The 120,853-nt window shown below is 36.8% G+C and overlaps 4 protein-coding genes across 4 annotated transcripts; 3 read left to right on the top strand and 1 right to left on the bottom strand.

Annotated features, from left to right (window-relative positions):
- Positions 1–34,277: 34,277 nt before the first annotated feature.
- On the top strand, positions 34,278–95,513 carry znf638 (zinc finger protein 638). Its single transcript, XM_062993573.1, has 26 exons — positions 34,278–34,850; positions 34,945–35,279; positions 74,043–75,456; positions 78,839–78,900; positions 79,077–79,115; positions 79,512–79,891; positions 80,044–80,261; positions 80,823–80,975; positions 81,361–81,459; positions 81,550–81,590; positions 81,694–81,902; positions 82,294–82,325; positions 82,545–82,679; positions 82,770–82,901; positions 83,596–83,637; positions 84,046–84,183; positions 87,488–87,616; positions 87,718–87,743; positions 87,897–90,057; positions 90,743–90,808; positions 90,896–91,702; positions 91,787–92,078; positions 93,173–93,469; positions 93,586–93,708; positions 94,207–94,328; positions 95,290–95,513. Exons 1-26 carry the CDS (start codon positions 34,278–34,280, stop codon positions 95,362–95,364), a joined length of 8,100 nt encoding a protein of 2,699 aa, XP_062849643.1. The 3' UTR covers positions 95,365–95,513.
- Positions 95,514–104,311: 8,798 nt separating this feature from the next.
- si:ch211-212k18.15 (uncharacterized protein LOC563681 homolog) lies at positions 104,312–109,454 on the bottom strand. The gene is made up of 4 exons (XM_062993574.1): positions 109,379–109,454; positions 106,555–106,655; positions 105,215–105,388; positions 104,312–104,841 (listed from the first exon to the last, which is right to left on the bottom strand). Exons 1-4 carry the CDS (start codon positions 109,452–109,454, stop codon positions 104,392–104,394), a joined length of 801 nt encoding a protein of 266 aa, XP_062849644.1. The 3' UTR covers positions 104,312–104,391.
- Positions 109,455–111,343: 1,889 nt separating this feature from the next.
- Positions 111,344–112,259, top strand: zgc:194655 (uncharacterized protein LOC794380 homolog). Its single transcript, XM_062993248.1, has 2 exons — positions 111,344–111,559; positions 111,638–112,259. The coding sequence occupies exons 1-2, from the start codon at positions 111,415–111,417 to the stop codon at positions 111,787–111,789; spliced, it is 297 nt and encodes a 98-aa protein (XP_062849318.1). The 5' UTR covers positions 111,344–111,414; the 3' UTR covers positions 111,790–112,259.
- Positions 112,260–113,908: 1,649 nt separating this feature from the next.
- Positions 113,909–119,560, top strand: si:ch211-212k18.13 (ubiquitin carboxyl-terminal hydrolase 47). The gene is made up of 11 exons (XM_062993249.1): positions 113,909–114,053; positions 114,245–114,355; positions 115,339–115,469; positions 115,538–115,608; positions 115,704–115,826; positions 115,924–116,019; positions 117,095–117,223; positions 117,353–117,481; positions 117,562–117,584; positions 118,734–118,768; positions 118,940–119,560. Exons 1-11 carry the CDS (start codon positions 113,995–113,997, stop codon positions 119,053–119,055), a joined length of 1,023 nt encoding a protein of 340 aa, XP_062849319.1. The 5' UTR covers positions 113,909–113,994; the 3' UTR covers positions 119,056–119,560.
- The last annotated feature ends 1,293 nt before the right edge of the window (positions 119,561–120,853 follow it).

A 120,853-nucleotide genomic window follows, 5' to 3' on the forward strand; every position in this document is an offset into this window, starting at 1 on the left:
GATAATTTGACTAATGATTGATGTAGATTAACTGATCAAACAAAAAACCTCAGTGACGACTAATAATACTCTACGGAGAACTATTTATGAGCAGAAATATTTTTTTTATATGACCACTTGCCTTAAATAAATTTTTTTTAACATACTAGCAAATATTTAACAAAAATGAGTTGATTAGAACTTTTTATTAAAATGTAAATGATGTTTAAATCTGGAAGCAGTTTCACTGCATCTTATTGTTAGTTAGACTTCTGTTAAATCATTTTAGCAGGGTGTATGGGTATTGTCTTGCTGTAATATAAAAACATGATTAGGAATGCATCATAAAGTGCATCTGGTCCTATAAAACTGTTAAAACTTAGTTATTGTCCTTAAAGCAACTGGGATGCACCTATTTGGAGTGCCACAGCTAAGGGTCCGAAAGCTTTTGTAAATAAAATATTTAGTTTAGATTTTTTTATAATTTTTGTGTGCAGACAAGTAAGAGGGTCTATATAATTTATACATTTATAAAAAAAAATTCTAATAACCACTTTAACAATAAACAATTAATCATTGTCGTCTTTATACATAGCTCTGTTTAAAAAAAATTGCATTTTTCTCAGAGCAGGTGATCATTTGACTAATGGCAGAGGTAGATATGAGTTGACAAAACACTAACACCCTACCCAGACCTACGGTATATATCAACAGAAACATTTTTTATTATTATTTTACTAAAGCTTGTCCTCACTAAAAAAACATGAATGCTTTTATTAAACAGCTTGGTGGTACAGGGCATGAGATGCACTATATGGTTTATTATAAATGAAAATAGTATTTATATTTAAAATATTATTTAAAAGAGTAAAGAAAATAATATTTTTTTTATTCTACTTTATTCTATTAATTTTATACATGAATTAGACTAAAAAATTTTATAACCTCATTAGCATTAACCTAATAGATTGTGACAAAACATTATCTTGTGTTTAAAGCCAATTTTAAATAAAATGATCACTGATACTTGTCTTAATGCACTTTGTTTATTTGAAACCTGGACTAGTCCTAATCAGTATTAGTTTAAATGGCAGCTTCCCCTGAATACAGTTATGTACCTAAATCATGCCTTAATGGTCATTGAGGAGAAGTAGCTTCAATTTATGTCTAAGACTTAGACCTTACTGTAAAACTAATGTTTATTGCTAACTTATTTGCTATGGATGATGCAGGTAATTGATCTTTATTACATAAAAAATCCAGTAAGTTTAATAGTTCTTTTTACAATTAAACATTTCCTGAGTTCTTATTCTGAGTTTCTATAAGAACTCGCTTCTTTCTACTCTTTCACAGACATCACAGTAAACGTACATCTGACTTAATAACTCTTGGTGTTTACATAGACAACCCTATTGTTTAGCCAAATTACCTTATCTCAGATCACTACCTCTTAATATATGAACTGTTTTACTTATAATGTGAATCATATTTACTTAAATTGAATATTTTATTAAAATACTAAAAACAGTATTTAAAGGTTTTAGGCCATTATTATAGGCCAGTATTTAAAAACCCTTTTAGGCCAAAGCATATAGGATATTTAGAAAATGTTACACTGTTACTTGTTCTTGACCTATTTAGTTTAGTCTTTTTACTAGTTATTAAGATAGTAAGAATTAAATGAGGATCATCTGTATACCTACATCTCATCTTCTTAAAGACAAAATGGCCCTAGTATTTTCAAAAGCTTTCTTAGTAAACAGGTTTGCTTTATGGAGAATATTAAAACTATTGCTTTGATCTATGCATTTTATTACACACAATATTTGTGATGATATTATTTTTGAAACATACAGATATATTTTCTTGTAAATAAGTTATTAATCTGTTAGTAATCTGTTATAACATACTATAAAATAAACCATAGAGATCTTAAACCTGTCATTTTCCCTACAAGTTTATGGAAACTTTTTACTGTAATTTTACAGTTGTAAAATGAAAGTTGTAAAATGTACATGAAAAGAAATTGTACCTTGATGAAATACCGTAGACATAAAGGGCAAATTTGTAAGATAAAAAATCTATTTCACCATAATATAACTCTTTAGATAATGGTTCCTGCAAAGAAGATACCACACAAACTATCTTATAAAAAAGTAAAATAACTGACTGAGCGTGTTGGTGATATTAATACATTTCTATAAATGAACAAATATTTTACATGAAATGTATACATGTGTGTTTATCTTGTTATTATTTTTAAAATATTTTTAAATATATTGCTTTTCCTCTATAAGCTATAGCAATATCACAGATGCATCAATATGGTTCAGATTAGACAAACAATAATAATACTAATAATTGTATTGTGTTGGTTTTGACTTGTTTATAGAGCCCACCGGGACAACTTTACATATTATTTGAATTCAACTTCTAATTTACACATACTTACTCACTGGAAAAATAATTTAAAATATCCCCAATAGCTCAACGTATGTTTATGCACCTTAGTATACCCCCTACACAAACCACACACACACACACACACACACACACACACACACACACACACTCACACACACACACACACAAATCAGTCCTAAATCCAAACTGGTTCAATCATTGTCATTGTTTTACACAGACCTGTTAATAAATGCATTTTTCTCAGAGCAGGTGATCATTTGACTAATGACAGATTTAGATGGGAGTTGACCACATAATAATCAAACAAAACACTCAGTAACTGCTAACATAACACCCTGACTAGAACTATTTATCAACTGGAATATTTTACATACATACATACATTTTATACATTGTTGTCCTATAATTTGCATGGTGTGATCTTCCTGAAATATGTAAACATACACATAATGACCAAAAGTATCTGAAAACCTTACAACAAGCTTGCTCGACACTCAATTTCAAAACCATGGGCATTAGAATGGTGGCACCATCACCCTATGTTTAAAGCAAATTTTACTATGAACTCTTTTAACTATTTTTTTTTTTTACTATTTTGGGACTCTGTGTAGTTTCTCCACACCAAATCTGTCAGACCATATCTTTATTGACCTTGCTTTGTGCACAGGGAAGCAGGTCATACATGAGAAAAGGACAATGGCCTTTATTTCTGTTTTCACATATTTGGACTCATGTTTTATTTTACATAGTTGATATTACATATCTGAATAGGATCTATGCATGTATGTGTGTATATACTGTATATATATATATATATATATATATATATATATATATATATATATATATATATATATATACAGTGTATCACAAAAGTGAGTACACCCCTCACATTTCTGCAGATATTTAAGTATATCTTTTCATGGGACAACACTGACAAAATGACACTTTGACACAATGAAAAGTAGTCTGTGTGCAGCTTATATAACAGTGTAAATTTATTCTTCCCTCAAAATAACTCAATATACAGCCATTAATGTCTAAACCACCGGCAACAAAAGTGAGTACACCCCTTAGTGAAAGTTCCTGAAGTGTCAATATTTTGTGTGGCCACCATTATTTCCCAGAACTGCCTTAACTCTCCTGGGCATGGAGTTTACCAGAGCTTCACAGGTTGCCACTGGAATGCTTTTCCACTCCTCCATGACGACATCACGGAGCTGGCGGATATTCGAGACTTTGCGCTCCTCCACCTTCCGCTTGAGGATGCCCCAAAGATGTTCTATTGGGTTTAGGTCTGGAGACATGCTTGGCCAGTCCATCACCTTTACCCTCAGCCTCTTCAGTAAAGCAGTGGTCGTCTTAGAGGTGTGTTTGGGGTCATTATCATGCTGGAACACTGCCCTGCGACCCAGTTTCCGGAGGGAGGGGATCATGCTCTGCTTCAGTATTTCACAGTACATATTGGAGTTCATGTGTCCCTCAATTAAATGTAACTCCCCAACACCTGCTGCACTCATGCAGCCCCAGACCATGGCATTCCCACCACCATGCTTGACTGTAGGCATGACACACTTATCTTTGTACTCCTCACCTGATTGCCGCCACACATGCTCGAGACCATCTGAACCAAACAAATTAATCTTGGTCTCATCAGACCATAGGACATGGTTCCAGTAATCCATGTCCTTTGTTGACATGTCTTCAGCAAACTGTTTGCAGGCTTTCTTGTGTAGAGACTTCAGAAGAGGCTTCCTTCTGGGGTGACAGCCATGCAGACCAATTTGATGTAGTGTGCGGCGTATGGTCTGAGCACTGACAGGCTGACCCCCCACCTTTTCAATCTCTGCAGCAATGCTGACAGCACTCCTGCGCCTATCTTTCAAAGACAGCAGTTGGATGTGACGCTGAGCACGTGCACTCAGCTTCTTTGGACGACCGACGCGAGGTCTGTTCTGAGTGGACCCTGCTCTTTTAAAACGCTGGATGATCTTGGCCACTGTGCTGCAGCTCAGTTTCAGGGTGTTGGCATCTTCTTGTAGCCTTGGCCATCTTCATGTAGCGCGACAATTCGTCTTTTAAGATCCTCAGAGAGTTCTTTGCCATGAGGTGCCATGTTGGAACTTTCAGTGACCAGTATGAGAGAGTGTGAGAGCTGTACTACTAAATTGAACACACCTGCTCCCTATGCACACCTGAGACCTAGTAACACTAACAAATCACATGACATTTTGGAGGGAAAATGACAAGCAGTGCTCAATTTGGACATTTAGGGGTGTAGTCTCTTAGGGGTGTACTCACTTTTGTTGCCGGTGGTTTAGACATTAATGGCTGTATATTGAGTTATTTTGAGGGAAGAATAAATTTACACTGTTATATAAGCTGCACACAGACTACTTTTCATTGTGTCAAAGTGTCATTTTGTCAGTGTTGTCCCATGAAAAGATATACTTAAATATCTGCAGAAATGTGAGGGGTGTACTCACTTTTGTGATACACTGTATATATATATATATATATATATACAGTGTATCACAAAAGTGAGTACACCCCTCACATTTCTGCAAATATTTCATTATATCTTTTCATGGGACAACACTATAGACATGAAACTTGGATATAACTTAGAGTAGTCAGTGTACAGCTTGTATAGCAGTGTAGATTTACTGTCTTCTAAAAATAACTCAACACACAGCCATTAATGTCTAAATAGCTGGCAACATAAGTGAGTACACCCCACAGTGAACATGTCCAAATTGTGCCCAAATGTGTCGTTGTCCCTCCCTGGTGTCATGTGTCAAGGTCCCAGGTGTAAATGGGGAGCAGGGCTGTTAAATTTGGTGTTTTGGGTACAATTCTCTCATACTGGCCCACTGGATATTCAACATGGCACCTCATGGCAAAGAACTCTCTGAGGATGTGAGAAATAGAATTGTTGCTCTCCACAAAGATGGCCTGGGCTATAAGAAGATTGCTAACACCCTGAAACTGAGCTACAGCACGGTGGCCAAGGTCATACAGTGGTTTTCCAGGACAGGTTCCACTCGGAACAGGCTTTGCCAGGGTCGACCAAAGAAGTTGAGTCCACGTGTTCGGCGTCATATCCAGAGGTTGGCTTTAAAAAATAGACACATGAGTGCTGCCAGCATTGCTGCAGAGGTTGAAGACGTGGGAGGTCAGCCTGTCAGTGCTCAGACCATACGCCGCACACTGCATCAACTCGGTCTGCATGGTCGTCATCCCAGAAGGAAGCTGACGCACAAGAAAGCCCGCAAACAGTTTGCTGAAGACAAGCAGTCCAAGAACATGGATTACTGGAATGCCCTGTGGTCTGACGAGACCAAGATAAACTTGTTTGGCTCAGATGGTGTCCAGCATGTGTGGCGGCGCCCTGGTGAGAAGTACCAAGACAACTGTATCTTGCCTACAGTCAAGCATGGTGGTGGTAGCATCATGGTCTGGGGCTGCATGAGTGTTGCTGGCACTGGGGAGCTGCAGTTCATTGAGGGAAACATGAATTTCAACATGTACTGTGACATTCTGAAACAGAGCATGATCCCCTCCCTTCGAAAACTGGGCCTCATGGCAGTTTTCCAACACGATAACGACCCCAAACACAACCTCCAAGATGACAACTGCCTTGCTGAGGAAGCTGAAGGTAAAGGTGATGGACTAAACCCAATTGAGCACCTGTGGCGCATCCTCAAGTGGAAGGTGGAGGAGTTCAAGGTGTCTAACATCCACCAGCTCCGTGATGTCATCATGGAGGAGTGGAAGAGGATTCCAGTAGCAACCTGTGCAGCTCTGGTGAATTCCATGCCCAGGAGGGTTAAGGCAGTGCTGGATAATAATGGTGGTCACACAAAATATTGACACTTTGGGCACAATTTGGACATGTTCACTGTGGGGTGTACTCACTTATGTTGCCAGCCATTTAGACATTAATGGCTGTGTGTTGAGTTATTTTCAGAAGACAGTAAATCTACACTGCTATACAAGCTGTACACTGACTACTCTAAGTTATATCCAAGTTTTATTTCTATAGTGTTGTCCCATGAAAAGATATAATGAAATATTTGCAGAAATGTGAGGGGTGTACTCACTTTTGTGATACACTGTGTGTATATATATATATATATATACACACAGTGGGGGAAATAAGTATTTGATCCCCTGCTGATTTTGTAAGTTTACCCCCTTACAAAGACTTGAACAGTCTATAATTTTATGGAAGGTTTATTTTAACAGAGAGAGACAGAATATCAACAAAAAATCCAGAAAAAAAACATTAAATAAAAGTTATAAATTAATTTGTATTTGATTAAGGGAAATAAGTATTTAATCCCCTACCAACCAGCAAGAATTCTGACCCCACAGACCGGTTATGTGCCCATGAGGCACACAAATTAGTCCTGTCCCTGTATAAAAGACTCCTGTCACAGAATCAGTTTCTTCCGTTCAAATCTCTCGACCACCATGGGCAAGACCAAAGAGCTATCAAAGGACGTCAGGGACAGGATTGTAGACCTGCACAAGGCTGGAATGGGCTACAAGACCATCAGCAAGAAGCTTGGTGAGAAAGAGACCACTGTTGGTGCGATAATTCGAAAATGGAAGAAATACAAGATCACAGTCAATCACCCTCGCTCTGGAGCTCCATGCAAGATCTCACCTGGTGGAGTAAGAATGATTCTGAGAAAGGTGAGGTCAGTCCAGAATTACACGGGAGGAGCTTGTCAATGATCTCAAGGGAGCTGGGAGCACAGTCACCAAGAAAACCATTAGTAACACACTTCGCCGTAATGGACTGAGATCCTGCAGTGCCCGCAAAGTCCCTTTGCTCAAGAAGGCTCATGTACAGGCCCGTCTGAAGTTTGCCAATGAACACCTGAATGATTCAGAGAAAGCTTGGGAGAATGTGATATGGTCAGATGAGACCAAAATTGAGCTCTTTGGCATCAACTCCACTCGCCGTGTTTGGAGGCAAAGAAATGCCTGGTGGGGATGGTGTTCTTGGGGTCAAATCCAGCATTTCTCTGCTCCCAGCTCCCTTGAGATCATTGACAAGCTCCTCCCGTGTAATTCTGGGCTGACCTCACCTTTCTCAGAATCATTTCTACCCCACCAGGTGAGATCTTGCATGGAGCTCCAGAGCAAGGGTGATTGACTGTGATCTTGTATTTCTTCCTGTTATGAGGTGGGGAGGAAGGACCCAAGGATGCGGAGGTTTAACTAAAAAGGGTTTTATTTATTAAATCATAAACATAATATACATAAAATAAAAGGAATAACAATAACAAAAAACACTTCGGGGAATCCCGAAGGCAGCCGGACGTCGGGGGCTGAAAAGGAACAAAAAAAGCATACAAAAGAAAAGGGGAAGCGCGAGGCGCGAACCCAGGACTCTTGCCTCCCGACCGGGAGCTTTAACAGCCTGCCACAGCGCTATTGAGGCAAAGAGTGGGTTCGCGAGATGGAACACCTCGCGCTGTTGGCCGAAGAAGGGGGGGTAACACCGACAATAGCTGCGTGGCATGGCGCTTTCCAGCAACTTATGCTGGCTAGAGCCATGCCAGCTACTGGGTGTGATTGATTTGCGGGTTTCAAAAGTTAAAGGCAAAGGCGCTGTCACCAGCCAGAGTGGCTGGGAAGTGGCCATTTGCTCAAGCGCTCCAGAGGGCGGAACGTGACGCTGTCACCAGCGCTTTGCGCTGGGAGGGGGTCACGTTCCTCTGGGCGCAATAATGGGGTCTCTCGGTGGCGGCGGCACGGCGGCTCGACGGCTCGGCGGCAGCGGCCCGACGGCGACCTGAAGGCGGCGACCAGGCGGCGGCGGCGGCACGACAGCGGCGGCACTATGGCGGCGGCGGCGGCCTGGTGGCGCCCACTAGCGGTGGCCCGGCGGCGGCGGCACGGCGGCGGCGGCACAGTGCGGCGGCACAACCTAAAGATAAAAAACAACAAACATAAAAGGACACCACAGTGCCAAACAAACTCAAAGAAAGAAAAAAGAATCAGCCAACAAGAGCAGAAGGTCCGACGGCTACAGCTCTGCACCTATCCCTTAAATAAGGGAAGGCACAGGTGCAGCCACTTCGCCCTAACGAGCTGGCCAGGTAATTAAAGGCACAGCTCGTTTCTGCTCTGTAAGGCCTGTGGCGTCAGGGAGAGATGGTACATTCCCCTGATGCCACAGAGCCTAACACTTCCATTTTCGAATGATCGCACCAACAGTGGTCTCTTTCTCACAAAGCTTCTTGCTGATGGTCTTGTAGCCCATTCCAGCCTTGTGCAGGTCTACAATCTTGTCCCTGACGTCCTTTGATAGCAATTTGGTCTTGCCCATGGTGGTCGAGAGATTTGAACGGAAGAAACTGATTCTGTGACAGGTGTCTTTTATACAGGGACAGGACTAATTTGTGTGCCTCATGGGCACATAACCGGTCTGTGGGGGTCAGAATTCTTGCTGGTTGGTAGGGGATCAAATACTTATGTCCCTTAATTAAATACAAATTAATTTATAACTTTTATTTAATGTTTTTTTTCTGGATTTTTTGTTGATATTCTGTCTCTCTCTGTTAAAATAAACCTTCCATAAAAATTATAGACTGTTCAAGTCTTTGTAAGGGGGTAAACTTACAAAATCAGCAGGGGATCAAATACTTATTTCCCCCACTGTATATATATACAGTATATATATATATATATATATATATATATATATATATATATATATATATATATATATATATATATATATGACACATATTTCATTATCACTTAAAATAATATTTTGTCTTATGTATTTTTATGTGAAACTTTAAGCAAATGCGAATAATTTTGTTTATGTAAATATTGCTAATAATCTATGAGGAAAAGAACAAAACGACATCTAAAATGCATCTAATCTCGAGAAAACAGACCTATATTAGACCTATATCTTAAAGAAAGTGAACGGAGTTCAACGCCTAGTTCAGTCCTGAAAGTTACAGCAAGCTACTGTGATTGCTGTAATCACTGTGATTAAAGATGATATTAATAAATTAATCAAAGGCCGTAGTCATGAACTGAACATTGGTGGGGACCAAATGTACCGGGGAAAGGGTAGGGTGGGGTTTATGAATTCTAAAACATGACTGCCGTATAAACAACTAATGGGAACACTGATGGATCCTAACAGTACACAAAGCAAGTAAGCAAAAAAGGTTTAATTATCATTTTTGCATCAGCATATTGGTAGGGAAATTTTTTAGGTATATCTGAAAGATATATATTGTGATTCTGGCCTGGAATTAAAGGTGTTACAACAAAAGGACTTTATGAACAAGTTGCAAAGAAGAAGCTCTAAGTAAAACATGTCAAAATATACAAGAAACAACTAAGTAGTAAACAAAACATGCTTTATTGCTTCTCTAGTTAGATTTTTCATTCAAAATATTAACAACAGCTTGTCTTTGTTTGACGTACAATGACTGAAGAAAAACCTAAAGATATAGATGTTCTGATAAGATTGAAAAAGTAAGTTTGTGATGAACTAGCACACTGTTTACCCTTGTGCACAAAATGATATTTCACATTTCACAAATTTCACATTTGATATACAATGGTAAAACATTAATCAAACAAATTATATGAACAGACAAATTATATGAACAGACAAATTAAATGAACAATAATTCTATTAATCTTATAAATCACTACAAACAAAACACAAGTGGATAAGGGTGAAATAAACAATTAGTAGTTGACATTTATGTATTTTTTATGTTTACATTTAAATATTACATTCATGAGTTTTTCACTGAAGTGTGCTTTACTGTGAAATTATTTTCATACGACTATAATATTTTATGTAAATAAATGTAAAAAAAACTAAAAAGCTTAACATTTTTGGCAGTTGTTGCTTTTACACCAACATGTTTCACGGCTTTTTGATGAATCGAAAGATGTAAAGAATAGAATGAAAGACAGATCCAAATTGAAGTAAAGACAAAGAAATTGAACCGGATACACAAAATGTTTTAAAAGGCAGATGGTGCATCAGAAGTGTGACACAGATATGTGGATAGAAGCGAATTATTAATACCACCAAGGTCAGTGTAATGATTTTGAAAGCCCTTAGTTTTTTAAGGTGCATTTCTCCTCTCTGCCCCCCACCTGGACTGGATTGCCTTAATGTTGACAGTGTCACAACACTGCAAAACGATATTAGTAAAAGAAATCCAGAAATAGGTATAACAAATACATAAATACCACACTTAAAGTACACAGCTGCTGTTCCACCAACTAGGGAATTAACCCATATGAAACTCACCAACACAACTCCGTACATAAACTGCTTCAACTTTAAGTAAAAGATTGGATGAACCACTGCCAGATATTGTTCTACACAGATCCAGGTATGGAACTGAGCTTGAGAAAGTAAGCAAACAACAGTGAATATATTGGCTATAATGTATAGAATCAATCTCGATGGGTCAACAAGAAAGATACATAAGACAATTGGTGGCATGCTTAAAACAAACGATGAAATAATCAAGTTATAATTGAGCACATCTGAGAAATTACAGTCTTTATGTATGGTCAGTGTTCTCCTGCCAAGCCACAGAGCACAAATGTTAAAGGGCAGAAATAAAATGGCTACAACCATCATACCAAAGTAAACATCAGTTGAACATAGGTTAAGACTACTGAATGAGATGAAGGTGGAATTAAAGCCCACTTTGAATGCCATGATGTATCTATAAATGTCCTCCTTGTTCTGTAAATGGAAAAATACCAAAAGTACAAAATGTAGTCAGTAGTCACAGAATGTAATGAGGAATGTTTGTCTTTTAAAATTGTGAATTTACCATGGAAAGTATAATTTCTTGCAGAATTCATAATAACTGCAAATTTTTTTGTTATCTAGTAAGTTATTTATTGAGGATCAGAGCAATTCAAGTCCTTCAGACACAGATGCAGCGATTTAGTTAATGTTTACAACAAATATTAAAATTATGAAACAATGTCATTTAATGGTTCTTTTCACATTTAAATCCAGAGCTATTTATGCCATATCTAATATGCTATTATCTGTTTGCAACATAGTACTCATAAAAGTAGGAGGAATTTGCTGAAGGTAAGCTGTGATGGCACTTTCTGCAAGACACTGAAAGCAAATTCTGTAAATACTAGCAGTACCAATAACAATAAAAAGTTGCACTGGTCAATTTAATAAAATCTATTACAGCTGGGTTTTAAATATGGCACTTGTAGAGTCTCACTTTACTGGTAATTCTGTAACGATTCCATTTTACTAATTAACAGTCTGCACTGTTCTTATGCCATGCAAACCCACACTGGTTTTTCAGTTCCCTGGCCACAAAGGGTGACCAAACTTAGCATTAAGTAGAGGTAATTTCACAATGGAAGCAATTACTTTATTATGTACTGTTCTATTGAGTACTGTACAGTGGAAAAGGTGCTTAATTAAATGGTTGTTATCTGACTTATGTCATTTGTGTGTAATAAAATGGTTGTGTCGTGTGTAATAAAATGGTTAGAAATTGGTTGGTGTTAGACTTATGTCAAAAGCATCCAATCCTGGTATTTTCATGCACAACACTCTCTAGAGAATGGTGCAAAGAACAAAAATCACAGTGGCAATAACATATTGTTGATGCAGGTGGTTTCAAACAGCTTGTTAATAAAAGAGGTAAAAATATCCAGACTAGTATAAACTAGATACATTTACTAATACAGTTTATTCACCCTTTATAACCATGGTAATGCCTAAAATTCTAAATGTGCTACACAGAATATATGAAAGTGGTTACACTAGTAATCTCTTCAATGATAATAATGCACCCCATCCATAGTACACTAAATATCACTAAATGATTTAATTATCAGTGCTGAATTGACTTTTTTACTGTTTGTATTACTTTGCCTAAACAGTATTTATATTATTATTTCAATTATTGGTAATATAAATTAGCTTAGTCTAATTAAAAGTCTTCTTGTTGGATGTAAAAAAAAAAATACATAACACCAAGTCTATGAATCTAAGTAATCTGTACAAATTCCTGTTGAATCAGAGGCAGTAGAATTTCATGTTTTTAGTTTCTGACTGGTGTTGATGGTACAGCTCTCTCTCTCTCTCTCTCTCTCTCTCTCTCTCTCTTAATTAAAAAAAAGTGTAACAATGTATTGATATGTAAATGGTTGACTTGATAAAGTATCTTTGTTATCATTTAAAAACTTTAGTCATCTATCATTAACTGGTTACAACATTGAATTTATGTCTTAAATTGTGTGCTTGTGTTAATTAAAAACACCTATTCACAACATAATTACCCATCTTTAATCAATAAATATTGGTTTAAAAAAGAGACTTTTGGAAATTATTCACTTAGTAATCAGTACATTCAATATGCAGTCTAGTCTTTTTAAAACTCCACAATTTTGTTTGTTTTGTTATACTGATAAAGTTTAAAACTTTCACTGTTAATTTGGGACCATTTTTTTTTCTCTTTTAAAATATCAGATTTTAAAATATCAGGTTTCTTTTTTATTATTATAATTTTTTAGTTAAATTGTTTTATTTTAAATCACTTTATTCTGTTTACGTTTACATTTACATGTAGTTTTTATTTGCTTGTGATATAGACAAAGAATTCAAAAACATTTTAGTTATACAACAATAAAATTTTCACCATTTGTATTTTAAATACAAATTCACCAGCTGGCACTGTGCTGGTAACAAGATACATTTATATAAAGACTGTTAATGCGAACCTTATTACTGACCTGCAGCAGTGTTATCAGTAATCTAAAGTCTTATCTGGAATTTGGCCTCTGTGAGTGTTGCTAATATAGCAAAGAAGGGATGTTACATCCAATTTGTGCAGCTAGGTATAAACCTCACTGTATCAGGCTGCACACAGAGCAAAGGGGGCACTGCTTTACCAGACAAATTAGGAGGGGACATCTCAATCCCCTGACAATATTCTATACAATGGACTCAAAAAAGTCATGTGTTGTCAAAATCCAATTATTTAGTATGAACACATTAAATTCACTTTGTATTTACCAACTGGGTACAACATTTCAGATATATAAATATTCTACAGTTAATGTCAGAACAATTGTCTAATTATAAAATATTTTTTAAAACAAATCAGTAACACAAATATTCTTAATCTAATAACACTTTGCCAAAATAAATTATTAAAGGACATAGAGGAATTATATTAGAGGAAAAGAACATACCTTGATTTAAGGGCAATTCTGTAAGATTAAAAATATATATATTTTAGTAAAAAGATACATCACATGATTTATTTGTAAGACATAAGTGGCTGGGAAAAAAAATTACACAAACCAGCTCATAATATTATCTACAAATAAACTGATTAAGTTTGGTGCAATCAATATTTTTTTGTACAATAGAAACTAATAAATAAATAATAACATTTTATTTATTTTTAATGAGTTATCATTAACAAAAAGTATTGTACCTAAGGATGTTACAATGAAATAAAACATGTAAATGGTTCAGAAAATGCACAAAACCTACAGGCAACTATCTAAACCTAAGTTCCTTCCCTCCCTATGAATAAGATATATGAGACTGGTTAATCCTTTACTTCTTATTTACATTTCTAATGTACACGTTATACTTACTTTTCAGGAAAGCATTTGAAATAATCACAATAGTCCAGCTGATGTTCATGCACATTTATACCCCTGACATACAAATCAGGATTATTCACACTGGTTATATTTCTTAAAGGAGCAGCACCAAAAAACATTCATATAAGATTTTTAGCCCTGTACTGTTAGAATGTAATTTAAATTATAAATAACATTGTTTTTTAAAAATCAAAGCATTAATAGGTTGACCACTATTTTTAACTATAAATGTTTTGGTTACTATAAGAAAAGTTTTTAAATAAGCATAATTGAAATATTAAACATTTATAAAACCATAAAACTGACCAGATATGAAGAAGATGCATAATGTGAATACAGTATCTAGGATACCTAAGACTTTTATTCTGGACTATGTGCTTTCTATTTTTAATGAACATTTTAACAAACAGTATTTTTACATAGACCTGTCAAACATTTTTCAGAGCAGGTGATCATTTGACCAATGTGAATGGAAGTTTAATATTGTGCCCTACCCAGAAATACATATCAGCAGACATTTTTACATTTTAGCAGCACCTTTACAGGAAAGATTTGGAATGAAATGCAACATTAATTAAGGATTTCTTAACTACCATCAGTGACTAGCAATACAAATTTTGACTGAATAGGCACAACTTCCCACAGACATGCTTCAAAGTCTTGTAAAAAACCTCCTCAGAAGAGTACAGTAGATGTTGTTACAGCTAAAAAGATCACATGGAGATCATCATATTTTAATACCATTTGTTTTTAAAATGTAATGTCCAACAAGCTCATGCTCAGGTGTCCAAATACTTTAACCAAAGACCCTGTGATGGAGTAGCTCCCTTTATACCTTGTGTCCAGTGTTTTTGAAATACATCATAATGCTAATGAATAAAACTAAGAGGCAATGATAGATACTTTATTGCATGTTTGAAAAATCAAACAACTTTATTTATGTATACAACACAATTTTTAACATACACAATATGAAGTTCTTAATTTTGTTATACAAGACTCTATGTTAAACATGACAGTATGAGACAACATGTATAAACATAATACAGAGATCTAACATGAACAATTTTTTAGCTAATCTCATAAACTAGTGCTAGCACCTAGGTTGTCACTACTGACAAAATACAAAGAGAAAATAAACACTAATAAATAGACATTTTATCTGTATTATTAATATTATAATATTATGTGTTCCAACTAAATATTAAAATAACTTTTTACTGAAGGCCCTGTGATAAACGGACATCCTGACACTGAGCAGGATAAAGCAGAGGTATGCACATTGACCTTAACTGAGGCAAATGAGGTGTGCAGGTCTCCAGCCACTCCTGGTAAGGTTCACCACTGTCCCAAGTTTTCTCTATTTGTGGATAATGGCTCTCACTCTGGTTTGCTGGAGTCCCAGAGCCTTTGCAATGGCTTTGTTACAGTTTTGAGACTGGGAGATCTCAATGACCTGGTTATGTATGTGCATAACATTTTTCTTTAGAATTTTGCATTATGTGCTACTTCTTTACATCTTTTAGTCTGCTTCACATTGCCAGACAGGTTCTACTTAGTGTTGTTTTGATTCAACAGGCCTTGCAGTGATCATGCCTGGGTGTGGCTAGTAAACTTGAACTTAATTAATAATTAATTTGGTTAAGTGTTTGGATTTTATACCAATTCCTTTTTCACACAGGGGCAGATATGGCCCAACCGCATTTTTCCTTCAATAAATGAAATAATCATTTTAAAAAGCATTTTGTGCTTACTTTAACTTGTGATTATCTTGTATTAATATTCAAAGTACAACAGTCGGATTATCTGAAACATGTAAGAAATAGGGAAGAGGCAGGTACTTTATAACAGCACTGTAGATGCTTTTAGACCAGCATGTTGCATGGCATTTTAACAAATCGTGAGATGTAGAGCAGGGAATGAAAAACAGATCCAAAAAAAAGCAAAGATATAGAAACTGTACTGGCTCTACAAAGTGTATTAAAAGGTATATTGTTCCAGAGAAGTGTCACACAGATGTAGGGATAATAACAAATGATAAATACCACCAGGGTCATTGTAATGATTTTAAAAGCCTTTAGTTTTTTAAGGTGCATTTCTTTTTTCTTCCCCTCACTTGGACCACTTTGTTTTAGTGTTGCAAGTGTTGCCACACTGCAAAACAATATTGGTACAAGCAGTACAGAAATAGGTGTAAGAAATACATAAATACCATTGAGGCCCAGAAATACAAACAAACATCCTAAAACAAAGGATATAACCCATGTGAAACCGACCAACACAAACACATACCTAAACCGCTTTAGCTTTAAGTAAAATATTGGATGAACCACTGCCAGATATTGTTCTACACAAATCCAGGTTTGAAACTGAGCTTGAGCCTCTACGCAAGTGACAGTTAAGACTTGTACACTAGTATATAGAAGAATGTTTGACAGGTAAAAGTAGACATAAAAAAAAACTGGTGGCATGAATAAAATAACGGAGTTAATAACCAGGTTTAAACTGAGCACATCTGAGGATGTGTAGCCTTTGTTTGTGGTCGTTGTCCTCACGCCATGCCACAAAGCACAAATGTTGATGGGCAGGATTAAAACGGCCACAACCAACACAGTAATGTAAGTCTCAGTTAAGCAGTAACTGTTTATGTGCTCTGATGTGATGTTGGAATCACTGGATGAGATTGAGGTAACATTTTCTACTGTAAATGTCATTATGTCTCTTGGCTTTCTTAATCTGTGAATAGAAAATGATAGAATTATAACAGGCTTAACAAATAGATAAAGGCTGGAACAATTGGGACACTTTTGCATTAGTATACATTTCTGTCAAGACCTAAATTCACAAAATCACTGTTTATCAAACAAATTCAACAAACTGCTTAACGAATTCAAACAAAGCATGGTTAATTATTCAACAAATAAATGAAGAAATTGAATTGCCTTTTAAATCATGCTTTCACTGTGAAGGGAATAATATCTTCCAAAAATCAAGGGATTTATAGAAAGGCTATGCAACTATAATTTGTAAACAGATGATGTATCAAATAGTTACCCTAAAGCATTATATTGCATCCCTGATCATGTCCACATGTTTATTTGAATTGCATTGTGTCACTTTTAGCCTGAGTTGGCAGCACCTCTACTTAATACATCCAAAGGCAAAAAGCATTATATAGACTGTTATCAGAGAAAGGTGCAGAAGCCATCATCTACAGAATGAGTGGCTTGTATATGTGTTAAGGTACCACTGACGTGAAGGTGAATATTGGCATTTTAGAGAGACATATGCACACCATTGTCACACCATTCCCCAAATTGGCACACCATTCCCCAAATTATCAAAATGTATAATTAATAGGAAAAATGATGTAACACAGTGGTAAACATCCCTCTGTCCCAACTTTTTCAGTGTTTTAAAATGTGTTTATATTTACAGAATACAATTATGTTAGTCAGTAAAAACATTGGACATTGTTTCTTTGTAATTTGTTCAGTTAAATAAAGGTTTAATAGAATGAACAAATTTGTTTTAACTGCATTTTATAAAATGTCTTAATTACAATAACAATAAATCTTTTGGTCTTTAAAACACTTTCAAATAGTCTTTGTAAAACATTTTGCTCTCCTCATATACATGTTTGCTAGAAAACATGAAAAATATAAAAAATATAAAATTGTTGCTTTGCATTTGATGTGCATTTACATTGCACATCATTTAGTGACACTGTTCTTAATCTGTTTCTAAAACATGTTTAATGTGTTAAGTAAACTAACAAATGAGAGGACCTAGCACCGCTGATATTTGAACCTGGACCTCAGTGGCAGTGCACCAGTGTACAAGACCACCGCACCACCTGAGTGCCTCCCATGATGATTATTATTTACATAAACCTTGCTGTTAAATGCCTTTTTTATAATCCAACAGGGTACTAAATTTCATGTCATCCAGCACAACAGGTATATCAGGGGTAAAATCTATACTGTACACACTTACTCTTTACAGTCGGTCAATTGTAAGATATTCAGGTCTCAAGATACAGGTAGCTGCAAAAACATTAAAAAGTATATTGACTGAGCTTGGTGGCACCAATAATTTAATAAAGACTGGACATTATAGCTAAATGTGCATGCTAATTATTAATATAAAAAAAATACTTTACCTCAGAATGTAGCAGTATTAAAGATGCACAATAGGGTGATTACACATGCTCTGGTAAAATAACTTGGAAACTCTGCTATAGCCCAACTGACCATGCACCTTTATATGTCACGGCACACAAACACAAAAAACACATACAAATCAGAATTACCAAAACTGGTAATATACATTACAGGAACAGCATCTACAAACAAAATAAAAAGTACCTAAGACATCTTTTATGCACTGTATAAGAAAATTTTGAACAAATTATTGTCATTGTTTTACACAGACCTGTCAAAAATAGCAGAATATGATTTGACTAATGATGACTGTAGACGATGACTCTAGACAAGAGTTGACCTCAAACTAATGAAAACAAAACACACAGTGACTGCTAATATAATACCTTTCCCAGATATTTTACCATAGCTTTATTTTCTAAAGACAGCATGTTTTTGCTGAGCCAAATAGAGTATTCCAAGTTAAAACATTAGTGTTGTGTCCCTAAAACATAAAAAATAATATATTAAACGTATTATACACCCTAGGTCGGTACTTATTTACTTACTTACTTAAACATATTCAACAGGATATAGTATATTGCTTTTGTAATGGCAAGAAAAAAGGCAATTGAAAAAGTATTGAGGTTGACTATTATAGCCTATAAAAAGTTCTTACAGAAAGTCAAGATGTCAGCAAGTGCAGTTTTCTACAACATCAAAAGGCACTAAGAAACTGAAGGGAACTCTGACATGAGGTCTGGAAGACGCAAAGCCACAACAACTACAAAGAAAAAGGTTCTGGGAGTCAACAGCTTGTGTAATAAGCACAGCTTAACAATGGTCAAACATAAGCAAAACTTCAAGCTGAAGGTTTGATACCTAAAGGCTCTGCTGTGACGCGCCAACAAACTCAATCATCTACAATTTATCAGACATCACTGACACTTTTAGTGGGACTGTGCACCAAAGGATACAAACACCTGAGATATGTTTGGTGCAGACACAAACAAAGCTATGTAGAAAAATACTTCATCACCATTGTGAGGCATGGAAGTGGATCAAGAACCACCTGGCTGTCTTAGTCAGGAGGCATAAACTATGGTTGGATCTTTGAGCAGTACAGTGATCTACAGTATACCTAACATCAACACATAAATGGTTTACTGATTGCATAAACAAGGTTGCCACTCAGGTGGTGCAGTGTGATACTATGCTAGCCCACAATAATTGAGCTTTGGGTTCAAATCTCAGCTGTGTTATCGGCTGGTTGGGCATCTACACTTGCATAATTGGCTATTTTTGAGAAGTTAGCTGAAGGTCTGTGATGGATTGGCACCCTGTCCAGGTTATTCGCATAGATTGCGCATAGTGTTTCCAGTTGGAAACAGACCCACTGCATCTTTAATAAAGAGGATAAACAGGCTGTTAACGTCAAACAACAGCTTTATTTTGATCTTACTATGCAACTATGCACAAAAACAAAACGTAAATACAACCCCAAATCAGAAAATCAGAGTTTCTTACATTTACTTCGACTTTTATTTGATTGCAGACAGGATGAACCTGAGATATTTCATGTTTTGTCTGCTTAACTTCATATTATTTGTTTATATACCTCCATTCCTGCATTTCAGGCCTGCAACACATTCAAAAAAAGTTGGGACTGGGGCAGTTTAGGGCTAGTAAGGAGGTGAAAAAACTAAATAATGATGTGATTCTAAACAGGTGATGTCAACATGTGATTGTAATCATGGTTTGGTACAAAAGCAGCATCCAGGAAAGGCTGAGTCTTTGATAAGCAAAGATGATCAGAGAATGTCCAGATTGTCAACAAATGCGTGAGAAAATGATTGAAATGTTTAAAAACAATGTACCTCAAAGAAAGATTGGAAGGGATTTGCATATTTCTCCCTCTACAGTGCATAATATCATTAAACCATTCAAGGAATCAGGAGGAATTTAAGTGCGTAAAGGCCAAGGCTTAAGCTGAACACCTGTTATCTGTGATCCCTCAGACGGCACTGCATCAAGAACCGCCACTCAACAATAGCTGATATAACCACATGGGTGAGGGATTACTTTGGCAAACCTTTGTCAAGTGCTACAATACAGAGTTACATGCACAGATGCCACTTAAAACTTCACTGTGCAAAAAAGAAGCCTTATGTTAACCATGTCCAGAAGCGGCGTCGACTTCTCTGAGCTTGGAGGATGGACCATCACACAGTGGAAATGTGTATTGTGGCAAATCAGCATTCCAGATCTTTTTTGAAAAAAAATGGATGCTGTGTGCTCCAGACCAAAGACAAAAAGGACCATCCAGACTGTTATCAGCAGCAAGTCCAAAAGCCAGGGTCTGTCATGGTATGGGGCTGTGTCAGTGCCCTTGGCAAAGGTCATTTACACTTCTGTGATGGCAGTATTAAGGCAGAAAAGTACATTGACATCTTAGAGCAACATATGCTGCCTTATGCTGGACGAATGGGACAAAATAAAAACTGAAACACTAAATCACTTGGTCCTCTGTTGTATCTACAAATCTGTTGTAGCCAGTGTTCTTTTTTATGAACACTTTTTTATGAATACTGTGATGGCAGTATTAAGGCAGAAAAGTACATTGACATCTTAGAGCAACATATGCTGCCTTATGCTGGACGAATGGGACAAAATAAAAACTGAAACACTAAATCACTTGGTCCTCTGTTGTATCTACAAATCTGTTGTAGCCAGTGTTCTTTTTTATGCGGTGCTGTGCTGGGGTGGCAGCATTAAAAAGAAAGACGAAGCAAGACTGGACAAACTGATTAGACGAGCTGGTGCAGTGGTAGGCATTGAACTGGAACCACTGGTAACAGTGGCAGAAAAGAGGACACTGTGTAAACTCTATTCTATCATGGACAATGTCAGTCACCCACTGTATACAGTGATTATTAAACAGAGGAGCATGTTTAGTGACAGGCTGCTGTCTCAGAGCTGCTCCACGGAAAGGCTTAGAAAGTCATTCGTACCCAGAGCCATTAGGCTCTACAACTCCACCAGGTAGGGACGGCTGACTGTAGCTAAAGACTGAGGGTTTCTAGTGTAGCCATGTGTGTACGTACTCGTATGCACTTGTATGCACTTGTGTGCATGTGCAGGTGTATATATATATATATGTATGTATATATGTGTGTAGGTATTTGCATATGTGTACATGAGTATATATGTGTATGTATTTGCATGTGTGAATATGTATGTATATGGGTGTATATGTGTATGTATATATTTGGCTATATTGGCCTCATTGTGCAATATTGTCACATGTCACTTTACTATTTAATAATTTAATAATTTAATCACTATTCAATTTTTACACTAGCAATATACCTCATGCATCATTACAGTTACCAGTTATTCATTTTATGTTAATCACAAGAAAGACTCTGTTCTATTTTTACTTTTCTGTTTGCTTTTGTTTTGTTTTGTACTGTTAATTATTTGTTGTATTATGCTACTGGGGCTTTAATTTCCTTCGGGATCAATAAAGTATCTATCTATCTATCTATCTCTGTGCCAAAACGTATTTTAAGTGTGGTGAAAAGGAATGGCAACAATACAAAGTGGTAAATGCTTCACTGTCCCAACTTTTTTTAGAATGTGTTGCAGGCCTGAAATGCAGGAATGGATGTTTATTAATACAGTGAGGAAAATAAGTATTTGATACACTGCCGATTTTGCAAGTTTTCCCACCTACAAAGAATGGAGAGGCCTGTAATTGTTATCGTAGGGACACTTCAACTGTGAGAGACAAAAAAAAAATGCAGAAAATCACATTGTATGGTTTTTAAATAATTAATTTGCATTTTATTGCATGAAATAAGTATTTGATCACCTACCAACCAGCAAGAATTCTGGCTCTCACAGACCTGTTAGTTTTTCTTTAAGAAGCCCTCCTATTCTGCACTCATTACCTGTATTTATTGCTGGGACCACAGTCTCAAAGATTATCGTTAGTAACACACAACGCCGCCATGGATTAAAATCCTGCAGGGCACGCAAGGTCCCCCTGCTCACGCCAGCACATGTCCAGGCCTGTTTGAAGATCACCAGTGACCATCTGGATGATCCAGAGGAGGCATGGGAGAAGGTCATGTGGTCAGATAAGACCAAAATAGAGCTTTTTGGTATCAACTCCACTCGCCGTGTTTGGAGGAAGAAGATGGATGAGTACAAACCCAAGAACACCGTCCCAACCGTGAAGCATGGAGGTGGAAACATCATACTTTGGGGTGCTTTTCTGCAAAGGGGACAGGACGACTGCACCGTATTAAAGGGAGGATGGATGGGGTCATGTATTGCGAGATTTTGGCCAACAACCTCCTTCCCTCAGTAAGAGCATTGAAGATGGGTCGTGGCTGGGTCTTCCAGCATGACAATGACCCGAAACACACAGCCAGGGCAACAAAGAAGTGGCTTTGTAAGAAGCATTTCAAGGTCCTGGAGTGGCCTAGCCAGTCTCCAGACCTGAACCCAATAGAAAATCTTTGGAGGGAGCTGAAACTCAATGTTGCCCAGCGACAGCCCTGAAACCTGAAAGATCTGGAGAAGATCTGTATGGAGGAGTGGGCCAAAATCCCTGCTGCAGTGTGTGCAAACTTGGTCAAGAACTACAGGAAACGTCTGACCTCTGTAAAGGTTTCTGTACCAAATATTAAGTTCTGTTTTTCCATTGTATCAAATACTTATTTCATGCAATAAAATGCAAATTAATTATTTAAAAATCATACAATGTGATTTTCTGGATTTTTTTTTAGATTCTGTCTCTCACAGTTGAAGTGTCCATATGATAGAAATTACAGGCCTCTCCATTCTTTGTAGGTGGGAAAACTTGCAAAATCGGCAGTGTATCAAATACTTATTTTTCTCACTGTACATGAAAGGAAGTTAAGCAGACAAAACATAAAATACCTCAGGTTCATTCTGTCTGCAATCAAATAAAAGCCAAAGTCAGTGTTAATTTTGACAGCAAAATTTAATTTAGTTTTAGTCATAGTCTTTTGACTAAAATGTAATTTAGTTTTAGTCATAATTTAGTCATTTGAATTGTTTTAGTTTTAGTCTAGTTTTAGTTGACTAATTATCATAAGAATATAGTCGACTAAATCTACAGTCGATTCAGTCGACTAAAATACATATTTGTTTGTTTGTTTATTAGGATTTTAACGTCATGTTTTTACACTTTGGTTACATTCATGACAGGAACGGTAGTTACTCATTACACAAGTTTATTCGATACACAAGGTTATATCGAACACAGTCATGGACAAATTTAGTATCTTCAATTCACCTCACTTGCACGTCTTTGAACTGTGGGAGGAAACCGGAGCACCCGGAGTAAACCCACGCAGACACGGGGAGAACATGCAAACTCCACACAAAAAGGACCCGGACCGCCCCACCTGGGGTTCGAACCCAGGACCTTCTTGCTGTGAGGCGACAGTTCCACCCACTGCCACCGTTCCCGCCCTAAAATAAATATAAAGTGTGTAAAATGTAAATGCTTTTTCATCAGTTCCCTTAAATTATTTAAGTCATTATATACACTTACACAAAATAAAAACATTTTTAACCAGTTATGGAATATTATTAATGTTTCAATGTGCAATACACACAAAACCAGATTTAACTTATTTCAAACATCTTTATTTAACTGACCTTGCTTATTGAGCATAACAATAGCAAAATATTAATGACCAGTAGGCCTGCTCTGCCTGAAACATATATGCATTGTTTATAACAAATTGCATATTACATTCTTTATAAAACTGGGTACCGTAAAAGCAACTGTGACATTATGTTGCCATTATACTGCCAGCGGTGCCAGATGTTTCAGATGTGTTGTGTTTTTACCAGAGACCGTCGCCCCACATGGTTTACACATCGTCTTGTTTTTCACGACGTTAAATGAGAAATGTGTCCATATATCGGCTCTCCTCTTTCTCCCTGTTGACATTGTGGAGTTAACCTGGTTCCATGAGTAAAGACAGTCTTCCCGGGTTTAGAGCAAATTTGTGAAAGTGCGGTCTTACCGCGGTACTGCAAAAGATTAGTACTGATTGGATGGCTAATCGGCTTGTCCCGCCCCTCCACATACGCTAAAGTAGTTATGATTGGATCTCTTTCTAACTTGTCCCTACCTTCCACAAAACTAAATCAGTTCTGATTGGATGTCGTCCCTGCCAAACATTTTCGTCTCGTTTTTATTCGTTGACGAAAGTGTCGATTCATTTCGTCATAGTTTTTATTCTTTTATGTAGTTTTTATTTAGTTATCGTCTCGTTTTCGTCATGAAAAAAAGATTTGTTGACGAAAACTATGACGAAAATCATTCGTCAACGAAATTAACACTGGTCAAAGTAAATGTAAGAAACTCTGCATTTTCCATGCTGTCCCAACTATTCTGATTTGAGGTTGTATTTGTGCATATGTACTTAATATGTTATTTGTGTTATTTTCACTGTATATTGTGTTTATAATTTATTTATGTTACTTGTTTCTGTGATACTGTTTTTTACTGTTTAATACTGTTGTTTGTTTTAAAAATATAGAAAATCTTAAAGTCATACAGCTACGCAGTGTCTGTGTGAGTGTATAAACACAGAGATTGATGAATTAAAGATGCAAGGGCACCAGTTAAAATTTTGACTAGGGCACCACACTGGTCAGGACCGAATGATTTGGTATTCATATGTTTATTTCTTTTGTTGTCATTGAAACAACACAAACAATCTAAGAAAAAAATAAATCAATTTGACATCATTCCAGAAATAGACTGGACACAATTATTGACACTGTCAAAACTGGCAAGAATAATTGAATTTTAATCATGTGATGCTTTAAAAAAGGAAAGTTGACTCAATGTTTGTGTCTGTATGTATCACACTGAGCATGGTGGAAAAAGGAAAAGAGCAAAAAAATGTTCATGGATAAGAGAACTACAACTAGGTTGTAGGCCTGAAATGCAGGAATGGAATGAAGTATGGAATGAATATAATAAATGCTGTTTTTTTTTTTGCATTTTCCATATTTTTTCAGGTGTTTCCATATGATTGAACAATTTTCAGCTTTCTTTAAACTGGTGGCAATACAGGGCTGTTTCTACATTGCCAATGATGATTTACTGCTTGTTTGTGTTGTTCCAATGTAAATATAAGAAATAAACATTTGAATAAAAAACTGTATTTTTAACAGGTTTTTGAAAGTACATACATTTTCATACTTTCCCAAAAATTTTTTTAGAGTTGTAAAAGCATGGGTAGTCTGAAGGCTACAAGTCCAACTTGTAGAGAAAACAATCTTTCTTTGTGTGCAATGCCATTAGGAAAGTTTACAGCCCATGGCACTACAGCTGACCTACCTGGATGAGAAAAAGTCATAGTTGATAACGAACCTCAATCATTCTCCAAACAAATTTAATTTGACCTGCAGATACAGGGTACAACATTGTCAACTCACACTCTTCATCATCATCCAAATGAAATGGGACAATATGGTAGAAGATCTGGGAGCATCCCACTGCTGACACAGATAAATAACAAAGCCAAAACTTACCTTCTAGGTTAAAACTGTGTTGACATTTGATGCCAACAGTGAACTTTTTGGTAAAGCACAATATTGTACCATTTACAAAAAATGAAACAAGACCTTGAAATAAATATAAAAAAACACCATGGTCAAACATGGTGGAGGGTGTTAAATGTTTTGGGGTTGCTTTGCTGCTTTAGGCAGTGGGTACATTGACTGTGTGCATGGTATCATGAAATCTAAAGACTACCAAAGAATTATGGAGCGCAATGTGGAACCCACTACCAAAAAGCTGATACTCTGGGTGTGTTCGGAAAGCTAGGGAGCTCTCTACATAGGCAGCATTTTACGTCATCCTATGCACGCTCCCGAGAAGGAGGCAGTTTGAAATCCTAGATGCCTTAATAAGCTGTCTAGTTAGGCATCTTAAAATTTCAATGTTATTTTGACTCAAGAACGAGTGAGCATCGAAACGTCCTTAGTGATCAAGGCAATCCCAGCATTCAGTGCGGCAGCTCTTCTCTCACAGGAAAATAAAAAAAACATGGCTGACGGTGCAGAGAAACAAACAGAGTTATTTTCAAATGTAAATACAGTCGAATCCGGTTAATTGGACCACCGGTTAATCGGACCAGCCGCTTATTCGGACCGAATCCTAAAGTACCGAAACAAATCCTATTATGTACGTGTAATGTTATTCGCTTATTTGGACCGTTTAATCGGACCAAAGAACGTGAGAGCGAATAAGAAAAAGAAGCCACAAGTCGCCACTTGCGGATGCAAAGCGGGTCAGCGAGATATGGGAGGATTCCTGGGCTCCCCGGGAGAATTTATGCTTTTATCAAAGGTCAGGAAATCCGAAAAGTTGTGTTGACAAGAGCAAAACCAGCGGGAGGTGAACACGCCCACCACTTTCTTTCCCACAACGAAGCACCCAGTAGCCAGCAGCGTGGTTATTGGATCCATCTGCATCTCCGCTTTTCGGCGAAATGAAGTCAAGTGTCCGGCAACACGTGCAAGGAATTCCCTCCTGTCAATCACGATTAAAGTCTACACGAGAAAGCTATCATTCCACTATCATTCCTTGTAACATAGGGCATGTTCGTGTAATCGGACCAGCCGGTTATTAGGACCAAAACGATCGCGTCCCGATGTGGTCCGATTAACCGGATTCGACTGTAAATTATTATTGATTTTTAACTTATATAAAGAAGTACAAGTGTTTTTATTTGCAAGGTCGGGCTTGTCAGCAAATGTAACCGTTTTCGGTACACGGAGGGAGATATTGACATGCTAGCACGCTCTGCCACCCCATCCCATTGGTTTGAATGGCAAGATGCTAACTGTTAGCTTAGTAAGCGAAACCCGATGGAATCGCTGTCTAAGTAGTGCGTTCGAATAACTTACAGTGGGGGAAATAAGTATTTGATCCCCTGCTGATTTTGTAAGTTTACCCCCTTACAAAGACTTGAACAGTCTATAATTTTTATGGAAGGTTTATTTTAACAGAGAGAGACAGAATATCAACAAAAAATCCAGAAAAAAAACATTAAATAAAAGTTATAAATTAATTTGTATTTAATTAAGGAAAATAAGTATTTGATCCCCTACCAACCAGCAAGAATTCTGACCCCCACAGACCGGTTATGTGCACAAAAGGCACACAAATTAGTCCTGTCCCTGTATAAAAGACTCCTGTCACAGAATCAGTTTCTTTTGTTCAAATCTCTCGACCACCATGGGCAAGACCAAAGAGCTATCAAAGGACGTCAGGGACAAGATTGTAGACCTGCACAAGGCTGGAATGGGCTACAAGACCATCAGCAAGAAGCTTGGTGAGAAAGAGATCACTGTTGGCACGATCATTCGAAAATGGAAGAAATACAAGATCACAGTCAATCACCCTCGCTCTGGAGCTCCATGCAAGATCTCGCCTCGTGGAGTAAGAATGATTCTGAGAAAGGTGAGGTCAGTCCAGAATTACACGGGAGGAGCTTGTCAATGATCTCAAGGGAGCTGGGAGCACAGTCACCAAGAAAACCATTAGTAACACACTTCGCCGTAATGGATTGAGATCCTGCAGTGCCAGCAAAGGGACTTATCACACACACATACACTCACAAATACAAATCAGGACTATTCACACTTGTAATATTAAAGGACAGCACCTAAACAAAAACCTAAAAACAATATTCAGTTATTTAGTATATACTCCCAATTATAAATTCAGTTTTTTGGGTAACTAACAAAAACAGCACATACTTAAAAAATCAAATCAGCCAGTAATTCAAATCAAATATGAACTGCCAAAGTTTTTTTAGTGTACCATATTGTAGAGTAATAAGGAACATTACTAGGTTGTTTAAAGCATCTTAAACATTTGTTGACTTACATTCTGTTGCTTAACAAAATTTTAAATATCTCTAAAATGTTTTTGAAGTAGTTAGAAATGTAAGACAAATGTACAATGTTCAGGGTACCTCAGGCTTTTGCTTTGTACTATATGCATATAATATGTCTTACATGTCTAATAAACAATAGCCACATTTACAGATAAAATCCAAACCACTAAAACCACATCTTTTATAGCTCTTTAAAAAATTTTAGAGTAGGGAATCATTTGACTAAGGATGAAAAGTACAATGTAAAAGTAAAAAAAAAAAGAGGGTTCATAATGATTTTTATAAGGTAGGGTAAGACACAATGGCAAGAACTACATGGGGGAATAGCAGGAAAATGAGATAAAGAATAAATAAAAACTGTGATTTTGGTAGATGATACCAAAATAGAGCTTTTTGGTAAAGCACATTATTGTAGCATTTGCAATAAATTAAACAAGGCCTTACATTTGACTTTTATTTGATTGCAGACAGGATGAACCTGAGATATTTCATCTTTTGTCTGCTTAACTTCATTTCATGTATTAATAAACATCCATTCCTGCATTTCAGGCCTGCAACACATTCTAAAAAAAGTTGGGACAGTAAAGCATTTACCATTTTGTAATGTTCCCATTACTTTTCACCACAACTAAAAGACGTTTTGGCACCGAGGAGACCAAGTAATTTAGTGTTTCAGCTTTTATTTTGTTCCATTTTTCCTGCAAACACGTCTTAAGATGTGCAACAGTACAGGGTCGTTGTTGACGCATTTTTTCTTTTAAAATTCTCCACACATTCTCTGTTGCGGACAGGTCAGGACTGCAGGGAGGCCAGCCCAGTACTCGTACCCTCTTTTTCCGCAGTCATGCCTTTGTCATATACTTTTCTGTCATGTGCTTTTCTGCATTAATGCTGCCATCACAGAAGAGTAAATGACTTTTGCCAAGGGCACTGACCCAGCCCCATACCATGTCAGACCCTGGCTTTTGGACTTGTTGCTGATAACAGTCTGGATGGTCCTTAGCAGTGTAGTGTTTGACAAGGTTTGCCAAAGTATTCGAGAGGTGATATCTCAATACAGCAGTTAGGAGAAAGCAGCCTTAGGAGAAAGTTGACAAAAGAAGAGTGTTCCAAAATGCCAGAAGAGAGGTTTAAGAAAGTCATTTAAGGTTACAGGAAGAGATTGATTTCTGTTATTGTTTCCAAATATTACATTAATTGTACCAGTAATTTCGTCTAGTCCATTTTCGTTGTTCTGTGTGGAATATCAGTTTTTTCTTTTTTTCTCAGATTTTTGCATTTGTAATTGCAACAGTTCTCTGGTAGAAATAATAGATTTTCTAAAAGATGTGCAGGGGTGCCAATATTGTTGACCATGCCTGTATAATCACATAAGCATGTGTGACATTATCAAAAAATTCCACATTTTAATGTGTAAAATATAGAATGAGAAGTGCCTTAATATTCTTTGAAATTACTAACAGGACATTATTTTGGACGGAAAACTTATCATACTTCACCAGAACATTGACATTCTTTCATGTGATCTAAATAATCATATTTGTTGGTTAACAATTATTTAACTTATTCATCATAAAACAAAAAAGTCAAAGTTAAACATTTTATTATTAAAACACAGATCTGGATTTGGATACAAGACCATCTTAATAGCACTAAACATAGATCAAAGCTTAGTTCAGTCCTTTATAAAATTGTCAGGCCACCAATCTAACCTCAATCAATAAATTTGAAGAATACTAATTACAATGGCTACTCAATCTGATCAATTTCCAGTTAATGAAAAGTTAGTCACTGTGATTTAGGATGAGATTCATTAATTGATCAAGTTGTTACCTGTACAAAAACATGTCAAAACACACACTGGAAAGTTGAAAACTTGCATGCACTTACTAATTTTCTACCAATATTTTTGTTCTAACTGCAAACATAAAAAGCCTCACCTCAGCAATAAGCAATACAAATTGTTACAAATATTAATCATACTTTTAAGAGGAACATTACCATATGCAATATGAAGTTCTAAATTCTGGTGTATCAAAGTAGGACATAGTTGTGTAATATACTGTAAATTAAATGAACAATAAAACAAAAAATAAATCTAACACATATTTACTTTAGTAATCTTAGAAACAATAAAACATTTCATTTTCAGCCTTCTTTTAGTAGCAGTAGATGCCTTTTTAGTAGGTGCATGGCAGTTTAATAAAACGTAAGATGTAGAGACGTGAATGAAATACAGATGCAAAATGAAGAAAACATACAGAAACGGTATATGGTACACACATTATTTTGTAAGGCAGACTGGAAAACAGAATTGTTAGAGTGGTAAAGGCATATGGATTATAACTAATCATTAATACCACCAGGGTCAAGGTAATGATTTTGAAAGCCTTCAGTTTCTTAAGGTGCATATCTCTCTTCTGCCCCCCAACCTGACCTGTTTGCTTTAGTGTTGTCAATGTCAACACACTGCAAACAAATATTAGGAACAAAGATCCACCAATAAATGTTAGAAACACAAAAACACCATTTTTATTCACCAGAGATGTAGAAAATAGTCCAATAAATAGGGATATAACCCATGTGAAACTAGCCAACACCAGTCCATACCTAGACGGCTTTAGCTTCAAGTAAAAGATTGGATGAAGCACTGCCACATAATGATCCACACAGATCCAGGTATGGAACTGAGCTTGTGCAAGTATGCAAGTGAGAGACAAAATATTTGCAAAATTATATAGAAACTGCTTTGGCAGGTAAAAGTTAAATAACAACTGAACAGGTGGTATATATAATAAAACAGATGTAATAACCAGGTTAAAAGAAAGCACATCTGAGGATTTACAGCCTCTGTGTATTGTTTTCCTGCCATACCACAGTGCACAAACATGAAAGGGCAGGATTAAAGAAGCGACTACTACATAAACAATGTAACTGTACTCTGAACAGAATTTTAAACGTGTGATTTGTTCTGAGATGATGTTGGAATTATTAAATGATGTGGTGGAGCAGTTGTCCTCTGTAAATGTCATGATGGTTGTAGACTTCCTTTACCTGCAGATTGGAAACATGAGAGTATTATAAAATACTCACCAATGAGAGGAAGACTGGAAAATAGTGACACTATGACACAATAACATACACAATAAGCGCCCCTTTCATCAATGTAAAACAGTTTGATATATTATTTAAGTTAACTGGTTTTCCATGATTCAATAGTCACAGAATACATCAAGGTTTACCTTTAAATCTGGAATTTACAATGGAATTTGCAGGATCTAAGATAATTATTCATAATGGTAACTACACTGCTCACTACCAAAAAATTGTAATATACACAATTACTATTAAATATTTTTATTATATAGAATACTGATGAATCACAATAATACAACACACGGAAGGTAAATATAGACTAAGATATTCAAATCTACAGTTAGTGTCAAAACATCCTTTACACAACTTACTACTTGTGACATATTTTCTTTGGTTATTCTTTAACAAAACAAATATCCTTAACCCAATAATTAATACAATGCTAAAATAAATCATTGACATACCAAGGCTTTTATGTCCTCTGTTATGTCCAGTGTATGTCAAATTTTTTTATAAATACAAAGAAACATATGTATAATTTAACATACAGTACATATGGAATCTTACCTTGAAACAATATTGTAGACCTGATAGAGAACTTCTGTAGGATAAAAACCTCTGTAAGATGAGGAAATGCATCAGCATGATATATTTCTCTACATACTGGTAGGTGCAATCAAGTAATTAAATAATTAACATTGTATCATTACATATACACATTTAACTGGTCATTTACCAAAATATTACATCATAAATACTGCCACATCACCCTACTGATTCGTTCTCTTCACTGACTTCCTGTAGTTGCACGCATTCAGTTTACAACACTGATTCTCGCCTACAAAGCCAAAAATGGACCAGCTCCAAACTACCTTTGAGGTCTAATTAAACCCCGCTTTGTACCACGCAACCTCAGAGACACTAAAAACTCACCTCTTTACTATAAGCTGACATGTACTGTACTTACTTACTAACGACCTTATTCATTTCTTGAAAAAAAAAACAACTTTGGTTCTAACGGGGTTTTAGCAGATTTATATTCTTGAACTGTTGTCTTCTTAAACTAGAGTAAGCTAATGTTTACTATGGAAGCACTTCTGTAAGTCGCTCTGGATAAAAGTGTCTGCTAAATGGTGAAAATGTAAATATAATGTAAGTGAAAATGTAAATATAATGTAAATGTAAATATACCTCAACTGCCCCCTCAAACACCGCCCCTTATTACACACACACACACACACTCACAAATACAAATCAGCACTATTCACACTTCTAATATTAAGGGACAGCACCTAAACAAAAACCTAAAAACATATATTATTGCTTAGCATATACTCACAATTATAAATTAAGTTTTTTGGGCAACTAACAAAAACAGCACATACTTGAAAAATCAAATCAGCCAGTAATTCAAATCAAATATGAACTGCCAAAGTCTTTTTAGTGTACCATAAGTTATAAGGAACATTACTAGGTTGTTTAAAGCATCTTAAATATTTGTTGACTTACTTTTTGTCACTTAACAAAATTGTAATAATTTCTAAAATGTTTTTTAAAGTAGTAAGAAATGTAAGACAAACGTACAATGTTCAGGGTACCTCAGGCTTTTGCTTTGTACTATATGCATACAATATGTCTTACATGTCTAATAAACAATAGCCACATTTACAGATAAAATCCAAACCACTAATACTTATTGTTATCTTTTATATAGCTCTTTAAAAATTGTAGGGAATCATTGACTAAGGATAAAAATTACAATGTTGAAGTTCAAAAAAGAGTTAATAATGGTTTTATAAGGTAGGGTAAGACACAATGGCAAGAACTGCACAGGGTGTGGCAGGAAATGGCAGGAATGGCAGGAAAATGAGATAAAGAATAAAGAAAAACTGTGATTTTGGTAGATGATACCAAAATAGAGCTTTTTGGTAAAGCACATCATTGTAGTATTTGCAAAAAATAAAACAAGGACTTCAAAGTAAAGAACTTTATGGTCAAAAATGATGGAGGGTGTCAAATGTTGGCAGTGAATACATTGACTGTGTGCATGATATCATGAAATCCAAAGACAATGTAGTGCCCACTGTCAAAACGCTGATACTCTGTCGAAGGTCATGGGTCTTTCAACAGGACACCCAAAGTATACTTTACATACTTCACATAATTTTCTGGTAGAAATAATTGATTTTCTAAAAGATGTGCAGGGGTGCCAATATTGTTGACCATGCCTGTAGAATCACATAAGCATGTGTGACATTATCAAAAAATTCAAAATTTTAATGTTTAAAATACAGAATGAGAAGTGCCTTAATATTCTTTTAAATTACTCACAGGACATTATTTTGGACAGAAAAAGTTATCATACTTTACCAGAATATTAAAATTATTTCATGTGATCTAAATAATCTTATTCATTAGTTAACAATTACAGTAGACCCTTGAGTTACAAACGATTTACTATACAAACATTTTAGGTTACGAACGATGTTTTTCAACTTAACGTACAAACAAAATTCGGATTACGAACCAAAATTCGTGAAAAACATGACGTCATGAACAAGTTGACTCTGACCGTCTCTTTCTCTATATGTACAGTGCTGCTTGTAAGTTTGTGTACCTCTTGAGTAGTTTAGATTTTTCTGTTGTTTTACCATGATTTTCTTATTTTATCATCACCAGTTTTTATATATGAAATGTCAGGTTTATGTTCATCAATTCCATTTACTTGTTTTGAGGGAAATGTGTGAGTTGCCAGCAGACTACATGAAACATGGAATCAGAGCATGTGCAAAAGTAAATGAACCACAGCTGCACTGGTAAAATCAGTTAGGTAAAAGACTCAGGTAAAACACATGTGGGTGCTCAAGTAATCAATTAAGCAGACCAATCAAATGAGACATCCTTGGGAAAAGTTTTGAGCTGCACTGATTAAAAGGGAGAGGAAACCAACCAAACCACTGTCGTGCCAAGGCGTATAGCACACAGATCAACAATGCCGAGAGGAAAGGAGACATCCGAGGACATCAGGAAAAAGGTGGTGACAGCCTATCAGTCTGGGGAAAGCTACAAGACCATCTCCAAAAGATTCCAGCTCCATCCATCCACTGTAAAACAAATCATTTACAAATGGAGGGCACTCGGCATCACCGCAACTCTGCCCAAAAGTGGACAGCCATCAAAACTTCCCCCAAGAAGCACCAGAAAAATATTAATTCAGGTAAAGGCCAACCCACACATCACCTCCAGAGAGTTGCAGACCTCTCTAGCAGCATCTGGGATAAATGTACATGCGTCTACAATCAGGCGAAAAATCAATAGACATGGCATTCATGGAAGAGTTGCTAGAAGGAAGCCTCTGCTCTCAAGAAAGAACAAAGTTGCCCGTTTAAACTTTGCCAGAGAGCACTTGGACAAACCAGAGGCCTTCTGGAAGTCCATTCTCTGGACAGATGAGTCCAAAATTGAATTATTTGGCCACAATCACAGGTGCCATGTTTGGAGAAAAGTCAACACTGCATATAAAGAGAATAACCTCCTACCAACAGTGAAGCATGGTGGTGGAAATGTGAGGGTCTGGGCCTGCTTTTCTGCCTCCGGACCTGGACGACTTTATCCAGGGAACCATCAATTCCCAGGCCTATCAACAAATTCTTGACCAGAATCTCCTGCCATCAGTCAGGGAGTTGAAGCTGGGACAGAAATGGATTATGCAACAACACAATGACCCAAAGCATTCCAGCAAAACTACCAAGGAATGGCTTAAGAGAAAGAAGATTCGCACTCTGGATTGGCCCAGTCAAAGTCCGGACCTCAATCCCATAGAAATGCTGTGGCAAGATCTGAAGCGGGCGGTACATGCCAGATGTCCCTCCAACCTCTCTCAGCTGGCGGAGTTCTGCATGGAGGAGTGGGCAAAAATCCCAAAAATCAGATGTGAGACACTCGTTTGTGATTACAGAAGACGTTTGGTTGAAGTAATGGCTGCAAAAAGAAGGTGCCACAAGCTACTAACTAAAAGAGTTCACATACTTTTGCAATTTTCAGTTTTTTGAGAGATTAATTACTTGTGTTTAATAAATAATGAAAATATATGTATTTTTTCTGTGTGTCCCTTATTTGGAAGGTCTGCTTTACAAATTGAGATTTGGATGTTCATTTCATAAGATTGTTTTAATTTATTTTTAGAAAACAATGACCATGTTTGGGTGGTACACAAACTTTCAAGCAGCACTGTATATTTAAGCAATAGAACACGAGAGGGAGTGTGTTATCGCAAATAACATCACATGATTTGGTCATCACATCCTTGATGTTATTCGCGATAACACACAACCTTAAGTATTCTATTGCTTTTATACAACAGTTTTTACAAAATAAAGAAAGAAAATAAATCAAGAAGCCCTGAATTTCATATTAAATATGCTTTAATATTGACAATACCTTCCGCCAAAAAGTAGTTCCACAACAAATATAAGTTTAACACTACAAAGCAGACATCCCAAGTTGCAAAAACTCATTTTAGGGAGGTAAGAAGAACAAGAAAAAGAAGGCAAGAACCTCCGAAGGGAAAAAAGAAAAAAAAAACTCTCACACACACCAAAGGATATGGGTGATAACAGAACTCTTAGGAGCTGCTAACTGGGCTATTAAGCTAACTGTTCACATTACAAACACATTAAAGCTCCATACATAGTGCACTAGATTGTGTATCAGATCGCGGATTTATGTTCCCTACATAGTGCACTAGATTGTATATCAGATAACGGATTTAAAACGCGATCAGGAAAAAAGTCTGTGTCGCCTGCGTGCGCATTTGTGTGCATGAAGCTTGTCGTTACTGGCAACCCGTCAGCGGAGTAATACAGTTGTCGTGTGAAAAGGCCGTGCTGTTATCACGAATATCAGCACAGTTAGAACGCTTCTCAACCAATCAGATTGTAAGGTCGGAACTAACTGTTGTATAAATACAGTGAGCAAACATTCTGAAAGCGGACAGTGTTTTTTTTCGGTGTTTTGTTTATATTTTGTAAAATTCTATATTATAATGCCCAAAAAGAAGCTGCGGAGAAAGCATTGTTGTGTTGTATAATTACTCCTGCCAGTAGCTGTCACTGTGTATCAGACAGAGAGTGAGAGAGAAGAAGGAAGTCCGCTGAGTAAAGTATTTTTTTTTTCATGCAATTACACCTACAAAATACAACACTATTAAAATAAAGAAGGAAATAATAGAGAAATATGAGAGTTATGGTTGTTTCTGGTAGATAAATTTTATTAAAAAAAAGAAGGAAATGTATTATGGTGTTTGGTACAGAACACGTACTGAACTAAAAGATGTGTGTTTTTTATGTACACAGCAAAAAGTCCAGTGTTGAATTAACTCCCACAGAGTTGATTTTAACACTTTTTCAGGGTTTATATACTGTAGCTCCACACTCTTAAGAGTTAAATCAACTCTTTCAAAATAGTTAAATGTTTAACACCATGTCAGAGTTCCTGTTTTAACTCATAAAACAGAGTTTAAGTAACACTGAGGGAGTACAAAATTTGGAGAAACTTGCACAGTGGTAGCGTAGTGGGTAGAGTTTTGGGTTATCAACTGGAAGATTGGCAGTTCAAATCCAGGCTCTGCTATGCAGCCACTGTTGGATTCTATCTAAAAATAACACTGATTGGTGTTATATATTACTATTTCAGTAGTGTTCATTTAACTCCCCAAATTATTCTTCTAATATTTATTATTTTTCCTGGTGGTGGCAGGTGAAGATGCAAAAGCAACAACATGGAGGCCATTTGTTGGTCATAGACTGAAGACAAAGTCACAATTAAATAATGGAAAATTCATCAAATTTAATACTTTTACAGAGGGGTGTTAAGTTCTGAAATGTATCTATTGGTCATATTTTCCCCCAAATCAGATCAACTTAGAAACAGAGAATAAACAAACTAAATCTTAAACTCTAAAATAATGAATGCATGAATTAATGCAAAAACTTTGTCACTATGCAGAGTTCAAGTTCAGAGCCAACAAAATGCAGTAGCATCTAACCAGAGGATAGAGATTATTTACATATAATACAGTTAAAGTGCATTAGTGTCCTGATAAGTAACAATGAAGAGACATATATTAAGAACAGTAAACAGACAATGATTGTCCAGTGTAAACTAGTCTATAATTACGAAGTTATGAAAGGTGAAAATTATAGCAAATGCGTTAAAACACATAAAACACACGTCGCCTCAAGATCACTTCCTGGTGAACTTTCTGCTGACTGCAACACGTGACAACTCTAGTGTTGAAGTAAGCCTCTTGGCCTCTTTTATTATATTTGGCTTGAAGAACGCATTCCGTCGTCATCAAAACAGGAGAGTGAAGTCTTGATCAACCTTTAATAAAGAATTAAACTACTAGTTGTACTTCTACATTAAATGCTTAATTTCAACCCAGTATAAACATCATTCCAAACTTACCAATCCCTTTGTATCCAGAAATCTTGGGATGGTGGAAAAGATATCACCACTTCTGCCTGGATCATTAACAAGTTTCTGGCAGTGCTGAAAAATCTCCTTCATCATCTTCTCAGATTCTCATTCATCTGAAAAGAGATTAAATATCTTATTTAAATTTATGCAATTGTTATGCAGTTATTTGGCACAAATAAAAAGAATATGAAACACACATACCCATGATTATCAATCATATGAGCCACCAATATGTTAAACATTTGCCAAGAATAGTCATTGAAAAAAGAACACAAAACAATACACAGTTCCCCAGCAGGCATGGAGAAAACAAGTCATTTAGCTTGCTAGCTGACTAGACGGCTAAACACGCAAACAAAAAATCGCACAGGACCAAAAGCAGTTGATTGAACTTAAGTGGCAGCAATCAGCTGCAATCAATTTGTGATTCTCTCACACACATCCTTTAGTACACCTGTGTTTTAGACTGACAATATCATCATCAATGTACAATATACTTTCATTAAGACAAGTAATTACACTTACCTCGTAAACTTGGGAGGGGGAAAATGGGGCCGTCGTCTTCTTGTCTCCAACCAAAGAAATAAAATGCATGGGCAGAGTTTAATTCAATCTCTGCGGAGTTAACACCGATTTAATCAACTCTGCCAAATAACTCCAACACTGAACACAATTTAAATCTGAATGTGTTAAAATGACACTTTGAGAGTGAAAATCAACTCGGAAATGTTTAACAGTTTTTGCTGTGTACAGAACTACCGTGTATTGTTGTTTATTATTGTTTATTACAGTAATGTCTATTCTATAACTTAAGATTTAAGGGAAAATATACTTGTATTTATAACAAAAAAGACCATTTAAGACATTAGAAAGCTTAGGTAAGGGGTCTGGCATGGATTCATTTTGTTTACATTTTTTCTTATGGGAAAAAAAGGTTTAACTAACGGACATTTTGACTTAAGAACAGCCCTTCGGAACCAATTCGTAAGTCAAGGGTCTACTGTATTTAACTTATTTGTTATAAAACAAAAAAGTCAAAGTAAAAAATTAAACAAGTTAAACATTTTATTAATAAAACACAGATTTGGATTTGGATACAAGACCATCTTAATAGCACTAAACATAGATCAAAGCTTAGTTCAGTCCTTTATAAAATTGTCAGGCCACCCATCTAACCTCAATCAATAAATTAGAAGAATACTAATTACAATGGCTACTCACCCTGACCAATTTCTAGTTAATGAAAAGTTAGTAACTGTGATTTATGATGAGATTCATTAATTGATCAAGTTGTTACCTGTACAAAAACATGTCAAACTGGAAAGTTGAAAACTTGCATGCACTTACTAATTTTCTACCAATACTTTTGCTCTAACTGCAAACATGAAAAGCCTCACCTCAGCAATAAGCACTAAAAAATGTTTATAATATTTATATTTAATATTTATCATACTTTTAAGAAGAACATTAGCATATACAATATGAAGTTCTAAATTCTGGTGTATCAAAGTAAGACATAGTTGTGTAATATACTGTAAATTAAATGAACAATAAAACTAAAAATAAATCTAACACAGATATTTACTTGATGAAACAATTAAACATTTCATTTTTAGCCTTCTTTTAGTAGCAGTAGATGCCTTTTTAGTAGGTGCATGGCAGTTTAATAAACCGTAAGATGTAGACACGTGAATGAAATACAGATGCAAAATGAAGAAAACATACAGAAACGGTATATGGTACACACATTATTTTATAAGGCACTCTGGAAAACAGAATTGTTACAGAGGTAAAGGCATATGGATTATAACTAATCATTAATACCACCAGGGTCAAGGTAATGATTTTGAAAGCCTTCAGTTTCTTAAGGTGCATATCTCTCTTCTGCCCCCCAACCTGACCTGTTTGCTTTAGTGTTGCCAATGTCAACACACTGCAAACAAATATTAGGAACAGAGATCCACCAATAAATGTTAGAAACACAAAAACACCCACTTTATTTTCCAGAGATATATACAATAGTCCAATAAATATTGATATAACCCATGTGAAACTAGCCAACACCAGTCCATACTTAGACTGCTTTAGCTTCAAGTAAAAGATTGGATGAAGCACTGCCACATAATGATCCACACAGATCCAGGTATGGAACTGAGCTTGTGCAAGTATGCAAGTGGCAGCCGAAATATTTGTAAAATGATATAGAAACTGCTTTGGCAGGTAAAAGTAAAACAACAACTGAACAGGTGGTAAAAAAAACAGAACAGATGTAATAACCAGGTTAAAAGAAAGCACATCTGAGGATTTACAGCCTCTGTGTATTGTTTTCCTGCCATACCACAGTGCACAAACATTGAAGGGCAGGATTAAAGAAGCGACTACTACATAAACAATGTAACTGTACTCTGAACAGAATTTTAAACGTGTGATTTGCTCTGCAATTATGTTGGAATTATTAAATGATGTGGTGGAGCAGTTGTCCTCTGTAAATGTCATGATGTTTGTAGACTTCCTTTACCTGCAGATTGGAAACATGACAGTATTATAAAATACTTACCAAAGAAAGGAAGACTGGAAAATAGTGACACTATGGCACAATAACATACACAATAAGGTCACCTTTTATCAATATAAAACAATATGATATATTACTTAAGTTAACAGTAGTCACATAATAATTCAAGGTTTTACCTTCAAATCCAGAATTTACAATAGAATTTGCAGAATCTAAGATAATTATTTATAATGGTAACTACACTGCTCACCACCAGATAATGACAAATATCTGTTTATAACACAGTGCATATCTTTGTCAAACCAGCTTTACTGGCAGTTGAAACAGAAATATTATATTACTAGTCATTGTTTTGAAATTTCTTAAAATGGGCATTGCACTTTATTTTTAAATTATCTTTTGATGAACATTTGGATTCTCAAAAAATAAAAATTACTGTCTTAATCTATGCATTTGTTAGATCACTGTTTCTAAAACATGCTTATTATGTGGATTTACATAACACAGTACCCATATTTATTCTTAGTGAAAATGTAAATATACACAATTACTATTGAATACCTTTATTATATAGAATACTGATGGATCACAATAATACAACACACCAAAAAGTAAATATAGACTACAATATATAAATCTACAGTTAGTGTCAAAACATCCTTTACACAACTTACTACTTGTGACATATTTTCTTTGGTTATTCTTTAACAAAACAAATATTCTTAACTCAATAATTAATAAAATGCCAAAGTAAATCATTGACATACCACGACTGTTATGTCCTCTGTTAAGTCCAGTGTATGTAAAATTTTGTATAAATACAAGTGAACATATGTATACTTTAACATACAGTACATAAGGAATCTTACCTTGATGCAATATTGTAGACCTGAGGGAGAACCTCTGTAAGATAAAAACCTTTGTAAGGTGTGGAAATGCATTACCATGATATATTTCTCTACATACTGGTAGGTGAAATCAAGTAATTAAATCATTAACATTGTATCTTTACATGTACACATTTATCTGGTCATTTACCAAAAATATTGCTTTACCTTAGTATGTGGCAATATTTAAATGCACAATAATGCTTCAGATCAAGCACAAATACATTTACAGACAAACTATTTAAACTTAAAGTTCCTCTCATGTTAAGTTTGAGGTATATACAAACTGTGTTCTTCCTCTACAACATCAGGAAGATTCGGCTGTTTCCTAATGTTGAACAACCTCCGAGACACCAAAAACTCACCTCTATACTAAGCACTTAAGCTGACATGTACTGTACTTACTAATTAACGCCCATATTCATTTCTTGGGGAAAAAAAACCTTTGGTTCTAATGAGGTTTCAGATTGCAGATTTATATTATTGGACTGTTGTCTTCTTAAATTAAAGTAAGCTAATGTTTACCATGGAAGCACTTCTGTAAGTCGCTCTGGATAAGAGTGTCTGCTAAATGGTGAAAATGTAAATGTAAATGTAAATATACCTCAACTGCCCCCTCAAACACCGCCCCTTATCACACACACACATACACACACACACACACACACACACAGACACACTCACAAATACAAATACAAATCAGGACTATTCAGACTTGTAATATTAAAGGACAGCACCTAAACAAAAATATATTATTATTTAACATATACTCCCAATTATAAATTAACATAGAGTTTTGAGCAACTAACAAAAAATAGCACATACTTGAAAAATCAAATCAACTAGTAATTCAAATAAAAAATTCAACTGCCAAAGTCTTTTTAGTTTACCATATTGTAGAGTTATAAGCAACAGGTTGTTTAAAGCATCTTAAACATTTGTTGACTTACTTTCTGTTACTTAACAACATTTTAAATATCTCTAAAATGTTTTTTTTAAGTAGTTAGAAATGTAAGACAAATGTACAATGTTCAGGGTACCTCAGGCTTTTGCTTTGTAATATATGCATACAATATGTCTTACATGTCTAATAAACAATAGCCACATTTACAGATAAAATCCAAACCACTCATAATTATTGTTATTTTTTATAGCTCTTTAAAAATTTTGAGTATGGAATCATTTGACTAAGGATAAAAATTACAATGTAAAAGTTCAAAAAAAGAGTTCATAATGGTTTTATAAGGTAGGGTAAGACACAATGGCAAGAACTGCATGGGGAGTTGCAGGAAATGGCAGGAATGGCAGGAAAATGAGATAAAGAATAAATAAAAACTGTGATTTTGGTAGATGATACCAAAATAGAGCTTTTTGGTAAAGCACATCATTGTAGCATTTGCAAAAAAAAAAAAACATGGCCTTCAAAGTAAAGAACTCTATGGTCAAAAATGATGGAGGGTGTCAAATGTTTTGGGGTTGCTTTGCTGCTTTAGGCAGTGGGTACGTTGAATGTGTGCATGGTATCATGAAATCCAAAGACTACCAAAGACTAGTTTTAGAGCACAATGTAGTGCCCACTGCCAAAAAGCTGATACTCTGTCAGAGGTCATAGGTTTTCCAACAGGACAATAACCCAAAGTATACTTTACAAACATCTGAGATAGAATGAGACAAAGCACTGGAGTTCTAAAGTGACAAGCAATGAGTCCAGATCTTAATCCCATCAAATACCTGGGGTGAGATCTTAATAGGAGAAGGCAGTCTTAAAATCTGAGAACTCTGAAGCATTTGGGAAAAGAAGAGTGTTCCAAAACTCCAGTAGAGAGGTTTGAGAAAGTCATTCAAGGTTGCAGGAAGAAATTGATTTCCGTTATTGTTTTCAAATATTACATTCAGAGGTGGAAAGAGTACTAAAATATTGTACTCAGGTAAAAGTACTATTACTTTAATAAATTTTTACTTAAGTACAAGTAATATTACTAGTCTAAAAATGTACTCAAGTAAAAAGTAAAAAAGAAACTACTTTAAAATGTACTCAGAGTAAACGTCACTTAGTTACTCTTTTTTAACAGCGGGGGGGGGTCTCTATTGTGTAATGCAAACAGGACAAGTGGAAGTATCTCACAATGGTTGTTTTTAATTAAAATATAATAAAAAAAAAGCAACAATTCACTGCAGCAATTTCCCAAATGCGTGTTTTTAGCGTTTTTTTGTTTTTTTTTTACTCAGTAACGAATGTTATTTAAAATGTAGTGAATTACAATTCTAAGTATAAAACATACTTAAGTAAAAGTAAAATTACTGGTTGTACAATATACTTAAAAAAAAAAAGTATATTTAAAAAAAAGTACACAAAAAAACTACTCAATTACAGTAATGTGATTAAATTAATGGTACCTGTTACTTTGACTAGTCTATTTTTGTTGTTCTGTGTGGAATGTAATCAGATTTTTTGTAATTTTCTGGTAGAAATAATTGATTTTCTAAAAGAAGTGCAGGGGTGCCAATATTGTTGACTATGCCTGTATAATGACATAAGAATGTGTGACATTATCAAAAAAATTCCACATTTTAATGTTTAAAATACAGAATGAGAAGTGCCTTAATATGCTTTCAAATTACTTATGGGACATTATTTTGGACAGAAAGAGTTATCATACATTACCAGAATATTGAAGTTTTTTCGTGTGATTTAAATAATTGTGTTAGTTACTTAACAATTATTTAACTTATTCATTATAAAACAAAAAAGTCAAAGTCAAAAAATAAACAAGTTAAACATTTTATTAATAAAACACAGATCTGGATTTTGATACAAGACCATCTTAATAGCACTAAACATAGATCAAAGCTTAGTTCAGTCCTTTATAAAATTGTCAGGCCACCCATCTAACCTCAATCAATAAATTAGAAGAATACTAATTACAATGGCTACTCACCCTGACCAATTTCTAGTTAATGAAAAGTTAGTAACTGTGATTTATGATGAGATTCATTATTTGATCAAGTTGTTACCTGTACAAAAACATGTCAAAACACACACTGAAAAGTTGAAAACTTGCATGCACTTACTAATTTTCTACCAATATTTTTGCTCTAACTGCAAACATGAAAAGCCTCACCTCAGCAATGAGCAATAAAATTGTTACTAATATTTATCATACTTTTAAGAAGAACATTAGCATATGCAATATGAAGTTCTGAATTCTGGTGTATCAAAGTAGGACATAGTTGTGTAATATAAATTAAATGAACAATAAAACAAAAAAATAAATCTAACACAAATATTTACTTTAGTAATCTTAGAAACAATAAAACATTTCATTTTCAGCCTTTTTTTCGTAGCAGTAGATGCATTTTTAGTAGGTGCATGGCAGTTTAATAAACCGTAAGATGTAGAGACGTGAATGAAATACAGATCCAAAATGAAGAAAACATACAGAAACGGTATATGCTAAACACATTGTTTTATAAGGCACACTTGCAAACAGAAGTGTTACACAGGTAAAGGCATATGGATTATAACTGATCATTAATATCACCAGGGTCAGTGTAATGATTTTAAAAGCCTTCAGTTTCTTAAGGTGCATATCTCTCTTCTGCCCCCCAACCTGACCTGTTTGCTTTAGTGTTGCCAATGTCAACACACTGCAAACAAATATTAGGAACAGAGATCCACCAATAAATGTTAGAAACACAAAAACACCAATTTTATTGTCCAGAGATGTAAACAATTGTCCAATAAATAGGGATATAACCCATGTGAAACTAGCCAACACCAGTCCATACCTAGACGGCTTTAGCTTCAAGTAAAAGATTGGATGAAGCACTGCCACATAATGATCCACACAGATCCAGGTATGGAACTGAGCTTGTGCAAGTATGCAAGTGGAAGCAAAACCATTTGCAAAATTATATAGAAACTGCTTTGGCAGGTAAAAGTTTAATAACAACTGAACAAGTGGTATATATAATAGAACAGATGTAATAACCAGGTTAAAAGAAAGCACATCTGAGGATTTACAGCCTCTGTGTATTGTTTTCCTGGCATACCACAGAGCACAAACATGAAAGGGCAGGATTAATGAGGCGACTACTAAAAGACCAATGTACGTGTACTCTGAACAAAATTTAAAGTGTATGATATGTTCTGAGATGATGTTGGAATTATTAAATAATGTGGTGGAGCAGTTGTCCTCTTTAAATGTCATGATGGTTGTAGACTTCCTTTACCTGCAGATTGGAAGCATGACAGTATTATAAAATACTCACCAAAGAGAGGAAGACTGGAAAATAGTGACACTATTGCACAATAACATATGAAAACTCATGTTTTATCAATATAAAAACAGCATGATAAATTATTTAGATTACTTGGTTTTCAATTATTCAGTAGTAACAGAATACATCAAGGTGTTACCTTTAAATGCAGAATTTACAATGGAATTTGCTGAATCTAAGATACTGTTTTCATAATGGTCATATAGGCAAGTACACTGCTGTTATGGGGGGAAATCTTTTTATTAGTCCTAAAATAAAGAATGAAAGCTTTGATGTATGCATATGTTTATATATGATTTGAATAAACAAATTTACTTGAATACCCTTATGAATCAACAGGATACTGATGGATCACAATACACCAAAAGGTAAATATAGACTAAAGTACAGTGGGGGAAATAAGTATTTGATCCCCTGCTGATTTTGTAAGTTTACCCCCTTACAAAGACTTGAACAGTCTATAATTTTTATGGAAGGTTTATTTTAACAGAGAGAGACAGAATATCAACAAAAAATGCAGAAAAAAAACATTAAATAAAAGTTATAAATTAATTTGTATTTAATTAAGGGAAATAAGTATTAGATCCCCTACCAACCAGCAAGAATTCTGACCCCCACAGACCGGTTATGTGCCCATGAGGCACACAAATTAGTCCTGTCCCTGTATAAAAGACACCTGTTACAGAATCAGTTTCTTCCCTTCAAATCTCTCGAACACCATGGGCAAGACCAAAGAGCTATCAAAGGACGTCATGGACAAGATTGTAGACCTGCACAAGGCTGGAATGGGCTACAAGACCATCAGCAAGAAGCTTGGTGAGAAAGAGACCACTGTTGGTGCGATAATTCGAAAATGGAAGAAATACAAGATCACAGTCAATCACCCTCACTCTGGAGCTCCATGCAAGATCTCACCTGGTGGGGTAGGAATGATTCTGAGAAAGGTGAGGTCAGCCCAGAATTACACGGGAGGAGCTTGTCAATGATCTCAAGGGAGCTGGGAGCACAGTCACCAAGAAAACCATTAGTAACACACTTCGCCGTAATGGATTGAGATCCTGCAGTGCCCGCAAAGTCCCTCTGCTCAAGATCTGATGGTGTTGTAGCCCATTCCAGCCTTGTGCAGGTCTACAATCTTGTCCCTGATGTCCTTTGATAGCTCTTTGGTCTTGCCCATGGTGGTCGAGAGATTTAAACGGAAGAAACTGATTCTGTGACAGGAGTCTTTTATACAGGGACAGGACTAATTTGTGTGCCTCATGGGCACATAACCGGTCTGTGGGGGTCAGAATTCTTGCTGGTTGGTAGGGGATCTAATACTTATTTCCCTTAATTAAATACAAATTAATTTATAACTTTTATTTAATGTTTTTTTTCTGGATTTTTTGTTGATATTCTGTCTCTCTCTGTTAAAATAAACCTTCCATAAAAATTATAGACTGTTCAAGTCTTTGTAAGGGGGTAAACTTACACAATCAGCAAGGGAATCAAATACTTATTTCCCCCACTGTATATAAATCTATAATTACTGTCAAAACATCCTTTACACAACTTACTACTTGTGACATATTTTCTTCAGTTATTCTGTAACAAAACACATTTCCTTAGCCCAATAATTAATACAATGCCAAAATAAATTATTGATATCCTGACTGCTATGTCTTCTGCCATGTTCAGTGTATGTAAACTTACAAGTATTTGTATTTACAAGTAAAAATAGTAAAGATATGTATACCTTGATAAATCTTACCTTGACACAATATCGTAGACCTAGGGGTTGGGGGGGGAGACAAGATGAAAACCTCTGTAAGATAACGAAATGCATCACCATGATATATTTCTCTACATACTGGTAGCTGCAATCAAGTTACCACACAAATCATCTTATAAAAACATTGACAAAGAAACTGACTGACCTTGCATGGTGCAATCAATAATCTTAAACAATTAAATGTATTGAATAAATAATTAACATTGTATTTTTACCTGTACACATTTATCTGGTAATTTACCAAATATATATCTGTACCTTATTATGTGGCAATATTTAAATGCACAATATTGATCCAGATCAAGCACAAATACATGTACAGACAAACTGCTTAAACTTAAAGTTTCTCTCATGTCTAATTATAAGCACATAAGAACTGTGTTTGTTATACAGCGCAGAACATTTATACATAATATTTGAATTCCACATTTAATTTATACCTTATGCTTAACCAATTGCCCTTTCAAACGCCGCCCCTCATCACACACACTTACAAATACAAATCAGGACTATTTACACTGGTAATATTTCCTAAAAGACAGCACGTAAAAACAAAAGCTTTATTTTAGATTTAGCATATAATCCCAGTTATAAATTAACACAGAGTTTCGGGCCGTTAACAAAAACATTTTGACAAATATGAACTGTCAAAGTCTTTTGAGTGTTCCATATTGCAGAGATTTAAGGAACTTTGCTAGGCTGTTCAAACCATCTTTAACATTTGTTTATGCCACTCAGGGGGCACGGTGGTAAAAACACATACTAGCACACCAGAGCTGGGATCACGAATACATCGTTTCGAGTCTCAGCTCTGCCTGCAGGCCTGTTGTTCATATAGGGGTGGGGTATTAGCTGGATAGATTCTCTCATAACTACGACCTCTGGCTGGTTGATGGTGCCTGCACAGAGACGGGCAAGGAGTGCGTTGATCAGAGTGTGTCTCTCCATACACAGAGCTGGTCCGCAGCTGATCTCGTCTAATGAAGGTAACAAAATGCATACAGCTGCTGCCCACGTGTCGGAGGGGGTGTGGGTTAGCTTTGTTCTCCTCAAATCAGAGCGGGGATCGGCATTGGTGGAAAGGAAGCATGACTCAATGGGGCAATTGGATGAGCTAAAAGCCGGGAGAAAAAGGGGAGAAAAATGGGTTCAGTTATTTTCTGTTACTTGGAACAAATGTATAATGTTCAGGGTACCTCAGTCTTTTGCTCTGTACAACACAGTTGACATTATTATGATGACTTCCTACTTTCCACAGCGGCAGCACAAAGCTCATGAAGAAAGTCATGTTTCATGAGCTGGCTTGGTGGGTATATAAGGCATACCTGTCAAGTCTCCCGTTTTGGCCGGGAAACTACCGTATTTTACCCCTCTTTCCCGCCGTCTTCCCGTATTAGTATTTTCCCGTAAATTTCCCGTATTATATTATTGTGGTATCTTCAATCATCACATCCAAATATAATATATTTAAGTGTCTTTATTATTAACCAACAAATCTCAGATAATCAATAAAGTCATGTGCAAACTCTCAGAACGGTAACTTTCTTCTGACCCTCCTTTAACCGCACCACAACAATAACAAAAGGTAACAGTGCCTCCCACAGGTTCAGCTCGCCATTACAGGTAAGTATTTTTATGTTTCCTTTACACAATACTACAATTATAATTTAAAAAAACATTCCTGTGCCTCTCCAAACTGAAATGTCACTAACCTCGCGAGAACTGCCACCCAGGCTGCTGCAAGTGGCAGTTCTCACGAGGTCAGTGCGGACAGCGGGAACAAACCTGGAACAGGGAGAGATGGATGGATGCAAGGAGAGAGAGGGCATTCCTGCCAAAAAAGTAAAGACTGCATGTAAATATCTAAATGGGACATCGAATTTACCTTTCTAAAGAGGAGCAGGATGGGGCAGAGTTATGCATTCTGTAAGGTTTGTAACTGTGTTTTCATTTAGGCTGTATTATAAGAATTACATATGTAGGAATGTCCACAGCATTTCAGTGTCAACAAAGGTAGGCCTATCAGATTCTGATCATCTAATTGTAGTTTGTAAGTGGTTCACAGGTGATTATTTTAGATTTCTTGTAAACCTGTCTTAAAATGTAAGGGATACTGAACCTCGGTTGGGCTGGTGGGACGGCTCGAAGCGCGCGGCGGAAAATTTCCCTTATTTTTAAATCCAAAACTTGACAGGTATGATATAAGGTGTGCGATAGGCTGTCTGCACATATAATCAAATATAAAAAGAGTAAAAAGTTTGTATAACTTGGTGAAGGGAGGACAACACGTATACCCCTCAGCAATTATCATATTCTCTACATCTGCTGGATTTTTGTGGAGGATACAAAGAATTCCTGATTATTAATAATATTGGGAGATTCATATGAGGCAGTCTTATAGAACCAGTCACAGCCTGTAGTTTTAACAGTCTTTCCTGACAATGTTCTTATATTGCAGGAAGATAATGCTCTCTTACATACTGTCAATATTACTCAACAATGCTTTAATGAATACTGAAATTAAGTTAAACACCTTCCATGGCCTTACCTAATATTATATGTACGGTAAATTTGGTATTTACACAGATTAACAATTTTACATTATGGTATTGATATGTTAGTCTTTCCTCAAACAGGCATGAAATCACACTCTTGATTTTTGTGATTTATTATGATTAGAGTTGAAACAGGCCTAGAGCACAATCACTGATACTAGAAGCCCTGTAGAGGGAGCCAGTGTATCACGGGCTATAACACTTACAACTTGGGTATCTGGGCTTAATCCTTAGATAGTTTGGCATGTACTTACCATAACCAAGAGATATCCTCCACTTTCATTGGCATAAATTCAAGACGCAACTGTTCGAACATCCGAGTCTCTCACTGTCTTCAAAAGACGATTAAAAACCCACCTCTTTACGAGACAAGCTGAGAACTAACATGTCTTATTTCTTAATGTGTGTAAGAAAGACTTGAGAAAGACCTCTGTAAGTCGCTCTAGGTAAGATCGTCTTCTAAATGCTTCTAAAACTCGGACAACTTGGTGTCTCCAATTCACCTCACTTACATGTCTTTGGACTGTGGGAGGAAACCGGAGCACTCGGAGTAAACCAATGCACACACGGGGAGAACATGCAAACTCCACACAGAAAGGACCCAGCTGGGGATCGAACCCAGGACCTTCTTGCTGTGAGGCGACAGTGCTATCCATTTAACCAACGTGCCGTGCCGCCTTTATCTGAAGTGATCACGGAAATACAATGACAAAATACAAAGGTGTAAGCTGTATTGCAAAAGACTAAAATTGGAATTAATCATTCCTACTACAGACAAAACACCAATCAGTAAATTCAGTACTGTTAAACCATACACTGCATTACTTTTGACTGATGAGTACATGTTGAACATTGGGGGTAGATGCAAAGTGACTTTTCCTCAGTATTAGAAGTGTATACTGCCTTCTACTTTACTAACGAATGCCAACATGGAAAGCTGCCAAAGGGCACATGAACTGTGCTAGCTGTTGTGCTCTACACCAGGGTTTTTAATAATAAGAAATAAACTAATTTCAACAGGTACATAAAAACGAAATAAAACTTGTGCAAGAACTCCACACTGTATGGCTAAAAGTTTAGTACTAAGGTTTTCAGCCACACCCATTGCTGAAATATATATGCTTCTAATATTGTGGAATCAATTTTGGAAGGATTCTGTGGTCCTTTCAATATTAGAAGGATTCTGTTTTAGAAGGGTTCTGGGGTGCTGTTTCTGTAATGCAGTAGTTAGCAGAAGTAAAGACTGGAATATGAATCTCACACAACAGTGTAAACAATCACTGTGGCCTGCAACTGTAATAACACAATGCAAAACAACATTTTAAAGCAGGGACATCCATTGCTTTCCATGCCTTAACCAACAGCCAAAATAACACGCCTTGGAATAATGCAAAACAGACTCACTGGTGACGTTCATTGCTTCAAAGGAAAAGATGTACAATGATTTTTCATCTGTCCAAACTTGTAACTTCTCTGTCAAAGTCCACCAATCCATAGATAAATTCGTTTTTAAATGATAGCTAAAGTAAATGAACTTGATTAATTATACAGTAGTACCTTGCTATTAGTAGTGGCTAACAGAACTGTGATGACTATGGCAAGCTGCATGGCAATGCTAATACCGTAAACAATGTTTACTAAACTTCTTGACATAGGCCTATGTACATTTTTATTGGCTGCTCACAGTGTGTGTGTGTGTGTGTGTGTGTGTGTGTACCTACTCTTAATTACTTTTGGACATGAATGAAACAGGTACTTTTAGTTACCCAGAGAAAAGAAAGTTGATGGAGTTGCAACTTTAAATTGCAAGCCATAGCCTAGTGGTTAAGGTACTGGACTAGTAATCAGTAGGTTGCTGGTTCAAGCCCCACCATTACCAGGTTGCTGTTGTTGGGTCCTTGAGAAAGGCCCTTAACCCTCAATTGCTTAGACTGTAACTGTACTGTAAGTCGCTTTGGATAAAGGTGTCCACTAAATACTGAAAATGTAAATGTAATGTAATGAACATGTAAATTACCTTTAGGTTTAAATAAATGAGTCTGAGATGCCCTGAGATAAACTGGCACTTTGTATTGTATTTTTGCCTATCTTAAACTGCTCACAGATTAAATGGTGATCAAAAATGAAAAATTGAATAAGACTGCAACATTAATCAACTTGTCTTCTTACATTACTTCTTTTACAATGCAATGAACCCTGTTTTTGTCATTTCTGTTTCTCTCTACCCGGTCTTATTTCCTTCCCTCCTCCCAGCAGGCATTTGGCATGTGACACCAGTTGAATACCCTGAGTGGCAGGGGTAGTGAATGCTTGAAATGCTGCCAGGACTATCATAGCAGTCTCAGACTGGGATTTAATCTCTGTCTCTTAGGCTAAACTGAGAACAAGGATCTCTAGACGATGCACATTAACTTCGTCTCCACTCTTCTGTGTGCAGGTTGGACTAATTTGTCGGAAAAAAAACAATGAACATGTTTTTATCATTTTTATATTTTAGATTACAGAATGGGAAATTTTTTTTTATCCAGATCTTAAATTTTATTTTGTTGTAAGCAACGAATTTTATTACGATGGATGTTTTTCATTAATCAATGCTTCTTGGAGAAAGCAACATTTCTGAAAATGTGATCATTAAAAATTTCAGGAACATTCATCAGTTCACTTAAATAGGAATAAAAAACAGAATTCTCTGATCACTAACTAGTCATTATTTTTGAAAGTTTTTGACTGTACTACATTGGAAGTTGTTTAGATCTATAAAGACTTCAAAAGACACTGTTGAAGCAAGGGCAGAAGAACTGAGCAGCTGCACTGGCCCATCACATCAAACTTTGCAGACATCTGGGAGAAAAAGATGATAAAAAGCAATAGAAAGCCTAGTGCTCAGGAAGAAGCAGCCAATACAAAGCCTAGTGCCAAGGATGGAGCAGCAAATACTATCACCATTAACAGCACAAACAAACACATCAACAACCTGCTACCTCTAGCCAGACTCAATGCACCAAATCAGTAAGATGCACATTTCTGGTTCATATAGTCTTTTGTAATGAACAGTCATTGTAATATTACAGTTTTTTTTAAAGTTCATTATGTTAATTCATGTTATGTGTGTGTGTGTTTGTGTGTGTATATGTGTCTTTTTGTAAGTGTCAGTGTAATTGTAAATGTCTTAGTGTGATTTTGTCTAGTCATGTTGTGTAATCTTACATTTATTTTGGTTGTCTCCTTCCATGTTTTACCCCTATACAAACTCTGTTTTCAGAAGAGAAAGGATTGTGAATGTTTTTGTTTTTTTTGTACTTTTCAGTTTAAAAAAAAGGTTCAGGATAGTTAAAGAATCACAGATTCTTGTATTTATTGCTTTTTTATAAAATGTCCCAACTTTTTCAGAAATGGGGTTTGTAAAAAGAGACCATGACAGGAGAAGAATCAAACCCATGTCCCCCTGTGCAGAACCCTATACAGGATTCTCAGGCTTGAGACTCAGAATCAGAATATTCAGAATCAGAATATCTTTTTTGTCATTATACCAGGTATAACGAAATTAAGGTGCCATACTCTCAAGTGTTAACAAACAATAACCAAAGAAGAAAAACTAGAATATACAAAATATCAAAAATTTAGAAATTTACAGAATTTACAATGACATACAATAGAATAGACAATGGAATAATAGACTTTCTGTTTGGAAGCAAGCTGGTGAAAAATTGAGCATAACCATTTGTAAATATTCTAAAAATTGTACATTACCCTTGTAAACATTGTCTGAAAAATCGCACAGTCCCATGTGTTCCAAAAACAACCCTACAAAGAAATATTCAAGGTTCGTACTGCAGTGGGGTAGAAGCTATTCCTGAGCCGGTTTGTCCCCTGCTGGTTTGGGGAGTATTGGTGGTATTGGAAATGGTATTGGAAATGCTACTTTTTTTGGTTTTAATAATAATTAGTAAGTGACAGAGGACAATTATAACTAGATTTGTTGCCTTACCCAGTTTAAAGTGACAGAAGCAGCCATATATTTTAACCTATAATAAAGATAATATGTCATTTACCTAAAATTTTAGGCTTTGGTCATTTTTTTAGTTTCAACTGATAAATGAGTGAAAAGGCATGTGTAGCTAACATCTTGAAACCTATGCATTTCCACCACTCACTGGAGTCAAAGACCACTGTATAAAGTTGTTTAAAGAGTTGAGATCTGATTTAAAAGACTCAAAGCAGTCTGTATTGCTGTGGTACCTACTTTAAATACACTTACAAGGTAAAAGGGCACACATTTCAAGCAGCTAGATACAACAGTATAAAACAGTAATATACTCCCCACTGTCATACTCATAAATTCTGGTCATGAGTTAGAGTGCAGATGAAATTTAAGCATGGTGACCCTGATACTGAATGTACTGGCCAGTGACTTTCAAATGGCCTAATGCTCCATAAGGTGTATTGGTATTTTTGTGTGAATGTAGCTTTAATTGTTTGTTAATTATTTTGTTAAATTGTAACATTTAGAATGTTAATAATTTATTAATTACTACAGTTAAAGTCAGACATTTACTAACAGTTGTAAGGGACATGGTAGATATTATAGAAGTCTTCACGTCTCAACATACTTAATACACATAAACTTTCATATTCAATTTTGATATATATATACAGTATATACTGTATATATATATACAGTGTATCACAAAAGTGAGTACACCCCTCACATTTCTGCAGATATTTAAGTATATCTTTTCATGGGACAACACTGACAAAATGACACTTTGACACAATGAAAAGTAGTCTGTGTGCAGCTTATATAACAGTGTAAATTTATTCTTCCCTCAAAATAACTCAATATACAGCCATTAATGTCTAAACCACCGGCAACAAAAGTGAGTACACCCCTTAGTGAAAGTTCCTGAAGTGTCAATATTTTGTGTGGCCACCATTATTTCCCAGAACTGCCTTAACTCTCCTGGGCATGGAGTTTACCAGAGCTTCACAGGTTGCCACTGGAATGCTTTTCCACTCCTCCATGACGACATCACGGAGCTGGTGGATATTCGAGACTTTGCGCTCCTCCACCTTCCGCTTGAGGATGCCCCAAAGATGTTCTATTGGGTTTAGGTCTGGAGACATGCTTGGCCAGTCCATCACCTTTACCCTCAGCCTCTTCAATAAAGCAGTGGTCGTCTTAGAGGTGTGTTTGGGGTCATTATCATGCTGGAACACTGCCCTGCGACCCAGTTTCCGGAGGGAGGGGATCATGCTCTGCTTCAGTATTTCACAGTACATATTGGAGTTCATGTGTCCCTCAATGAAATGTAACTCCCCAACACCTGCTGCACTCATGCAGCCCCAGACCATGGCATTCCCACCACCATGCTTGACTGTAGGCATGACACACTTATCTTTGTACTCCTCACCTGATTGCCGCCACACATGCTTGAGACCATCTGAACCAAACAAATGAATCTTGGTCTCATCAGACCATAGGACATGGTTCCAGTAATCCATGTCCTTTGTTGACATGTCTTCAGCAAACTGTTTGCGGGCTTTCTTGTGTAGAGACTTCAGAAGAGGCTTCCTTCTGGGGTGACAGCCATGCAGACCAATTTGATGTAGTGTGCGGCGTATGGTCTGAGCACTGACAGGCTGACCCCCCACCTTTTCAATCTCTGCAGCAATGCTGACAGCACTCCTGCGCCTATCTTTCAAAGACAGCAGTTGGATGTGACACTGAGCACGTGCACTCAGCTTCTTTGGACGACCAACTGAGTGTCTGTTCTGAGTGGACCCTGCTCTTTTAAAACGCTGGATGATCTTGGCCACTGTGCTGCAGCTCAGTTTCAGGGTGTTGGCAATCTTCTTGTAGCCTTGGCCATCTTCATGTAGCGCAACAATTCGTCTTTTAAGATCCTCAGAGAGTTCTTTGCCATGAGGTGCCATGTTGGAACTTTCAGTGACCAGTATGAGAGAGTGTGAGAGCTGTACTACTAAATTGAACACACCTGCTCCCTATGCACACCTGAGACCTAGTAACACTAACAAATCACATGACATTTTGGAGGGAAAATGACAAGCAGTGCTCAATTTGGACATTTAGGGGTGTAGTCTCTTAGGGGTGTACTCACTTTTGTTGCCGGTGGTTTAGACATTAATGGCTGTATATTGAGTTATTTTGAGGGAAGAATAAATTTACACTTTTATATAAGCTGCACACAGACTACTTTTCATTGTGTCAAAGTGTCATTTTGTCAGTGTTGTCCCATGAAAAGATATACTTAAATATCTGCAGAAATGTGAGGGGTGTACTCACTTTTGTGATACACTGTATATACAGTGTATCACAAAAGTGAGTACACCACTCACATTTCTGCAAATATTTCATTATATCTTTTCATGGGACAACACTATAGACATGAAACTTGGATATAACTTAGAGTAGTCAGTGTACAACTTGTATAGCAGTGTAGATTTACTGTCTTCTGAAAATAACTCAACACACAGCCATTAATGTCTAAATAGCTGGCAACATAAGTGAGTACACCCCACAGTGAACATGTCCAAATTGTGCCCAAATGTGTCGTTGTCCCTCCCTGGTGTCATGTGTCAAGGTCCCAGGTGTGAATGGGGAGCAGGGCTGTTAAATTTGGTGTTTTGGGTACAATTCTCTCATACTGGCCACTGGATATTCAACATGGCACCTCATGGCAAAGAACTCTCTGAGGATGTGAGAAATAGAATTGTTGCTCTCGACAAAGATGGCCTGGGCTATAAGAAGATTGCTAACACCCTGAAACTGAGCTACAGCATGGTGGCCACGGTCATACAGCGGTTTTCCAGGACAGGTTCCACTCGGAACAGGCTTCGCCAGGGTCGACCAAAGAAGTTGAGTCCACGTGTTCGGCGTCATATCCAGAGGTTGGCTTTAAAAAATAGACACATGAGTGCTGCCAGCATTGCTGCAGAGGTTGAAGACGTGGGAGGTCAGCCTGTCAGTGCTCAGACCATACGCAACATACTGCATCAACTCGGTCTGCATGGTCGTCATCCCAGAAGGAAGCTGACGCACAAGAAAGCCCGCAAACAGTTTGCTGAAAACAAGCAGTCCAATAACATGGATTACTGGAATGCCCTGTGGTCTGACGAGATCAAGATAAACTTGTTTGGCTCAGATGGTGTCCAGCATGTGTGGCGGCGCCCTGGTGAGAAGTACCAAGACAACTGTATCTTGCCTACAGTCAAGCATGGTGGTGGTAGCATCATGGTCTTGGGCTGCATGAGTGTTGCTGGCACTGGGGAGCTGCAGTTCATTGAGGGAAACATGAATTCCAACATGTACTGTGACATTCTGAAACAGAGCATGATCCCCTCCCTTCGAAAACTGGGCCTCATGGCAGTTTTCCAACAGGATAACGACCCCAAACACAACCTCCAAGATGACAACTGCCTTGCTGAGGAAGCTGAAGGTAAAGGTGATGGACTAAACCCAATTGAGCACCTGTGGCGCATCCTCAAGTGGAAGGTGGAGGAGTTCAAGGTGTCTAACATCCACCAGCTCCGTGATGTCATCATGGAGGAGTGGAAGAGGATTCCAGTAGCAACCTGTGCAGCTCTGGTGAACTCCATGCCCAGGAGGGTTAAGGCAGTGCTGGATAATAATGGTGGTCACACAAAATATTGACACTTTGGGCACAATTTGGACATGTTCACTGTGGGGTGTACTCACTTATGTTTCCAGCCATTTAGACATTAATGGCTGTGTGTTGAGTTATTTTCAGAAGACAGTAAATCTACACTGCTATACAAGCTGTACACTGACTACTCTAAGTTATATCCAAGTTTCATGTCTATAGTGTTGTCCCATGAAAAGATATAATGAAATATTTGCAGAAATGTGAGGGGTGTACTCACTTTTGTGATACACTGTATATATACAGTGTATCACAAAAGTGAGTACACCCCTCACATTTCTGCAAATAATTTATTATATCTTTTCATGGGACAACACTATAGAAATAAAACTTGGATATAAGTTAGAGTAGTCAGTGTACAACTTGTATAGCAGTGTAGATTTACTGTCTTCTGAAAATAACTCAACACACAGCCATTAATGTCTAAATAGCTGGCAACATAAGTGAGTACACCCCACAGTGAACATGTCCAAATTGTGCCCAAAGTGTCAATATTTTGTGTGACCACCATTATTATCCAGCACTGCCTTAACCCTCCTGGGCATGGAATTCACCAGAGCTGCACAGGTTGCTACTGGAATCCTCTTCCACTCCTCCATGATGACATCATGGAGCTGGTGGATGTTAGACACCTTGAACTCCTCCACCTTCCACTTGAGGATGCGCCACAGGTGCTTAATTGGGTTTAGTCCATCACCTTTACCTTCAGCTTCCTCAGCAAGGCAGTTGTCATCTTGGAGGTTGTGTTTGGGGTCGTTATCCTGTTGGAAAACTGCCATGAGGCCCAGTTTTCGAAGGGAGGGGATCATGCTCTGTTTCAGAATGTCACAGTACATGTTGGAATTCATGTTTCCCTCAATGAACTGCAGCTCCCCAGTGCCAGCAACACTCATGCAGCCCAAGACCATGATGCTACCACCACCATGCTTGACTGTAGGCAAGATACAGTTGTCTTGGTACTTCTCACCAGGGCACCGCCACACATGCTGGACACCATCTGAGCCAAACAAGTTTATCTTGGTCTCGTCAGACCACAGGGCATTCCAGTAATCCATGTTCTTGGACTGCTTGTCTTCAGCAAACTGTTTGCGGGCTTTCTTGTGCCTCAGCTTCCTTCTGGCATGACGACCATGCAGACCGAGTTGATGCAGTGTGCGGCGTATGGTCTGAGCACTGACAGGCTGACCTCCCACGTCTTCAACCTCTGCAGCAATGCTGGCAGCACTCATGTGTCTATTTTTTAAAGCCAACCTCTGGATATGACGCCGAACACGTGGACTCAACTTCTTTGGTCGACCCTGGCGAAGCCTGTTCCGAGTGGAACCTGTCCTGGAAAACCGCTGTATGACCTTGGCCACCATGCTGTAGCTCAGTTTCAGGGTGTTAGCAATCTTCTTATAGCCCAGGCCATCTTTGTGGAGAGCAACAATTCTATTTCTCACATCCTCAGAGAGTTCTTTGCCATGAGATGCCATGTTGAATATCCAGTGGCCAGTATGAGAGAATTGTACCCAAAACACCAAATTTAACAGCCCTGCTCCCCATTTACACCTGGGACCTTGACACATGACACCAGGGAGGGACAACGACACATTTGGGCACAATTTGGACATGTTCACTGTGGGGTGTACTCACTTATGTTGCCAGCTATTTAGACATTAATGGCTGTGTGTTGAGTTATTTTCAGAAGACAGTAAATCTACACTGCTATACAAGCTGTACACTGACTACTCTAAGTTATATCCAAGTCTCATTTCTATAGTGTTGTCCCATGAAAAGATATAATGAAATATTTGCAGAAATGTGAGGGGTGTACTCACTTTTGTGATACACTGTATATATATATATATACATAGGGAGCAGGTGTGTTCAATTTAGTAGTACAGCTCTCACACTCTCTCATACTGGTCACTGAAAGTTCCAACATGGCACCTCATGGCAAAGAACTCTCTGAGGATCTTAAAAGATGAATTGTTGCGCTACATGAAGATGGCCAAGGCTACAAGAAGATTGCCAACACCCTGAAACTGAGCTGCAGCACAGTGGCCAAGATCATCCAGCGTTTTAAAAGAGCAGGGTCCACTCAGAACAGACCTCGCGTTGGTCGTCCAAAGAAGCTGAGTGCACGTGCTCAGCGTCACATCCAACTGCTGTCTTTGAAAGATAGGCGCAGGAGTGCTGTCAGCATTGCTGCAGAGATTGAAAAGGTGGGGGGTCAGCCTGTCAGTGCTCAGACCATACGCCGCACACTACATAAAATTGGTCTGCATGGCTGTCACCCCAGAAGGAAGCCTCTTCTGAAGTCTCTACACAAGAAAGCCCGCAAACAGTTTTCTGAAGACATGTCAACAAAGGACATGGATTACTGGAACCATGTCCTATGGTCTGATGAGACCAAGATTAATTTGTTTGGTTCAGATGGTCTCAAGCATGTGTGGCGGCAATCAGGTGAGGAGTACAAAGATAAGTGTGTCATGCCTACAGTCAAGCATGGTGGTGGGAATGCCATGGTCTGGGGCTGCATGGGTGCAGCAAGTGTTGGGGAGTTACATTTCATTGAGGGACACATGAACTCCAATATGTACTGTGAAATACTGAAGCAGAGCATGATCCCCTTCCTCCGGATACTGGGTCGCAGGGCAGTGTTCCAGCATGATAATGACCCCAAACACACCTCTAAGACGACCACTGCTTTATTGAAGAGGCTGAGGGTAAAGGTGATGGACTGGCCAAGCATGTCTCCAGACCTAAACCCAATAGAACATCTTTGGGGCATCCTCAAACGGAAGGTGGAGGAGCGCAAAGTCTCGAATATCCGCCAGCTCCGTGATGTCGTCATGGAGGAGTGGAAAAGCATTCCAGTGGCAACCTGTGAAGCTCTGGTAAACTCCATGCCAAGGAGAGTTAAGGCAGTTCTGGGAAATAATGGTGGCCACACAAAATATTGACACTTCAGGAACTTTCACTAAGGGGTGTACTCACTTTTGTTGCCGGTGGTTTAGACATTAATGGCTGTATATTGAGTTATTTTGAGGGAAGAATAAATTTACACTGTTATATAAGCTGCACACAGACTACTTTTCATTGTGTCAAAGTGTCATTTTGTCAGTGTTGTCCCATGAAAAGATATACTTAAATATCTGCAGAAATGTGAGGGGTGTACTCACTTTTGTGATACACTGTATATACACAGTATATATATATATATATATATATATATATATATACACACACACACACACATGCGGCTGAAACATTAACAAGGGTTAAAACAGGATTAATGGTGGAGTTGTTTTACAAGTATTTTTGTTTATAATTGCGTTCGAAATGATGTAGCGCATAGCGCATTTTGTGTTCATGTTAATGTGGGTTTGTGAAATTACCATCTTCCTTAAATCTGTTACATTTAGTGACCTTCCTGTTCTATTGGCTTGTTAAAGAATAGTGGGAGGGATCTGCCTACGTCAGATCTGGTCTCTTTTTCATGCTTTTGTAAGTGGCTCAACAGCAATTTCTAATAAAGAGCTGCCTCCTACAGTTAAAAGAGCAATGATGCTTCCTTACTTCTCACTACACTTTAAACCCATTTATAATGCAAATGTGTGTCAAAAGCAGATCAGTGATTCGTCCTCTTTCTACTTCAGTAAATCAGAATCATCTGAATCAGATTAGCTATCTGATCCTCATCCAAGTCTGTTATTTTTTTAGTTAAAGTTGAGGGAGAAGTTCATTTAGTGCTCTAGTTCACGTGTAAACTCAAGGCCCGTTGGCCAAATCCGGCCCGCCACAGCATTTTATGTGGCTTGCGAGAGCTTTAAAGACATATGATTGTCTTAAAATACACTGTAAAATCGTACATAAACTGCATCTCCCACAATGCATGCCAATTTTGTGGCCCGCAAAGTGACCGCATCCTGCCACTAGATGCCAGTGTTTCCGCATCAGCATTTAACTGAGGCGGTTTTTCATCAAGTGATGTTGAGAAATATTTACAAATAATCCCAAAATGTACAAGAAGAAAAAAACTGAAGCAGAAGGAAGGTAATTTAATGAAAGATGGGAAAGTGAATACAAGTTTGTGCTTCAAAAAGAAAAACCGGTACGTTTCATGTGTTATGAGGCCATGTCTGTGGTAAAGGAGTACAGTATAAATTTAGATATACATACATTATAAATATACAGTATAAATTTGGCATTTTGACACCAAACACAGAATTTAGCCTCCAAGAAAAACAACAAATTGTCCAAGACTTAAAAGGCAGACTGCAATCACAGCAGGATACGTTACAATCAACCCTTTGAGGGTCACCATGATGCAGATGTGGCCCTTTGTGAAAATTAATTTGACACCCCTGATCTAGTTCATCACAGCTTCAGTTAGGTCATTTGATGAGCCAGCAGTTGGCTAGCTCATGTCTTGTAGAGTCAACAGAAATAATATGTCAATTGCAGTCAGAATGTGGCAGGTTTATATATTTTTTACTAATAAATAGTTTGATTCTGAACTGTTAGACATGACACTCTAGCATGTTAGCCTGTGAGTTCGCACCATGTTTTGTTTGACCTTTATTTTATGAGTGATTTATTATCTCAGATGGACAGAAATATATGTCTGGGTCCCATAAAATCATTTATTACTTCACCCTGCTTGCATGTGGTTTTGACATTTAGTACATTGAGTAGCAAAATGTATGCCAAAATACAGTGTAGGTTTACATAGTAATACACAGTATTGGGATTTTGAATATTTTAGCAACAGTTACTTTACTGTGACTAAATAATTGTAACACAATGCTAGTCATTCTCAGTAATCTGTCCACTTTTTTAAATGAAGCAATTACACTAGCAGCAAAACATTGCAAAAGCATACCACTTCTAACCAATACTAACAAACAATACTACCACCACCATGCCTGACAGTAGCTACAGTGTTGTTGTTGGATAGACTTTAATTTCATGTTTATATACAAGTCTCTTGTACTGTGGTCAGTGACAGCTAGGGCACATTTGAAGCACAGCATGAAGTTAAAGGATTTGGGCAAAAGGACAACTGTTCCATGTAGTTTGTACTTTAAAAATATTGTTTTTATAGATAACTTTAGGTCAGGAGTTTGTTTTTAAATGTCTGTAAACAACTTTACAGACATTTTAACAGAATAGAATCTGTGATTTGCATTACAGACTGTACAAATGTAATGCTTGCTGCACTATTAGTTGTTAATGAGCTATATTTATATGGGCACAAAGAAACCATATCCTATAGTCAATTATTGTTAATAACAAGGAATTAAAAGACCATGTCACAAAGATAAATTACATATAATTACACCTTTCTACACCACAATGAAAAAATGACACATTTATGAAAAAAGCCAGTTTTTATTGTTTTGTATTTTTCACAAAGAGGTATGTGTTCCAACACTAAAATCCCACTGTTTCACATTGGTCATTGTTTTGTGCTTCACACTGTATCTTCTGTATCAGCATGCAGAGGAGGTTAAAAATGAATGCATATTCTAAAGTTTAAAAATATTAAGTTTACATGTTAACCCTCTTTGGTTGGCCTACTAATTTTACAGCCCCTTTCCACTGCACTGAAAGTTATTCTTAAGGGCACCCTGCCAGACAGCCAGACAGACAGACAGAGACAAATGGCAAATGCTGTCAGGCCACTCGTACAGCCAATAGCCTTAATGATGACAAATGTCCAGTAAGTGAGAGGGACAAGTGATAAAAGGAAGGACTGACTAATCACTATATAATATATGCAAAATATCTTTCATCTACCACTTCTCTGTGTCACTACGGCTTACCTGATATAAAATGATATCTGCTGTTGGACTGTGCAGTGATTACAGTTTGTCACTATGTAGGCATGATGGCTGGCTGCTTAAAGGATATGTACAAACATGGAGGACATGACCTAAAAAAAATTAGAGTACCGCAAGATACAGCTAGTGCTGAGTGATTATTACTGTGGGGTAAATGAAGAACACGGCTCTTAACATGACTCACTGCCAAACTCATTTAGCAGCTGCTACGTTACAATTCCAAATATACATTATTATATCCTAGGAAAATATATAGCTCCACAGCTTATAGTATTTTCATTTACTAATTTCTCTTCCAATGTAGTTGTATTCATTCTTTCCCAGAGTATTTTCTTTAGTCTGATGAAAGGTGTTCAAAATAGCCAAATTACTTAGTAAAGGTCATATCCACACGAGGTATGCACATAATAGAAATGTAAATGTGTATACTTCCCTTATAAATGTAAACCATACCCACCACTTGAAACACAAATCATTATTAAGTGTAATTGATAAGTTTTTACTGTATGAGCTATTACTGAGTATTAATAGTTATAATAATTATTAACACAAATAATTATTAAGCACATTGGTGAAAGCAAGATTCATGGCACACCCCTGCTGATGTAATAGAGATACCTCCTGAGTGAATTATGAGTAGTAGGGCTGTTTATTGCTGTTCTTGCATGATGCTGGCTGTTGTCAGGACATTACTCACGTTTCTCCAGGGAACAGCATGGAGTCTTAAATGAAACATGACCCATAAAGCTAGTGGGTTACATTGGACAGTTGGACTGCTTCTGCAATTCAGCAATTCAGCAATTCAAATTATATTTAGAAACTCTTCTGTATATCACTATATTTCAAAGAATGTTTGATAATATTTCACTGTTATATCTAAACATGTCAGTTACACATTATCTTAAGGCTGCTTTAAGCAATGTTGGATAAGGTCAAATAAGTGCTTCACAGTTTATTTAATTTGTATCAAATGTACACAACACTCGTTACTTCAGACATGATACTATAGTAAATAAGTCCTATTATTAGAGCATGACTACGGCTAAATAAGGTGGTCAAAATGAATGTACCCACACCTCTATTTATGGCAATTTTAACTCAACCTTTTAAACTCCAATTTATGGTTAACAATATCATGTGGTCAGCGTCAAAGTTGAACAAAATACACAGTCATTGTTAAGTACCAAGTACACTCTCTTTAATTCATTCATAATAAGGCAAATAACAATCCAGCTGTAAAATATGTAATAAATATATATAAACATACAACATACTCAGACTACATTTTGAGGAAATGAAGTGATGCTAAAGCAGTTCTGAGTATGGTCAAACAGGATTAAGTGCAACATTGTAGCATACAATCAGGAAGAGGCCATAAAAGCTTCAGTAGGCTTCATCCATTCAATTACCAAGCTAGCAGACATGCTGTAGAGCAGGGGTCATCAAACTACGGCCCGCGTAACACTGAAGAACAGTAATCTGGCCCTTTGGTTAAAAAGATTGAGGACCCCTGCTGTAGAGGGAGGTCCTGTTGCATTTAATTGAGAAGAGTAAAACATTATTACATGTAATGGGATGGGAGGATCAATAGGCTATTGGCATATTAGAATTTTTTGTGATGTCGTCTAGATCTATTTTAAACTACATATAGCCTATGTTGAGTCTTTGAGAATGGACACATATTTGATTTGCCCACCACAAAAGTTCAAAGGTCAACAGACCGCAACTACAAAAGATTCTGATTCAGTTGTTTTATATCCCGCTGAAGTAGACCAAGGTGAGGAAGCTTCCACCACTAGTTCAACCCAAATCAGAAAATACTAAGGTAAAACATCTTTAAAGTGGATTCATCGAACTTCTCATAAGCAAGAACTCATTACGTTTTGTCATCCGTGCTTAAAGCATGAGAATAGTATCATAACCCCTGTCAAGCGGGTCCCAGAATCAGTGTTGTATAAAGTATAAATGTACAAGTATCTTACCAAAGATTTACTTTGATACAGTGGTGTATAAAGTATAAACATACAAGTATCTTACTACAAATTTACTTTGATACAGTGGTGTATAAAGTACTGTATAAATGTACAAGTATCTTACCAGAAATTTACTTTGATACAGTGGTGTATAAAGTATAAACGTACATGTAGGTGTAAACGTACATATTTTTCACAATTCTGACCATTTGCATTTTTTATTACAGCATTTACTTGTACTTCTACTTTCAATACGTCAGTATATTTAATATCAGAAAATTACTTTTGATACTTAAGTACATTAAACATCAGACACTTTAAGACTTTTACTCAGTAATATTCTAAGAGGTGACTTTTACTTCTAATTAAATTTCTGGTAAGATGCTTGTACTTTTATATGTTATACACCATTATATCAAAGTAAATTTCTAGTAAGACACTTGTACTTTTATATTATATACACCATTATATCAAAGTAAATTTCTAGTAAGATCTTGTACTTTTATATTATCAGAAATCAGAATCAGAATACTTTATTGATCCCCGAGGGGAAATTTCAGATGTTACAGTTGCTCAGATTGTATATATGTATTAAGAATATATTAAAACTTTTATATGTTATACACCATTATATCAAAGTAAATTCCTAGTAAGATCTTGTACTTTTATATTGTATACACCATTATATCAAAGTAAATTTCTAGTAAGACCTTGTACTTTTATATTGTATACAGCATTGTATCAAAGTAAATTTCTAGTAAGACCTTGTACTTTTATATTGTATACAGCATTATATCAAAGTAAATTTCTAGTAAGACCTTGTACTTTTATATTGTATACAGCATTATATCAAAGTAAATTTCTAGTAAGACCTTGTACTTTTATATTGTATACAGCATTATATCAAAGTAAATTTCTAGTAAGACCTTGTACTTTTATATTGTATACAGCATTATATCAAAGTAAATTTCTAGTAAGACCTTGTACTTTTATATTATATACAGCATTATATCAAAGTAAATTTCTAGTAAGACCTTGTACTTTTATATTGTATACAGCATTATATCAAAGTAAATTTCTAGTAAGACCTTGTACTTTTATATTGTATACAGCATTATATCAAAGTAAATTTCTAGTAAGACCTTGTACTTTTATATTGTATACAGCATTATATCAAAGTAAATTTCTAGTAAGACCTTGTACTTTTATATTGTATACAGCATTATATCAAAGTAAATTTCTAGTAAGACCTTGTACTTTTATATTATATACAGCATTATATCAAAGTAAATTTCTAGTAAGACCTTGTACTTTTATATTGTATACAGCATTATATCAAAGTAAATTTCTAGTAAGACCTTGTACTTTTATATTGTATACAGCATTATATCAAAGTAAATTTCTAGTAAGACCTTGTACTTTTATATTATATACAGCATTATATCAAAGTAAATTTCTAGTAAGACCTTGTACTTTTATATTATATACAGCATTATATCAAAGTAAATTTCTAGTAAGACCTTGTACTTTTATATTATATACAGCATTATATCAAAGTAAATTTCTAGTAAGACCTTGTACTTTTATATTATATACAGCATTATATCAAAGTAAATTTCTAGTAAGACCTTGTACTTTTATATTGTATACACCATTATATCAAAGTAAATTTCTAGTAAGACCTTGTACTTTTATATTGTATACAGCATTATATCAAAGTAAATTTCTAGTAAGATCTTGTACTTTTATATTATATACACCATTATATCAAAGTAAATTTCTAGTAAGACCTTGTACTTTTATATTGTATACAGCATTATATCAAAGTAAATTTCTAGTAAGATCTTGTACTTATATTATACACCATTATATCAAAGTAAATTTCTAGTAAGATCTTGTACTTGTATTATATACCCCATTATATCAAAGTAAATTTCTAGTAAGATCTTGTACTTATATTATATACACCATTATATCAAAGTACATTTCTAGTAAGATCAATATACTGACGTATTGAAAGTAGAAGTACAAGTAAATGCTGTAATAAAAAATGCAAATGGTCAGAATTGTGAAAAATATGTACGTTTACACGTACATTTCTAGTAAGATCTTGTACTTATATTATATACACCATTATATCAAAGTAAATTTCTAGTAAGATCTTGTACTTATATTATATACACCATTATATCAAAGTAAATTTCTAGTAAGATCTTGTACTTATCTTATATACACCATTATATCAATGTACATTTCTAGTAAGATCTTGTACTTATATTATATACACCATTATATCAAAGTAAATTTCTAGTAAGATCTTGTACTTATATTATATACACCATTATATCAAAGTAAATTTCTAGTAAGATCTTGTACTTATATTATATACACCATTATATCAAAGTAAATTTCTAGTAAGATCTTGTACTTTTATATTATATACACCATTATATCAAAGTAAATTTCTAGTAAGACCTTGTACTTTTATATTGTATACAGCATTATATCAAAGTAAATTTCTAGTAAGATCTTGTACTTATATTATACACCATTATATCAAAGTAAATTTCTAGTAAGATCTTGTACTTGTATTATATACCCCATTATATCAAAGTAAATTTCTAGTAAGATCTTGTACTTATATTATATACACCATTATATCAAAGTACATTTCTAGTAAGATCAATATACTGACGTATTGAAAGTAGAAGTACAAGTAAATGCTGTAATAAAAAATGCAAATGGTCAGAATTGTGAAAAATATGTACGTTTACACGTACATTTCTAGTAAGATCTTGTACTTATATTATATACACCATTATATCAAAGTAAATTTCTAGTAAGATCTTGTACTTATATTATATACACCATTATATCAAGGTAAATTTCTAGTAAGATCTTGTACTTATCTTATATACACCATTATATCAATGTACATTTCTAGTAAGATCTTGTACTTATATTATATACACCATTATATCAAAGTAAATTTCTAGTAAGATCTTGTACTTATATTATATACACCATTATATCAAAGTAAATTTCTAGTAAGATCTTGTACTTATATTATATACACCATTATATCAAAGTAAATTTCTAGTAAGATCTTGTACTTATCTTATATACACCACTGCCCACCGCTGCTGTATGGACTAAGGTTCGATTACTTGGTCTGAATCTGGCTCTGCCTGTGTTTACTAACGTTTGATCGAGTCTAACGTGTCTCACTCTGCGTGACGTCACTAGCACGCAGGTCTTCCTGAGGAGAGAAGCTATGTGCGCCGATTAGAAACTCCGAGACGCGGTAGAATCATTTCAGCTCCTAACAGCATAAGTATAATTCCTCAGGTATGATTTATAATAAAGCACAGCTGCGTGTGTGTAAACGTTATTTACCGGTGTCTGTATCTGAACACGTTCGCTGTGGTGTTTGAGGCCGAGCCTGTAAAGCCTACACGACTAGGCCATGCTAAGGCTTCTCAGTGTTTTTCAGCAGACATGGCTGCATGTTTGTGTTGTCACCCTGCTTACTATCGAACTCGTGGTTTAAAATAGAGCAATTTGGTGATATGTATTTGATGTGTTACATTTAAGTTTTTTGTTTTTTTTTACCAGTTTGAAGATTCAAACCTGTAACATATCTTTGATCCGGAACTGTTTGCTCGCTGGCTAATTCGCGCAGATAGCAAAATAAGTGTAAAATACCGATATTATCAGAATTCATTTCCCAAACTACACAGTTTATGGGGTTTAAATATGACATTTGCTGCTCGCCAGAATTCCTATCAAGGATCAAATGATTGTGTGTGTTTCTGTGTCGCAGTCGTACTAATACTGTGGTGGTAGAGACAGAGTATATACAGATGTGCACTACTGTACCACACCGGCTAATGATTTATATTGTATATATGACTATAACAAGAGCCCAATTCAAATCAAAGGTTTTTTTTTTTTCCCGTTAGAGTAGTAACATGTTATTTTATTTATTCCTCTAGCTATCATTATTGCAGATAGACGCACAAGTTACAATATCGATTTAATATAGGATAAATGAACAAAGGTTCAGAGAAAACACTCCAGCTAGAAAGTAGAGATGTAAATTTTAACCGGTAAGCTTATAGTGCCCTGTCAAAAAATAAATAAAATAAAAACACATCACCCAGTTTCCCATCACATCATGATTTAAGAGATAAGATTTTATTAACCCCCTTGGAGAAATTAACTTGTTACAGCAGTATAAATGAAAGGTGGTAAAAACAGGGAAGACAACTGAATAACAAGTGAAAAACCTTGAATAAAGAAGCTACTAGACAAAATTGCACACAGTGTGTAGTTATTTAAACTAAAAGGATACCCTTTAAAACAAGTAATGTACTTAGTTATATTATTGTGATTATAATATATACATATTGCACTTATAGGACATATAATTGTAGATATGAGTAGTATATTACATATTATTGAAAGCCCTGATAGCTGCTGGAATGAAGGATCTTTCCTCCTTGTTTTTGTTGTAATATGTAGGCCAAAACATAGATGAAGTAAAGCCTAAACAAACCAGTACATGCTGCAAACATGTCAGGACATTATTCCTCTATATATGAATCAACTCAGTATGATTTATATATTCCTTGGCAACACATGTTGCAGAGTGCAGGAAATTTTCCATGTTAGCAGCAGAAGTGAGCAAATGAGATGTAAAAAGATAAAAGCCATGTATGTCACACAAACAAAGAATTTAAGATTGTTGTAAACATTAATAGAATAAACTACACATTTTGACTTCAACCATTTGTAGAGGACTTGTTTGCAGTTTATGTTAAAATAGATTGGAAAGCCTCATTATTTAACACAAACTTAAAACTCTATGAAGATTTACTTTACAAATATCTTTGTATTTTTTTTAAGTCATGCTTTCTTCTAGATCTTGTGCTGGTTAATGTAGGTTCCTGTTTTGGCCACAATAAAAACCAATTTGTTTCTACATATGTCAATATTTGCATATTATGATTTATGTTACAAGCTACTTAGGCCTTAATTGTAGTATCTGTCTGTGTCTGTCTATCTATCTATCTATCTATCTATCTATCTATCTATCTATCTCTATCTATCTATCTATCTATCTATCTATCTATCTATCTATCTATCTATCTATCTCTATCTATCTATCTATCTATCTATCTATCTATCTATCTAGTGCTAGCCACATGCCTAATGTGAAATTTGTGCTGTTTAGCTGGATGAAAAGGAAGCTTCTTGTCCACTTAAATTATTTGTATTTTGTTTATTCAAACTTTTTTTTTAACTCACTAGGACTAAAGGGGTTTAGCCAAAGGCAGTTGTGCAGTAGAACGTTTCTTTTGCTTTTGTGTTTTTAAACCAGTACTATAATAAACGAAGCATGGAACATTGGAACAAATGTTTGCCACTTGCCTGCGTCTTATATGCATGTTGTTCTTGGAAGAGGGATTTGTAAAATGTGCCGTATGTATGCGTATTTCTGGACTTTCTGCTGTAAACATAGTCCTCATTGTACTTGTAAATTAAATGTTCTGTTGATGTAAATCAGCAGTTGAATGTAAATCATGGGCAAAGTAACATTTAATGGAGTCTGAGTTTTTGCGATTCTTAAAAAAAAAGCTTCCATGTTACTTTCAATTGACTTCTAATTACTGTAAAGGCCAGCATGTATGCATACAGTGAAATCAGATTAAAACATGATTATTACCTGTAGTACCATTTAAATGTGTTTATTTTAGCAAGAGGCAGACAGAGCTGGTCTGATCCACTAATCTATCACTCTTTAGTTTCCTTTTATATGCAGACTACCAGAGCCCAGACCAACCATGTGAAACTGATGATTGGTTTAGTCAGACTTGAATTTGTAGGCTGACCTGCTAAAGTTTTTTCTTTTTAATCCAACTGTTTTTTTGGGGGGTTTTTTAGCTTGACTTTGCATGTTTGTCAGTGGTGCCTGCACAGGAACAGAAATAATGGAGGGATACTTATCACTGTTTGACCCTGCCTCATGTAGGCCCTCTTTGGCCAGGGTAGGGTTCTGCAGAAGTGGAGGAGAGTTAATTAAATAGAATTTTTTTTTAAAAGATTGCAAAGACTATGCTTGGTCAGATAAGTCTTGACTTCTGCTGCTACAAGCAGATGGTAGAATCACAATCCACAACCACAAATCAGAAAAAAGTTAGAACAGTGTGCAAATAAATAAATGTAGTGTTTTTGCACTTACCTTGACTTTTATTTAATTGCAGACAGTATGAACCCAAAATATTTCAAGTTTTCTTTGGTTTCATTTTTTAATATACATTAATTCCTGTATTTCAGGCCAGCAACACATTCCATAAAAAGAATGATGTGTTTTTAAACTGGTGATTCCAATCATGACTTGGTACAAAAGCAGTATTCAATAAAGGAGTCCTTAAGGAACAAAGATGAGCAAAAGATCTCCAGTTTCTCAACAAATGCATAAGACAATTATTGTAGTCTTTACAAACAATGTTTCTTACAGGAAAACTGGAAGGGATTTGCTATTTCAGTGCATAATATCATTACGATTCAAGGATTTCAGTGCATTTTAAAGGGCAAGAGTGCAAGCATAAGCTGAACACCTGTGATCTCCGAGCCATCATAAGACACTCTATCAAGAACCACCATTCATCAATAGCTGATATAACCACATGGGCAAGAGACTACTTTGGTAAACTTTTCTCAAGCACTTCAATGCAGAGTTACATCTACAAATGCCATTTAAAGCTTTATTGTGCAGAAAAGAAGCTTTAACCATGTCCAGAAGCAGCATTGGGTTTTCCTGGCTCAGAGACACCTGGGATGGACCATCACACAGTGAAAACATGTATTGTGGTCAGACGGACCAGTATAACAGTTTTTGGGGGTGGTTTTGTGGAAGAAATGAGCACCGCAAAAATGAAAAGGAAAGTCCAGACTGTTATCAGCAACCAGTCCCAAAGCCAGGATCAGTTATGATATGGGGCTATGTCGGTGCCCTTGAATGAGGGAATTTGTACTTGTGATGGCAGCATTAATGCAGAAAAGTACATTGAGATCTTAGAGCAACATATGCCGCCTTCAAGATGTCATCTTTTCCAGTGACGTCTATGCATTTTTTAACAAGACAATGCAAAACCACATGCTGCCACATTACAAAGACATGGCTGAGGAAGAAAAGGGTGTAGATACTGGACTGACCATCCTGTCTACCCTATTAGAGAATGTGTGAAGAATTTTCTTAAATCGTATGACAACCCTGGACTGTTGCACACACTAAGAAGTATTTGTGGGGAAAAATGGGACAAAAATAACACCTGAAACACTTTATCACTGGGTATCCTCAGTGCCAGCATTACAGAGTGGTAACAAATATCTTGGGTTCACACTGTCTGCACTGAAATAAGTCAAAGTAAATGTAAGAAATACTGTGGGGGGTTTTTTCCATACTGTCCCAGCTTTCTGATTTGGGGTTGTATGGTAAACAGCATAATTGTATGGGTTTGACCTGCTTTTGTCTTCTTACCACCTTTGACTAGCTCATTCAAAATGTGCTTTGTTTAAATGCCATAGTATTGTTGACCATGTGCATTTCTTTGTGGACACATTTATTGTTGTGTTTTTTATTACAATGACTTTGAGACAGACATCTGTACATCTGTGACAAAGTTAATAAAAACCCTGACATATGAATAATAACCATACCTAATTTAATTTGTGGACTTTGTGCTGTTTGGTTTTATTTTCAGATAAATATTTTTTATACATAGCATATCTATAGCTTTAATCTGCAATATGTTGTTTATATCTGTTGAAAAAAATAGGACAGGTCAAAAGGAGCCAAGTCAGAACTATAGTGATTTGCGCTACCACAGAATTATTTTTCGGTCACTGTCAAATTACACATACTATGTATATTTTGTATTTATGTTACCTTTCTCACATCATTATGTTTATCTTAATACTAATAAAGGTATCTACCTTTATCTATTCCTGATTGTCAGTCTGCTGCTGCATGCACAACCCACAATCTGATTGGAGAGAGCCCGATCATCACACGTCCTCTCTGACACTAGTCATATCTGTCCCCGCTTCCTAACACATGCCAGTGTTGTGTTCCCATACAGCCGAATTGCATATGAAGGACCAAATTGCATATGAATTGCTCCTGCTAGTCCCAAAAATTGCATATTGCAGCGGAAAGAGACACTGTATAACCTGCTCTCCCTCAAACATGGCCAATTGTGTTTGTGTGGACTCCCGGCTAGGTTGGTGGCTCTGCTGAGACCCCGACTCACTGGTTTGAGCGCCCCACAGTGATACGCTTGCACATTAGACAAAAATATTTTTTTTTTGCATTCTTATCAGAAGTAAATAGAAGAAATTAACTTGTTAGAGATAATAATAAAGATGTTTTTCCACTTGGTGCTTTAACAGCTGGAAATATATTTACACACCTGATGAAGCCCCATGTGTACCGGTCATGGCTAAAAATCTTAGACTTATGTATAGTGACCATTACTTTCTTTAAAGACTTGTATTAATCTTCTGTATTATAGTTAATGTGTATGGAGTTTTTTTTGTTTACGAACCCTTCCAATTTTTTTTTATCTCTAGATGCAAATGCTCAAGATGCAGTTGGTACCGTTTAATTGTGTGTGGAAGAGTGTGTTTGTGGGGGGGTCACAACCTTCTTGCCGCTACTATTTTTAAAATGCGGCAAGCCAGTAACTCTGTCTGTTTTTCCCCCTAATTTTTTCAGCTTTGCGTTGTTCTTGGAAAGTTGTGTGCCCCCTGTTACGAATCCGCTGAGCAGCCTCGGGTGCCTCTCCGTCCTTGGCCTCGCCTCCCTTCAGTTGGCCCAGATAAAGGCTCACTTGGCACTGCACCAGCTGAATGTGATTGCTACCAGAAACTTCACTTCCCCTCTCACCGCTGTACCTACCCCTACATTGCTTAACCTGCTCAAAGTTACCATGTCTCATCCTATGTATAATTCCAGTGGAGGACAATACCCCAGTGGCCAAAGGTCTGTGGTCACTGGGCAGTATGTTCTTGGTTCACAGACTGGCCTGGACCTGGCAGGAGCCCGCCTTGGTTCTGGTTCCATGTCCGGTTCTCGTGATGGAAGGATGGTAAACCAGCAGATGGCATTTCCATTGGGTCAGCGTCAGCCGCAGGTCTCTCGTGAACTTGATGCTACGATAGACATGAACATTCGTGGAGCTCGTGAGGAAGTGCGAATGCTCAATGAAATGAGCAGCAAAGCATTTTCCTCCTTAAATGTAGGTCATTCAAGTTCTTCACAGCGGTTCCAGTCTTCAGGTTTGAGCAGCATTAGTGGACGTAGCGGTTTGGACAGCCAGCCCTCTTCAGAATATCAACCGACACGCTATACCCCAGAGAGTGCCAATAGCATTTTGGCAAAGTTTGGACTTTCAAGCGATGACCTTGAGCTCCTCAGCCACTACCCTGATGATCAACTGACTCCAGACAACCTGCCTTTTATTTTGCGAGACATCCGTATGCGCAAAGCCAAAAGAAATGTCTCTGACTCTGAGACACAACAGAGCAAAGTCATCGATTATGGACATTCAAGTAAATTTGGTTTACCTGAGGAAAAAAAAAGCTATGAACAGGACCGTCATAAAGAGTCACGCAAGTTTGGTATGGAGGTCCAAGGTGCATCCTTTAGTAAAACGGACAAAAATGCACGTCCACAGCAAACTCCAGCTGCTCCAGTTCGTGCTCAGCCTCCAGTTGTTCCAGGTCGTGCCCAGCTTCCAGATGTATCAGGTCGTGACCAGCTTCCTGCTGCTCCTGTTCGTGTCCAGGCACCAGTTGTGGTTCCAAAGCTTCAGCAATCTACATCGGTGGCTCCTCGACCCACTTCACAACTCTTGGACATCGAAAGTGCTATGGCAGTCCTAGGACGACTACCTGCTACACCTCCTGTACAGACACCTGCTGCACGACCATCACCGTTTCCATCATTTACTGTTACTTCTTTGCTGCCGATGGTCACTGGGTATGACTTTTCTTCACCTGCGGGTGCTGCTGCAGCAGCTGCAAAGAAGCTGCCAACCCCCACCATGATGAACGATTATTCAGCTGCCACCCCAAGACTCTTTCCCCATACATGCTCTCTGTGTAACATTGAATGTAACCAGATTAAGGTGAGTTTCTTGCCTTTTCATACTGTTTCCTTTCTTGAAGCATTTTTATTAAATTTGTCGACCCATCATGCAATGTGTGAAATGACTCCTTGTGTTTGAGTATTACAACACTGAGAGCTATTGCTGGGTAAACAATGTAAGTCTACACAAGTGTTTAAAAGACATGTTCATTGTTGTAATATTGCTACTACCAAAGTGTTATAAAACTCATGATAAATAGATGTTTTCCCTGTAAACATCAGATTTTTTTTTTCATGTCAGAGATTTAGGTTATGGTTGTTGAAAGAAGACTTTTTTTTTTTTTAAGAAGAGCTGACTGAAAGCATGAACTGTGCTAGAGAAGCCTATTTCTAACCATGAGTTATACATGACACCACTGAAGCTAAAGAATGTGTCATTTTTGTGCATTGTATACTGCTTTGATAATATGGTTTCCCTGTAAAAAATAAAGCATGTTATGTATTTATCTATTGAGGTTTAAACCTGCATAGAAAAAGAAAAATATACTTTGTAAATATACTGTGTTTTTTTTTTATGCACAAAGGGGGGGGGGTGTTAATTTTAGGGTGAAGTTGAATTGTGTTTTAGAAATTGTTTTAACAAATGTACAGATTTTTTAAATTGTTGATTTTGTCAGAATTGTTCAGAGGGTAAATAATTAATGTCTTAAATATTCTTTTTATAATGATGTATTAAGCACTTAAGTCTCATTAAGCAATATATTTGAACTACATATTTTATTTATATATATATATATATATATATATATATATATATATATATATATATATATATATATATATATATATAATATAATATAATATACGCTGATCAGCCATAACATTAAAACCACCTCCTTGTTTCTACACACTGTCCATTTTATCAGCTTCACTTACCATATAGAAGCACTTTAGTTCTACAATTACTGACTGTAGTCCATCTGTTTCTCTGCATGCTTTGTTAGCCTAATTTCGTGCTGTTCTTCAGTGGTCAGGACCACCACATGACCACTACACAGTAGGTATTATTTGGGTGGTGGATCATTCTCAGCACTGCAGTGACTCTGACATGGTGGTGGTGTGTTAGTGTGTGTTGTGCTGGTATGAGTGGATAAGACACAGCAGTGCTGATGGAGTTTTTAAACACCTCACTCACTGCTGGACTGAGGATAGTCCACCAACCAAATATATCCAGCCAACAGCGCCCCGTACACAGTGTCCTGTGACCACTGATGAAGGTCTAGAAGATGACCAACTCAAACAGCAGCAATAGATGAGCGATCGTCTCGGACTTCACATCTACAAGGTGGACCAACTAGGTAGGAGTGTCTAATAGAGTGGACATTGAGTGGACACGGTATTAAAAACTCCAGCAGCGCTGCTGTGTCTGATCCACTCATACCAGCACAACACACACTAACACACCACCACCATGTCAGTGTCACTGTAGTGCTGAGAATGATCCACCACCTAAATAATACCTGCTCTGACCATTGAAGAACAGGGTGAAAGCAGGATAAAAAGGTATGTAGAGAAATAGATGGACTACAGTCAGTAATTGTGGAACTACAAAGTGCTTCTATATGGTAAGTGGAGCTGATAAAATGGACAGTGAGCGTAGAAACAAGGAGGTGGTTTTAATATTATGGCTGATCGGTGTATATGTATATATATACAGTGTATCACAAAAGTGAGTACACCCCTCACATTTCTGCAAATATTTCATTATATCTTTTTATGGGACAACACTATAGAAATAAAACTTGGATATAACTTAGAGTAGTCAGTGTACAACTTGTATAGCAGTGTAGATTTACTGTCTTCTGAAAATAACTCAACACACAGCCATTAATGTCTAAATAGCTGGCAACATAAGTGAGTACACCCCACAGTGAACATGTCCAAATTGTGCCCAAAGTGTCAATATTTTGTGTGACCACCATTATTATCCAGCACTGCCTTAACCCTCCTGGGCATGGAATTCACCAGAGCTGCACAGGTTGCTACTGGAATCCTCTTCCACTCCTCCATGATGACATCACGGAGCTGGTGGATGTTAGACACCTTGAACTCCTCCACCTTCCACTTGAGGATGCGCCACAGGTGCTCAATTGGGTTTAGTCCATCACCTTTACCTTCAGCTTCCTCAGCAAGGCAGTTGTCATCTTGGAGGTTGTGTTTGGGGTCGTTATCCTGTTGAAAAACTGCCATGAGGCCCAGTTTTCGAAGGGAGGGGATCATGCTCTGTTTCAGAATGTCACAGTACATGTTGGAATTCATGTTTCCCTCAATGAACTGCAGCTCCCCAGTGCCAGCAACACTCATGCAGCCCAAGACCATGATGCTACCACCACCATGCTTGACTGTAGGCAAGATACAGTTGTCTTGGTACTTCTCACCAGGGCGCCGCCACACATGCTGGACACCATCTGAGCCAAACAAGTTTATCTTGGTCTCGTCAGACCACAGGGCATTCCAGTAATCCATGTTCTTGGACTGCTTGTCTTCAGCAAACTGTTTGCGGGCTTTCTTGTGCGTCAGCTTTCTTCTGGGATGACGACCATGCAGACCGAGTTGATGCAGTGAGCGGCGTATGGTCTGAGCACTGACAGGCTGACCTCCCACGTCTTCAACCTCTGCAGCAATGCTGGCAGCACTCGTGTCTATTTTTTAAAGCCAACCTCTGGATATGACGCCGAACACGTGGACTCAACTTCTTTGGTCGACCCTGGCGAAGCCTGTTCCGAGTGGAACCTGTCCTGGAAAACCGCTGTATGACCTTGGCCACCATGCTGTGGCTCAGTTTCAGGGTGTTAGCAATCTTCCTATAGCCCAGGCCATCTTTGTGGAGAGCAACAATTCTATTTCTCACATCCTCAGAGAGTTCTTTGCCATGAGGTGCCATGTTGAATATCCAGTGGCCAGTATGAGAGAATTGTACCCAAAACACCAAATTTAACAGCTCTGCTCCCCATTTACACCTGGGACCTTGACACATGACACCAGGGAGGGACAACGATACATTTGGGCACAATTTGGACATGTTCACTGTGGGGTGTACTCACTTATGTTGCCAGCTATTTAGACATTAATGGCTGTGTGTTGAGTTATTTTCAGAAGACAGTAAATCTACACTGCTATACAAGCTGTACACTGACTACTCTAAGTTATATCCAAGTTTCATGTCTATAGTGTTGTCCCATGAAAAGATATAATTAAATATTTGCAGAAATGTGAGGGGTGTACTCACTTTTGTGATACACTGTATATATGTGTGTGTGTGTGTATATATGTGTATATATGTAATTGCTCTGTTTTCAGTGGTAAACAATATTAATGTAGCAATTTATCCTTTCATTCAAAAAAATCCTTTCATTCATCAGGATTGGATTGCACACCAGAACACAAGTCGTCACATTGAGAGTTGTAGGCGTCTCAGAAAACAGTAAGGTTTTTCAATCATTGTTCAGTCTTTTATCACCGTTTTATTTAGAATTTTTTTGTAATGTTCAGGCTGTAGACCACACATTTGTGTAAAAGCTGTAATATTTTGTCTATTATTTAATCATATTTAGTTTGCTCTTGCATTTAGCAATCAATTGCAAATTTTCCTCATTGTAGATATCCCGATTGGAAGCCTGACACGGTTCCCGATAGCAGGTACATCATAATTACTTTTGCTATGTTTTCTTAAGAATGTGTCTTGATTTGTACATTGATGCATTTAACCTAAGTTCACCTCACAGCAAGAAGGTCCTGGGTTCGATCCCCAGTTAGGGCGGTCCGGGTCCTTTCTGTGTGGAGTTTGCATGGTCTCCCTGTGTCTCTGTGAGAGTTCTGGTTTCCTCACACAGTCCAAAGACATGCAAGTGAGATGAATTGGAGATACAAAATTGTCCATGACTGTGTTTGATATAACCTTGTGAACTGATCAATCTTGTGTAATGAGTAACTACCGTTCCTGTCATGAATGTAACCGAAGAGTGTAAAACATGACGTTAAAATCCTAATTAATAAACAAACAAACAATTTTTTACCAAAAGCATTTGTTTACAGGACTGAGACAAAGCTGGAACATCGTAGTCCAAAACGTCGCACACGTTCACATTCCTACTCCAGAAGTCCCAGTCCCAAGCGGCACCATGGCTCATCTAGTCGCCGTCATCAATCTCGCTCACGAAGCCCTCGACGGTACCATCGGCACTCCCGGTCTCGAAGCCACTCGCGGTCCCCCCACAAGAAATATGGTTCGCCCTCATACCGGCGGTGGTCTCGGAGCCCTCCAAGGCATCGCTCGAGGTCACCTGGCTACAGTAGCAGCAGGCGCTCTCCTGTTCGAAGTTCTCGAAAACCAAGCCCCAGAAGGAGCAGTCCTTCTCGTCCACCTAGGTCAAGCAGCAGTGAAAGATTAGTCAAAAAACTTCTTGAGTCTTCAGGTACAAACATTTTTGTATTGCACAGAGTATGATGGTTTTTTTTTTTTTTTTTTTTTTTTTTTTTTTTTTTTTTTTTTTTTTTTTTTTTTTTTTTTTTTTATTGATTTGTGACATATAAAATTTTCATTCCATTTTCATTCCTGTTGTTCTAGAACTATCTTCAGTATCGGACAGTGGCTCTCTAAAGGCTATGGTGCAGTCACTGGCCCCGGCACTGCTGGCTGAGTTAGCCAAAAAGAGGAGCATTAGTTCCTCATTTTCTTCAGGAAAGAACAGCAGCAGTAAGAAAAAATCCTCCTCTCCTTCCTCCAAAAGAAGCGAATCCTCCAAGTCAAGCACCTCATCTGCCACTAAGACCAGTTCAACCAAGGTAGTTCATTAAACACTAGTTGCTTGTGGATTAAATGTAAGTTTAGTTTCATAGACTTGAAAACAAAAATATGTTGCAATGATTTTTTTAGTTTTCTACAGAAAAATTTATTCTTTGTATACACTATATGGCTAAAAGCATTGGGACACTGACCATGAGCTGATGGACATTCTTTTCCAGAACCACGGCCTTTATGTATGCCTCTAATATGCCCTTGACCACTTTTTTGTAAAGGCTTAATACAAGTTATTGCTGGATGTCATTCAGTCAAAAGAGCGTTTGTGAGGTCAGGCCACAATGTTTTCAGTTAGCATTCCAATTCATCCTAAAGGTATTCAGTGGTGGTGGTGGTGTTGGTGTTGTCAGGGCTCTGTGCAGGCTGCTGGAGTTTCTTTACATCAAACTGAACCCCACTGTGTGTATGTTATACAATCATGCAAAAACAGCAAAGGGTCTTCTATGAACTGTTGCTCATATACGTAGTGTGTGTTTGCCTTTATACTGCTTAAAATGTGTACTGGTCAATCTTGCATTTTTATATATTTCTTTTATCTGCTGTAGGTTGCAAAACCTAGAACTCCCACTGGTCCTGGCACGTCCTGCTTGCTAAGATTGAAGAATATTCCATATGAGACCCACCATGACGATCTTGTTAAGGCTATTAAGCCATTTGGGTCAATTCATACTCTCATTCTTCTAAGGAAAATTAAACAGGTATATTTAACTGCATTAACATTACACATTATTTCTGATCATTTTTTGACAAAAACATCTGTTGGTCTGGTTACTTTTTGGTATTGTTACTTTTATTTTTTAATTGTATATACAATGAACAAATGAATTATTATAAGATTACAGTTAAATCTTGTACAATTTAGTTAGAACACAAAGGGTATAGTATTTGAGCAATTAATAGCATTGTGTTTCAACAACGGGTTATTGTTACTGGTCAAAAAACCATATGGCACAGGTGCATACACACAGACAAAATAAATCAGAACACAATATAATAGTGAAATTAACGTAGACTTACTAACCTGTAAGTATATATTTAGCAGAAAATCTAATATATATATTTAATTTTATTTTTTCTTTGTAGGCTTCAGTGTGTATGGAGAGGGAGGAAGATGCCCAAGCATTGCTTAAATGTAAGGACTTAAAGCTGGCTGGCAGCCTAATTGAAATCTGTATGGAAAAGGTACAGTTTGAGCAAAGCTTATTAGCCCGTTTGAGTCCGATCTTTAACTGAGCTGTATTAATAAAGTTGTTTCTTTATGTGCGTACATAGGATGCCAGTAAAGAACAACAGAAGAAAATTGCTCCCAAGAAGTAAGTGTTATTATTTACAGTTGCTTTGACTTGTGAATTACATAGAATTAAATTAAGATGTTTGAGTATAAGAATGAAGAAGAAATATTTTTGTTCATTGTAGAAAGGAGACTCAACCTGCTACAGAAAAACAAATGGGCAAGCCATCACAAACAGCTAAAGCTAGGGAAGTGCGCAAGGTGTCACAAACACCTAAAGCCAAAGAAGTGGCCAAATCGTCACGAACAGCTGAAGCTAATGAAATGACGAAAAATGTACTACAAGATAAAGGAAAAGGGGCTGTTAAAGCCAACCCTGCTACAAAAGTTCCTAGTAAGTCTTAAAATCTTTTGGTATATTCTCCAAGTAATTTATAAAACAGTCAGGTTTAATGGATTTTACATTACAGTTTACCAGAGAAAATAGGGATTTATGAATCTAAACCTTTCTTTGAGTTAAATAGTGCAGCAAATGAACAAGAAAATGAATTATATAGTTTTTTTTTTAACAGTAGCAGAATATTTTGTCATGTCTGTTATTCAACCTCTGCATAATATTGCTGATATTAAAACCTATTGCTAATCTGTATGATCTAAAATTGGGTTTAAACCAGCAGCAATTCAATAATGATAGTGTAGTATAGGAACTAATTCGTAAAATATTATAGGTCTAAATTTTCATTCCTTCTTTTGATTACTCTATTTCTTTTTTTTCTTTTTTTCAGGAGAGACGCCAGTTAAAAAAATTGTAAAGAAGGTATTTTATTTTACATTTCTTTTTTATTTTATTATACTTCTTCACTGGAGCATACTCTGTGTGCATGGAGGAGTTTGATTTGCCATGCTGATTCTACAAAATCTATTTTAAAACAGAGCCATTAATCTTTCTATATAAATCTTTTGTAAATAATAACAATTATAAAGAATCAAACTTGCTGGTCCTATATAAAAGTGCTTTGTTTTCTTAATCATTCAGGAGATCCCCTGGAGAAAGAATATAGTTGAGATAACTGGTCTTCCAGAGACTGGCGTCACAGAAGATGACCTTAAAAATCTTGCTAGCCCCTATGGCTTTGTCTTAACACCGGTTATAGCTGTCACTCAGCAGAAGGTAAACATACCATTCAGGCTACCAAAATATGTGCATATAATGGTAACGATAGTTCACTTCTGTTCTTGAATAAAATCTCTTTTTTATAAGGCTTACTTGGAGATGCCCAACACAGAGGCGGCTGAGGCACTGGTAAAAGCTTATGCAGAGACTTCAGCGAAACTACACGACAAAGAGATAAAGATCAAAATGATGACTAAGCCTGTTGACCTTAAGTACACTGTAAGTACATGTACATGGTAATGGCTGATGTTCCATTCATTTCATGGTTGTGTGTTTAAAATTACTGTATTTATTTAAATAAAATACTTCCTAATGCACAGTGTGCAGCTTTTCTGTGTAGTGCATTTTCCAACCAGTAATACATTTTTCAGATATCTGATTGTAAATATACACTGTGCTCCAGTCTTGACTGTGTGAGCAGTTCAGGATGACCCACCACATTTTTTAAGTCACAATTTTCATTGAGCTTTGATAATTTACAGCAGTCATCATGTAGTGTGTAGTCCTACATAAAGTTGCTTATAAATTGTGAAGTATGCAGATAAAAACCAAGATTTATGCTTGGTCATTTCTCCAGCCATTCTAGGATACTTTTTCAACAAGAATAGTTAATTTTTGCCATTTTTGGTTGTCACTTGTAGTTTTTTGAGGGGCAGCTAAACTTTGAGTAAACACTCTGTCTGTCTGTGTTCATACTGAGGGCGCTTGAGACAGGTCATTAATCATAAATTGCCTGAGTTGTATTCAGTGACAGTTATAAGTCACTTTGGATCAAAGTGTTTGCTAAATGCCATAAATGTAAATATCATGTATTGCATTATCTGTGAAAGACAGGATAGTGTGCACTGTTAATGTGTTTGAGGTCATTAGGCCACATAAGTTTTCTCCCTTTCTCATTTCTTTTTTTTTTTAGGAATCCTTATTTAGAGCACTGATGGGATTGGACAAATTGACTGTGAGTATCCAGTAACCCTCCACCCCCTCTACACACAGTTTATGTTAATATTTTGGAATATTACACATGAGATTCTACATATGTATGTTTTTATAAATAATTCTAGTTGTAGCATGTCGAATTCTCAACAAATCACTGAGCATTATGTTTGCACAGTGGAAAAACTATAGTAGTCGACTCCTAACTAAAATTTGTCGTTGATACTAAAATGCTGTCTTTAGTTCTGTTTAGTTCTAGTTTTTTCCTTTATTAGAACTTATAGAAGATAAAATACATTTTCACAGCATTGTATTTCTGGCACAATCCTGCCTGCCTACTGCCTACAATAACAATACAAAGATTGTGTTCTATGTTCAGGTTGGGTTGTGTTTAAGGATTCTTAACCTGTTTTAAATTCTCTTTTTTTAGTTTCAGGAAAAGGCATCGCTACCTGATCGTCTGCTTACAGTCAGTAATATTCCAAAGACCAAGGAAGCAATCACTGAAGTTCAAAACCTTGTCAAACGCTTTGGATTCTTTAAGCAGTGCCTTCCTCTCAGTGGCAAGGTAAGTGAGATTTAACACTTGCGAATTAGTAATAAAAATGTACACATGTACACAACTGGGCATCACAAACCTCCTTTATTGTATTTCACCTGTTATGGTCTGCCAAATTGTAAATGGCAGAGTTGCACACACATGCAAATTTGTATGATGAACTATCCACTAACTAAATACATGTTTTGTAAAGTAAAAATAATTTGTTGTGGTTGTAGAGATACTTTTTAAGTCATAGGCACTACTGTTATTGAATACATTTCTCAGACTCCCCTGTGCTTCTTATAAAAGTAAAGTATAAAAAACATCTTTATTACTGCTAATTAGGCATTTGTAAAAAAAAAAAAAAATTATGTTGCATGTGTAACAGTAACATGGTCATTAACGGAAGGACCGGAACTAATGGAGAATGTTAAATAATTATTTTAAACAAACTCAACAGTTAGCAGTTCATGACAGCGGCATCTCAAAGCTGTCTCTAACATTTATCAGTATAACAAGATCATCAGAGTGTTACCTTAATATTGGGGCATTAGGCAAAACATCAATGTTGTTTTTTTCTGTTGTGTTGAGGTGCATGTGAGATCTCCAATTCCATTCCTAAATCATATTTTAAACCCTAGCTGCTGGTGCTACTCATGATTTTAGTGTCCACATTGTTTGGCTGTATAGCGTTGTGTACCATTTATGTACTATAAAGCAAAGCTGTTTTTACTGTAAATGCTTCTCAATTCTTAAGGGTTTTGACTTTGATACACACTATAGGGCAAAAGTATTGGTACACCACTTGTTAGCAATTTTGCATGATTGAAACACAATCATTTAATACATACAGTGTATCACAAAAGTGAGTACACTCCTCACATTTCTGCAAATATTTCATTATATCTTTTCATGGGACAACACTATAGACATGAAACTTGGATATAACTTAGAGTAGTCAGTGTACAACTTGTATAGCAGTGTAGATTTACTGTCTTCTGAAAATAACTCAACACACAGCCATTAATGTCTAAATAGCTGGCAACATAAGTGAGTACACCCCACAGTGAACATGTCCAAATTGTGCCCAAATGTGTCGTTGTCCCTCCCTGGTGTCATGTGTCAAGGTCCCAGGTGTAAATGGGGAGCAGGGCTGTTAAATTTGGTGTTTTGGGTACAATTCTCTCATACTGGCCACTGGATATTCAACATGGCACCTCATGGCAAAGAACTCTCTGAGGATGTGAGAAATAGAATTGTTGCTCTCCACAAAGATGGCCTGGGCTATAAGAAGATTGCTAACACCCTGAAACTGAGCTACAGCATGGTGGCCAAGGTCATACAGCGGTTTTCCAGGACAGGTTCCACTCGGAACAGGCTTCGCCAGGGTCGACCAAAGAAGTTGAGTCCACGTGTTCGGCGTCATATCCAGAGGTTGGCTTTAAAAAATAGACACATGAGTGCTGCCAGCATTGCTGCAGAGGTTGAAGACGTGGGAGGTCAGCCTGTCAGTGCTCAGACCATACGCCGCACACTGCATCAACTCGGTCTGCATGGTCGTCATCCCAGAAGGAAGCTGACGCACAAGAAAGCCCGCAAACAGTTTGCTGAAGACAAGCAGTCCAAGAACATGGATTACTGGAATGCCCTGTGGTCTGACGAGACCAAGATAAACTTGTTTGGCTCAGATGGTGTCCAGTATGTGTGGCGGCGCCCTGGTGAGAAGTACCAAGACAACTGTATCTTGCCTACAGTCAAGCATGGTGGTGGTAGCATCATGGTCTTGGGCTGCATGAGTGTTGCTGGCACTGGGGAGCTGCAGTTCATTGAGGGAAACATGAATTCCAACATGTACTGTGACATTCTGAAACAGAGCATGATCCCCTCCCTTCGAAAACTGGGCCTCATGGCAGTTTTCCAACAGGATAACGACCCCAAACACAACCTCCAAGATGACAACTGCCTTGCTGAGGAAGCTGAAGGTAAAGGTGATGGACTAAACCCAATTGAGCACCTGTGGCGCATCCTCAAGTGGAAGGTGGAGGAATTCAAGGTGTCTAACATCCACCAGCTCCGTGATGTCATCATGGAGGAGTGGAAGAGGATTCCAGTAGCAACCTGTGCAGCTCTGGTGAATTCCATGCCCAGAAGGGTTAAGGCAGTGCTGGATAATAATGGTGGTCACACAAAATATTGACACTTTGGGCACAATTTGGACATGTTCACTGTGGGGTGTACTCACTTATGTTGCCAGCCATTTAGACATTAATGGCTGTGTGTTGAGTTATTTTCAGAAGACAGTAAATCTACACTGCTATACAAGTTGTACACTGACTACTCTAAGTTATATCCAAGTTTCATGTCTATAGTGTTGTCCCATGAAAAGATATAATAAAATATTTGCAGAAATGTGAGGGGTGTACTCACTTTTGTGATACACTGTACAAGTGTAATATATCAATTACATTAAGAAAAATATATGCTTTCAACTTTGCAGCAAGTCCCTTTCCTCTCCCAACTTGACTCCAGTCACCTGCACAGAACCCTAACCTCAGCCTTACTAACCAGCTTTGGACTGAACTGGAACATCAGTTAGGGCTTTCTTGACCAACAGCGGCGTCCAGCCATACAAATGCTCTTTTGACTGAATGGCCACAAATTTCTGCATACATATAAGTCTTGTGAGAAGCCTTCTCAGAAGAGTGGCTGCTGTTATAGCTAAAATGAGGTCACTTTAATGTAATACCTTTTGTTTTTTAAATGGATTTTTGCTGTCCAACAAGCTCATTTTCAGGTGTCCAATTACGTTTGGCCTCTTTTGTACCTATTAGATGTTAATTATACCTATGTCCATATACTTTATGGTATTAGGCTTTGCTTCTGCTCTAGTATTTTTTCACTTACGTGCTGAGCATGCAATTCCGCACAAACACCCTTGCTTTTCTGATTTAAGGCTAACCATAGAACTGCTTTGACTAGTTTTATTCTTGTTTATCAACTCATCTTCTCTCTGAAACTCTCACGCTTAGTTTAGCCATTTCACACACACACACACACACACACACACACACACTTTCATAATTTCATTTATACTTTGACTGGGAGCTTATCTTGTGCACAAGATATAACGAATGATTCTTCTCCTGGTGTTTTATAAGAGCTCAAGAGACAGGAACACCTCGGGACTTTAAGTAAGCCTAACAGTAAAAATTAAGGAAGGGCTAGCAGTCAGGAAAGGACACAAGAAATCCATAATAAGGAAAAATAAATGAACCTCTGTTTATCTGTTTAAGAAACTGCTAATCGAATGATTTTTTTTTCTTCTTTACAGATAATTTTTGAAATGGATTCTGCTAGTATTGCCAAATCTGTTTGTAGTCGGTTTCTCAAATTTCCTTGCATCATACAGAATCATTCGATCTCTGTTAAACTTGTCAGAGTATTCAAGTCTTCTAGCCAGGTATTGCTTTGTTTTTTTAAAGTTTTTAAGGGTTTAATAGTTATTTTATTAATGTATTATAAACTGATCACTGGTGGTGATAAGGTTCTTTTTTTATACAGATAAAAGCGAAATCTGTGGCTACAGGGTAAGCAAAAGCTTAGAATCTGCAATATACTGACACATTTTTTGTTTATAATTTATATTTAATTAAAATATAATTAGCAATTTAATAACTCTTAATAATTTATGTACACAATCTTAACAACTGTTTTAGACATATGTTTTTTTTTCCTGTTAGGTGTAAACCAGGTACCAAGGCAGGGGTTAAAGCACAAGGTAAAGCTAAACCTAACACAGCCCAGGCAACCAATGCAGTTGTTGTCTCAGATACAGCCCCCACATCAACCTCAGCCACAGCTGATGCTGATGGCAGGAAAGAGATCTTAAAAGAGACCACAAAATGTGCTGAAAATAATGAAAACAAAACAGAAAGTAAAGCAACAAATGAAATGGTCACCAGTGCTGTTGCAGAACAGTCTTCTGCTGAATTAGCAATTACAGTCAAAGAGTCAAATTTGCGTGAAAGCAGCAATTCTAAAATTGACACCTCTTCAGCTGACACTACTGAGAGTGAAACTAGGGTTGAAGTCATCCAAACTGAAAACATAACTGTCGTGGAGACAGAGGAAACAAAATCAGTGAATAGTGGTTTGCCCCAAGTTACACCTGAAGAAGAGACATTTCTTATGGACGTAACAGAGCAATCTCAAAATGCTCTTGTAAACACAACAGCTCTTGCTGAAGAAGCAGGAATAGAAGTTAAAAATATATCCATGGACACAACTGATTATGCTGACAAATTGCCAATGGACACAGTCAAACAGTCTGAGACATCACCCATACAGACAGCTGGGCAAGCTGAGACGTTGCTAACAGAAACAACTGAACCACCTAAGAAATTGCCATTAGAGACAACCAAACAAGCTGAGAAGTCATCAGTGGAGGTGGTCAAACAGTCTCAGACCTCACCCACTGAGACAACTGAACATGCTGAAAAATCTTTAATGGCGACAACTGAGCAAGGTGAAGAATTGCCAGCGGATACAACCGAACAAGTTGTTAAACAATCTGAGACATCTAAGTCCATAGAGACAACAGAGCAAGCTCATAACTTGCCAGTGGATAGAACTGAACAAGTTACTAAACAATCGGTGACAATGTCCATGGAGACAGCTGGGCAAGCTGAGAACATGTCAGAGGATACAACTGAGCAAGTTACCAAACAGTCTAAGACAACGTCAATGGAGACAACTGAGCAAGCTGAGAACTTGCCAGAGGATACAACTGAGCGAGTTACTAAACAATCTGAAACAACGTCAGTGGAGACAATTGAGCAGGCTGAGAACTTGCCAGAGCATACAACTGAACAAGTTATTGAACAATCTGATACAACGTCCAAGGAGACCACTAAGCAGGCTGAGAACTTGCCAGAAGATACAACCGAACAAGTTACTGAAACATCGTCAATAGTGACAACTGAGCAAGCTGTGAAACTGCCAATGGAGACAACAGGACAAGTTGAGATGACATCACCCTCGGAGGAAGCCAAACAATCTGAAGAACCACACATTGAAAAAGCTGAACATGCTGAAAGCATGACTGTAGAACAGAATGTAATTGAAAACACTAAATCAACGGATGGCAGCGTTGATATTTCTTCACTAGTAGAAACAGAGGTTTTGAATAATGTAGAAAACACCATCACGTCTTCTGTAGTTGTGGAAACAGAGTCTGAGAGAGTCCCCACAGAGAATCCTGCACCTGGTATTGAGATTGCAGAGAACAACCTGGAGCCACAGGATACATTGGACCAGAATGAGATTCAAAGTCTGGATGAATTCAAGTTGTGTAATCCAGTTCTAACTAAAACCACCTTGCAGTCTTCTGAGCAAAACCAGCAGTCTAATAAAAAACAATCAGAAAATTTTGATGACGTTCCACTGGACTTTCCACCAGTAACGCAGGAGATCTTGAAGGCCCTGGAGGCAGCTGTCCATCAGTGCCGTTTACAGTCATCTTTAAAACGAGCTGAGGAAAAACACGGAATAACTGAGGTGGAGAATGCTGCAGAAAAAGTCTCGGAAAAGGGCTCGTCAGGCTCAAAGAAGCCCATCACTTCAGATAAGTCAGCAGATAAAAAAATTACCTCTGACAGTCGAAAGACCCAGTCAGACAAGGAAAGAAAATCTCAAAGTTCTGGATCTAGAAGCCAACATGATAAAAACAAATCACCAAAAAGAGAATCCTTATCCAGACAAAGGGACAAGAGTAGTCTAGAAGAAAAGTCTCTAAACTTTATGCGTGAAAGATCAAGCTCTTCTTCGGGGTCTCGCAAAAGCAGAGCAGATAGCAGCCCAACCTTAAAGCGATCAAGGGAGCGTGAGGAGGAAGACTGCAAGGTAAGAGGGACAATTCAGACATTTCAAAGGCTTGTAAAAAGATATCTTCTTATAAAATTGTTGAATGAAATTACTAATTTTTCATTTTTAAAGCTGAGATAAACAGTTTAGAATCCACAAACAAACAGTTGGTGTGGCGGGCATTCCATTTTAGAGGTGACCTTTTATAAATACGTTTAAAAGAAAACATGATGACCATTCTCATGTTCAAAACTCAGGTGTTTGACACAATTGACTATCTGATGTCGGTGGGGTTGCTCATTGCTGCTGCAAATGTGACTTCTGTGGATATCAGAGAAAAGGGCATAGCTTGTCTCTATGCTCTACAACTCTGAGTCTGCCTATGGCAGGTGAAAAGAAGCAAATGGCAAGTACATTAGTTTTGGAGGGGACATGCTCTGTCAGAGCAGGGATGGTGCAAGCGGTTCAAATTTAAACTGAGCTTGTACAATAAATCTTAGCTACTGGTCTGTTTGCCTTATGCTAATGTTAACTATCTAAAGTTGTAATTATGTGTTTTAAATTGTGGGGCTACTACTAAACAATTAAGTAAGATTGTATTTAAATAAATGAGAACTCATTTAAACTTGTTTTATCATTTAAAGTGTCTAGTTTAAAGTTTGTTAAGACTGATGCAGTCATTAATTATTTTTTTTTTATATTGGATGACTGTGTGTCTGTATAGAGTCGCAGCACCAGCAGAAGTACTCGATCCTTACGGGGTGATTCAAAAGCCAAGAAAATTGAAGAGGTATGCTAAAATAACTGAATTGTGATTTATATTCCTTTAAGATAGATAAGATATTGTTTTATTATTATTTATAACGTTCTTTTTCAGCCTAAAGAAGAAGATTTTGATGAACCGTTCCCCTTCAACTTAGATGAGTTTGTTACAGTGGATGAGGTTGTAGATGTAGAGCACACTCCTTCTAAATGTACTAAATCATCATCATCTAAAGCAAAGGTGTCTCAAGGTAATTCAAACAGCTCAGCACCTAAAAAGAAACCTTTGTCCAGGGCCAATGCAAAAAAGACTAGGAGCACTCCAGCGTCAACACCACAAAGAACCAGAACATCTGGAAAAGCTAAGACAGAGTCTCAGGAAGTTGCAAACACAGTGGAAATGGAGCTTAAAGACTCAGTTCATCAAGCTGCTGTTGGTGAGACAGTAAAGGAAGACAGTAAGGAGAGCATTGCTGAAATTTCTGAAACCACTGTTTCCATCAAAGAGGCCATCCCAGATGATCAGCTTCTCAAACATGACGGTCCCAACCATGTTGATTCCTCAGTTTCAGCATTCAAAGATCAATCCCAAATGTCTGAAGTAGTGGAACCGAAGTCCAAGTCAGCTGAGTCTGACACGGCAGCTTCGGAGCTGAAGAATACAGAACGTTCATTACAAGAGGCCCTGGTGACTCTTGATGAGGTTTCTACAGAAGATTTCACTGAACCTGGGTTGGAGGAGCTGTTGGGGTGCCATACTGGTGAAAATCCTGAAGCACTTTTAACTCTTGATGAGGTGGGAGATGATGATTATGCAGAAGCTGAGGATGAACAGCTAAAGAACGCACTTCAGGGCCTGGTCACTCTTGATGAAATCAATGCAGATGAAGATGAGGAAGACGAGGGCTCTTTTAACCCTGATGTAAGTACTGTACATTGTTTATTGCTGTTCATTTAAAGTTGTGTTCACTTGGGTTCCATCACACTTGTTTTTGCCATTTTCTAGACTCTACTTACACTGGATGAGGCGGAAGGGGATGAGGAAACAGACGAGATCAGAGAGAATCAAATCAAGCGTGACGGCCCTAAAGCCGAAACATCAGCCCAACCAGATGTAACTGGAGGATTGTGTTTGCTTGACCAAGATGCCTGTGATGTAGACGACTTACCCAGAATGAAGTTTGTTACTGTGGATGAAATATGTGAGGAAGAAGAGGATGCCAAAGAGACATTAGATGAAGTGGCACCAGTCTCCAAAAAGGTTGGAAGGCCTAAGAAGCGAACTCGACAAACAGCAGGTACAGTGTTTGCCACAGATCTGAAAAACAGAATTGCGTATACACTTATTAAGCACTTTATTAGGAACACCTGTATTATTTAAATGTTGATTGGCCATTTTATAAGATACATCTTCCATATAGATGCACTGTGTGGACATACAATTACTGACTAGTTCATTTTTTGCTTTGTACACTTTAAAACCACTCTACGCAGTCCAGATATTATTTGGGTGATGGATTGTTTTTCTTTGACACTCACATGCTAGTTAAGCTGTAGTGTCTATTGTACTGATAAGAGTGTAGTAGGTGCAACTGTGTTGTTGGGATTTTTAAACACGTCTGTAAGTGCTGGGTAGTCAACAGCGTCCTGTGATCAGCATCCACTAATAAAAGACTAAAGGAAGATAGATTGACACATTGAGAGTGAGTAAAGAAAGTACACTGAATAGTAGTAGAATAGTAATAAAAAAAAAAATAGTAATTAATTACTTGGGTTATCTTCCTCTGTGGGCAGCACGGTGGCAAAGTGGGTAGCACTGTCGCCTCACAGCAAGAAGGTCCTGGGTTTGATCCCCTGTTGGGGCGGTCCTGGTCCTTTCTGTGTGGAGTTTGCAAGTTCTCCCCGTGTCCGTGTGGGTTTCCTTTGGGTGCTCCGGTTTCCTCCCACAGTCCAAAGACATGCAAGTGAGGTGAATTGGAGAAACTAAATTGTCCAAGACTGTGTTTGATATAACCTTGTGAACTGATGAACCTTGTGTAACGAGTAACGGTAAACAATGAATATACAATTAAGACAGGTGTTTCAGTAAAGTTCCTGGTGCATATGTATATGTAAAAGAGGTATTTTAAAGAGGCTGCTATCTATCCCCATCATGACCTTAAACTTTTTTATGATCAGTGTCCAACAGATGACTTGCTGTAAATCTATAAGAAATGCAGAAATGCACCCCAGACCCACCCTAGACACACATGGGCCAGATCCAAAATATAATATAATTGTGAACTAAGTGCTACTTGGATGTGTGGTAATTCTTTTTCTTTTAAAATGCATTTATACTAGTCTGTAATTTTAGTAACAATATGAACCCTACGGTATTGTCTTGTGTTTCTAGTGAGGAAGTCTGTCAGAGGCAAGGCAGGGAAATCAACAAACGGTAAACAGAAAGAAGAATCACCCAAGACAGCCACTGTAAAAGAGGAGTCATCTTCAGTTACAAAGTCTGCCACCAAAAAACAGAAGCAATGTCATGATGTGACAGCTGTAGAAACTACAGACTCATCTATGATGGAAGTTGTTTCCTCTGGAACAAAAGATAAGAAGCCTGGTGTCAGCAGACTGGAAAATCAGCTCAATAACAAAGACACTGCTGCTCCTGAACGTGTGACTAAAAAAAGGGCTTCAATTAAAGGCAATATATCAATTTTTTCAATGAAATCAGTGCCGAACTGTTTTATAATCCCAACATTTACTTAAATCTTTGTCTCTTTCTTTGCATTTACTTTGTTTGTTTTTCTCTTAATGTAGAGGAATCAAAACTGAGACGACATTCTGAGCTAAATCAGGAGCCTCAATCTAAGAGAACCTGCTCAAAACCAGTCATAAATGAGGACTTCAGTCTTCCCCCATTTACCCCAGATAACCCTATTGGTAAGATAACTGCCCCAAACTTTTTGGTTGTACTTGATGTTTGATGCTGGCATAATTCAGAAAAACAAGACATGCAATCAAGACATGCAAAATGATGTTTTCAATAATTAGATACACAAGCAATCAGATGTAATAGTTTGAGGACTTAATACAACTTAACACTTGCATGCCATAAAATCATAAACTAAATAAAATCATACATTTTACACACTGCTTTTTAATAGTGTAAATAATTCAGAAGTGTGTCTGCTTATTCATTAAAATCTTATTCATAAAATCTATAAGCAAGATTGTGTTTTTTTACTTCACAAGGAAGTATTAGGAAAAAAATAATATGGCCTACATTATGACACTACTCCTAGTAAGATATAGGGTTAAATATTGGGGCAGCATGTGTATAAATAACAGGATGGTTAAAAGTTTTAAAGGTAAGTTACCTTTTTCTCTAAGTCTCATCTTAAAAAGCTTAACTCTTGTTCTTTTGTGTGCATCATTCAGGTGTAGACTTTGTGGTGCCCAAGACAGGTTTCTTCTGTAAGCTCTGCTCTCTCTTTTATGGAAATGAAGAGACTGCAAAGAAAACCCACTGCAGCAGCTTGCGGCATTATCAGAACATGCAGGTAAAATGTACAGATGCTTCTGCAATGGTTTATACTAATACGTACTAATGACTGTTTTGTGACAGTTTGTATCTAGAAAATTAGATCTGGCTTTAGAATAGGATTATAAAATTAAACATATCTGTCTTGTGTATGCAATGTGTGAATCAGTGTTGGCTGGTGTATGTCTGGTTTGATGTAAAAGTCTGGGCTTACCTTCAGGTTGTTCCACTATTAATTGGCCATTGAAGTGTTGATTTATAGTAAATAAAGAATTCTTTATAGTAAGAACTGCTGGAATGACTTTGGGTGTCTGGGCTTTGGCAGGGTCATTTAAGCACATTCAGAATTAAACCCGCTTAAATCTGTGAGATTACATGTGCTCACTAATCAGACAGAGCTTGAAAGAATGGCATAAACTACCCAAATCCTGGTGTGCAAAGCTTGTAGATATGTATCCCAGAAGACAGTAATTAGGCTTCTACAAAGTATTAAATAAAGAGCTCAAATACTTTTGTGAATAGATTTCAGTAATTAATTAAAAAGCCCTTTTCAATTTGTCATTACATTTACATTTTTGGCATTTAGCAGACGCCTTTATCCAAAGCGACTTACATTACAGTTACCAGTATACAGTCTGAGCAATTGAGGGTTACGGGCCTTGCTCCCACAACCTGGCAGTGGTGGGGCTTGAACCATCAACCTTTGGATTACTAGTTCAGTACCTTAACCGCTAGGCTACAGCTTTCCCATGGGAGATCACTCTGAATACATTCTGAATCTACTGTATAAGCTATTCATACACAGGGTTATAGACTGTGATAGTTACTATCACAAGGTATTTTTATTACAAGGTGATTAAGTTTTACTTTTTATATACAACCGATATAAGGTTGATGGTTTTTAGATTTTGAATCAGTTTAGTTATGACTGTTGTGTTAATTAAATAAAACAATTTTAACTATGTTTTTTAATCTTTCAGAAATATTATGAAAAGCTAAAGACAAAAACTGGCAGCTCAACTTGCACATCAACTCAAAGTTCAACATCTGATTAAGTATAAACAAATGGCTATTGTCTGTGTTAATACAATTTAAAAGGTCTAATGTTTTGTTGTTAAAATTTAGTTGGTTTCTTAAGTTTTCTAAAAGAGAACTTCTCTAATAACTTCTTTTACCCAACAAATAAATACATTTTAGTAAACAATTGTGCTTTTATTTCATTTTTATTTTCTCTTTCTCTTAATTCACACTATTGTACATGTTACAGTGAGATTTTATTTTGGATCTTTTGCACAATATATTACAAATAAATATTGACAAAGCATTTAAACTCTTGTTTTGTATTCAAACATGATGGGTATTACAAAGTATTTTTATTTGTCGGCATGGATATGTTTAAGGAAGTTTAGCATACTGTATGGATTCAACAATTGTGATTGTCCTAAATTAGTCATTTGTTCTTAACCAAGTCCTAACAAAATCTGTACATTGTAAGTACAGTATGTCACACAGTTGGAATTAATAGTCAGTCTGTCATTGACAAAATCACCAAAATGCAATAATGTCTAATAAGGGAGAAGTGTAATCTCATGAGTCTGTGGTATTATTTGAGTATTAACTATTTTGGTCGCTACTGCACACGTGTCTGAGAAGGTGTGTTAATTCTGACCCCCTTTAGTGAGGAGGGAGTGGAGGTCTGCAGTAGTAGAGGTGAAAAACGATCAGGTAAATGGATACGACTACATTAAGAGAAAATTGGGGTTTTTTGTGGATTTTTAAGCATCTATTAATAGATTCAATAAAGCATTCTATTAATAGATTAATAAATTTATATTCATAGAAATCTAACTAACTTGTTGGAGCACAAAATTCTGTGTGCTAAAGAGCATACCAAAACGTGTAGTGGTTAACTGTTTTAAACTTTGTGCTAATACTCAGCCTCCTTGGCAGCAGACCGGGGAACTGCTAATTTATCATCTCAGAAGTTTTTGTTTTATTAGAAAAAATTATTAAGGGTTCTTCTGGATTACAGCTTGCAGCAAATGAAAGAAATACTGTTGTATTGATTGTCCTATTGCACACAAGACAACCTACAACAGGTACAACTTCTGGCAAAAATTATGGAATCACCACTCTTGGAAGATGTTCTTTCAATTGTTTAATTTTGTAGAAAAAAAAAAAATCACAGACATGCCACAAAACTATCATTTATCAAACTGTCAACCCTCTGGCATTAAGAAACAATAAAAAAAAGAAACAAATATAATAGTTGTGGTCAGTCACAATTGCTTTTTTTTAGATCAAGTAGAGGAAAAAAATATGGAATCACTCAAATCTGAGGAAAAAATTATGGAATCATTAGAAAACACTGCACCATTATTACTTTGTTGCACCACCTCTGGCTTTTATAATGGTTTAAACTCTCTGAGGCATGGAGTTAACTAATGACAAACAGTATTCTTCATCAATCTGCCTTCAACTGTCTCTTGCTGTTGCCAGATCAGCTTTGCAGGTTGGAACCTTGTCATTGACCATTTTCTTCAATTTCCACCAGAGATTTTCAAATGGATTGAGATCCGGACTATTTGCAGGCCATGCCATTGACATTATATGTTTTCTTGAAGGAAAGTTTTCACGTCCTTTGCCCTATGGCAAGATGCATTATCATCTTGAAAAATGAAGTCATCATCACCAAACATCCTTTCAACTGATGGAATAAGAAAAGCATCCAAAATTTCAATGTGGACTTTGGCATTTATTGAAGACCATCTCCCCTGTGCCTTTACCCGACATGCAGGCCCATATCATCAACAACTGTGGAAATTAACATGTTTTCTTTAGGCAGTTATCTTCATAAATTTCATTGGACAGACACCAAACAAAAGTTCCAGCATCATCACCTTGCCCAATGCAGATTCGCGATTCATCACTGAAGATCACTTTTATCCAGTCACCCACAGTCCACGATTGCTTTTCTTTAGCCTACTTTAACCTTGTTCTTTTCTTTTTAGGTGTTAATGATGGCTTTTGTTTGGCTTTTCTGTAAGTAAATCCCATTTCTTTTAGGTGATTTCTTACAGTTCAGTCACAGACATTGACTCCACTTTCCGGCCACTTGTTTCTCATTTGTTTTGTTGTGCATTTTCTGTTTTCAAGACATATTGCTTTAAGTTTTCTATCTTGATGCTTTGATGTCTTACTTGGTCTACCAGTATGCTTCCCTTTTACAACCTTCCCATTTTGTTTGTACTTGGTCCAGATTTTAAACACAGCTTACTGGGAACAACCAACATCTTTTGCGACATTCCACAATGATTTATGTTCTTGAAGGAGTTTTATAATCCTCTCATTTGTTTCAACTGCCATATCTTGTGTTGGAACCATGATTCATGACAATCTGCTTTGCGCAACAGCTCTCCGAGGTGTAAGCACTCTTTTTAAACTGAAGAATAATTAGCAAATCTAATCTGCTGCAGATGTTTTGTTTTTAAACTGCAAATTACAGTGATTCCATAATTTTTTCCTCAGATTTGAGTGATTCCATATTTTTTTTCCTCTACTTGATCTAAAAAAAGCAATTGTGACTGACCACAACTATTATATTTGTTTCTTCTTTTTTATTGTTTCTAAATGCCAGATGGTTGACATTTTGAAAAATGATAGTTTTGTGGCATGTCTGTGATTTATTTTTTTTCTACAAAATTAAACAATTGACAGAACATCTTCCAAGAGTGGTGATTCCATAATTTTTGCCAGGGGTTGTATAACAGCATTTCATGGTCTGATACTGTTTGTATATACTCCTGTCTTATAATAAAAAAATCATATTCACCAGTTAAATATACTGTATGTCATGTGTGTGTTAAGTTCAGGGCAGCAGGTATTGTTGGTATCATACAGTGTTGGTATCATATCGTACCTGGGTTCAGTTTGTCACTTTTCTGCCTGTGCAATGGATTGGCACCCAGTCTATTGTGCAATCAGTTTTGGAAAGGCTCCATACACTATAGCCCTATCCATCATAAAATCATTAAAGACATAACATTTATTCTGTAGGTTAGAATTTCTGGTCACAATTGTTTAGTGAAATACATTTTCAACTGAACAACTCTACATGAACAGTGTGTGAATAGCAACATGTGCTCTTTTATTTGTATTGCTTAACGAGAAGCTTCTTTGTCACGCTGAGATATTTAGCTGCTGGATCATTTTTTAACCAAATTATTACTACAACCCCTGGCAAAAATTATGGAATCACCACTCTTGGAAGATGTTCTGTCAATTGTTTAATTTTGTAGAAAAAAAATAAATCACAGACATGCCACAAAACTATCATTTTTCAAAATGTCAACCTTCTGGCATTAGGAAACAATAAAAAAAAGAAACAAATATAATAGTTGTGGTCAGTCACAATTGCTTTTTTTAGATCAAGTAGAGGAAAAAAATATGGAATCACTCAAATCTGAGGAAAAAATTATGGAATCACTCTGTAATTTGCAGTTTAAAAACAAAACATCTGCAGCAGATTAGATTTGCTAATTATTCTTCAGTTTGAAAAGAGTGCTTACACCTCGGAGACCTATTGCACAAAGCAGATTGTCATGAATCATGGTTCCAACACAAGATATGTCAGTTGAAACAAATGAGAGGATTATAAAACTCCTTCAAGAAGATAAATCATTGTGGAATGTCGCAAAAGATGTTGGTTGTTCCCAGTAAGCTGTGTTTAAAATCTGGACCAAGCACAAACAAAATGGGAAGGTTGTAAAAGGGAAGCATACTGGTAGACCAAGTAAGACATCAAAGCATCAAAATAGAAAACTTAAAGCAATATGTCTTGAAAACAAAAAAAGGAACAACAAAACAAATGAGAAACAAGTGGCCGGAAAGTGGAGTCAATGTCTGTGACTGAACTGTAAGAAATCACCTAAAAGAAATGGGATTTACTTACAGAAAAGCCAAACAAAAGCCATCATTAACACCTAAAAAGAAAAGAACAAGGTTAAAGTAGGCTAAAGAAAAGCAATCGTGGACTGTGGGTGACTGGATAAAAGTGATCTTCAGTGATGAATCGCGAATCTGCATTGGGCAAGGTGATGATGCTGGAACTTTTGTTTGGTGTCTGTCCAATTAAATTTATGAAGATAACTGCCTAAAGAAAACATGTTAATTTCCACAGTTGTTGATGATATGGGCCTGCATGTCGGGTAAAGGCACAGGGGAGATGGTCTTCAATAAATGCCAAAGTCCACATTGAAATTTTGGATGCTTTTCTTATTCCATCAGTTGAAAGGATGTTTGGTGGTGATGACTTCATTTTTCAAGATGATAATGCATCTTGCCATAGGGCAAAGGACGTGAAAACTTTCCTTCAAGAAAACATATAATGTCAATGGCATGGCCTGCAAATAGTCCGGATCTCAATCCATTTGAAAATCTCTGGTGGAAATTGAAGAAAATGGTCAATGACAAGGTTCCAACCTGCAAAGCTGATCTGGCAACAGCAAGAGACAGTTGAAGGCAGATTGATGAAGAATACTGTTTGTCATTAGTTAACTCCATGCCTCAGAGAGTTTAAACCATTATAAAAGCCAGAGGTGGTGCAACAAAGTAATAATGGTGCAGTGTTTTCTAATGATTCCATAATTTTTTCCTCAGATTTGAGTGATTCCATATTTTTTTCCTCTACTTGATCTAAAAAAAAGCAATTGTGACTGACCACAACTATTATATTTGTTTCTTTTTTTTATTGTTTCTTAATGCCAGAGGGTTGACAGTTTGATAAATGATAGTTTTGTGGCATGTCTGTGATTTATTTTTTTTCTACAAAATTAAACAATTGAAAGAACATCTTCCAAGAGTGGTGATTCCATAATTTTTGCCAGGGGTTGTAATACAAGAGCATCATACCTGTCAAGTCTCCCGTTTTGGCCGGGAAACTACCGTATTTTACCCCTCTTTCCCGCCGTCTTCCCGTATTAGTATTTTCCCGTAAATTTCCCGTATTATTTTATTGTGGTATCTTCAATCATCACTACCAAATATAATATATTTAAGTGTCTTTATTATTAACCAACAAATCTCAGATAAGCAATAAAGTCATGTGCAAACTCTCAGAACGGTAACTTTCTTCTGACCCTCCTTTAACCGCACCACAACAATAACAAAAGGTAACAGTGCCTCCCACAGGTTCAGCTCCCCATTACAGGTAAGTATTTTTATGTTTCCTTTACACAATACTACAATTATAATAAAAAAAAACATTCCTGTGCCTCTCCAAACTGAAATGTCACTAACCTCGCGAGAACTGCCACCCAGGCTGCTGCAAGTGGCAGTTCTCACGAGGTCAGTGCGGACAGCAGGAACAAACCTGGAACAGGGAGAGATGGATGGATGCAAGGAGAGAGAGGGCATTCCTGCCAAAAAAGTAAAGACTGCATGTAAATATCTAAATGGGACATCAAATTTACCTTTCTAAAGAGGAGCAGGATGGGGCAGAGTTATGCATTCTGTAAGGTTTGTAACTGTTTTCATTTAGGCTGTATTATAAGAATTACATATGTAGGAATGTCCACAGCATTTCAGTGTCAACAAAGGTAGGCCTATCAGGTTCTGATCATCTAATTGTAGTTTGTAAGTGGTTCACAGGTGGTTATTTTTAGATTTCTTGTAAACCTGTCTTAAAATGTAAGGGATACTGAACCTCGGTTGGGCTGGTGGGACGGCTCGAAGCGCGCGGCGGAAAATTTCCCTTATTTTTAAATCCAAAACTTGACAGGTATGGAGCATGCTTTAGACTGAGCATGTGTACATCAAAAAACAAGAAAATGGTTTCTTTCCATCTCTTCAAACTGTACTGAAACACTGCAGCTTCAATTAGGATAACACTGTTTAATAACCATCAATAAATAAATCATGTTTAAATGTAAACCTACACATGATTTCAAAATTACAGCTACTAAAACCACTGAAGTACAATTTCAGGGCTGAAATCAGATTGTGTAAATATAAAACTGCTGTGATTAGTTTAACTGTAAAATTTGCATCAGTTATTTGGTATATTTGCTTCAGTGTAAATAAAAAACTCTTCAAAATACATCTTGTACATTAACTAATACAATCTAACCAAATAATGCATTAAATGTGCTTGTTGTTAATTGGGTATTGTTGTTACAAGTAGCTTGTGAAAGTATAAAAAACAAGCTGTTCTCGAGGGAAATTCCATAATGTCAGGTGATGTTTTTTCTTAAGGTGTTTTTTTATTATAAGTGAAACCAAAGGTTGTCATGTATACAGATTAGTGGAATTTTAATACTTATTTGTATTATTCTCAGTGGTTTATTCAATATTTGTTAATAAAGTTAAACCTGCCATAGTTGGCACAATTGTGTTAACATTGCCACATTGTTAACAGACCAGCTCATTAACCCAGTTCATGATGGCAACAGACTTTCTGTAGCCATGACAGCTAAACATAATTTAAAAATTGGCAGGGATTTGTTGATCAGTATTGTGGAGTTTAGTTCTATATTGTAAAACTACTAAAGCTGTTCATGTATTCCTACATGGCAGAAATCAACATGTGTAAACATTCATTGAAACTTGCTGGAATGATTGTTGCAATTAACATATGCAGAAAATCTAGTTGCTCCATCCAACTGCTTTTTATTATCTTGTGTGATACTGTAACTTGTTAACATTCAATACATGCAGCCTGACCTTTACTTCTTGATTGTTGTTATTGTAGCCTGTGGTACTAGGGTTTAGCCACAGGGAGGTAAATGGAGCACTAGGACCCTGGGGAAGAGACAATCTGTTGAAGCTGGGGAGAAACGCGATTTATAAAAGAGCCCTTGTGCGATCCGTAGTGGACCGGCATTATTGGAAAAAACGTGTGTAGAACGCCGCAGCAGTCTGGATTGTTCCGATTTACGGCTACAAATGCACTAGAAACGGTATGTGAGTTTATTTTATGCATCTCTAGTAGATTGCAGGTGTGTAGTGATGGTTAAATTCTGAGAGGTAGATGCCTAATGTATTATTATTTGCCCTGTAGTTGGGTGCAGTGCTGGTGAGTGGCTGTTTTCCACTGAGTAGCATCGAGGAGCAAGGGTGAATCGTAAAGGTATTTATGCTCTTTTGTTGAGTTAAATAGCATTGCAGTGCAAGCTACCTGTGCAGTGTGTATATGTATGTATATATAGCGGGGGATAGTTTACATACTGTTAGCAGATAGGCTAACTTGTAGCTTCCATTCATTATGGACTTGTGTTTTAGCAAATGACTGAGGCTGATGAGGGAGGAAGTTCTCCCAGGGCATCCACAGAGCTGAAGTAGCTGGCACAAAGGAGGGACTGGACAGGATAGTAGAGCAGAGATTGGTGTAGCCACTGTTTTCTTCCGCTTTTGTTTCTTTTATATTTTATTGTCCTATTCTTGCGGGTTCATGTTTTGTTAACCCAAGTGTTATGAATTGATGGTGATGATGTGGGATTGTGCAATATGTATTGATGCTTAAGACCTATTGAGTAATGTGCAATGTCTCCTTCTATAATGGGTTGTAGTCCCTTGAGTGTATAGATGCAAGGGGGTGCTTGTGACTGCTGAACTTAGCAGGGTCTTGGGTAAGAGATCCCCAGCGCAGTCAAATCCACTACTGTGTTAACTTTCGCATGTCTTATGATCTATGTATGTTCTTTGTCTTCTCTCTGAAACCCACATAGTAAGCTGATTTGTGAACGGTGGTGGTTCGCGGATAGGCCGGTAAGTGGTTCCTGCCCAAATTGTATCGGTGATTGTGTGGTAGGTGTTGAAGATTTGTATTTCACTTGATATATCATTTGGTCAAATGTATACACGTGATTGTGGGGTAAATCTTTGTAGTGGAAATTTTGATGGTGATTGGCTTTTCCTTATATCTTTTATGTAGAGGGCAGCAGCCACCCTCCCCCCCCCCCCCCTCCCCCCCCTTCTGTGAAGCAGAAAGAGGTTTTGGAGTTTTCCTATTCGTTTTAAAGAATTGAACTGTGTAATTTTATCGGTGTGACTTTCCTCCTCAATAAACATGTATTAAGACATCAGCTGTGTGTTTCATGTATATCATGATTAATTGAACCAGTCGGGAAGATTCCTTTTCTGTTGTTGTTTAAGTGGGGTCTCCCACCCCTTATAACCAGGGAGTGGCGTTGTCGGGTTTACTATCACTTTTCCTAAGGTGATTAAGGCCACATTATTTAAAACACTGTTATGTTACTTTGGGAATTTCCAGTGTCAGGTGATTTCCTGTAAACAATTCTAAGTAGAAGGGTGTGTCATAGAACGTGTCTTGTCTACACCCTTATATTCTCAGTTGTTTATGAATATTTATTTAATATTATTTTTAATGTATTAAAATGTATTAAAACTAGTAAACAAGATATTGCAACAAGAAGTTGCAGTTAATGTTTGTTTATTTAAGCTCAAAATGGTAATATTTTGGTGATATATACAGCAACAGGTTGTGTTTTTCCATGTTGCCATAGCATTATTAGATGCTAGCCTTCAGGCGAGGGAGTCTGTCTTATTTTTCTTAGTACTAAATGTGGTGTTTGGGGGACATTACCAGCAAAGGAATGTAAACTAGCCAGCTGGGCTTTATGCTATTTCCTTAGTCTTATGATACTCTTGCTTTGCTTACACTGTTTAAGATAGTAGTTAATTGTGCTTCACTGAAATGCCCATCTTATTTGCAATATTAAAAACAATTGAATTTTAACTAGTGAATCTTTCAAGAACAAAGCAATGTCATGTTTATTGAATAACATAACTTCATTAGGTGATGCTTAATGTATACAGTGCATTAAAACAGTAAAATAATGCTTATATATAATAGCTGACATTTAAAAGTGCTCAAAAACTTTCTTTGCCAACATTGTAGGTGCCTACATTCTTCAGAGAATCTTTCATGAACCAAGTTTATTGAAAAACAGAGCTTTTATATGTGATGCTAAATGTATATAAACCATTAAGACAGTAAAATGATGCTTATAGATAATAACAAACATTTAAAACTACAAAAAACTTTATTGCCAACATTTAGTTGGCTACTTTTTCCAGGTCGGAATGGATGTTTGCCGAGGAGCCACTCCAGCTGCACAAGCCCCAAAGTATGAGCTTGTTTTTTTGCAATCAGGAGTGAGTTTTAAGCAAGAAAAACAGAATTCAACCTGACAGCGATTACATATAATGTTCTTGCACCCAGTCGTGTCATGCTCCACCAAGTTGCCACATGTAGGACAAGCTCTCAGAGAGGGAACCTTGAGTTTTTGAACTGCTGGAAGTATAATATCTTTACATTGCGACAACTTTTCAATTTTGAGATTGATGCATCCACTGTTGTCGCACTTGTCTGAGCGAGGTCCTAGTCCTTTCCAAGTGTTCATGCACTGCCAGCAGAACTCATAGCGCTTACCAGTTACTGCTGTGCAGATGGTACAGCGTACACAAAGGTTGGTCAAATCCTGCCTCTCAACAAATGACTTGCAACCAGGGCACTTAAACAAAAAAAGACAAAAAATACTATTAAGTAGTGTTAGTAATTTTATACAATTAAATACTACATGTATACTACAGTATATAGGTAAAGTAAATACTATTAATTTGAATACCATTAAATACTGCATGTGTACTAAATGGGCTTTTCACCATGTGGCAATAATTTGTTAAAGCCAAAATATTGTGAAAACCTTTTTCAGAAGTGTGGATGCTATTATAGCTGCAAAGTAGGAGGGACTTATTAATGCCCCTGGTTCTGGTCAGGTGTCCATATACTCTTGGCAGTTTAGTGTATAGGAATAAAATGCTCTCTGTAAAATTTAAATACCTATAACATTAAAAGAATTTATAGACCTTTGACAAAGTACTCACTGAGTTGTATTCACAGTACTTGGCTGCTGCCAGCCTAGCCATGGTCTCCTCAAAGTGATTCTGCTCCTCATCAGTCAGTAATGCTATCTTCCGCACTTCCATGTACGGCCACTCAGCTCCACACCTCTGAGTTGTTCCATCCTTTAGAGCTGGACACAGGAACTTGTACTGACCCTGTGTGCAAAAAGCTGCGATAAAATGTGTAGGCTGCAATTGTTTGTGACAAACACTGGGCAGCTGCACCCATTAAAAAGTACATGGAACAGTGCCCAGGTGGCACAGTAGGATATTCCGCTTGCACACCATCACTGAGATTCTGAACACCTCAGTTCGAATCTCAGCTCTGCCACCCAGTCAGTTAGGTGCCATCTAGCGGGCACAATTGGCAGTACCTGCAGTAGACAATAATTGGCCACCATGTCTGATGGGTGGGGTGGGATGACCGAACTAAAGTGGGTGGGGTCTTCAAACACTGCAAGAACCCTGGTAAATGGACCGAGGCGCCTGTGCAGACAGCATGGGCAAAAAGAAGGGGTCCGAAAGGACTGCGTACGTGTTGGAGGAGGCGTAAGCAGCAATATACTCTCCTCGAACGCAATGCTAAATTGGGAGAAAAAGGAGAAAATGCATAAATAAAAAGAAAAAACACCACATGGAACAGAGGCCAGAGTAAGGGAAAAAGATTAAATGCTCGCCTAAAAGAATATTTGCATATGCTCTGATCAAAAAAAAAAAAGGTCTACTGTTTAAAATATATAAGCCTAATGCATTCACAGAAGTGCATTCCCTGCTCTATTTTATATACACTATATTTCTTTATCTACATTACATTTTAAGATCAAAACAGGCCAGGAGATGAATAAGTTTTATATAAAAACATTTAAATCTGTTCATGAACTTATCTTTGGCTACAATATTTTAGTTTCCAGCTTTTTTCCCCCAACAGGTCACTGGAGCAGTGGGCAGTGACAAGCAAAGAAAGGCAATTCTCAGGAATGCATGTCCTTAGTTCGTTATTTGTCTGGTTTTATAACTCTAAAATGAATTTTGGGTTTGGCGCTTTTCTGCCCATATGTACATGACAACAGTTTGGTGTTATTTGGATCAATATATTCAGTATTTAATCTTTCAGTCTTCAAAAAATACATTTAAGCAAATGTGTCCCGAAGCCCAAACACTGCATTTCAATGCCAAAATCATGGCTATTTTTTCTTTAACAGCAGGTATTGTTATAATATGACAAATGTATTTGCTCACTAGCATGACATTTTGTATGAGCATAGGAATGACCTTTTCCTTATTTTATTCAATGCTAAATGTCAAATAATTAAGAATTCCACCTTGTCCAGAACACTGCGACACCAGGCAGTAAGGGATTCTGATGTGACAGCATGGCCACATGACATCTCGGCTCTCATGGTGTTGGGATCATCGTCAAGGGCTAAAAGTAGAAAAAAGAACATACATTTGAAGGTGACAATAAGTGCTATTTATGTACAGTGCATCTGGAAAATATTCACAGCGCTTCACTTTTCCCACATTTTGTTATGATACAGCCTTATTCCAAAATGGGTAAAAAGTTTAAAATTTATTAGAAATAAAATACAAAAATATAACATTTACAGAAGTATTCACAGCCTTTGCCATGACACTCAAAATGAGCTCAGGTGCATCCTGTTTCCACTGATCATCCTTCAAATGTTTCTACAACTTTGGATTGGAGTCCACCTATGGTAAATTCAGCTGATTGGACAGGAGTTGGAAAGGCACACACCTGTTTATATAAAGTCCCATAGTAGACAGTGCATGTCATAGAACAAACTAAGCCATGAAGTCCAAGGAATTGTCTGTAGACCTCCGAGACAGGATTTTATCAAGGCACAGATCTGGGGAAAGGTATCGAAAAAATTCTGCAGCATTGAAAGTCCCAATGAGCACAGTGACCTCCATCATCCATAAATTAAAGAAGTTTGGAACCACCAGGAGATTGGCCAATCTGAGCGATCGGGTTAGATGGGCCCTAGTCAGGGATGTCTGTATGGTAGAGTGGCCAGATGGAAGCCACTCCTCAGTAAAAGTCACATGACAGCCCGTCTGGAGTTTGCACCTGTGGACTCTAAGACCATGAGAAACAAAATTCTCTGGTCTAATTAAACAAAAATTGAACTGCCAAAGGGCACACCGCTCATCACCTTGCCAATACCATTCCTACAGTGAAGCATGGCAGTGGGAGCATCATGATGTGGGGATGTTTTTTTAGCAGCTGGACCGGGCGACTAGTCCTGATAATGGGAAAGATTAATGCAGCTAAGTACACCGAGATCCTTGAAGAAAACCTGCTCCAGAACACTCTGGATCTCAGACCGGGGAGTAGGTTCATCTTCCAACAGGACAACGACCCTAAGCACACAGCCAAGATAACAAAGGTGTGGCTTCAGGACAACTTTGTGAATGTCCTTAAGTGGCCCAGCCAGAGCCCAGACTTGAACCTGATTGAGCATCCCTGGAGAGGCATGAAAATAGCTGAGAAAAGAGCTTGAGAGGTTCTGCAAAGAAGAATGGGAGAAACTGCCCAAAAATAAATGTGCCAAGCTTGTAGCATCATACTCAAAAAGACTTGAGGCTGTAATTGCTGCCAAAGGTGCTTCAACAAAGTATTGAGCAAAGGCTGTGAATACTTATGTACATGTTATATTTTTGTGTTTTATTTTTAATAAATTTGCAAAAAACTTTTTTCACTTTGTCACCATAGGGTATTGTGTGTAGAATTTTGAGGGAAAAAATGAATTTAATCCATTTTTGAATAAAGCTGTAAACCAAAAGGAACCACAGATTGTTCATAATGTAGTGGAGAAAAAAGTAAGACATTTGACTACCAAATGTGGTGGAGTTAAAGTAAAAACTCACCCAAAATGGAAATACAGATAGACAAAAAAAAACTACTTAAGTATAGTAACTAGTTACATTTACTTAGTTACTGTCCACCACTGCTAATGTATGCCTTAATGCAGGAGCAATATATTAATTATTTTAGTAATTAAGGTACAGGCATTGCTAAATATTACCTTGTCATGTTTGTGTTTGGAACTATTCACTAGCCCCACAACCCGGAAGCTGCACAGAAAAATGTCCCCGCCCTCTTTACAATGGTTCTCTATGGGAGTGTCGCCACTCTGTTCTCTCTACCGCTCTGGCTGTAACATAACAAAATGTGGGAAAAGTGAAGCGCTGTGAATACTTTCCGGATGCACTCTAAATGACAAATCACATGTAGTCATATATATTTTTGCCACAAACTTGTGTGGAACATCAACAGAGGGTGGATATCAAATTCTTTGTTGGGGACTGTGGCTCTGTAGGTAGCAATGTCGCCGTAGAGTGAGAAGGCCCTAAATTCAATTCCCAAGTAGTGCGGTCTGCATCCGTGTGGAGTTTGCATGTTCATCCCATGTCTGTGTGAGTGTCCCCTGCTGCATTACCTTTTCTACTATTTACACCATAGACTTCTCAAGAAAGAGAGTCCTATATATATTAAGCCACTTAATATATGCAATGGCAGGTGCCTGTTTGTCTTTGACATCAACAACTTAATGTCTATTTTTTTCTGAACACAAGTTGGAATGTGGCCTCATCTGACACAACACACTGTCTTTCAGAGATTAATGGCTTTCTCTTCGCATAACAAAGTTTCACTTTTGCCTGTGCCCAACGTTTTTTTGAATGTAGCAGGAATCAAATGTAAAATCTGTTTATATTTACAAAATGCTATCAAGCTGGTTAGTTGAAAAAAAATTGTTTTAATGTTATTTGTCAGTGAAATAGTTTCAGCTTGCTAGTTTAAGATAATAATTAAAAATGTAATTTGGTTGTAATGTGCCTACAGTATAAAGATTGTATGCTAATAAAGTGTTAGATTTATTATGTATAAATTATTGATAATGAATTTAGCATTTTATTTAAGATTCCATTATCCGAATTCATGCCAGTATTAGCATTTTGTGCCGTAGAAAATCGTGTTAAAACTGTTTTGGGATTGGTCCAATTCTATGCAAAACCTTTGCTATCTTGACTTGCCAGAAAACGTAGTTTGCACATATATCCTTGTAGTTATGAAATATTTAATACAATGTACGTAAATAAAATGTGTTATTATAAAGTACTTACTAATATCATCTCTTCGAGTAACAAATTTAATGCCGCCGTCCCTCGCGGGATCGTAGCACTTTTCTGTCTCCGTCATTGTCTGTTCAGGATCTGCGACATCTGCTGTGTTAGTTGTGTTTTGTGCTGTTCTGTTTAAGTTTCGCTTTACTCACGTGCTTTCTCAGAAACCCTGTCCCACCTCGGAAAGCTTGTCAATCTAGTATAGTATGAACACGTGTCCTTTAAAACGTGAAACGTGTTTATTTATGTCAGTTACATTTACACTTTTAGAAACATTACTGTTCACGCGTTTTTACAAGTGCACGTTTGACTATTTAAATGTCATGCCTCACACATTTAATGACTTCATACGTGTTCACTTGATGCCAAAAACATACAACCCCAAATCAGAAAAAGTTGGGACAGTATGGAAAATGCAAATAAAATAAAAACGCAGTGTTCCTTACATTTACTTTGATTACATTTTATTTGATTGTAGACAGTTTGAACCCAAGATATTTCATGTTTTGTCTGGCCTGCGACACATTCCAAAAAAAGTTGGGACGGGGGCAATCTACGGCTAGTAATGAGGTTAAAAAACTAAATAATGATGTGATTCCAAACAGGTGATGTAAACAGGTGATTGTAATCATGGTTTGGTACAAAAGCAGCATCCAAGGAAAGGCTGAGTCTGCTATGAGCAAAGATGATCAGAGGATCTCCAGTTTGTCAACAAATGTGTGAGAAAATTATTGAAATGTACCTCAAAGAAAGATTGGAAGGGATTTGCATATTTATCCCTTTACAGTGCATAATATCATTAAACAATTCAAAGAATCGGGAGGAATTTCAGTGCGTAAAGACCAAGGGCGCAAGCTTAAGCTGAACGCCCGTGATCTTTGATCCCTCAGACGGCACTGCATCAAGAACCGCCACTCAACAATAGCTGATATAACCACATGGGCAAGGGATTACTTTGGCAAACCTTTGTCAAGCACTACAATACTGAGTTACATGCACAAATGCCACTTAAAACTATACTGTGCAAAAAAGAAGCCTTATGTTAACCATGTCCAGATGTGGCGTCAACTTCACTGGGCTCAAAGGCATCTAGGATGGACCGTCACACAGTGGAGATGTGTATTGTGGTCAGATAATCAGCATTTCAGGTCTTTTTTGGAAAAAACGGACACCGTGTGCTCCGGACCAAAGAGGAAAAGGACCATTCGGACTGTTATCAGCAACAAGTCCAAAAGCCAGGGTCTGCCATGGTATGGGGCTGTGTCAGTGCCCTTGGAAAAGGTCATTTACATGTCTGTGATGGCAGCATTAATGCAGAAAAGTACATTGATATCTTAGAGCAACATATGCAGCCTTCAAGACATCATCTTTTCCAGGGATGTCCATGCATTTTTCAACAAGACAATGCAAAACCACATGCTGCACACATTACAAAGGCAGGTACGGGTACTGGACTGGCCTGCCTGCAGTACTGACCTGTCCCTAATACAGAATGTCTGGAGAATTTTGAAAGGAAAAATGTGACAACGACGACCCCGTACTGTTGCACATCTTACGGCGTGTTTGCAGGAAGAATGGGACAAAATAAAACCTGAAACATTAAATCGCTTGGTATCCTCTGTGCCAAAACATCTTTTAAGTGTGGTGAAAAGGAATGGCAACATTACAAAGTGGTAAATGCTTTACTGTCACAACTTTTTTTGGAATGTGTTGCAGACCTTAAATGCAGGAATGGATGTTTATTAATAAATGAAATGAAGTTGACCAGACATCCTGTCTGCAATGAAATAAAAGTCAAAGTAAATGTAAGAAGCTCTGTGTTTTTTATTATTTGCATTTTTCATGCTGTCCCAACTTTTTCTGATTTGGGGTTGTACATTATATTTCAAGACTGCTATGACATGCAGAAAGCACTCACAATGCGCTACCACACTGACTAGGACTGCAAGGGCGGAAACATTCAGCAGTTTTTATTAAGGTGAAAGTGAAAGTTTGCAGCAGTAACTCGCTCACTTCATCTCGACTCTTCGTTCAAAATGGGGAAAATTTACCAACTTCACGTTATCGGTTTACATGATGAGAGGAAAACTATCGACATTGCAACCTCTGAAGAGGATTTTAACAACACGACAGTTTCGACTTTAAAAGAGAAACTGATCCAGAAATTCCCGGAATATAAAGGTAATATTATACATGTTAAAACATGACATGACGTAGCATAAATGCATCTGACATGAATCTAAGTTTATCTTGATTTAGGAGTGGATATGACACTGATATACACAGATAAAAAACTTGAGGACAACGACACTTTCTCCCAGCATCAGATGCACGATCACGCCACCATAATGGTCGTCTCAAGACTACCTGGAGGATCCGCGGTCTGTCTGGCAGTGAGAGTGGCAGCATGAGCAGCAGATAAACTACAGCATGTGTGGATGGACGCCAGACTTTCAGTCCTGACTTCTCGATCTTTACCCTCCTAACTATTATTCATAACTGTTCACTTAATATAAATGATCAGTTCACGTCATTTTGATATCCTATTATTTAGTTACCTAATATGCCATTATTATTGTTATTATTATTATTATTATTATTATTGTTATTGTTAATAATAATAACTTGATTTATGACGTGATAGACAAATACAATTCAAACAGTATGTTTATTGTTAAAATAGTTAAAAGTTAAAATGCAAACCTTTGGCAATTTCTTTTGTCACTGTATGGTAATGTTTCTGCTAAAATAAAACAATTAACTTTGTATTTTTTTGCCATAGTTGAAAAAAGAAAAGAAAGGAAATTTAGTGTTACGATGCCAGCTTATTAACACGGTACATTTTAAAACAAAAACATTAATAAAAATAGAATAAAAAACAGCAGGTGTTATTTTTGTATTTTATTTTGTATAATTATCTTCAGTTATCTTGCCTGAAACAGTGACACTGTTACTGTTAAAAATGTTACTGTCAAAAGTGAAAGTCCAATAATTTTTGTGGTGTGTGTATGGTTCTCTGGAGAGCTATTTTGTCTACTACTGTGCAATGGGCATACCATGCTTTAAAACAGTAGGTCAGTATGCTTTCCATACAGCAGTGATAGCAAGCCACCAAAAGCTCTGCATCAAGTTGTTTTTTCTGAGTATTTTTTTAGAAAATAATGCCACTGTTCAGCTTTTATAAGCAGAGCAGTGGTGTTTGTGGTCCAGGTGAGGTCCTCTGGGATGTGGATTTCTAGAAACTTAAAGGTTGAGATATTTTTAATTTCTTCTTTTGTGTTTAAATTCTAAAATTATAAGGTCAGTAATAACATATTTGTCCTGATATCGATGACTGCCTAAATTAATCTTTCTTTTTTTGCTGTAGAGTGAATACATGCATACTTTTCTCTCAGTCTCACAACTCTTTAAATATTTTCATATCATACAATAGTGGTATTTGAAAAAGTCTACAAATGCTGAGGACAACCCTGAAATGGCCAGTGCAGTGTAAAGGTGTACTAATAAATATTTCACTAGAACACACACACACAAAACAGAACTATTAACAGAACATAATTAAGGGAGAGAGGCCCTCTTGGTCTAATGCTCAAATCAAAATTTGCTGTTAGACTACAACCACAATTGGTTTTAAAATAGAAAGCTGTTGTTTAAAGAATAACAGAATAGTACTGTTGCAAACTATACTTTACACTGTATTTTACAGCTTTACAGTGTAAAATTTTTGTCATGTAATGTTTCAAATGAAAACATCTATTTCTAATTTATACACAATGTACAGTATATTGACCTTGTATTTTAAAATATGGCACAGAAACTATTGATGTATGAGCATAAACAAACATGTTTATAAACATCAACAGTGAAAAAGTGTTCAATCATCATAATAAACATTTATATGTAAATACATATGTAAATAAATAAAATTCTAGATATCAATGGAACAAAGAGAAATTGCAACACGACGGAGAGGGTCAAAACAAAACCAAAAGGATGTAAAATGCTTAATCTGAAGCATAGTGTTAAAAAGTATTTTAAAAATTGAATAGAGGATCTCTGCTCTGTGGTTGAGAAGAGCTAAGATGAGTGGATCCTATTTATCAGTGTGCCCTGGAGACCTGGGTTTAATTCTTGCATCTGGTCACTGGGATGTTCTTCCTGTATTTGCTTGATTTTCCTTACCGTTCCTTTCGATTTCCTTCTAACTCTCAAAACATGTAATATAGAATACCTGGTCTAAATTACTCCTAGATGCTGTGTCATATTAACCTAGCAGGGGCCAATGTTAATATGAAAACACTTGTGTAACTCTAAAAAAAAAAATCCAACCTTGGTTATTTGGCAACCATATTTGAAAAGCGTGCAGCCTTACAACAGCCACTGAATTGAACAGTTACCGTAATGATGCACTTTGCACCTTGAGCTACAGGCGCATGACAGCGGGATTATGACGTCTAACCCGCGTGACTGAGTAGAAACTAAATGAAAGTAAACAGGTTACTGAAACTTTAAACGAAAGTGAAACCTAAAGCGCGATTTGCGTTGAAGATTTGGGCATTTTATACGAAGAATTTCAAATAATAATTTCTGTCGGCAGACAGTAACCCAGCAGTAAAATGGGAATTGTCTTTAGTTTATTCAACAACCTGTGCCGAACATCAGCTCTACCAGCAAGGTAGGAATAGTTTGGTCCTTATGTACTGGGTCAGCAAGTGTTTCACTTGAAATGTTTAGTGTTTTCTCCACAAAATCAGTTTTGTTAAATCTAGACAATAACTACAACCTAAATATGAAAACATTTTAAATAAAAACATACAAATCCCATAACAATTTAGTATTTACATGTAAAATCTTTTTTTTACTCAGACTTGATAAAAAATGTTACCATGGTTTGAAAAATCAGGGTGCAACCTGCTACCTGAACACCGTGCTGCAGTGTCTCTACATGACCGAAGACTTCAGAAACTACATAAAGAAGTAATAACTATTTTACAATTTAATACCTTAGCTTCAGTATCTTACCTTTAAAACCCCATATATTTTACATATATGTCACATACACAGACTAGGCATAACATTATGAACACTGAAGTGAATAACACTGATTATCTCTTCATCATGACACCTGTTAGTGGGTGGGATATATTAGGCAGCAAGTGAACATTTTATCCTCAAAGTTGATGTGTTAGAAGCAGGGAAAATGGGCAAGCGTAAGAATTTGAGCGAGTTTGACAATTGCCCAATTGTGATGGCTAGATGACTGGGTGAGAGCATCTCCAAAACTGCAGCTCTTGTGGGGTGTTCCCGGTCTGCAGTGGTCAGTATCTATCAAAAGTGGTCCAAGAAGGAACAGTGGTAAACCGGCGACAGGGTCATGGGCAGCCAAGGCTCATTGATGCACGTGGGGAGTGAAGGCTAGCCCGTGTGGTCCGATCCAACAGACGAGCTACTGTAGCTCAAATTGCTGAAGAAGTTAATGCTGGTTCTGATAGAAAGGTGTCAGAATACACAGTGCATCGCAGTTTGTTGCATATGGTGCTGCAAAGCCGCAGAGCAGTCAGTTAGGAAGGAGGTCATAATGTTATGCCTGATCGGTGTATAAACATGTAATTAACTTTAATTTCTGTTTGGACCATGAGTGCTTTCTGTGGTACTATGAGTGCAACTAAACACTTTTTATTATTTGATATGGGTCCTTTATATGGGATAGATTTGACTGAATACTGGATGTGCACTATAAAGTGATTTTCAACTTACATCTGTCTATTTACTCATATTTAGCTTGCTTTACTCTAGGTTAAGTGCATATAATCAAACTTTGTTATTGCCAGTTTAAGTTACAATTTCTTGGTTACTTTACATTATTGTGCTATTAATATTTAGAATTCACATTTTGGAATTGACCTTAAAGTTGGAAAAATAGTTATTTACCTTTTTGTCTGATAATTTTTGCATGTTAGCTCTAAACAATGTTCAGAGGATTCTGAGGGAAGTGCTGCTCTGACTCAAGAACTTCATAAACTCTTTGAAAAACTAGAAAGTGCTGTTGGTACTACTGAAGGAATAACACAATGTTTGGGCATATGTAAAGGTAAGTTATTGTCAGCATTTGTGGCTGCACAGTTTGTTTCTTGGTTGTTTATACTCTCCTGTTTTCAGTTCATGAGCAGCAAGATGCACTAGAATACTACCAAAAAATTATAAAAGCAGTCAGACCACCAGCATCTGAGGTAGTATTTTTTTTGTTTATGTGCATGTTTACGGCAGTATCTTTGTAAATACATAATTTGCAAATACCTTATTTAATATATTACACAATTCTCAGGTCTTTAAAGGAGAAATGAGCAGCAACAGTAAGTGTCTACATGGTCACCTTTCTGAAGAGAAGGATCCCTTTATCTCAATTCCTCTAGCTATAAAAACTGGACAAAATGAAGTGTACAAAGTGGTAAATGAATAAATAAAAATCTTTTTTCTTATCATTGAATTTATCAGTCAACAGTTTGGTTTTATTCAAAATTTTATTGAAATGTTGGATTTTTCAGGAGGAGGGGTTAGAGAATTTTTTTGCACACTCAAAGTTAGATGAAGACAACTGGCTGTATTGTGAGAAGTGTGACCAAAAAAATGAAAGTGAGACTGTAAGTATTTCATTGCCTGCCATGCAAGACAAATAAGTAAATATTGCAGGAAAACATTTGTAAACCCATTAACTATCACTTGGATTTCTGCCAAAATAACACTGGTCTGATCATCAACTATTTAATGAATACACCTTTAGCCTAAACTGATTACACATAAGGCATTGGGGTTTTCAGTTCACAAAATTCACAGATTTTCTTGCTACTTTACTGGTTCTAATAAAAACTCAATTTAAATGAAAGTTGGTCATTTTGTAAAATGCTATTAAAAACAAGAATCTTTGATCTGTTAATTTTATTGAAGCTTAATTTAACTAACAAATAGTTTGACTGATACTATTAAAAGAACCTTGTGAACTGGGAAAGACACTTGGGTGGCACAGGGTGACTGCTGGAGATCTGTGTGTGTCTAATAATAATGTGTGATGAGTAAATAATAGTTTGAGAGAATTAAAAGACTTGTTTTTTTTTTTACAAAATATCCCTACTCTTTTAGAAGTGGACATGTACTGTGTCATGGTAAATAGCTTTACCATAATTTTTTTTTTATTTACAATAAGTGCAATACTTAATATATTTTGCATATCTGAATGTATACATTATTTTTTAGATATTTTTAAGAGTAAATAACTACACACTATGTGTGCAATATTTTCCCTTAGTTGTATTTCTTTCTGTTTTTTCCTGTCTTCATACTGCTGTAACAAGTTAATTTCCCTATGGGGATCAATAAAGTCTGGGGATCTTATTTTACATTTACATTTTCAGCATTTAGCAGACGCTTTTATCCAAAGCGACTTACACAATCAGCTGAACACGATGAGCAATTGAGGGTTAAGGGCCTTGCTCAGGGACCCAACAGTGGCAACTTGGTGGTGGCGGGGCTTGAACCGGCAATCTTCTGTTTACTAGTCCAGTACCTTAACCACTGAGCTATCACTGCCCTATCTTATCTTATCTTATCTTATCTTATCTTATCTTATCTTATCTTTAGTCTATATTTAATGTTTTAAATCACACACTTTTTATCTAGAACATTTTATTAAAGCTTCTCTTTTACATTCCAAATTCACAGTGGAATGAGATCAAAGTGTATCCTGCCATTCTGACTTTGTACCTGAAGAGGTTTGCCTTTGACTACAAGCAGATGACACTGGTGAAGAATAACTGTGTCATGGATATTCCCCGAACACTAGACATGAAAGTACTAACTTTTTATTAACTCATTCTTTACATTACATAAACTTGTGTTCACCTGTTTGTTCTGGTTATCAGTGTAATGTGTATACACTACGTATGTGTGCTGTTTTTGAAGTAGATATTTTCTTTCCAGAACTGTGAATATGATCTCTACGCGGTTATTAACCACAGAGGTGGACGAAGTGGAGGGCACTACAATGCTCTCATCAAATCCTTTGAAGATAATTTGTGGTACTGTTTTGATGACAGTTCAGTTACAAAGGTACTAAAATTATACTTGTTTTGGTCATAGCTTTTTCTCTTTTGAGGACCATTTAAACATTTTCCTTTTCTCCTTAAAAGGGTTCTAAGAAATCTCTCAATCAGTGAGTATGATTTAACTTCATAATATATAAAATATTGGATAAAATATAATTACCTATTCTAGCATATTAAATGCAAATAAAACAAAAGCAGTAATGTGTTAAATTCACTTTTAAACAAATATTTAAACAAAAATCTTAACAGAGGATTTTGAATGTTTTTCTTATTATTTTAATGTAATTAATTTATGTGTTCTCCAAAAATACATGCTTATGTCTGAGATATGTCACAAAAGAAGGAACATTGTAAAATGTCCAAAAAAACAAGAAAACAATAATCCTATTATGCAATAATCTTAGAATAAATAAAAAAGGAAATAAGTATCCAAGAAAGGCCAAATTCTTTGTGAGCAAGAATGGGTTTAAGCTCACCACTTTGTAAAAAATAGTTTACATTACTTAGGAAGCACATGCAAGGAGTTTAAGCATTTGACTTAGTACAAAACACACCAAAACATTTAGGTAATCCTGAGAAGTTTCTGTGCATTATGTACTAGGCTGGCAACCACTGCTAAATGTACTTTCAAACCCTCACTCTGCATGCATTAAAAACAGCATGCTTCTGTAATAGATATCACCACATGGATTTATAAATACTTATTGTTTATTCAAATAATGCAATCAGATTCTTTATAGCATATGTAGTTGTATATGTATATGCATATGTATATGTATTTAGAAATCTACACATTGTTGGTACATATGGTGCTTTCTAGACATTCTTCTTCAAAACATTTACGCTTATTTTAGCATGACGGAGTCAAACCACATACAACATGTGTTACAACACATGACTGTGTGTAATCTAAAATTTTGGGAGATAGACTGATTTGACAACAGTCCGGACCTGTCTCCTACTAAGAAGTTGTGCAATATACCACAGTAAAACCTGTAGCCTTGCACAGCTCTATACTTACATAAAATATTATTGCAAAAACGAATTCAACTGTTGTTCTTAGTCCTTAAATGATTATTTAAAGTGATTATCTACAAATTAATTAGTTCATGAGTTTAAACACAGGCCAAAGATCATTTTAAATAACTGCCTTCTGTTTTTATTAGCATTTAAATGTGTCCCAGTTTTTCTGCATTTAGGGTTTGTATGTTAAAGTATTGACCTGTACAGTACAGACCTGTATTGTTTTGTTTCAGCTCACGACTGGCCTACTTACTCATGTACAAAAAAAGTAAGTACATTTGTTTTAGCCTTGCTCACTAATGATAACTGCAGTATTCATCTGTAGTTGAACATCTTGCTACTTCAATCTTTTCCCACTTAAACTATCTTGAATAAAAAAAAGTGTAAGTTCAAAATATCTGTTTATGTTTGATTTTATATGTTCACCTTCTTTTTGCAGAGGAGTCAAACCAAGGGAAGCATCTAATACAGTGGATCCTTCTGCATGTGGGGTTTGCTTTTCTGATGAACCTGAAATGTAACACAATGACTAGTGCCGTTTTTTGTGGAGCTTAAAATTGCTAATGGAATGAGGTTGGTAGGGGGACCCAGGCTGACACGCTTGAATGTTTTTATGTATGTATGTATGTATGTGTGTGTCTGTATTTTATTGTTTATTGCTTTTTACCTCAACCTAACTGTTTTTCTTTATTGTTGTATTGCTGATTACTTTAAGCTGCAGCCTTATAAAAGTATGTTAAATATGATCTGATTACAACGACATCAGCTGTTGATAGAAATGTATAAATAAAATGCAAATCAAACTCTGTTTTACACTTTGGTTACATTCATGACAGTACAGGTAGTTACAGGATATTTCAATTTCACCTCACTTGCATGGCTTCGGACTGTGGTAGGAAACCAGAGATCCTGGAGGAAACCCACCCAGACATACAGAACATTAAAACTCCACACAGAAAGGACCCGGAACACATTTGGTGATGTATAATTTGTAGGGCTATCGTTAACTGCGTTAATTAACACGATTTATGCGTTAAAATGTTCATTGCGATTAAAAAAATGCAACTATTTTTATTGGGCTGTGTTTGTGCCACGTAAATATGTGTCTCTGTGGTAATTTGTGCTGCTTTAACACAGTAACATTGTGTTTATACTGTATAACGATAACACGGGCACGACAAGTGTCGTGAGTTAAAAAGGTCTCGAGCTGCTGCTGCTGCATATTGTGAAAATATCGGGTATTTTAAATAGTCATTTTCAAAAAGCGTGAGAAATCATCACTAGACAAAATTAGTTATTAATTGACGCTGTAATATCATCTTTGGTTAGAGGTTGTCTGAGCGCACGGATACGCATTACAGGCTAAATGAGCTCAGACTCGGTATTTCAGATTAATTTGGATGGAAAGCGCATGGAATGTACACGGAACATTACAAACACTGGTGTTAAATGGATGACAATGGACTGTATAAACGCTTTAACATACTTAAAGATGTGGGTCGACAGGACGTTATACGTGTTGCACAGGGGCGTAATTACTCAATCACTCACCTCACTGCCAACCCCCCCCCCCCCCCCCCCCCCCCCCCTCGCCAGGTCATTATTATTATATTACAATATTTTCGTTAAGTAAAATTATAATAACTAAAGCTGTGCATTAAAAATACCAGAGGCAGGAATTTGGACTTGAAGTCTAACTTCTGAGTGAGTACTTTTAATTCATTCTGATCAGCTATCAGCATATGCAATTTGTTGAGGCCCAAATTTTTTTTTGCACTGAGGCCCAAGAGCTCCTAGTTATGCCACTGGTGTTGCATCTAGAAATGGTTCATATTATGAGCGCCTGTTTTCAGTGGCAGGGTTACAAACAGGTAAAGATCCTCACTTTTGCCAGATAATGTGAACAGACTCATTTTAAAAACTGACTGAAAGATGGGTAGCTGTTCAAGATTCAAGATTCCTTTATTGTCAATTCACTACGCACAGTAGAGATTGAGATATTGTTTCTCACCTTAATACAAAGAAAAAAGAAAAAGTGTGCAAGTGGAAAGTGCAATTCTTTTTGCAGTACAATAAATACATACATACTTCCTGGAAGAGCAGCATATAAGGTGTTCCTTGTACCTTGTCCGATAGCAGCATGTACAATAATGGTGCGGAAGTGCAATTTAATACAATTAGCAACAGATACACAGTATACTAGATTTGAAAGTAAAAACTGAACCTTATTGGAACAGCCTAGGTAGAGTTTTAATATTTTTAATATAATAGTAGGGGTGTGTTTTGATCAGGAGGAGTGTTATGGACCAGGGGCCGGGGGCAAGGGGGGTAGGTAGTGGACAGAATTCAGCCT

Source organism: Trichomycterus rosablanca, chromosome 4, assembly GCF_030014385.1.
Source record: "Trichomycterus rosablanca isolate fTriRos1 chromosome 4, fTriRos1.hap1, whole genome shotgun sequence".
In the NCBI taxonomy this organism is placed as follows: Eukaryota; Metazoa; Chordata; class Actinopteri; order Siluriformes; family Trichomycteridae; genus Trichomycterus; species Trichomycterus rosablanca.

Excerpts from the sequence above, each read along its gene's own strand:
- zgc:194655 (XM_062993248.1), top strand. The coding sequence starts at position 111,415 with ATGGGGAAAATTTACCAACTTCACGTTATCGGTTTACATGATGAGAGG. Across the intron at positions 111,560-111,637 it reads GAAATTCCCGGAATATAAAG|GAGTGGATATGACACTGATA; the intron begins GTAATATTATAC and ends ATCTTGATTTAG.
- si:ch211-212k18.13 (XM_062993249.1), top strand. The coding sequence starts at position 113,995 with ATGGGAATTGTCTTTAGTTTATTCAACAACCTGTGCCGAACATCAGCT. Across the intron at positions 115,827-115,923 it reads AAAATGAAGTGTACAAAGTG|GAGGAGGGGTTAGAGAATTT; the intron begins GTAAATGAATAA and ends TGGATTTTTCAG. Across the intron at positions 117,482-117,561 it reads ATGACAGTTCAGTTACAAAG|GGTTCTAAGAAATCTCTCAA; the intron begins GTACTAAAATTA and ends TCTCCTTAAAAG.
- znf638 (XM_062993573.1), top strand. The coding sequence starts at position 34,278 with ATGCCGAGAGGAAAGGAGACATCCGAGGACATCAGGAAAAAGGTGGTG. Across the intron at positions 79,892-80,043 it reads AAAACTTCTTGAGTCTTCAG|AACTATCTTCAGTATCGGAC; the intron begins GTACAAACATTT and ends CTGTTGTTCTAG. Across the intron at positions 93,709-94,206 it reads TACCCCAGATAACCCTATTG|GTGTAGACTTTGTGGTGCCC; the intron begins GTAAGATAACTG and ends TGCATCATTCAG.
- si:ch211-212k18.15 (XM_062993574.1), bottom strand. The coding sequence starts at position 109,454 with ATGACGGAGACAGAAAAGTGCTACGATCCCGCGAGGGACGGCGGCATT. Across the intron at positions 106,656-109,378 it reads TACTCGAAGAGATGATATTA|CCCTTGACGATGATCCCAAC; the intron begins GTAAGTACTTTA and ends TTCTACTTTTAG. Across the intron at positions 104,842-105,214 it reads AGTACTGTGAATACAACTCA|TGCCCTGGTTGCAAGTCATT; the intron begins GTGAGTACTTTG and ends TTTTTGTTTAAG.